Raw genomic sequence first — 144,179 nt, forward strand, 5'->3', positions numbered from 1 at the left:
GTAACCATGCATTTTTTGTACCTAAACAACATATAGTTTCATTCATTTAATAAATATTTATCAAGAACATGCCATGTGTTAGAGGTTATACTAGGCTCTGGAGTTACAGGCATAAAAAACACCAACTCCCTATCTGTAAGCATTTATGTTCTACTGAACACCTATTTCAATTCTACCACTTTATAAGTTATGAATATTAAGTCTTAGAGAGTAAAGAGTGAGCCTCCCATCTCTACCATGCTTTGAGACTGTTTAAATTTCCCTTCAGTTATTTTTCTTTAAAAAATGTAATACTCAATAATTTTCACCTTGCTTGATTGTCATATTTCAAAGATGTTAATCATCTTTGAGATTCTAATTTAATTTTCTAAACTTTGTCAGAACCTTAGAGCTAGTGATTATAATCACAAAGTCTGAGAATAATAGTTATTCGTGTTAACTATTTTTTATATTCTTTAGACTTTGTCAATGACACAAATTTTGTATCACTTTCCACAAGAACCTTCATTAGAAACCAGGCAAAACAACAACAACAACAACAAAAATTAAAAAAAAAACTGACTAAACACATAAAAACAAAACACAAACAAAAACTTTCATGCCTGTTCATATTAAATATAATTTCTTAATATCTAGAAAAGTATAAAATATTTTTGCTACATGCAACACCCAGATAATGCAGCTATGGTTTCTAAATGAACATCCCCCAATATAGCCGACTATCAGAATTCCCTGCATCTCTAGAACCACCTGAACTCTAATGAATCAGAGTATCTGTTAACCAGAAAACAGTATTTTTTTGAAATATCAGCCAGTGGAGGAACCACTAATCTGGAATTTAACTGTTGATTCACAGATTAAAAAGGATGAAATCACCCATAGACTTTCCAAATTCAAAATTAATTATTCCCATCATTTCCTATTTCTCAACCAAGCTATTAAAATCAAATGTGGGCAGTTTGCTTTGAAGATTTCATTATCTGTGTGTTAATTCTGATTTTCATAATCTACTATGAATAATACTAAATGTTTAAAACTTTTTTTTTTTTTTTTTTGGTCTTCTTAATTTAAATATCTGTTCCTTAATGTGTTCTTTCTAGGCAAGAAACAGAGTTATTGGAAAAAATCAAAATAGATGCTAAGACTTTGCTCTTCTGGGAAAATTTAAGAAAAAAAATTTCTAGTTTTAGGTTTTGGTCAGTTAATAACAAGAACTGAAGGAATAATTCACTTTGGATAAAATGTAAAATGTTGATTTTTAGATTTCAGTTACATTATTTGTTTATATTGTCTATTTTATTGTATCTGAGTAGAGATATAGTTTGAGAATGTATACTGTCATTCCATTTTTCATATGCATTGCAGTGGATATTTCAAATTGGTGATCATTGATATAAACATTAGTACTTACATGTGATTTTTTCAATTTCATTTGAAAGTATGACTTATATATCTGTATCCTTTCTTTGATTGCTGCTGCTCATTTCTTTAAGAAATCATAACTATAATACTTAGTTGTCCTTCAGGTCTCTATTTCTTTTCTTATACTAAATTCCCTGGTTCCTTTCTCATCATGAGCTATTTTGGACTAAAATTCTACATTATGCTATGGAAGACTATATCCAATATTTAGTTAGGAAGTTGCTGTATGTTTTTAAGTACATATTAATATAATTTGTTATAGATAAAATGCTTCTCATAGTAAATGGACTAAATGATTGTTATTTTAAAAACTATAGTCATGTTACTAAAATATATTTAGTAGCAGAATCTGAGAAGAGTATTTAAAACCAAGGCAAACATACTTTCCCAAAGGTTTTACTTTTTATGCTTGAAAAATAAAATGATATATGGGCTACCATTTGTTTTTGAGCAAGCTATTACAGAGGCCATATTGCTTGAGGCTGCCCATCAAGGAAACTACAAGCTTAGTTTTCAGTTTTAGATTTAATTGTTGTCCATTCTCATCCATGAACAGCCCAGCAAGCATGGATGGTCATTAGTCATATTTCATAAGCAAAAAAGTGATGAAAATCCAGAAATTGGTGAGTCTTGTTTTGCCACTTACGATTCACTAGGATTGCTCTTAATCTGTCCTAATAAATGATACCCTATAACAGACATTAGTTTAGATTTCACAGATTGATACGGCACTGGGCAGGGTGACATTGGATATTAGGGAGATCTTGGGCTTTAAATCAACAATGACACAATCATCTTACTGTATGTTTACCACAAAATAGCTTAAGAATTTTGTGTGTTAGATTTATGTTTCATTACTTGAAGTGCATATCACTAAAAAACACACAAACAAAAATAACTAAGCTAAACCTTGAGGCCTGAAGTTCTGATAAATACTGAAATCCATGTGAAGATTTCCAAATGCAGTATGTCATACACTGTCAGTTTTTGCTTGTTTTCCTAATGTTTATTTCTCTTTTTAAAGTACAGAATTACATCTATGTGCATTAATCATAAGTCTCTTAGTAAATGGTTTCAATGGTATGGCAGCTACCCTGTACTGGATGAAAGCATATATTTAGTTTGATCTCTATATGTACATTATACTGACTTTAAGTATGGTTAATGAAATAGGGACTTTCATGTATAAGTACTTCATGTTGTTATTTTCAAACTGTATCGACACAAATGAACAGAGATAGTCAATTTATTTGTCAGTGTTTCAAATGTATTAGGTGGTTTTAAGAAGCTATAGGTGAAGAAACTAAGCTATGGATATATTAAGCAACTTATTTAAAGTAGCACAGGGGTGAGGGACAGAGTTGGGATAAGAAGTCGAAAAGCATATTCTTTCCTGTGATGCAAAATATCATATTTAATACATGCTCTGCACTATCTCAAACTTATATATAGATAATCAATTAATTATTCATATCTTTCTACACTTGTCTTATTTTTAAATTATTATTATATATATATTTTAGAGACAGAATTTTGTTCTTGTCGTCCAGGCTGGAGTGTAATGGCATGATCTCTGCTCACTGCAACTTCTCCTCCCGGGTTCAAGTGATTTTCCTGCCTCAGTCTCCCAAGTAGCTGGGATTACAAGTGCCCACCACCACGTCTAGCTAATTTTTTTTATTTTTAGTAGAGACGGGGTTTCACTATGTTGGACAGACTGGTCTCGAACTCCTGACCTCAAGCGATCCATCTTCATCAGCCTCCTAAAGTGCTGGGATTACAGGCGTGAGCCACCATGCCTGGCCGACTTTTTTTTTAATGTAGCTGTCTCCTGAATAAAGCATAATGTATGAAAGTATACATTTCAAAAACTAAGCTAATAGAATATGTAATTTGACATATGAACCTTGAACAGATGTTCTGTTTGTACTTACATCTGATATGAAGATTTTGTATGCATTGGATTTTCTTTTTAATTTAAGATACAGTGTTTTATAAACGTGACCTTTAGTTCTAATTTTTAAAAATCAATGTTTTGATGTTAAATGACTAACACTGAAAACCCTTAAGGAAAAAAAATACCTTTTGAAGTAACCTTCAAACAGTTGGTTTGATGAGGGGTTCTTTCTGAATGAGCAATTACTCAATTACAAAGATTTCGGCCACATTTTTATATGTGACTTTTGATGGTTCAGATTTATGGTAATTATGTATAGTAAAAACAAACCATTCTTTATTAGAAACAGTCAAAGAAAATTGGGCTTCTTTCAATAATATGAAAAGCAGCACGAAATTAGAAGGATGTTGCAAAGATTCATGTGTTCTAATAAGTATTTTTGCTATTGTTCTTCATATAAATGAGCAACAATTGCTCACATCAAATAAACTACAGCAAAGATAACTTGCCATAACCACTTCCAAACGAATATTTAAAAAGAAACTTCCTGAAAACAGCTGGCAGCTGAGTCACACACAAAATCAGGTACACATTAAAGTGTCAGCCAGAGAGCTGGAAACAGACTCTTCATTGAAATGATGTCCTAAACACTTGAATAAGAAGAGTGCAAAGGCTTCAAAGAGTTTGAGAGCAGATGTAAAACACCATGGAGCTTTAGAGATCACGCTTGGGTATGCGTACGTCTGTCGGCATGTAAACTGTGTGTATGTTTCTGATAAATGTTAGATGATTAGTAGAATTACTGAGTAAGCAGATGACAGGATATAGATTGCTTGACACAATCATGCTTGGGTATGTGTATGTATGTCTGCATGTAAACTGATGTGTATGTTTCTGAAGAATATTGGATGATTAGAATTACTGAGTAAGTAGATGACAGGATATAGATTGCTTGACACAAAGATTATATTTAGCACTTGCCGTTTTGAGCCAAAGACAACATAGCTGAAAAGTTCTCTGAAAGATTTTCTCGCTGTTTTTCACATTCTGCTTCTTGTTGACTTTGGGCAAGTTATCAAAGCATAGCACAAATTGTTGCATGATTCGGTTTTCAACTGGAACTGTTAACTAAAGGTACTTCGAACTTTATTTCCCTTGGTAAGCCATCCAGAAATACCAACTTTAGCATACTGTCTATTCTGAATGAAAGCCAGAACCTGATATATATTTTTAAATATTTTAGGAAATTCTAACACCAGTGTTCTTATGTAAGTTTTTTTTTCTTTCCATTATATTTAGATCACACATGAAGACAGATATCTACATCACCTTAGTTCAACGCACTTCTGCAATAATTAAGAATTGAACTGTACTAGGCTGGGCTCAGTGGCTCACGCCTGTAATCCCAGCACTTTGGGAGGCTGAGGAGGGTGGATCACGAGATCAGGAGATCGAGACCATCCTGGCCAACACTGTGAAACCGCGGCTCTACTGAAAATACAAAAATTAGTTGGATATGGTGGCATATGCTTGTAATCCTAGCTATTCGGGAGGCTGAGACAGGAGAATCACTTGAACCGAGGAGTCAGTGTTACAGTGAGCCAAGATCATGCCACTGCACTCCAGCCTAGCAACAGAGAAAGACTCCATCTCAAAAAAAAAAAAAAATTGAACTGCACCAAAACATTATTTATGAATAACACAAACCAAAATAACCTAACACGACTAGCAAAATCATCACCATGGATAAGTGAATATAATTTACTTTATATTACTTCTATATTATTTGAGCAAATCTCCGCTATAAGAATGAAGTACAAATCAAAACCACAATGAGATACCATCTCACGCCAGTTAGAATGGCAATGACTAAAAAGTCAGGAAACAACAGATGCTGGAGAGGATGTGGAGAAATAGGAACGCTTTTACCCTGTTGGAGGGAGTGTAAATTAGTTCAACCATTGTGGAAGACAGTGTGGTAATTCCTCAAGGATCTAGAACTAGAAATACCATTTGACCCAGCTATCCCATCACTGAGTATATACCCATAGTATTATAAACCATGCTACTATTAAGACATATACACACGTATGCTTATTGCGGCACTATTCACAATAGCAACCAACCCATATGGCCATCAATGATAGATTGGATTAAGAAAATGTGGCACATATACACCATGGAATACTAGGCAGCTGTAAAAAAGGATGAGTTCACGTTCTTAGAATAGACATGGATGCAGCTGGAAACCATCATTTTAAGCAAACTATCACAAGAACAGAAAACCAAACACCACATGTTCTCAATCATAGCTGGGAGTTGAACAATGAGAACACATGGACATAGGGTGGGGAATATCACATACTGGGGCCTGTCAGGAGGTAGGGGGCTGAGGGAGTGATAGCATTAGGAGAAATACCTAATGTAAAAGATGAGTTGATGGATGCAGCAAACCAACATGGCACATGTATACCTATGTAACAAACCTGCACGTTGTTCACATATACCCTAGAACTTAAAGTATAATAAAAATATTTTAAAAAGATATGAGTGCTTTTCTAAAAAGTAGGTTAAAAACTCATATTAAATTAAAATACTATAGCTGAAAATAGACCTATAATATGGTAGAAAAGAAAATGTTTAATATTTTACACCCCAATAATATAGTACAAATCTAGCTAATACACAGGGAAAGGTTAGCACAGGTAAATTAAAAAGTATTAAACAAGAGCAAATACCTCTCCATGCTTTCAGAAATTATTTATTTTGAATCTGGTAATGTATTAATTCATTCTCACACTTCTATAAAGATACTACTTGAGAATGGGTAATTTATAAACAAAAAAGGTTTAATTGACTCACAGTTCTGCATGGCTTGAGAGGCCTTAGGAAACTTCCAATCATGGTGGAATGCAAAGGGGAAGCAAGGCACATCTTACATGGCATCAGGGGGGAAATAAAGAGAAGGGGAAAGCACCAGACACTTATCAAACAAACAGATCTCGTGAGAACTCACTCACTAACGACATGGGGGAGTACCGCCTCCATGATCCAATTACCTGCACCAGGCCCCTGCCTGGACATGTGGGGATTACAATTAAGATTCCAATTTCAGATGAAATGTGCGTGAGGAACAGTCAAACCACATCAAGTAAGTACCAATTATTACTGTTCATATGCTGGGAAATAAAATTAAATTAACTATTACAAAATGATACTCTGTGTCAAGAGCCAAGGTGAGCTGGAGAGAGTTGAGCTGCCAAGCGTTAGAGTAGCTTATTAAAGCACCAAGCCAGCACGGAAGGGACAGTGAAGCCTTTAATCACTGCCGTACTATAAGCAAGAGTCTACACAGAAAAAGATCCTCCATCACCATTCCACTTCTCTACATGGACTGGAGGTGAGGATCAGAAGGATCTGCACAGACCTAGAGAATGTCTCACTAATAAAGGAGCCCAGAAAAACATCCTCCTTCTGCCATTTGACAGGCCTTGAGGGGGTAGAGGAAGGGGAGGTGAGCTACAAGAGAAACATACTGAGATTGAGTGGAGAAAAATGTCTCCACCTCCCACTCCTCCTGTAAGGGGACCTCAGGGAAGGAACCTGAGCAAGACCTTGGTCTAAGCCTTCTGTAAAGAAGCCTCTGAATGGAGTCAGCTGGAGAGGCAGCTGGACTAGGAAGACAGATATACATAAAAGTATGGCATAGGAGTACAGTAGTGCCTGTGTCCTTGACTACAACTTTCTTAAGAGACTACACTACATGGCTGTGTACCAAGTCTGGTAGGCAGGTAGCAGCTTTCCCCAGGGAAGGCCTACCAGGTAAAGCTTTTGCAACTGCCTATAGAGGGGCTTGAAAACACATGCACACACACATACACACATGCACACACGCATACACACACACACAGTTTTTGGTCTGGAGCTAGACTACTTCCTATCCACAAACAACTAAATAATAATTTTTAAAAGAAAAAATTAATTATTTATACATATTGCGCTTAACTTTTAAACAATATTTGATAAATAATACTGTATCAAAATAAATTGGCACAGATAAATATATGGTTGAAATGAAATTAAAGCAAAATAAATGTAGGATTCTATAACCTATAAATATTTGGTAAATATAATTTCAGCTTAATAGAATGAATGGACAAAATTACATACGAATATCAATGTAATGATGAAGTCAAAACACTGACTGCCTTTTAAAATTATTCAACCAAAAAAAAAAAAAATCTCTCTGAATGAAGTTTCAGAGTCACAAATAAAATAGCGTGGAAATATACACTAAATTCTACTTGACATTCAATAGTTTCAGATCAGTGCTACTTGATTTGTTTAATAAAAAAAATAAGAGTGCCTGCTGCTTTGATGATTAAGAGATCATCATAAAAAACTAGTATGGCTCAATTGGTAAGATGTTGGGAAATAGCATGTGATACTTGTAGAAAAATGAAGAGATCATAATGTACAGTAGAAAAATTTACATTTGGGGATTGAATTGGTTTTAAGGGGAAGGGCATTAAATGACAGAATGAAAAATCTGAATTTTATCTAAAAGACAAGTAGACCTGATTTTTGTTTAAAGAAATAAAGTAATAAAGTGTATATGTGTATATATATAAATAAGATTCAATATATAATGTGTATATATATTACTTAATAACATATTTTTCAATATGTTATTGAAATAAAATTCACATACCATAAAATTCACTTTTAAAATGTACAATTTTGTGATTTTGAATGTAATCAGAGTTATGTGACTATCACAACTGCCTAATTTCAGAAAATTGTTATCACTGTGAAGGAGATATTTTAGAAAAGTTAATCTGGTAGAAGAATACCTGAGTGGAAGAAATTATAGCAGGTGTATTAAAAATAATAGAAATGCAATTGAATGGCCCTTGACATAATTGCTCATAAACTGCAAGGAAAGGTTGCACATTCATTGAAAGGGCAGGAATATACTTAGTTTCAGCAACAACTGGTCTTTATGACTCATACTGTACCAAGACTTTCAGTTCCACACCTACTTCTCTGTTTGCTTAGCCAAGTCCCTCCCTTCTCACTGCTTTTCTGTCTCTTCCTTCATTTATCAAGAATAGGGCAGTCCAATAGAAAGAGAGACCTGTCATTTTCTTTACTCAGTGGGAAGATGCAGTTTGGGTGACGTCCTATTGATGAATGAACCTGTCCACTATAGGCGAGTGTAGAGGATGGATAGAGAGGAGTATGAAAGTGGTAGAATTCACAAAACTCACAGACTGTAGTGAGAAAAGGCACACTCTCTGAAGGATGTTGCTAATTAAAGAAAGGTGCATGTTTCTGGGGGTGGGAGGGTGAGGAAGAGCTTTGACATAAAACAATACGTAGACAATAGCTCAAATGAATTAATAAACCATATTCATGTCATGAAATCATGACATTGTAAAATGTGTATGCAAATACACAAAATATTAATACAAGGTTTATTATTAACTGCTACAAGTTTTTGTTTGATTGGTAGTTTTTGTATTTTCATATGAAGAAAACTGGTTGGCAAGTGAATTTCTAGAGTATTAAAAAAAGATTTGGCCACTGAGTTTGATACTTTGACTAATTCCTAGGATTTTGGAGCACATGAAGTCACAAAGTTCACAAAGAATGGTACTGAGTTAGGACCAAGCGAGCACTAAATTTAATAATAGTACAGAAAACAGAAACAAAATTACAATCATAAAGTTGCATGCTAATAAGTATATTCCATTCAGCAGTGTTACGTAGTTGTACCAAATAATATCAAAATGAACAATTAAAATAATGAGTTGTTGAACTGGGGCACTTGGTTAGATATCTAGAAATGATTATGATCAATTAGTAACGTATTAATTTGTTAATTATCTAAAAGGTAAGAAACTGATATTATCCCATTGGTACTTTGGAAAAAATAATATCTTGGTATGTTCAACGCAATTTTTAAAACCTAGCTTTACTTTTAATAGATAAAATGTGATCATGGCAAAATTTTATATTTGTTTTGAAAAAATCTAGGTCATTTTATAATCTAAGAAAGCTGCAGGGAGAATGAGATTTGTGGCAATTTGCACGCAAAAGTGGACTGCCAAGTATGCTTAACATTAATTGTAACTGCTACCTAATTTTGTAACAGAAACAAGAAAATGAGAAGACCTACTTTAGTAGTTAATTTTGTGAACATTATGATTTGCACAAAGTAGAAACTCAGAAAATATTTATAAATGGAGATTAATACAATAAATTGATGTGAAACTACATATCACTGTCACTACACTGATGGAGTCAAAAACTGTGACTGCCTTTTCAAAATACAATAATATATCTTCTCTCTGAATGAAATTACTTAGCCAGGAATAATATGTGACAATTAACATACACTAAATTCCAGTTAGTGTTCAATAGTTTCATATCATTGCTGTTTGATTAATTTAACAAATAAAAATGAAAATAGAAATAGGTTCTGCTTTGATCATTCTCTGCATAATATTTAACTTATTTTCTTGAGTCCTCTACTTTGAGCATTAAAAAACAATTTGGGTGTTCCCTTGCTTTGGAAAATATGCTATTACAATTTAGTCTTGTTAAATATGTGTTTACAAGTGTTGCTATTCATGTCAAATGTACTTGTTTCCTTAGCACTTCCCCATTTAAGTGAAAAACAAACAGCTTCTTTTATCCATTTATTTAAATTTTTATCTATGTATTGCCAAAACATGAAAACTTAACACTTTTGAATTGATGCAGGCTGCTTCTAAGTGAAAAATATGCACATGAAGGGCAATGCAATTTATTCTTACTTTAGAGAGTCTGAGTGGAGGAGAGGTAGAATATACTGCTGTTTTGCTCAGATCTGAATAAGCAATCTGACCATATAACAGCAAGCATCTATCACTGTTATACACAGTGATCTGGGAGAGCTCTTGTTTAGGATGTACACTTTAGTCATCTTTAAAATAGGCATTTCTTGTTAAAGAGGTGTTAAAAATGTTTCCATTTAAAAATCTATCCTTACTTTAGGGAGAATCATGGATTGGGAAAAACACAAATTTCAGAATATTTCTGGGAAAGGCTTAATTTGTTAGTTCTTCACTGGTTTATAATTGCTATATGTGAGGATAATTAGAGAATAAAAGCTAACTCCATGCTAACAAAAAATCTATTCTTACTTTAGGAACACATCAGAATTATGCACATTGGACTTTTTCCTATTGCTGATTTGATTTCAAGCTAAAGCACTGCTAAAAGGAGTGGGACAGATACACCAGGAAGCAAACTTCTTGTCCAACAACATTAGGAGATATATATATATATCTCCTAATATATATATATATTTATAACATGTAAAAAAAATATATATTTTTTATATATAAAATATATAAAAACTTGACCTGTAAGTTTCTGTGAGGTGAAGAATTTGGGATATGGAGTAGAAAAATATCTTCCCTAATAGGTAAAATATGGTATAAAGCATACTTAAATTATGCATATAAAATGATATTATTGTATCTAATGTAAAACAAAAAGATAATTAAATGTCATGAGTTAGGAATGGGGATAACAGTCATGATAACATAATTTGATTAGACTAGATCATCTCTAGGTTTTTACTGACTTATTTTTAAAATTTGTTACCTCTTTGATGTGATTGTTTTCAACCATTACTAAGCAATTCTATAGTCAATACAGGATTATTCAGTTACTGTATATATACTCTTAAAGTTAATTTAGAGTTAATAATAAACCAAAATTATATGCTTTATGTGCACTAAAATCTCTCCAGAATTGCCAACTTAACAAATACTTGAATCAGCTTAGTTGGCTTCAATGTTTTTTTAAAAGGCAAAAGGCCAAGAGGGTTTTATGAAACTATTATGGATCCATCTACGAATATTTCAGAAGTGCACTGCTCTTACATAAAAAAAAAAGTCATTTTGATTGCACTTTGGAATCCAGGTGTTAAAATGTACAGCTTGTATGACTTCAGTTTAATGGGCTGTCAACTGTCCAGGCGACTGCAGTACAAAGCTAGGCATGTCTTTAATCTTCAAAGAAAAAAAAGTAAAGAGAATAAATTCAGCTATTAGCTTGAAGGTAAAAATAAATGAAAGGATAACGTGAAAGCAAGCAGTATTAGAGTTCATAGATTTCTTATTGGAAATTTGAAATTATATTATCAGTGTATGGTAATTATATACATATACATATGCATATATATATACACACACATACACGTGCACTCACATACAAGTACATTTGTGGGTAACTTAATGACAGAGATAAGTTCTGAGGAATGAATCCTTGGGTGACGTCCTTGCTTGTATGAATATCATGGAGTGTACTTACACAAACCTGGATGATACAGTGTACCACGCAACTAGGCTATGTGGTATGGCCTGTTGCTCCCAGCTACAAACCTGGATGGCATGGTATTTGTGAATGTAAACATATCTAAGCATAGAAGTAGTACAGTAAAAATACAATATAAAAAAGATAAAAAATGGTACTTGTGTATAGTACACTTATCATGGATGGGAATTGTAGTACTAGAAGTTGTCTGGGTGAGTGAGTGAGTGAGTGAGTGAGTGGTGAGTGCATGTGAAGACCTATGACATTACTTTACACTACTGCAGAATTTATAAACACTGTCCAGAGGCTACACTAAATTTATTCAAAAAACATTTTCTTTGTTTAATAATAAACCTAGCCTCTGTAACTTCTTTGTAAAGTATTTTTTTTCTTTTGCCTTTTTTACAGCGACGCTTAGCTTAAAACACAAATATATTGTACAGCTATACAAAATTTTTTTCTGTATTTTCTTATTTTATAAACATTTTTCTATTGATTTTTTTTTTTTTTTTTACTTCTTAAACTTTCCTGTTAAAAATTAACACACACACATATTAGTCTAGGCCCACATAGGGCCAGGGTTATCAATGTTACTGTCTTCCCTCTCGTCATTTTGTCTCAGTGGAAGTTCTTCAGGGGCAACGACACACGTGGATCTCTCATTTTTTTTATGATAACAATGCCATCTTTTGAAAGACCTCCGGAAAAACTTATCTGAAGCTATTTTATAGTTAATTTTTTTTTTAATTAAATAGGAGTATACTCTAAAGTAACAATAAAAATCATAGTATAGTAAGTCCATAAGCCAGTAATATAGTCATTTATTTTCATTATCAAGTGTTATGTACTGTGCTTTATTGTATGTGTTATACTTCTACATGACTGGCAGGGCAGTAGGTTTGTTCACACCAGCATCATCACAAGCACATGAGTTTCTGTGACAGCAGTATGACAATTACATTGTCACTAGGCAAGAGGAATTTTTCAGCTCCATTTTAATCTTATAGGACCACTGTCACATATGTATTCAATCACTGACCAAAACATCATATGGACAGCATGAGACTCACCATTTTCCAATGATAAATTACATAATAAATTATTAGCAACAGAACTAATTGTATAGTTCTGAACATCTAATTAAAATATTTGTTTTGAGAAGATCTGGGTTAGTCCAGGTTTGATTGTTTTATTTGTACCTGTGAAAATATTTGTTTTACTTGTATAACTGGAATGGCTTTTGCATAGTTTTGATATAGCCATAACATTAATAATTATGCCAAACTTATGTCCTTGCAATATTCATAATGTCTCATTGTTTAGAATCATTTGGTCTTTACAATAAAGACAATCTTACTTTTTAAAAATTTATTTATGTTTCTCTAATTTATTCTTTAGATTCTAAATGCATGTTTGGGATTACCTTAGTAGTTTATCCATTAAAAAAATTATTCTTTTGGTGGGTATATGTGTGAAGACAAGCTTGTTTTTTACTAAATATTTCCTCTTTTAATCTTTTTAATATACTTCATCGCCATACCTAATATTTTTGTATTTTTATTACAAACTACAAATATGCATTGCTTGTATTTTAATTTATAATTTAAATTTATTAAACAAATGTATATGCATAAATTTTAGTCCAATAATTTGACATGGCTACTCCATTCACCATGCAAATTTGTATGTCCAGACAATTTCTTCCAACATATTTAAATAATATATTTAATAACTTTTTGAATTCACTGCAGAGTTTGACAGATAGAAAATCAACTATTTGGGGGCTAAGGTAAAATTTAGTTATCTTACTCTTGCACCCAATAGACTCACATACACACACAGGCATACACACACATGCGCACACGTGCACACACACACACATAATATTTTTCCCTATTCATCTAATATAGAGGTAATTTTTTAAATCTTAATCTCCATCATGGTTATATAGGTGCTTAGATTTTTAAAACTTTTATTGTACTCTATTCTTTAAAAATGTACAATATGCTACAGGTTTGTTATACTTCAATAACAGGGAAATGAATTAATTAAATTAATTGAGTGAATAAATTAAATGACTTACTTTTAGTGAATCTATTTCTTTTCTTCGCAATTGGCTGCAAAAGTCCAGTCGTTTAATCACAATTGCTACCCACACCCTCAACCCATCACAGCCTGAGAATCATGGGACACACTTTGTGGGAGGGAGCCGTGGAAAGCCAAGATGAATGGGTACAGCATGTGAGGGCCTGGTCAGGCCCCTGCACCTCGTGTCCCTGGCTTCTGGGAGCACAGAATCAGGCTGGGCACAGAGGCCTCTTTTCTGCCCACGAACCAGCAGGGGAGCTCCATCCAAAGGAAGTCAGGTCTCCCCACCAGGCTAGTCAGTGAGCATGAGGGGTCAGGACTGGCTGGAGGAAGGAAGAAGTGAAGAGAAGCGACTCTGATCTGTCACCACATTTAGGTGCTCTGACCTGCCTCTGCCACATTCAGCTGCTGGGGAGTTGGCCTCGGCCCTCTGAGGGGCCACTGGCACTCAAACCAGCCTTGACTTCTCTGCTTTCTTCTCACATCTCACTGCCTCATCATGGGCTTTCTGCTACTCTGGTAGCTTTTTGGCCTCTTGGCTTTTCTGCCTTTTGTCAAACATGATCTTCTGGTGCAGGTACTTCTCCGGCTTCTTCATCATAACAATCAGGAGCTTGGCCTCGATCTCCTCCTCCTGAGTCAGCAGCTGCTCCAAACTACCCTCCTCTTTGTTTACTCCCCCTTCATCATCATCACCTTGGTTGTCTTCCTCCTCCTCCTCCTCTTCTGACTCATTCAAGTTTCCTGGGTCCTCTCCCAGCTGCAGAGCCAGAAGCTTCAGCTTCTCAGGTGGGATGTAATCTCCTTCCTCCTCAGTCACAAAGGGTGAAGGGTGTGGGGATAGCTGCATTGCAGGAAAGTACTCTGCTCCAGGGAAGTGCAGTCTAGCATTCATGGAGTCAAACACCTACTGGGGCTCCACATAGTGCCTGCTAATAACTGACGTCTGCTGCCCAGGCCAGTCGACAATCTGGTGGGTGCTGCATACCTGAGACTGATGCACAAAGGCTTTTGCCAGGATATGTCTTCCCAAAAACTCCTGATGACGAAGGCTAGGGCTTCAGGGGACACCTGTCAGTTAAGTAAAAACTTTAAGCCCTCAGAAAGCTTCTTGTGGTGCTCCTGCACCTCCAGCTCCTTCCTAAGGTTCTCCTTCTGCACCGCCAACTCCCCATCGGTGGGAAACTCATCCACTTCGGCCTCTTCCTCTGTGGCAAGCACCGCAGCGTGGGCCAGGCTCACACTGAGGGCCTCCAGTTTCTCCACTGGCCTCTCCGAGTCCAGCGCGTAGGTACCATCACTGGCCTTCGCCTCTGCTTGGGCCTGACCCTCAGCTTGAGGGAATAGTGAACGTTGAGTGACTGATAGAGGCTGAAGTTCATCGATGAAGCCCAGTAGGGTGGTGTAGAACTAGGTGAAGGTGGCCGTGACTCTGGAGTCCATGTCTGTCTGGTGGTGGTGGGAGAAAGTATAGGGGGTGATCCATATAATGGGCTGTAGCAGCACCTCAGCCTGGTAGTAAATGCCTTTGATGGGCACGAAGACCTTGCTTAGGGCACAGGGAGCGATCACGTAATGCATGAACTCCACTGCCAGCCCGCAGCACAGCTGAATGGTCTCTACATGGGACTTCAGTCCAGGGGAAAGTGGAAAAGAGGAAGCACATGGAGAAGGCAGCGCCACCCAGGTCCCCCCAGGCGTCAATGAATGTGGGGTACCATTCCTTGATGATATGGTCATGTTTGTGGTCAACCTTATTGTCCTTTACATGTTCCTTGGTGTTCCGCTCGCTCTTCCCATAGGCCTTCCAGGGCTTCCAGACAGATTCCTTGTATTCCCGGACCTTGTTGAAGATGAATTTTTGGAGGAGAAACCTGATGTCTTCCATAAGGTAACAAGTTTGGGCCGCAGTAGCACCTCTATTAACCTTCTTCTTGTGTTTGGGTTCATGAGGATAAATGCCCATCAAGATGCACCGTCGCCTCGAGTCAGCCATGTTCAGTGGGAGCTTCTTTCCTGGCTTTGCTTCCCATGATGTGGTTGGCGGGTGAGCCTCCTTCCTGCTGCTGCTGCTCAAGGCCTCCTGTAGCTCCACGTTAAGCATCCCATGAGTGCCGCAGACTGACAGTGCCACTTCCTCCCGGAGTCTGTATTTGTCCTCTCGTAAAAATCTTTTACTCTCTAAACATAAACCAAACTTTATATTAATTAATTTCATAACATTTAGTCTTCAGTTTTAGCACTTAATTATATATTTCAACTTCGGGGATAAAAATGTATTACAAAAAAAGTTTACATTGCCTTTTAATGACCTATAGCCTACTTTATTATGGTTCAAGTAACTATTTCTTTATTGAAAAAAAATTATTTAATGGTCTTGTGTCCGGTATTGGTGGGTTCTTGGTCTCACTGACTTCAAGAATGAAGCCATGGAAACTCATGGTGAGTGTTATAGTTTTTAAAGATGGTGTGTCCGCGGTTTGTTCCTTCTGATATTCAGATGTGTTTGGAGTTTCCTCCTTCTGGTGGGTTCGTGGTCTCACTGACTTCAGGAGTGAAGCTGCAGACCTTCATGGTGAATGTCACAGCTTTTAAGGAGGCACATCTGGAGTTGTTTGTTCCTCCCATCTGGAGTTATTCATTCCTCCTGGTGGGTTCGTGGTCTGGAGTTACTCATTCCTCCCTGGTGGGTTCGTGGTCTTGCTGCAGACCTTCCCGGTGAGTGTTACAGCTCATAAAAGCAGTACAGACCCAGACTGAGCAGCAGAAAGATTTATTGCAAAGAGCAAAAGAACAAAGCTTCCACAGCATGCAAGTGGACCCAAGCAAGTTGTGGCTGCGGGCTCCGGCAGCCTGCTTTTATTCCCTTATCCGGCCCCACCCACATCCTGCTGATTGATCCATTTTACAGAGTGCCAATTAGTTCATTTTACACAGAGCTGATTGGTCTGTTTTACAGAGAGCTGTTTGGTACCTTCTCACAGGGTGCTGATTGGTGCGTTTACAATCCCTGAGCTAGACATAGAGTGGTGATTGGTGCATTTACAATCCTTTAGCTAGACACATAAGTTCTCCAAGTCCCCACTAGATTAGCTAGACACAGAGCACTGATTGGTGCATTTACAAACCTTGAGCTAGACACAGGGTGCTGATTGGTGCATTTACAATCCTTGAGCTAGACACAAAGTGCTGATTGGTACATTTACAATCCTCCAGCTAGACATAGAAGTTCTCCAAGTCCCCACCAGATTAGCTAGATACAGAGTGCTGATTGGTGCATCCACAAACCCTGAGCAAGACACGGAGTGCTGATTGGTGCATATACAATCCTCCAGCTAGACATAAAATTTCTACAAGTCCCTACCCTATTCAGGAGCCCAGCTGGCTTCACCTAATGGATGCCGTGCCCGTCCTGGCCTGGCCATGGGTGTAGCTGCCTGTCAGTCCCATTAGTTGCCCTGGCACTCCTCAGCCCTTGGGCGGTGGATAGCACCAGGTGCCGGGGATCAGGGGATGGTGCCTGTCGGGGAGGCTCGGGCAGCCTGGGAACACACCACTGGGGGTTCAGGCATGGTGGGCTGCAGGTCCCAAGCCCTGCACCTCAGGGAGGCAGCTCAGGCCTGGTGAGAATTCAAGCATGGCATGGGTGGACTGGCAGTGCTGTGGGACCCAGCGTCCCCTCCACAGTTGCTGGCCCAGGTGCTAAGCCTCTCACTGCCCAGGGCCAATGCTGCCCGCCGGCTGCTCCTAGTGTGAGGCCCACCGAGCCAGCACCCACCCAGAACTCACGCTGGCCCGTGAGCTCTGCACACTGCCCTGGATCCCCCCACCGCCAGCCTCTCCCTCCACACTTCCCTATAAGCAGAGGGAGCCCGCTGCCAACTCGGCCAGCCCAGAGAGGGGCTCCCACAGTGCAGAGGCGGGCTGAAGGGCTCAAGTCGGCCAGAGTGGATGCCAAGGCCGAGAAGGTGCTGAGAGCCAGGGCTGCTAGCATGTTGTCACCTCTCAGTCTCATTCTTATGTTCAAACAACGTAGTATTCAATGTCATGGTGTTTCTGAAACTGCAAGTAGTTTTTGTTTTTGTTTTCTATCCCACTGGGCACATAAAGAGATAACTAGATAGCCATAGGACAGTACAGAACAAATGTGGGCAAAAGTCAAATCTACAAATGATAAACTCGTCCCTTTATATCTAACCCAATAGGTGAGCACCTTTAACTTATTTTTAGAACAATTTTTTAACAAATACAAAAGCAAAAACAATGCATATACTGAAACACAAATAAGAACATAATATATAGCATGCAATAATTAGAAAGTTTCCTTTAGATTATCTCATTTGCCATGTAAATCTTCTCCTCAGAGTTAACCATTGTTAGCATTTTGGTACATGTAATGTTTAGCTTTTAGACCATTTAAATTGCATTCACACGATTTCTGCACACATATGCTCGTATATTTTATTTTGCAACTTTCTCTTTTATGTTGAGCAAAATGCCATTGATATATTTCCAGGTCAGTACTACCCATCTATCTTGCTGTGTATAATGGTTCCAGAGTATTTCTTACTATGACCAGAGCATACTTTACTGAATCATTTCTCTACTTATAAATATTTATAGTTTTCTATACCAAACGTTCAGGATTTTTTATACAGTATTAACTAGAAAATTTCTATGGTCAATTTCTTTTCTTTTTTTTTTTTTCTTTTATTTATTTATTTATTATTATTATTATTATTATACTTTAAGTTCTAGGGTACATGTGCATAACGTGCAGGTTTGTTACATATGTATACTTGTGCCATGTTGCTGTGTTGCACCCATCAACTCGTCAGCACCCATCAACTCGTCATTTACATCAGGTATAACTCCCAATGCAGTCCCTCCCCCCCCCCCCCTCCCCCCCCCCCCCTCCCTCCTCCCTATGATAGGCCCTGGTGTGTGATGTTCCCCTTCCCGAGTCCAAGTGATCTCATTGTTCAGTTCCCACCTATGAGTGAGAACATGCGGTGTTTGGTTTTCTGTTCTTGTGATAGTTTGCTAAGAATGATGGTTTCCAGCTGCATCCATGTCCCTACAAAGGACACAAACTCATCCTTTTTGATGGCTGCATAGTATTCCATGGTGTATATGTGCCACATTTTCTTAATCCAGTTTGTCACTGATGGACATTTGGGTTGATTCCAAGTCTTCGCTATTGTGAATAGTGCCACAATAAACATACGTGTGCATGTGTCTTTATAGCAGCATGATTTATAATCCTTTGGGTATATACCCAGTAATGGGTTGGCTGGGTCATATGGTACATCTAGTTCTAGATCCTTGAGGAATCGCCATACTGTTTTCCATAATGGTTGAACTAGTTTACAATCCCACCAACAGTGTAAAAGTGTTCCTATTTCTCCACATCCTCTCCAGCACCTGTTGTTTCCTGACTTTTTAATGATCGCCATTCTAACTGGTGTGACATGGTATCTCATTGTGGTTTTGATTTGCATTTCTCTGATGGCCAGTGATGATGAGCATTTTTTCATGTGTCTGTTGGCTGTATGAATGTCTTCTTTTGAGAAATGTCTGTTCATATCCTTTGCCCACATTTTGATGGGGTTGTTTGTTTTTTTCTTGTAAATTTGTTTGAGTTCTTTGTAGGTTCTGGATATTAGCCCTTTGTCAGATGAGTAGATTGCAAAAATTTTCTCCCATTCTGTAGGTTACCTGTTCACTCTGATGGTAGTTTCTTTTGCTGTGCAGAAGCTCTTTAGTTTAATGAGATCCCATTTGCCAATTTTGGCTTTTGCTGCCGTTGCTTTTGGTATTTTAGACATGAAGTCTTTGCCCATGCCTATGTCCTGAATGGTACTACCTAGGTTTTCCTCTAGGGTTTTTATGGTATTAGGTCTAACATTTAAGTCTCTAATCCATCTTGAATTAATTTTCGTATAAGGAGTAAGGAAAGGATCCAGTTTCAGCTTTCTACTTATGGCTAGCCAATTTTCCCAGCACCATTTATTCAATAGGGAATCCTTTCCCCATTTCTTGTTTCTCGCAGGTTTGTCAAAGATCAGATGGCTGTAGATGTGTGGTATTATTTCTGAGGACTCTGTTCTGTTCCATTGGTCTATATCTCTGTTTTGGTACCAGTACCATGCTGTTTTGGTTACTGTAGCCTTGTAGTATAGTTTGAAGTCAGGTAGTGTGATGCCTCCAGCTTTGTTCTTTTGACTTAGGATTGTCTTGGAGATGCGGGGTCTTTTTTGGTTCCATATGAACTTTAAAGCAGGTTTTTCCAATTCTGTGAAGAAACTCATTGGTAGCTTGATGGGGATGGCATTGAATCTATAAATTACCTTGGGCAGTATGGCCATTTTCATGATATTGATTCTTCCTATCCATGAGCATGGTATGTTCTTCCATTTGTTTGTGTCCTCTTTTATTTCACTGAGCAGTGGTTTGTAGTTCTCCTTGAAGATGTCCTTTACATCCCTTGTAAGTTGGATTCCTAGGTATTTTATTCTCTTTGAAGCAATTGTGAATGGAAGTTCATTCATGATTTGGTTGTCTGTTTCTCTGTTACTGATGTATACGAATCCCATTGTCTCAGCCCAAAATCTCCTTAAGCTGATAAGCAACTTCAGCAAAGTCTCAGGATACAAAATTAATGTGCAAAAGGTCGGCCGGGCGCGGTGGCTCAAGCCTGTAATCCCAGCACTTTGGGAGGCCGAGGCGGGTGGATCACGAGGTAAGGAGTTCGAGACTATCCTGGCTAAGATGGTGAAACCCCGTCTCTACTAAAAATACAAAAAAAAAAACTAGCCGGGCGTGGTGGCGGGCGCCTGTAGTCTCAGCTACTTGGGAAGCTGAGGCGGGAGAATGGCGTGAACCCGGGAGGCGGAGCTTGCAGTGAGCCGAGATCACGCCACTGCACTCCAGCCTGGGAGACACAGCGAGACTCCGTCTCAAAAAAAAAAAAAAAGGAAAAAAAAAAATGTGCAAAAGGTCAAATTCTTAAACATTTATAAAATCCTATGTAGGATTCCCTTATTCTCATTTATGCTTTCGATGTCTCTTCTGAATTTCTCCATTAAAACATCTCTCACTTCAATTCAATGATGTATTTATAAGTTATGTGCTACACTAGTGAATGAGTTCTTTTTTGGCAACTGAGTTTCTGAAACACTATTTACTCTCAGGAAATGTATTTTGAGTTCAAGGGTAAATGAATAAATGAATTTCTCATCACCAAGTTACTTTTGTTCAGTTGTCATTCATTTCCTCTTAGTTAAGGCTATGAAAATTAACCATTGCTATCTTATTTTTGCTTTTTCCTTTATGCATAGCCTGGTAATTTTCCTCTCTGTGTTTTTGTGATTCATTTATTAATTCAGAACCAATTGGGCTAGAGGCTGGAAAAAGCAGGCTAGGGTCAGAACTGCAAGCTCTCTGTCCTCATAATCTTAAGTGAAAGAGATGAGAGGCAAGCACATAGGTATGTATGTGTACATGTCCATATATTTTATTAAGAAAAACTGGAGCATTATAGTAACCTATAACGAGGAGACATAATTTGTCAGTTACCATATTGTGCAAAATCTTGTATGTAACAATTTGGGGGGTTATGCTAATAACAGTGAGATCAGCTTAACGTTTTTATACACCGAAGGGACATGTTCGGGTTGTCATTTTGAAAATATTGCTCCAGCTATAATATATGAAAGAAGGTGAAAAGGGTAAAAATAAATGTAGGAATGTAGGAGGATGTTGGATCAATACAGAAAAAAAAAATGGATGATAGTTTGGATACAAGTAGTAAGAATGGAGATGGAGAGAAGTTCTTAAATACATTGATGATATTGGCAGGACTTGATATGAGACTAAATATGGGGCTATCAAGGAAAGATAATTTGGCAAGGATTGGCTGCACCTTTTTAGATTTTGGCTTTAATATCTGGACAGATGAGAGAACAAAGATTGGTTTGATTGAAAAGATAATGGGCCCAGATATGTAGTTGGATTTCGGGTTCCTTTAAGGAATCCAAGTTGTAGATGCTTAATAAGTAGCTGTATACATTGATCTCAAATTCAGTAGGTTTTCATATGCATGAGAGGGGTTTGAAAACTCTAGCTTCAAGAAATGGCAAAAATTGAAATATACAACAATAATTTACGGAGAATTAGAAGTATGAACAAAATTTTTCATAGAATTGTGAAACTATGGTTCCTTCTAGAACTTCCCGTAGATAAGTAATTATCTAAAAGTCTATATAAAAACAATTAGAGACTGCTAAAATACTATTTTAGCATGTTTGAATTTTTGACAAAGAAAATTAAAATATAAAATTTTGTTGTTTATTTTTATTTGCTGTGTTTTAAAAATAACCTTTAGCCCAACTTATGGAGTTCCTTCTTTGATATTTTGCATTTCATAAATATGACTTTATGACCACAAAAATAACCTTCAATTCATGGTACATTGGTGAAAAAGAAGAAAGGTGAGAGGATAATATGACATAGCTTGATTTAGAAATGCATGGATGATTTCATTTTTATTTTAACTTTTATTTGAAAACGGAACCCAGATAAGGCCATATTTACTCTACTCCATATAGAGTAGTTCAAAGATAGGATTTCTCAAAGCAGAGCTTTGATGCTTACTCTGAATCAGTGGAAAGACATGTTATTCAAAAGTCGAAAGTGTGCTTTCACTTCTGTTATTTATGACTGCTGTCTCACAGTGTTGTCACCCTGCATGAAGCATTATATCCCTCTGATTTGTTGCAGTAGGTAATAATGCAAAAATATATGTCATAAAAACTGCCACATAGTTCCCCAAAAAGTACAAATAAATGATACCTTTTTACGTTATATAATTTTCCACACATACAGTTTCCATTCAAATTGCTGGTCAAGTTTCAATAATTTGTTCAAATTTAAGCTTAGTGCTCCCTGGGACGTCTACTAATCTTTAATAAAAGAAGAAGGTAATTAGTTCATTTACTGTTTTTATTCCAATAATGCATTGTTCCTTTTATTTTATTGTCCATTATCCTTAACATATTCAGCATTAGAATTTCAGTTACGAATCTCCAGTGTGTATTTCAAAAATTCAAATAACTGATACTTTGATTTATTCAAGTATATTTAGATTTATTCAAGTATATTTTTGTAAGAATTGTATTTTATTTGAAGGAAAAGTATTGTTCTTCTTAATAGGTGATTTCACTTTAAATTTCAAATAGGAAATACAATTAACCCTTCTTCAAAGGAATGGGATTTGTATTTAAAAATCTGAGTCTTCTTTTGAGAAGAAAGCATTATGTTTTTTCCTAAAGTGTTAAGCACACACACACACACACACACACTTTATATATTTTTATATGCACACATATGTTTTATATATTTATGTATACACACATTTTATATATTTATGTATATACACACATTTATTTCATATATTTATATATGATTTTTTTACATTTATATATATTTACATGTGTGTGTGCATATGTGTGTTTGTATTATATGGGGTTAGAGAGAGAACAGACTTCAGCTAACATCCTTAATGCTCTGATATACAAGTTGAAAATTTGGAGAGGGGGCGGAGCAAGATGGCCGAATAGGAGCAGCTCCAGTCTCCAACTCCCAGCGCGAGCGACACAGAAGACCGGTGATTTCTGCATTTTCAACTGAGGTACTGGGTTCATCTCACTGGGGAGTGCCGGACGATCGGAGCTGGTCAGCTGCTGCAGCCCGACCAGCGAGAGCTGAAGCAGGGCGAGGCATTGCCTCACCTGGGAAGCGCAAGGGGGAAGGGAGTCCCTTTTCCTAGCCAGGGGAACTGAGACACACAACACCTGGAAAATCGGGTAACTCCCACCCCAATACTGCGCTTTAGGAAACAGGCACACCAGGAGATCATATCCCACACCTGGCCGGGAGGGTCCCACACCCACGGAGCCTCCCTCGTTGCTAGCGCAGCAGTCTGTGATCTACCGGCAAGGCAGCAGCGAGGCTGGGGGAGGGGCGCCCGCCATTGCTGAGGCTTAAGTAGGTAAACAAAGCTGCTGGGAAGCTCGAACTGGGTGGAGCTCACAGCAGCTCAAGGAAACCTGCCTGTCTCTGTAGACTCCACCTCTGGGGACAGGGCACAGTAAACTAAGACACACAGACACCTCTGCACAGACGCAAACGACTCTGTCTGACAGCTTTGAAGAGAGCAGTGGATCTCCCAACACGGAGGTTGAGATCTGAGAAGGGACAGACTCCCAGCTCAAGCGGGTCCCTGACCCCTGAGTAGCCTAACTGGGAGACATCCCCCACTAGGGGCAGTCTGACACCCCACACCTCACAGGGAGGAGTACACCCCTGAGAGGAAGCTTCCAAAGCAAGAATCAGACAGGTACACTCGCTGTTCAGAAATATTCTATCTTCTGCAGCCTCTGCTGCTGATACCCAGGCAAACAGGGTCTGGAGTGGACCTCAAGCAATCTCCAACAGACCTACAGCTGAGGGTCCTGACTGTTAGAAGGAAAACTATCAAACAGGAAGGACACCTACACCAAAACCCCATCAGTACATCACAATCATCAAAGACCAGAGGCAGATAAAACCACAAAGATGGGGAAAAAGCAGGGCAGAAAAGCTGGAAATTCAAAAAATAAGAGCGCATCTCCCCCGGCAAAGGAGCGCAGCTCATCACCAGCAACGGATCAAAGCTGGACGGAGAATGACTTTGACGAGATGAGAGAAGAAGGCTTCAGTCCATCAAATTTCTCAGAGCTAAAGGAGGAATTACGTACCCAGCGCAAAGAAACTAAAAATCTTGAAAAAAAAGTGGAAGAATTGATGGCTAGAGTAATTAATGCAAAGAAGGTCCTAAACGAAATGAAAGAGATGAAAACCATGACACGAGAAATACGTGACAAATGCACAAGCTTCAGTAACCGACTCGATCAACTGGAAGAAAGAGTATCAGCGATTGAGGATCAAATGAATGAAATGAAGCGAGAAGAGAAACCAAAAGAAAAAAGAAGAAAAAGAAACGAACAAAGCCTGCAAGAAGTATGGGATTATGTAAAAAGACCAAATCTACGTCTGATTGGGGTGCCTGAAAGTGAGGGGGAAAATGGAACCAAGTTGGAAAACACTCTTCAGGATATCATCTAGGAGAACTTCCCCAACCTAGTAGGGCAGGCCAACATTCAAATCCAGGAAATACAGAGAACGCCACAAAGATACTCCTCGAGAAGAGCAACTCCAAGACACATAATTGCCAGATTCACCAAAGTTGAAATGAAGGAAAAAATCTTAAGGGCAGCCAGAGAGAAAGGTCGGGTTACCCACAAAGGGAAGCCCATCAGACTAACAGCAGATCTCTCAGCAGAAACTCTACAAGCCAGAAGAGAGTGGGGGCCAATATTCAACATTCTTAAAGAAAAGAATTTTAAACCCAGAATTTCATATCCAGCCAAACTAAGTTTCATAAGTGAAGGAGAAATAAAATCCTTTACAGAGAAGCAAATGCTTAGAGATTTTGTCACCACTAGGCCTGCCTTACAAGAGATCCTGAAGGAAGCACTAAACATGGAAAGGAACAACCGGTACCAGCCATTGCAAAAACATGCCAAAATGTAAAGACCATTGAGGCTAGGAAGAAACTGCATCAACTAATGAGCAAAATAACCAGTTAATATCATAATGGCAGGATCAAGTTCACACATAACAATATTAACCTTAAATGTAAATGGACTAAATGCTCCAATTAAAAGACACAGAACTGGCAAACTGGATAAAGAGTCAAGACCCATCAGTCTGCTGTATTCAGGAGACCCATCTCACACGCAGAGACATACATAGGCTCAAAATAAAGGGATGGAGGAAGATTTACCAAGCAAATGGAGAACAAAAAAAAGCAGGGGTTGCAATACTAGTCTCTGATAAAACAGACTTTAAACCATCAAAGATCAAAAGAGACAAAGAAGGCCATTACATAATGGTAAAGGGATCAATTCAACAGGAAGAGCTAACTATCCTAAATATATATGCACCCAATACAGGAGCACCCAGATTCATAAAGCAAGTCCTTAGAGACTTACAAAGAGACTTAGACTCCCATACAATAATAATGGGAGACTTCAACACTCCACTGTCAACATTAGACAGATCAACGAGACAGAAAGTTAACAAGGATATCCAGGAATTGAACTCATCTCTGCAGCAAGCAGACCTAATAGACATCTATAGAACTCTCCACCCCAAATCAACAGAATATACATTCTTCTCAGCACCACATCATACTTACTCCAAAATTGACCACGTAATTGGAAGTAAAGCACTCCTCAGCAAATGTACAAGAACAGAAATTATAACAAACTGTCTCTCAGACCACAGTGCAATCAAACTAGAACTCAGGACTAAGAAACTCACTCAAAACCGCTCAACTACATGGAAACTGAACAACCTGCTCCTGAATGACTACTGGGTACATAACGAAATGAAGGCAGAAATAAAGATGTTCTTTGAAACCAATGAGAACAAAGATACAACATACCAGAATCTCTGGGACACATTTAAAGCAGTGTGTAGAGGGAAATTTATAGCACTAAATGCACACAAGAGAAAGCAGGAAAGATGTAAAATTGACACTCTAACATCGCAATTAAAAGAACTAGAGAAGCAAGAGCAAACACATTCGAAAGCTAGCAGAAGGCAAGAAATAACTAAGATCAGAGCAGAACTGAAGGAGATAGAGACACAAAAAACCCTCCAAAAAATCAATGAATCCAGGAGTTGGTTTTTTGAAAAGATCAACAAAATTGACAGACCACTAGCCAGACTAATAAAGAAGAAAAGAGAGAAGAATCAAATCGACGCAATTAAAAATGATCAAGGGGATATCACCACCGACCCCACAGAAATACAAACTACCATCAGAGAATACTATAAACACCTCTACGCAAATAAACTGGAAAATCTAGAAGAAATGGATAATTTCCTGGACACTCACACTCTTCCAAGACTAAACCAGGAAGAAGTTGAATCCCTGAATAGATCAATAGCAGGCTCTGAAATTGAGGCAACAATTAATAGCCTACCAACCAAAAAAAGTCCAGGACCAGATGGATTCACAGCTGAATTCTACCAGAGGTACAAAGAGGAGTTGGTACCATTCCTTCTGAAACTATTCCAATCAATAGAAAAAGAGGGAATCCTCCCTAACTCATTTTATGAGGCCAACATCATCCTGATACCAAAGCCTGGCAGAGACACAACAAAAAAAGAGAATTTTAGACCAATATCCCTGATGAACATCGATGCAAAAATCCTCAATAAAATACTGGCAAACCGGATTCAGCAGCACATCAAAAAGCTTATCCACCATGATCAAGTGGGCTTCATCCCTGGGATGCAAGGCTGGTTCAACATTCGCAAATCAATAAACATAATCCAGCATATAAACAGAACCAAAGACAAGAACCACATGATTATCTCAATAGATGCAGAAAAGGCTTTTGACAAAATTCAACAGCCCTTCATGCTAAAAACGCTCAATAAATTCGGTATTGATGGAACGTACCTCAAAATAATAAGAGCTATTTATGACAAACCCACAGCCAATATCATACTGAATGGGCAAAAACTGGAAAAATTCCCTTTGAAAACTGGCACAAGACAGGGATGCCCTCTCTCACCGCTCCTATTCAACATAGTGTTGGAAGTTCTGGCTAGGGCAATCAGGCAAGAGAAAGAAATCAAGAGTATTCAGTTAGGAAAAGAAGAAGTCAAATTGTCCCTGTTTGCAGATGACATGATTGTATATTTAGAAAACCCCATTGTCTCAGCCCAAAATCTCCTTAAGCTGATAAGCAACTTCAGCAAAGTCTCAGGATACAAAATTAATGTGCAAAAATCACAAGCATTCTTATACACCAGTAACAGACAAACAGAGAGCCAAATCAGGAATGAACTTCCATTCACAATTGCTTCAAAGAGAATAAAATACCTAGGAATCCAACTTACAAGGGATGTAAAGGACCTCTTCAAGGAGAACTACAAACCACTGCTCAATGAAATCAAAGAGGACACAAACAAATGGAAGAACATACCATGCTCATGGATAGGAAGAATCAATATTGTGAAAATGGCCATACTGCCCAAGGTTATTTATAGATTCAATGCCATCCCCATCAAGCTACCAATGAGTTTCTTCACAGAATTGGAAAAAACTGCTTTAAAGTTCATATGGAACCAAAAAAGAGCCCGCATCTCCAAGACAATCCTAAGTCAAAAGAACAAAGCTGGAGGCATCACGCTACCTGACTTCAAACTATACTACAAGGCTACAGTAACCAAAACAGCATGGTACTGGTACCAAAACAGAGATATAGACCAATGGAACAGAACAGAGTCCTCAGAAATAATACCACACATCTACAGCCATTTGATCTTTGACAAACCTGAGAGAAACAAGAAATGGGGAAAGGATTCCCTATTTAATAAATGGTGCTGGGAAAATTGGCTAGCCATAAGTAGAAAGCTGAAACTGGATCCTTTCCTTACTCCTTATACGAAAATTAATTCAAGATGGATTAGAGACTTAAATGTTAGACCTAATACCATAAAAATCCTAGAGGAAAACCTAGGTAGTACCATTCAGGACATAGGCATGGGCAAAGATTTCATGTCTAAAGCACCAAAAGCAACGGCAGCAAAAGCCAAAATTGACAAATGGGATCTCATTAAACTAAAGAGCTTCTGCACAGCAAAAGACACTACCATCAGAGTGAACAGGTAACCTACAGAATGGGAGAAAATTTTTGCAATCTACTCATCTGACAAAGGGCTAATATCCAGAACCTACAAAGAACTCAAACAAATTTACAAGAAAAAAAACAAACAACCCCATCAAAAAGTGGGCAAAGGACATGAACAGACATTTCTCAAAAGAAGACATTCATACAGCCAACAGACACATGAAAAAATGCTCATCATCACTGGCCATCAGAGAAATGCAAATCAAAACCACAATGAGATACCATCTCACACCAGTTAGAATGGCAATCATTAAAAAGTCAGGAAACAACAGGTGCTGGAGAGGATGTGGAGAAATAGGAACACTTTTACACTGTTGGTGGGATTGTAAACTAGTTCAACCATTATGGAAAACAGTATGGCGATTCCTCAAGGATCTAGAACTAGATGTACCATATGACCCAGCCATCCCATTACTGGGTATATACCCAAAGGATTATAAATTATGCTGCTATAAAGACACATGCACACGTATGTTTATTGCAGCACTATTCACAATAGCAAAGACTTGGAATCAACCCAAATGTCCATCAGTGACAGATTGGATTAAGAAAATGTGGCACATATACACCATGGAATACTATGCAGCCATAAAAAAGGATGAGTTTGAGTCCTTTGTAGGGACTTGGATGCAGCTGGAATCCATCATTCTTAGCAAACTATCACAAGAACAGAAAACCAAACACCGCATGTTCTCACTCATAGGTGGGAACTGAACAATGAGATCACTCGGACTCAGGAAGGGGAACATCACACACCGGGGCCTATCATGGGGAGGGGGGAGGGGGGAGGGATTGCATTGGGAGTTATACCTGATGTAAATGACGAGTTGATGGGTGCAGCACACCAACATGGCACAAGTATACATATGTAACAAACCTGCACGTTATGCACATGTACCCTACAACTTAAAGTATAATAATAATAAATAAATTAAAAAAAAAATAAATAAATAAAGGTGCAGAGAACAGCAGTTTCATTGCTGTGAAAATACAATTAGTCAAGAAAGAAATTGTGAGGGCCTGACCTGAGGAAGTTTTAGTGGAGACCGACAGGAAGCAAGAACTGTGAGCAACACAGCAAGAGGAGGGGCTACAGGGCTTGGCAGTGGATTGAGTGGCCATGGTGAGAATGAGGGTAGTCACAGGGCAAGGCTAAGATGACAAGCCCAGGCAACTGCAAGAGGATGGGTGTCATCAATCATCTCATTTGCAGAACACACAAACCGGTTCAAACCAATGGATTCTGAAATGCCTGTGTGGGGTGAACACGTGGAGAAGTGCAAGTGCACTGCGTGAAGCTGGAGTGAAGGCATGAGAAACATGCTCAGGGTCATCCGCAGGGAGCTAAGTCTCCACTTCTTCATGTGTCAAATGAAGATGTGCTAAACGCTCTTGGATTTTATCCAGCATTAAAAGCAGATAAAACTCAAAAAAAAAAAAAAAAAAAAAAAAAAAAAAGAAAATTTGATCAAAGTATCAGTTATTTGAATTTTTGAAATACACACTGGAGATTCGTAACTGAAATTCTAATGCTGAATATGTTAAGGATAATGGACAATAAAATAAAAGGAACAATGCATTATTGGAATAAAAAAAAGGATAAAGAATCAATCATTTTTTGTTTTAAGCCTCTCTGGTTGTCTAAAATTGACACAGAGAGTTCACTCTTCTTGAAGAGGACTGTGAATGTGAATGACTAGCATTACAGGAAAACCTAAAAGCAAGAACAGGCCTTGACCACAGCATTACTGTTTGCTTTCTACCTAAAACAGCTCTGATAGCTGTTCAGACTCCTGTCCTGTGCTGCAAAGTTTCCCCAAGAATTTGTCCTGCTCCTCTTAATGCCTGTAAAATACATCTCAATAGATATTTTAAACTGACCTCTGTTATGTTTATGACAAAATATACAGAAGAGCAAATAATTGGAAACGCTCAAGGAGAAAAAAACCCCTAACACTTCAGCAGTACAGAAAATAACCAGAATCCTGGTGTGCTGACGAGTTGATGGCTGCAGCACACCAACATGGCACAAGTATACATATGTAACAAACCTGCACATTATGCACATGTACCCTAGAACTCAAAGTATTATAATAATAATAATAATAATAATAATAATAATAACCAGAATCTATCTCATCATATATTCATCCAGTCACTAATTTAACACCTGTTACATGTCAGACTATATCCTAGATGCTTGGGATACATTGGTGAGCTAAACAAAAGTTTGTACATATGTGGAACTTAAATTCTAGCATGGCATAGAAAATATTTCATGTTCTGATATTTTCTGGTTGTACTAAAATATATAGGCAATAGCAAATATTATAATAACCACCATAGTGACCAAGATACCTTGTCTTCAACTGGTCACATTTAAGAGCATCTTTCTGTATTTGAGCATCATTCAGAGTTCATCAATATCAGATGACTGCTATCACAACTAAAGGAAAAGTATGCACATTTGAAGACATGTGTAGTGAATATCTCTATATTGCTTTAAAATCCATGCACTAGAATCCCATATTATCCAATAATGGCAATTTGGGACTCTTTTTGCAATGACTTTATAAATCCTTACTTTAGATATATTTGGTTTTTGGGGGTTTGGGGGTTGTTTGTTTCATTTTAGGCTGTCATCTCTGTTCACAGTCTAACACAGTGTTTTGTAGGATATCACTGAAGACATATTGTATGGTCCAGGGTGTGGAAGGAAAAAAATATTTGACTACATATATTCTTACATTATTCCTGAAACTTGTGGAAAGCAACAGGAGAGAGGAAGTCATGAAGCCAGAAATCTTTAAAAATCACTATTTACAATGTCAGTAAAATATAGCATGATGCCCTGTTATGTTGTAGGAAAAGATGTTTAAGAAGACATGAATTTATGTGAACTGCTGAGATTTTCTGGCAATTTTTATCTCTTTTACCTTCCAGGTGTAAACAAGATAAAATAAATATTATGCTTACATTACTGTAGCATTGGCAGGGATAGGTTTTATGAGTGTTATTGCAGCTAAAGGTTTTGGTCATCAGAAGCAAATGGATGAAGCTCAACATTTTGAATTTTGCAAACCAAAGAAGCAAGAGTTACTTTCTCATCCTGCCATCTTTCCACTTAATTACAGAGACAATAAAGTAACTTCATTTATCTGATGATGATAAGCTAATTTATGTAGTAAACACCCAATGCCTATTATGTGGCAATAAAGATGATTACCTGCAAATCTTTCTTATAAACAGTTTCATAGAGCTTAGAAGGATTCTATTCTTAAATTATTATTTTTTTCTCATATGAACCGTATTCCTTGTAACAACAACAACAACAACAACAAAAAACTCAACTCTTTTGGAAGAGCCCTGACATTTGGTGTGATTCTTTTGCGAGAACCAGGTGGAAATAATGAGACTGATGGAATTTCAGTCCCCAGATTTGATTGAGTGAAGGATAATTGAATTTAGGAATGTACAACAATGGGAACAGTGTTGAAATAGGTTATCTGAAAACAGATGCACACATTTTGGAGTCAGTCCTCTTGCTTTATCTCTTTTATTATTATACTTTAAGTTCTGGGGTACATGTGCAGAATGTGCAGTTTTGTTACATAGGTATACATGTGCCATGGTGGTTTGCTGTATGCATGAACCTGTCCCTACATTAGGTATTTCTAATGTTATCCCTCCCCTAGTCCCCCATCCCCGAACAGCCCCCTGTGTGTGATATTCCCCTCGCTATGTCCATGTGTTCTCATTGTTCAACTTTTATGAGTGAGAAAATGCAGTGTTTGATTTTCTATTCTCATGATAGTTTGCTGAGAATTATGATTTCCAGCTTCATCCATGTCCCTGCAAAGGACATGAACTCATCCTTTTTTATGGCTGCATAGCATTCCACAGTGCATATGTGCCACATTTTCTTAATCCATTCTATTATTGATGAACATTTGGGTTATTTCCAAGTCTTTGCTATTGTGAATATTGCTGCAATAAAAACACATGTGTGTGCGTCTTTATAGCAGAATGGTTTAGAATCTTTGGGTATAAATCTTCTCAGAGGAATAATGTAACTCACTGATTTAGTCTCTAAGAATTTTTTTCCTATGTTTTTCACTTTAACTTGTTTTTCTTTCCAGTTTAAGGGTTTCTCAATATTTTAGTTATATTTGATAGAGCCTGATAAAGGAGTGGAAAATCTTCTATAGGACAACTCTCTCTATAGGAGTAACTGCCAAAATAGTTAGTGGCTAAAAAATTGACTTTATGATTCTGTAGGTACATAATTTGGGCTGGGTTTACTAGGCAGTTCTGATTTGAACCAGGCATGGATTATCTCATTCTCATGCATCTGCAGTTAAATGGTGGACCAACTGTGACTGGTTGGTTATGATGGATGGGACATCTGGGACCAACTTGCTTTTCTCTCTATGTATTCTTTTATCCTACAATCCTACATTAGCCTTGCCTAGACTCATTCCCATGGTAACCCTAGAGTTCCAAAGCCTCATTGTGCCAGCACTTTAAATATCCATTTGCATCAGGTTTTCTACTGTTTCACAGGCCTAAGCAAGTCATAAACCTTGCCAAGTTTCAAGAGATTTTAACATAGATAAACTTGACTTCTTGACAAGTAGAGCTTCAGAGCATTCATCTTTTTTTTTCCCCCAATCTACCATATTCCCTTTGAATAAAGCCACTAGGAATTTAATATTTAAGTCTCAGCAGTTCCTGTATTGAAGTGGTCACTTGAGAGTAGGAGGGGCACTGAATTCTTCAATGTATATGCCAACATATGACGTAAGACACAGGTTTCAGCATGGGCAAAGTGCTAAGGGATAAGGCAACTTAACATTTTTAGGGAAATTCAAATATTTTTATACTCTACTAGTAAAGGAAGTAAGATTAGGGTTTGTTCATCGAAAATGATGTTTGGGGCCATGAATAAGTAATGAGTATCTAGAGAGGCCAGCCCATGGGTGATTCAACAGATGTCCTAAGAGGACTCTTAAAGGTTTCTAATCAAGTAGTTGCTGAGGTTTGCACTTTGGAAAGATCATTCTGGATGCATCATTTGGTAGTGATCAAGACTGAAATCCAGTAGACATTTAGTTGACTGTTATTTGAGTAAGATTCTGTAGTAGGTGCTGTTTGTTCTCCATTAGATCTCCTGTTAGCAGGCTGATGTGTCTATCCCCCAGCTATTGTAAGTGCTGCCTGCTAATTGTTAACAGGTACCCCAGTTCCTAGATAATTGCTTCAGCTAAAAACTTTGTTGCAATGTTATGTATCCACCTACTCATACTTGGGCAGTGTCCATTCATGAACGACTGATATAGGGGCACCTTTCCCTCAAAGGGGCAAAACACTACAGTAAGATTTCTGTTTCAGAAGCCTCATCCTCCAGTGTGGATTCAGTCCAGGGTATACTTTACCGGAATTAATAGTCTTGCTTGACCCTTCCCTTTTCCTTTCACTCACTTCAGACTATATATATATATTTTTTTATTAAAAGCTATCCTTCAATATAGTACCCAAATATAGTACCTTCAACTAGTACCCAAATCTCTGTCTCAGCCTCTGCTTTTAGATACATGTTATTACTTCCTGAGGTAAGCAATATGCATATTTTTTATCATCAAACAGAATATACAGCATATGAGCACAGAGCCCTTTCTCAGACCTTCTGTTGTGTTCTCTCTTGGTTTGGTGCTGTGAAGAGTCCTCATAAAGCATTACTTATCTGACTCACTGAGCACATGTTCTGTGATGGGGTCATCATTTTTTTTCTGTAAAGGTCAAATAATATATGTTTTTGGCTTTATAGACCGTAAAATCTTAGTCACAGCTACGCAACTCTGCTAATTTTGTGTGAAGAGAGCCTTAGATAATACATATAGAAAATGACAAATGAATGATATAAGTAAATAGTGTCTATAGCAGTATTCCTTACACTGTTGTTTCTTTTTCTTACTTGAATTCCTATGACACCACCCTCATAAACAGGTTGCATCTATCCCATTCGTATTGCTGATGCTACATTAAAATTTATGAATAGTTCGATTTATATATGATATTACAACTGCACAGAGAATGCTCGTTTTTCTCTGCTCCACTTGATTGTAGGGAATGCAGACATACCCCATTTTATTGCCCTACGAAGATACTGTATTTTTCACAAATTGAAGATTTGTGACAAACTTGTGTCAAGCAAGTCTATTGGCATCATTTTTTCAACTGTATGTGTTCACTGTGTATCTCTGTATTGTAAAGGTAAACTGAGCCTGGAGCCAAACCGGGAACGAAGACACAAGGCAAATGGCAGTGAGAATAGCTTTTATTAGGGCTTGCGGGTGAGGTTCCCCAGTCCACAGGCGTGGGCCGAGGAAGTCGCGCTGAGGGAGGAGGGTAGGGGCTCTTTGTAACCCGAGAGGTAGGGAAGCTGGTTGTGCAAACAGGGCCTGGGGGGTCTTGAAACTACTAGGGCAGGAGTTGAGTAAGGGTCATGAGGAAGGAGTCTTTGGAAACTGTCAACCGAAACTGCTGTTTACGAACTTGGGGAATGCAGGTGAGCTGCAGGTCATAGGGGAGTGTGGTTGCCCAGCCGGAACTCTGACGCATGTAAGTCTGCGGGTGTGTACAAGGGTGAAGGGAGTCTTTAACAAAAGGCCTGCTACGCCGGGTGACGCCACCATGTTGGGTCTAGATCCCTGCCTAACATGTATCACATTTTAGTAATTCTTGGAATGTTTCAAAAGTTTTTATTATATCTGCTATGATGATCTTTGATAAGTGATCTTTGATGTTACTATTGTAATTGTTTTGGAAAGCCACAAACTATGCCCATATAAGACAGGAAAAATAATAAATAAATGTTATGTGTGGTCTGACTGCTCCACTGATCAGATGTTCTCCCCATCTTTCTCACTCTTCTCAGACCTCCCTATTCCCTGAGTCACAACAGTATTGAAATTAAACCAGTTAATAACCCTGCAATGACCTCTAAGCATTAAAGTGAAAGGCAGAGTCTCATGTCTCTCACTTTAATTCAAAAGCTAGAAATTATTAAGCTTAGTGAGGAAGGCATGTTGAAAGCCAAGACAGACCAAGACAGTAGTCCTCCTGAACCAGTTATCCATGTTGTAAATGAAAAGGGAAAGCTCATGAGGGAAAGTAAAAGTGCTACTCCAGTGAACACACTAATAACAAAGTGAAACAACCTTATTGCTGATATGAAGAAATATTTAGTGTTAAATTCTTAAGCCAAGTTGTAAACCAGAGCATGACCCTAACTCTCTTCAAATCTATGAAAATTAAGAGAGGTGTGGAAGTGCAGAAGAAAAGTTGGAAGCTAGGAGAAGTTGTTGGTTCATGAGTTTAAGGAAATAATCTCTATAACCAAAAAGTGCAAGGTGAAGCAGTAAATGCTGACGTAGAAGCTGTATCAAGTTATTCAGAAAACCTACCTAAGATAATTAATGAAGGTGGATACACTTATCCACAAATTTGCAATGTGAATGTAACAGCCTAATACTGGAAGAAGATGTCATTGAGGACTTTCATAGCTAGAGAGGAAAAGTCAGTGTATGGCTTCAAAGTTTCAAGGGACAGGTTGACTCTTTTCTTACTGGTTAATACAGATGTTGACTTTAAGTTGAAATCAATACTCATTTACCATTCTGAAAATCTTAGGGCCCTTAAGAATCATGTTAAATCTACCCTGTGCTCTAGAAATGTAATAACAAAACCTGAAAGACAGCATATCTATTAAATCCAACGTCAAAACCTACTGCTCAGAAAAAAAGATTCCCTCCAGAATATTACTGGTAACCAACACTGCATCTGGTTATCCAAGAGCTCTGTTTGGGATGTATAAGAAGATAAATATATGATCTCAATATTATACCAATCCTTCAGTTCATGTATTAAGCTGTAATTTTGACTTTCAACTCCTATTATTCAAGAAATGTCCTTGGTTCAGGTTATCCCTGCCATAGAGAGTGATTCTTCTGCTGGATCTGGGCAGAGCAAATTGAAAACCTACAGAAAAGGATTCACCATTTTAGAAGTCATTAGGAACATTCATGATTCATGCGAGAAGGACAAAATATTAACATTAACAGGAATTTGGAAGAAGTTGATTCCAACCCTCAGAGTTTACTTTGGTGTTCAAAACTTCAGTAGAGGATATGATAATAACTATAGGTGTGGTTGGAATAGCAATAGAACTAGAAGATGTAACTGAATTCCTAAAATCTTGTGGTAAAACTTTAATGGATAAAGAGTTGTTTTTTATGGATGATCAAAGAAAATGATCTCATGAGTGGAATTTACTACTGGTGAAGACACTATGAACCTTGTTAAAATGACAGCAAATGATTTAGAATAGTGCATAAACAATGTTAATAAAACAGTGGCAGAGATTGAGAGAATTTACTCCAACTTTCAGGTAAGTTCTGTGGGTAAATGCTATCAAACAGCATGATATGCTACAGAAAAATCTTTCATGAAAGAAAAAGTCAGTTGATGTGACAGCCTCACTGTCTTATTTTAAGAAATTGTCACAGTCACCCTAACCTTCAGCAACCAACATGGTGATTAGTCAGCAGCCATCAACACTGAGGCAAGATCCTCCACCAGCAGAAATATTAGGCTTGGCCGAAGGGTCAGAGGATTATTAGTGTTATCAGTAATAAAATACACTTTAATTAAGGTATGTACATTTTTTTTGACATACTGCTATTGCACTCTTATTATAAAGTACAATGTAAACATAACTTTTTTTTTTTTTTTTTTTTTTTTTTGAGACAGAGTCTCGCTCTTTCGCCCAGGCTGGAGTGCAGTGGCACGATCTCCGCTCACTGCAAGCTCCGCCTCCCGGGTTCACGCCATTCTCCTGCTTCAGCCTCCGGAGTAGCTGGGACTACAGGTACCCGCCGCCACGCCTAGCTATGTTTTTGTATTTTTTAGTAGGAGACGGGGTTTCACTGTGTTGGCCAGGATGGTCTCGATTTCCTGACCTCGTGATCTGCCCACCTCGGAATCCCAAAGTGCTGGCATTACAGACATGAGCCACCATGCCCGGCCAATATAACCAATATAACTTTTATATGCAATGGGAAATAAAAAAAAATATGTGACTCAATTGTGACATTTGTTTTATTGTGGTGGTCTGAATCTGAAATCACAATATCTCAGTTCGTCTTTTTCATAATATCAGACTTCATAAAAAAGTTAGTCTTTCCTCTCTTCCTCCTTGTCTTCCTTCTCCTTCCTTTTGTGAGATTAAAGTTTTGAGTCATTTCCAAGATGATAAATAAAACCGAGGGAAATATTCAGTGACAAATTCAAAATATTCTAATATAACTTAAAATATGTGTTTGCAGGCCTCACTTAAAAACATTGAGCACTGTTGTACCATTTAATATCTTTTTCTGGCAAATCTTATTAAGCTTCTTGATTGATTTTCACTTGAACTATTAAATACAAATTTTACATTTTATGTTTTCCTAATAGCTTAATAATCCCCTCCTACATTAAGGCCAAGCTAAATACATTATAGTAGTAATATTTTTCTCTCAGCTCACTTTTTTAATGAATATGGAATGTTGCTAAGCTGACATTAGGACAAGAGAAGTCTAAAATAATATGTTATGGAACCTTGTAAGATGCAGTTTGATTAACTGTGTGGTTTTATGATATGGTATTTCATATTGTGAGCTATTTTCATTTTGTTCATTCATTAATTTATTTCTACAACCAAGTATGTATTGACAACTATTTAGATGTTACTTGTTATAGATGCTAAAATGTGAAAAAAAAAAGAAAAGATAAACAAAAAAATAGATAAAACATAACTTATTTCCTGGAGGAACTTAAAATCAAAGGCAGGGAAAACAATAAAAAAGAACAAACTAAGGCAAAGGTAAGTGAGTAGACATATTTGAAATAAAAGGCTCATGGATTAAGATACTAAGGAGAGCACACCAAATTGAGAAATCAAGAACCTTCCTTAAAGAAAACAATGCTTAAACTTCATCTAGAAAATAAATAATATTTTATCAAGTAATGATATTAAAGAGCACAAGGTAAAAGGGTGACCCTAAATTAGAGCATAGAATAAATTCAACTTGAAACATGTTAAGAAATAACACTTATTACATTTTGGTATACAATATTGATAGAGAAAGACAGTATTTTTGGAATGGTGGTAGCAGGGGCTCTGCAGACTCTCCTTAGAGTAACAACCATAATTGGTAGAAATTACGAAAACAAAGCAAAAAGGAACTTTTAGTTTTTTTTTTTTAAATTATTCTATTTACATTATTAAATAGATACTTGATTATTTATATCTAAATGAGAATTATAAATGTCACAGGACAATGTCCCTATGGGCTTTGAAAACACGGCTATTTCCAGATATTTTCCCATAATATAAAATGTTATGTGTGGTCACATCTTACAAATTTATAAAAATCATATTAAAAAATCCTGGATTCTTGCTGCCAAGAATGAAATTTAAATGTGCTATCTAGCCAGACGCAGGTGTTCCCTGGCCCATGTTCCATATATGATGGTTTGTCTGATTTGAATCAATAACTTCTGCTGAAGATAAAATCAGATTAGATGGTCATACAAGGCTGAGGACCCTACAGGGAAACTGCTTGGCAAAACAAGTTGTTTCACCTGCATAGCCTGGGAGGCCTTAAAGCCTCTTCAAGCAGCTGTGAAGTCTCATTTGAGCAATCGATCTACTTTTTAGTGCGTGTCTCCATGACACCTATTAGCATAGTTTTTATGTGTTTCTGTGATACCTAATAACACAGTGTGGAGAGCAGACGCAAGAAGCTTTCAGAATGATAGAGAAGTCAGTCTCCCATTTTCTATCTATTGGCAGTATTGTAGTTAAAAAAAATATGTTGATCAAAGTTTGATATATGCTGTGGATTTGATTGCTTTTGAGAAAAGTAAAAACATACTTTAGTAGGCCTAATAATTTACTGGTAAAATTAAATTGGATTTTCTAAGAGTTTTATATGCTTGACTAAACACTTCCATAGTGACACATAGCATGTCTTATAATAACTTTAAGGTCAGAGGATTGTAATGTTCTATATTTAGAGCACATAGCCATCTTGAGTGAGAATAAAGTTGACAAGTCTTTCAAATAACTTGCAGCAATCACTTTCTGTTTATCCAGTGCATCTTGCTTATTTATTGTATATTATGAGTATTTTAAAAGTTCTATACTCTTGCAGATAGTATTGTTTCAAGTGTAATCTTAATATTCATCACTATTACTTAGAACATCAGACACAGAAAAAAGTATTATTCTGACTCTGATGCTAAGCATTTTGTTTACATTTAACAAGTCTGTATTTTCTGGATCATAGTTTGTTCTGTATAATAGAAGAGAGTTTGGATTGAATAATTCCTACCATTTTTTCCCATTCTAAAAATTTATTTTTCTATAAGCTTTTCTAAACATTAAGTAAAAGTTAAAATATCTTAGGTAAATTTTGGTTTAAGATGAAGGGACAAGTACTTTTCTTGGCTAGACAATTCTCTCCCCTAAGCTTGTGGGTTATTTTTAAAACCATGAGTGGACAGCGAGTAATGTCTTAAGAGGAAGGCATCAATTAGAATGACTCTGTAACAAAACACCATTATAATTGTGACCTGCTATACAAGATATAGTTCCTATTGTATTTTCTTTGCTCTGTTCATAAATTCATTCTTCTTTAATGGAATCAAAGATATTTGACACCTTTCCCAACTTCGATAAACAAAAAGAGGATCTGATCCCAGACAAGCTCTCTGGACCAAAATTTCTTTCCTCAATTTTCTCTTTCCTAGGATATCATGTTCCTTCAAACATGAAATGCTCAACAGTGATGCCACCCAATTTTAACTTTTTAATTGCTTTTCTTATTTGGCCCACTGAGTGTCAGGGTTTCTTTTCTTTTATTTCTTGAAAAAAGTATTACAGAGTAAACAAAAAAAGGTAAACATTCTATTAACATTTTTATGTCATTGTATAAATAAAATATCACATAATTGATCTCTTTCTTTGTTACAAATAACCTCTTGTAAATCAATACCCTAAACCATGGTAGTTTTACCAATCCAGATGTTCACCATGAGGGAAACATTGTCATATGGCAAATGGACAAGGAAGCACTTTCAGCCTAACTGGGCAGGATTGTACAAAGGCGTTCTGGCATGGGCATGTATCAGGAAAAAAAAAAAGAAAAAAGAAAAGCATAGCTATTGCTTTCAAGGAATTCACCCCACAATCTGGGGAAATACACTAACATACACTAAAAAATATTCAACAGAATAATGTAAGATGAGGTGGTGAATTCTATGGTACAAACTTTAAGTATTTCTCATCTTAGAAAACAACTCCAAAGTCAGGCATGGTGACTTATGCCTGGAGTCCTACCACTTTGGGAGGCTGAAGAAGGAGGATTGCTTGAGCCCAGGAGTTCAAGACCAGCAAAGGCAACATAGTGAGAGCTCAATTCTACAAAACAAGTAATAACAATAACAAAAAGTCAGGTCCTGTAATGTGCACTTGTCGTCCCAGCTACTTGGGAGGCAGGGGAAAGAGGATGACTTTAGCCTGGGAGATCAAGACTACAGCGAGCTATCATCATGCCACTGCACTCCAGCCTAGCCAACAGAGATACTGTTAAATTTAATTTTTATTTATATATTTAGTATTGTATCTATACAGATTATGTTCATGTTGTCCAATATGTGTCAGTCACATGAAGCTATTTTGTTTCAAATTAAATAAAATTAGATTTAAAAACAAATTTTTGGTTGTACTAGTCATATTTTATGTCCCACATATAACTAGTAGCTACCATATCAGAAAAGACAAAAAAATTCTATTATTGAAGAAAGTTCTATTGAACTTGCTTAAACATTCTTTAAAATTTGAGAAACTAATAAAGATAATAATTAAATTATTGAGTAATAAACTAGGTGATGCATTTAAAGTACTTAGTACAGTGTTGTTTAGAAAGCAAAAGCTGTATATGTGTACATATATATGTATATATAATACATATGGTTATTGCCAATTATGTGTCAAATTATATTTTGGATGAGTGATATATATTGCCCCATTGACCATCATTGCATTTTTAGATAACAGAAAATTTGAAATACATTTTGCAGATATGGAAATTAGACTTAAAAAGATCATTGTATTAGTCAAGGTTCTCTAGAGGGACAGAACTAAAGGAATATATATGTATACATATATATTCATATGTACATATATGTATACATATATGTGTGTCCCACAATAGGCCATCTGGATGATGAGGAGTAAGGAGAGCCAGTCCGAGTTCCAAAACGGAAGAACATGGAGTCCGATATTCAAGGGCAGGAAGCATCCAGCACGATAGAAAGATGTAGGCTGGGAGGCTATACCGGTCTCCCTTTCACATTTTTCTGCCTGCTTATATTCTAGCTTAGCTGGCAGTTGATAAGATTCTGCCCACCCAGATTAACCTAGGTAAAGGGTGGATCTTCCTTTCCCAGCCCACTCACTCAAATGTTAATCTCCCTTGACAATGCCCTCACAGACACACCCAGGATCAATACTGTGTATCCTGCAATCCAATCAAATTGATACTCAGTTTAACCATATAAATAATTCACATTAAATCCTAAGCACAGACTGAGATTTCAATTTATATTTCCCAAACATAGAAACTCTTGTTCCTGTCCTCTGGATTGTATTCTCTTCCTAGATTAAAAATAATGAGCAAAGCCTTGTATCAATTTTGAAAAATTGCTGAGGAAAGAAGCCACTACTTATTGAGCATCTCCTATCTGCCAGAATTTTCTTATGAATTTAATCACAGAAGCATGTGAGATAATTTTATATTCTCAAATCTAAAGATTATTTAGACTCAAGAGTTTAAATCACTTTTTAAGCTAACACAATTGACAAATTTAACAACTGTCTTGAACACCACAGTTGGTTCTTTCTCAATTTTATTATTTTTTTAAGGTTAATTTTAAAATTTTTGTATAAGATCAAATATTTTCTCATTTCATCCTAAATCTTCCAAATATTTCACATTACTATTACAGTATTGCTATATCAAATCATAATATACCAAATAGTATACGCTAAATGCAAATTGTGAAAACATAACACAAATACATTAAAATGTATATAAGTGTGTGTATATATGTGTATATATACACAATATATATGTATATATAGTCATGTGCTACATAATAACTTTTCAGTAACAGTGGAACACATATGTGCTCATGGTCCCATAGCATTATAATACTGCATTCTTACTCTTTTTTTATGTTTAGATGCACGAATACTTAATAGTGTGTTACAATTGTCTACAGTATTCAGTACAGTAACATGCTGTACAAGTTTGTAGCCTAGGAGCAATAGGCTAGACCATGTGGCCTAGGTGTATAGTAATATAATATTAGGGTTTGTATAAACACACCTTGTCATGCTCGAACAAAAACATCACCTAACAATGTATTTCTTGGAACATATCTCTGTTGCGAAATGACACATAACTCAATATGCATATACACACATATAAATTGTACATGTTCAAATAGGATATCAACCGCAGACATATGCACAGCAATCTTTTATTAATTGGAATGCAGCACCCAATAGTTTACTCTAACATTGTTTAGAATTCCACAAATAAAAACAGGCTACTTTAATTGATGAATATGAAATATGCTAAGAGGAATAAACAGAAAACATAGTGATTAAACGGAAATGACCGGAAATGGATTTTTTAAAACCCTCCAGAATTTATTTGGACATAAGTTAAAGAGAAAACAGACATATTCAGTTAAACAAAATGCAGATGAATATCTGTTATATTTTTAATTTTAGTAAGTTTATGTGAACATATTTTAACACTACATGTCAATATTTTAAACTCACAGACCAATGTTTGCTAAAAGATATTTTCATGATATTTTTATAGCACTCACATTCACTGCTAGGCAATGTAATAAAACATATAATGTTAGTAAAAGACAGTTATAATCATGTAACTTGTTTTGTTTTTTATTAAATAATTACATGCTTAGATGCTTCCAAAGATGGGCATTTGACCACTGAGACTGATTGTAATGACCAACGCTAGAAAAGCTGTGTTTGAGAGGGAGTAATATTACTCATATTGTTGTGTAGCCATGTATTTGTCTCCTATATCAACCACAGAGGTGAGTCTCAGAAAATACTCTCCTTATAGGCAAGTCTCTCTCATTTCCCATTTCGATTTTAGTGACTAGTTTTGAGAAAAAAATGTCTGTGCTTTTAGCTGCTTCATTCATCTCAACCTTTGTACTAACTGTGTGGGAAGGGCCTACCGAGCCTTAGCCTGCTTAACAATTCCTGCCTTACTAATAAAATCTGTGGACACACACTTTTCTGCTCTCCATTTTTGTCCTACGTCTGCTATAGTTTCTAACCATGTGATTTAGACATAGGAATATTTGGAAGAAAATTGTAAGTTTATTTACTGTGTTCATGGTTCTGTGTCTAGCAGATAAATGTCACATTAATTTCCTAGTTAAAAAAAGATATATCTGGAAACACATTTCAAATACACCTTTCTCAAAGCCTTCAACATAATGAACAGAAATACAAAGCTAATGAAATTAATTGACAAACTAACAACTTAAATCCTGGTGAATATAAATAAAGCTACCATTGAAGGAGAGTAATGACTTATCTATTTTTCATTGTGATTCCTAGTTGCAAACAAAATTTCTATTTTATCTGAGCAATTTTGACATATAAAAGATTCTTTAAATGTACCCATATAATATCCATTATTATCATGGTTTTCCAGAGTAAAAACATTGTATGAGCCACCCCTGGGTTCTAGCAAATCCTCTACTGCCTTTTAAAAAGGGGAAATAAAAGCATTGGTGTTTATTAAGCATTTTCAAGAAATGGCTTTATGCAGAGTCAGCTCACTGCTTTGAAATAGTCCATTTGGATTGTTTCAACAAGTTCACAGCTATAACCAATAGTGAGGAAAGGAAATAAGAGACAGATGGAAATGTTAGAGGGAGAGGAAGCCTCCACATATTTCATATACACTAATTCAGGCTGTGGATTTTGATAAATAATTTTCCCTTAAACATTTAATCTTGGAATTTTGCCCTCAGGAAAATTTCACTCTATGCAATATTTGCCTTTCTTAGATTTCCCAAAATTTTTAGATTTGTGAAAATTTATCAGTATAAGAATAAATACTTATAAACAAATGTAAAATGCAGATACACATATTTAATGAACCAATATGAATTATTTCAGTCAAAGAAGATACAAATAGGCCACACATGGTGGCTTATGCCTGGAATCCCAGCACTTTGGGAGGCCTAGGCAGGCAGATCACAAGGTCAGGAGTTGGAGATCAGCCTGACTAACATGGTGAAATCCCATCTTTACTAAAAATACAAAAATTAGCTGGGTGTGGTGGTGGTACATCACTGAGTAGCTGTAATCCCAGCTACTCAGGAGGCTGAGGCAGGAGAATCGCTTGAATTCAGGAAGCAGAGGTTGCAGTGAGCCGGGATCACGCCCCTGCACTCCAGCCTGGGTGATGGAGCAAGACTCTGTCTCAAAAAAAAAAAAAAAAAAAAAAGGTAAAAAATAAAGAAGATACAAATAAAATAAACAGAATCGAATGTCTTGTTTATCACCACATAGGGCAATGAACTATTATGAAACAAACTTCTGTGCACGTTTTGTCTCATTGTTCCTTTTTATTATGAATTTTTTTCATAAAATGTTCTAGTTACATTGTTACATCTTTTTAAGTATCCCTATTCTCAAATTCAACTTTCCTCAGCCTTGTGAATATATTGGAGAATCATGCTCCTTCCCTTTTCAGTACTTTTAAAACTTTGAGTTATGTTTGGCCATCTTTTATTGGGCTCTTGCTTTGCCAGACATACTTTAAATACCAATGACACAGGATGATTAAGAACTGATCATGTTCTGGTTTCTTATCATTTTGCAAGGAAACAGTCACAAATCATTATATTATATTAGTTATATTATTTAAATCATATAAAAATGTGATAAGTATAATGATAAGGGATTAAAAGGTACAAAATGGGGAACTCTTGGCTTAGCTTCAGTTGACGATGGGTATGCTAGGGATGCTTCTGGAAAAGGACTCGGCTTAGTCTAACTGATGTCAACTGATCAGAAGGAGGCCATAATCAAATGCTCCCATTCCAAAAAGTATATTCCACTCATTCCAGCCAGACAGGGTGTTGATTTTCCATTCCCTTGAACCCAGTCTAGTTCTCAATCTTGCTTTGACAAATAGAAAGTTGCAGAGTTCATACTGTATGACTGTTAGGCCTAGAAGTTAAGAGGCCTAACAGCTATTCCTTTCTCTTGGAAGGTAGTCATCATAAAGAAATCTGAATATCTTGATTGAGAGCTAGCCTTTGGAAACAGAGAGGCCCTGTATAATAACAGACTAAGAAGTAAGGAAGACAAACCCGGCCAGTCCCACAACCATTTCATTAATACCAGGTAAAGCAATAGACCTGCCAATGAATCATCTTGCATCCTTTAGCTTTAGGTGAGTTGTCTCAGATTTCACCATGTGAAGCAGACCTGCATGAGCTATGCTTATCTGCCTAAGCTGAAAAATCATGAGCAAATATATTTTTGCCATTTGAAGGAATTGATTGTGATGATTTGTTATGTAACAATAGACCAGTGAAAATGTGAATATTCCATGTAGGAATAGGGGGAGTAGACAGTTAAGATACAATGATAAAGGACATTCCAGAGGGAAGAGTGGAAATAAAGGCATAGAAACATGAAACTACTGGCCGGGCGCGGTGGCTCACGCCTGTAATCCCAGCACTTTGGGAGGCCGAGGCGGGCGGATCACAAGGTCAGGAGATCGAGACCATGGTGAAACCCCGTCTCTACTAAAAATACAAAAAATGAGCCGGGCGCAGTGGCGGGCGCCTGTAGTCCCAGCTACTCGGGAGGCTGGGGCAGGAGAATGGCGTGAACCCAGGAGGCGGAGCTTGCAGTGAGCCAGGATCGCGCCACTGCACTCCAGCTTGGGCGACAGAGCAAGACTCCGTCTCAAAAAAAAAAAAAAAAAAAAAAAAAAAAAAAAAAAAAACTACTCTATATGCCTGAATACATTCCAGCAGCCTATTAGTCAAAGAGGCTAGTGATAAGATGATTAACTTGAAAAGGCAGTTTTTTTTAAAAAAAGTAAATTTTCTAGGAGTAAAGAGATGATATCTCATCTCTGAAAATTTAATTGCTAAGATTGTTGCTGATATCACAACAGTTGACAGAAATACTGTATCTTGCCAGTAACATGTTTTTGCATGTGTGTGCAAATAATGTAAAACATCCAATTCAGCAGGGATCATAAAGTATAAAGTGTGGCCTAAAGACTAAACTTTTGGTCCAGTTTGTTGTGTGACTACAAGCAATTTACTTAAATTTACTGGGCTGCAGTATGTTTTAATCCATAAAATAAGGGAATTAAAATAAATTATTCTTAAAACCTTAAAGGATCTTTGAGCTCTAAGATTTGAAATCCATATGGGTAACACATGACTCTGTATCTAATATAACCGGTTATTTTTTTCTTCTCTAAACTACGATCTTTGACTTAACTGGTAACTTGAACTGGTTTGTCCAGCATTGGAAGAGAGGCAAAACTATTGGGCTGTTTTTCTCCATACATTCTTGTTTGCTTCACATTATAAATGAATTCACTCTAAGACACATCTGTCCTGAGAACTTCCAGGTGTTCAGGTTAGGTAGGCTGGAGAAAAATGAAGTAACATGGATTTGCATTCCAAAATGTTATCTTGAAGACTAATAAATCTAACCTTTCTAGGCGGATATATGGAGTTAAAAGTACTAATTGATCATGTTGGCATGAAGGTGTTGTTCATTCTGCAAAGGCCACACTAATTCAAACTGATGTGATTCAAATTAACCTTAATCAGCTTCTACACAGACAGCGATTCCATTACAGGATAGATTGCAATTAGACTTCTCCTGTCTTTATCTGCCCCATGGCCTTACGAAAGGGTTTGAAATTTTTATTTTGCCTCTTTTGATGTAAAAAAAAAAAAAAAGTTATAACCACCATTCATTTACACGTATCTTGTTATCATTGCTGGCTTAAGGATTGACTTTTTGCCTGTTTACTTTTTGGTTCTGTTTACTCCAAAAATATCAAAATACTTGGGTTAGTGTGACCTACGTAAATCTTAGACATGTTTTCTTTACCTGAATGATAGGTTGCTATATTAGAAGACAAGTAAGCAATAAAGTGTACCATCTCTCATTTTATATTAATAAACTAAATGCACTATGTTTAGGGAGTCCACGTAATTAAGAAATGTATAAACTTGAACATAAATAGTAATATGGGATAAATACACCTTTGAAAACATGAGTCTGAGTGGGTTAAGATGTATATGGCCTTAAAGAAGCATATTTATTTCAACTTAATTATATAAAACAGATAATATTTTATATCATTCTATTTTGTTCTTACAGTAATGTTCTTGTAGTAATTTTGGAAGTGGATACTTTTCTTGAGAATACTAAAGTTTTCTTTCTGAAAAAGAGAAAAATGGAGGAGAAGAAACAAACTGCTCTTAAATCTTCTTCCATGATCGTTGCATGAAGGTTAAGTTATGGGCCCCAAAAGTGGGCTAGCCTCATTTGGATAATACTCCACCCTAGACAGTATGATTTTGAATAAGTTGCTGAGACTTTCTGTGCCTCCATTTGTAAATGGTATAGTAATACCTAGTTCATGGAATTGTTGTTAGAATGACATAAGTGCAAGTATGTGTATTTTCACTTTCTCTATAAACCGGTTTTCTACAAATTACAAAGCAACAACTAACCAAGTTAGTTGAAATTGAGTACTTTATTCAAATAATAGGTATTTGGTATTTACAAATCAAAATTGAAAATCATAGCACATAAAAATTCATATATGTAGGTCAACAAATATAGTAATTTAAGAAACCTTTTCCTTTCGTCTATGTGTCTGTTTCTGTACCAGTGCCATGATGTTTTTGTTACCGTAGCCCTGTAGAATAGTTTGAAGTTGGGTAATGTGATACCTCCAACTTTGTTCTTTTTGCATAGAATTGCCTTGGATATTTGGGCTCTTTTTTGGTTCCATGTGCGTCGTAAAATAGTTTCTTTTCCTAGTTCTGTGAAGAATGTAATTGATAGTTTGATAGGAATAGCATTAAATGTATAAATTGCTTTGGGTAGTAGAGCCATTTTAATGATATTGATTTTACTTATCCATAAGCACGGGATGTTTTTCCATTTGTGTTATCTCTGATTTCTTTCAGCAGTGTTTTGTAATTCATATTGCAGAGACCTTTTGCGTTATTTCTGGGTATTTAATTCTTTTGGGGGCTACTATGAATGGCAGTGCATTCCTGATTTGTCTCTTGACTGTTGTTGGTGTACAGGAATACTAGTGCTTTTTGCACATTGATTTTGTATCCTGAAACTTGCCGGAGTTGTTTATCAGCTTAACAAGCTTTTAGGCCAAGACTGGGACTTCCCAGATATAGAAAGTTGTTGTCTAGTTGTTGTCTACAAAGAGGGATAGATTGACTTCTTCTCTTTCTATTTGGATGCACTTTATTTCTTTCTCTTGCCTGGCAGCTCTGACAAGAACTTTCACAGCTATGTTGAACAGCAGTGGTGACAATAGAGTGCCCAGAAATAAAGCTGCATACCTACAACCTCCTGGTCTTCAACTAAGTTGAGCAAAAAAAAAAAAAAAAAAAAAAAAAAAAAAAAAAACCAATAGGGAAATGATTCCCTATTCAATAAATGGTGCTGAGATAACTGGCTAACCATATGCAGAAGACTGAAACTGAACCCCTTCCTTATACTATATGCAACAATAAATTCAAGATGGATTAAAGAGTTAAATATAAAACCCAAAAGTGTAAAAACTCTTAAAGACAACATAGGAAATACTATCTGGGACATAGAAACAGGCAAATATTTCATGACAAAGATGCCAAAAGCAATCATAACAAAAACAAAAATTGGCAAATGGGATCTAATTAAACTTAGGAGTTTCTGCATAGCAAAATAAACTATTAACAAAACAGATCTACAGAATGGGAGCAAATTTTTTGCAAACTATGCATCTGTCAAAGGTGTAGTATCTAGAATCTGTGAAGAACTTAAACAGATGTACAAGAAAAAAAATGAACAACCCTATTAAAAAGTGGGCAAAAGACATGAACAGAGACTTTTCTAAAAAAGACATACATGTGGCTAACAAGCATATGAGAAAAAGCTCAGTATCACTGATCATTAGGGAAATGCAAATCAAAACCACAGTGAGATACCATCTCACACCAGTCAGAATGGCTATTATTAATAAGTAAAAAAATAACAGATGCTGGCAAGGTTGTGGAGAAAAGGGAACACTTATACACTGTCAGTGGAAGTGTAAATTAGTTCAATCATTGTGGAAAGCACTATGGTGATTTCCCAAAGAGGTAAAAACAGAACCACCATTCAGCTCAGCAATCCCATTACTAGGCATATACCCAGAGGAATAGAAAGTATTCTATTATAAAGACATATGAAAGCAAAAGTTCACTGCAGCACTATCTATTCACAATAGCAAAGACATGGAACCAGTCTAAATCTTCATCAATGACAGATTCAATAAAGAAAATGTGGTACATATACATCATGTAATACTATGCAGCCATGTAAAAGAACAAGATCATGTCTTTAGCAGGAACATGGATGGAGCTAGAGGCCATAATCCTTAGCAAACTAACAAGAGAACAAAAACTCAAATACTGCATGTTTTCACTTGTAAGTGGGAGCTAAATGATGAGAACTCATGAACAAAAAGAAGGGAACAACAGACACTGGGGACTTTTGGCCGGTGGAGTTTGGGAGGAGGGAGAGGAGCAGAAAGAAACAACTACTGCGTACTAAAACTACTACTGCTTAGTACCTGGTTAACAAAATAATCTGTACATCAATCCTGTGTGGCATGAGTTTACCTATGTAACAAAGTTTCACATGTATCCCCAAACCTAAAACAAAAGTTAAAAAAGAGACACATTTAGGTGCTGTGCAACACATCCCTTTCATTGTATAGAATATATTTTCATAAACGAAGACCACTGAAAGTTATTGAACTTCTGTAAGTAGCGTGGGGAAACAATCAAATATATGAGATTTAGCGAGACCAACTTCCTGCTATGTAGAGAAAAAATGGGAGTCAGCTGGGGAACAAGGGAGCAGGGAAGCATTTGCGGCTCTTACAGTCATCCATCTGCCAAGGGTGGTAGCAAAAAACATGCACAGCAGAAAGGGATACATTTTGCAAATGGACTCCCATGTAAATAAGTAATCTAATTCTGTACTGCCTTGCAAGAACAAGGCTCACCAACTATTGCAAGATTCTATTTTAAAGAGTGGTGTAAAGGACATTGGAGACTCAGAAGCATGAAGGATTGGAGCGGGGTGAGGGGTGAAAAACTACCTATTGGGTTCAATGTACACTCTTCAGGTGATGGGTACACTAAAATCCCATATTTTATCCATGTAACCAAAAAATCACTTGCACCCTTCAAGCCATGGAGATAAAAAAAAGTCTGGCTTGGTGTGGTGGCTCATGCTTGTAATCCCAGCACTTTGGGAGGCTGAGGCAGGAGGATTGCTTGAGACCAGGAGTTTGAGACCAGTTTGGCCAATATGGCAAAACTCCGTCTCTACTAAAAATACAAAAATTAGCTGAGTGTCATGGCATGTGCCTGTAATGCCAGCTACCTGGGAGGCTGAAAGCAGGAGAATCACTTGAACATGGGATCGTGACACTGCACTTGAGCCTGGGAAACAGAGTGAGTGAAACTCCATCTCAAAATAAATAAATATGTTAAAAAATATATAAATAAATAGATAAATAAAAAAGTTCAAAAAATTAATAGCCTCATGTAAATTTTATAATATCTAGAGTTTTAGTTTTGCTCATTCTTAATATGCTTATCTCCCCATGATGTGAAACACTAGAAAGGTGAATAGTCAATGTTTCATAAATTTCTTGTTTGTAAAGTACTACATTTTACTTAGCATAGTATAGTTTAGTATTTTATATGCAGTTTATTTTGTAAGATATAAATATGTCCTTTAATGTTTTTAAGACCCCAGAATAAAGCCTAACCTTGATATTTCACTCTTAATCTGTTAAGTGAATAACTACTGAGAAAGATACAGGGGGACTATGAACAGAATTTGTAACTTTAAGGACATAGTAATTTCGGTGATGAAAGTCCATGGGAGTTTGTAACGAAAGTAGATGATGTCTTTGGAGTTGCAGAGTTCAATGAATAAGAAATAAATCATTGGCTATCTTGCCCACATGGACAGCACAGTTAGCAAGAATGAGATGAGACTTATATTGAAAGGGAACACTGCCAGTTACATGCCACTTCACTAGTGAAATGAAGAGTGCCTAAGGTGGGAGAGAGGCTTTAGTCAGATGGCCCAAACATCCTCCACTTTGAGGGATACAGAAAAAGCACTGTGTTCCAGGGAGAATCAGATTTAAGTTAAAGTCTTAAGGTAAAAGTACCACAAAGTAAGAGTAATGAGGATGCAGGGCTGAGGTAACCATGGAACAGGGACTTGGTGGTAAGACTAGGAAGAATCTAATAAGATAATATAAATATATATAAATATAAATATATATATAATATAAATATAAATAAATATGTATACACACATATAAAATATATATAGTCTGTCAGTGTGCTATGGGCTAAATTGTGTGCCCTGAAATGTATATGTTAAAATCTTAACACTCATTACTTCAGGATGTGACTGTATTTGAAGATAATGTATTTAGAGAGGACATTAAGGTTAAATTAGGTCATTGGTGTGGGCCCTAATCCAATGGGACTAGTGTCCTTATAAGAAGAGGAGATTAGGATACACACACATGGAGGAAAGATCGTGTGAAGATACATGGAAAATATAACTATTTACAAGGAGACAGGTCTTCAGAAGAAACTAACTCTACTGACATCTTGATCTTGGACTTCTAGCCTCTAGAACTGTGAGAAAATAGCTCCTCAGTGGGACAGTACTTTTTATGGCAGCCCTAGAAAATGAATACACAACATAACAAATGCTTTTTGTTCATTAGATGTTTATACACATCCTGTTTTAAAACAGTGACCTCTCTGCACCTCTCAATCAGCTGCATTCAAGTCTGTACATGCAAACGAGACTCACTGTGTAGCAGAAATCAACAATTGGAGAATAATCACTAAGCATATATTTAAAAATTTGCCTCCTTTAGTTTTCCTTTGGTTAAGCAAAACATGTCTACTTGAAAATGGTCTGGAAAGAGTGCTCTTCTAATAACTTTGTGCTTCTCTGGATTTCTTCTGGCACCACGATTTTCTAGTTTTGCATTCAACCTAATTTAACCTAACATGGTACCTCATGCATAGTGGTACTAAATAAGTGATTAGTGAATGGGTACTTGAATGAATATATGCCATGGCAATTTTCATAAACTAGAGCACAAGATAAAAGATATTAACATTTTCTCACTTATTTCCAAACTGCATATGTTTCATTGAAGCTTGTTACTTCTCACTCTTTTCTAGATTATTTGCCTCTCCCATTGTGCCAGTCTTCATCATAGCAATGAGTTGTAGTTTTAATTAAATGAAAAAGAGCATACCAAGTCAAATCTTCTACAATTAATTGCATGTGGCACACCGTTCAAAAGTGTACATAATACATTCAGCAAATAAACATCAAAATTAATTATAAAAACAACTGCCATCAAATTCAATTACATCATAGCCTACTTAAGTGATGGAATGAAAACTGTAATACATATTTACAAATTAACAAAAATAAATTTATATAATAATGGCATAGAAATATTTTAGACAACAAAAAGACAAGGAAAATGAAAATGACTACATTTGACATAAATTAGGAGAGATAATCATCCACTAAATATTTTTCAGATTCTTTTTCTAAAAGTAAATAATTTGCAGTTTACAGTAAAAATTTTCAATGGTAGTTTGGGTTAAAAAGAAGTGTTCAAACACAAACAAGGAAACAAACATACAAAAGCAACATACTAGCAAATAAGATAAATTCTTTAATAATTTTTTAAATAAAATTTGACTTCAAGAGAGGTATAGTTTTTTTTGGTAGAGCTTCTAGTAATTTCTTGTGACCTACTCAATTTGGTCAATAAATAAAAGAATCTTCTATAAAACTTATGTTTATGTAGTGTGCATGTGTATGTATGGATTATATTTAAATTTAAACAGCATATATATAAGCGTGTATGTGTGTGTGTATATATATCTCATGTGCGTGTGTGTGTGTATGTGTGTGTACATATATATAAAGTGCGGTTCAATAGGACTTTCTATGATGAGGACTATTGAGCACTTAAAATGTGCCTAGTGTAGCTGAGTAACTGAAATTTTAATTTAATTTAAATCAACCAAAATTTGAATTTAAATAACAGATGGAGTTAGTGAATATCATATTGGAGAGCAAAGCTTGTCTATAAATTGGTATATGTAATTATGTATAAAATGTACATAAATAATCCAAATTTATGTTGGTATTTTATATATAATGTACAGGTATATGCTTATATGTATATGTGCATGTATATATATATATATTTAATGATACTAAACAGTATAATCACAGGTTCATATTACAACAGAATAAGGCAAGTCCAGGTTCAACTGCTCACCACTTAAAAGCCAAACACAAGAGGAGATAATGAGTGAGAAAATAAAGCAGTTTTATTCAGAAAGCCAGCAAACCAAGAAGATGGCGGACTAGTATACTAAAATACCATCTTAAGTCAGAACAAATTTTAGGCTTTTTTAATGTTAAGGTTAGCAGGGGGAAGAAGAACGCGTTGGGATCAAGAGGTGATTGACAACCACAGACATCTGGGCACCAGGGAGGGTCTGAGGAGGCCGGGAACATTTTTGCCCTTGGTCGGGTCATAATGCTCCTGTAAGTCTTTCCCAAAACATAGTTATTTATATACTTCTCCTTTAATCTTAGAGTTAGTTTTAAAAATTACATGATGACTGTTTTTACATATTAGTGCTCTAAAATTATACCAGCCTACCTGCAGAAATGAATAAAGGCCCCTTAAACAAAAATAGAGTGAGTTACTTTGCTGTTTCACTTTTACAAAATCTTACAAAACTTACAATTGAAAAATTGAAAGGTTTAAATCTTCTATTATCAAATTTGTTGAGTTTAATCTCCCTAGGATTAAGTTAGTTTGTTAAACAAGTAAATAATTAGACAAAAAGTAGGTGAGGCCAAGCAAATTCTAGGTCTGCTGCTTTCTGTAGATTCTAATAAAATGAAACATCTAACAAGCCTCAATTTTGAAATCGTATGTTTCTGTTTAAGATAAACATGGACACATATAAATAAGAATTTCCACAACAAAATTAATCTTCAGTTTTTAATCTCATTACTAAATATTTGGATTAAAAATATTTAACAAAATTGGTAGAATTACCAAATTTGTGTACTTCTACTTCTAGAAATAACACGTAAAAGAAATTTTTGAAGTATTTGCCTAGATGGAACCCTAAATGTGAAAGAATCTCTACCATCTGGATAACATTAAATAATTAATTTAGAACTCTTGCCTCAATTTACAAGATAAGAGGCAAATAGACAAATTTAACTTTAAAGACAATAATCAAGGTAATCAAACAGATGAATATGTCTGCTCTGTAAAAGAAATGTGTAATACCTATGCAGTGCCTTTGCTAGTATGATGATATAGCTTGATGAAAATTAGCCAACAACAATATTTCAAATGTAAAATAAACAATGCCTCTCATAAACCATTAAATTAGTGTTTGCTTTGCATTTTTGTACAGTTTCCAAGGCCATATATCCAAACCCAAATTTAAAACTAAAACACATAAATATAAAGCATTTTTTTCTGCAAAAAGATGATATTTAAGAAACAACACAACAGGATGTGAATGATGATGTAATAATTCACATCCTTTGCATGGTTAGGCATAAGATCATACTGAGCTCCATTTAATGCACAAGGTGTGAATTATTACCCCATAATTCACATACAGAATAGTTTATTGTGCTTATAAACAAGTCCCTCTATAATTTTTTATTAAAAAGAGCTAAATGTTCAATTGTAGTATGTTTTTAAAAGGATATGTGAAGAAACAATGAGAATGTGAATTAGAATAACATTAGATATCTTGAATTTTAAACACAGTACTTTAACCAAAAAAATCAAAATGCATTTTCTTTTTTTTGCCTTTCTTGACTGATGTTCAGACACAGCAGGTAATTCAGCAGCCAAGTCAGTTTATGCGATAGTTACCAGAGATCCCCTTAGAATCATCCCTTTTTTTCACCATTCACCTCCCCTGCTAGGTCTTTTACCATTGCTTCAGAGCTATATAACCCTCGGAAGTTTCACTTATACATTTTAAAGCCTGTCAGTTTATTTCTTGTGCACAGGAAAATCATAAAAGTCTCCTAGCTCTCTTCTATCAAGTTCTAGATAGCATGAAGCTGAAGTAGGTGTTTACCTTTGAACTTGGGATTCTTGGAAATTCTCTTGATTGTGAGCAGTTAACTCCACTGAAAAACAAGCTATCTGCAACTGATTCTCACAGCTAGCTGTTAAGAAATTTGGTTTATAGTGGGATTTAATGGGCTTCTTTAGATATGGGTCTGTATTAAAAAGTGGAGCTGCATTTGGATAGTAAGCAGAGGTTAAACAGAAATCTTATTGAGCAATGGCTTGGAGTAATTGCTCAGACAATTCTGGAAAAGTTCCCCGAAATTTTCTTTCTTTAACTTTTATTTAAGTTCAGGGCTACATGTGCAGGATTGTTAAATAGGTAAAGTTGTGCCATGGGGGTTTGTTATACAGATTTCTTCGTCATCCAAGTATTAAGCCTAGGACCCCATATTTTTACGGATCCTCTCCCTCCCCCCACCCTCCACCCTCTGAAAGGCCCCAGTGGGTGTTGTTCCCCCTATGTTGTATTATCATGTCATAATGTAGCTTCCACTAATAAGTGACAGCATGTGGTATTTGGTTTTCTGTTCCTTCATTAGTTTGTAAAGGATATTGGCCCCCAGCACCATCAATGTCCCTGCAAAAGACAGGACCTTGTTATATTTTTATGGCTGCATAGTATTTCATGGTATATATGTACCACATTTCCTTCATTCAGTCTACTATTGATGGGCATTTAGGTTGATTCTGTCTTTGCTATTGTGAATAGTGCTGCAACGAATATGCAGGTGCATGTGTCTTTGTAATTCAATGATTTATATTCTTTCGGGTGTATACACAATAATGGGATTGCTGGGTCGATGGTATTTCTATCTTTAAGTCTCTGAGGAATCACCTCACTGTCTTTTACTATGGTTGAACTAATTTACACTATTACCAAAAGTGCGTAAGCATTCATGTTTCTTCACAACCTTGCCAGCAGCTGTTATTTTTTGACTTTTTATTAATAGCCATTCTGACTGGTATGAGATGATATCTAATTGTGGTTTTCATTTGCATTTCTCTAATTATCAGTGATTTTGAGCTTTTTTCCCTGTTTGTTGGCTGTATGTATGTCTTCTTTGGAGAAGTTTCTGTTCACGTTCTTTGCCCACTCTTTAATGGGGTTGTTTTCTTCTTGTATATTTGTTAAGTTCCTTATAGGTGTTGGATATTAGACCTTTGTTGGAAGCATTGTTTGCAAAAATTTGCTCCCATTATGTAGGTTTGTCTATTCACTCTGTTGATAGTTTCTTTTTCTGTGCAGAAGTTCTTTAGTTTAATTAGACCCCATTTGTCAATTTTTGCTTTTGATGCAATTGCTTTCAGTGTCTTCATCATGCAATCTTTGCCTCTGCCTATGTCCTGAATGATATTACCTAGGTTGTCTTCCAGGGTTTTCATAGTTTAGGGTTTCACATTTAATCCTTTCATCCATCTTGAGTTTATTTTTGTATATGGTGTAAGGAAGGAGTTCAGTTTGAATCTTTTGCATAAAGCTAGCCAATTATCTCAGCACCATTTATTGAATAAAGAATCCTTTCCCCATTGCTTATTTTTGTCAGGTCTGTTGAGGATCAGATAGGCAGTAGGTTGTAGGTGTGTGAACTTATTTCTGGGCTCTCTATTCTGTTCCATTGGTTGATGTGCCTGTTTTTGTATCAGTACTATACAGTTTTTGTTACTGTAGCCCTGAATTACAGTTTGAAGTCAGGTAGCATGATGCTTCTAGCTTTGTTCTTTTTATTTAAGATTGTCTTGGCTATTCAGGCTCTTTTTTGGTTTCATATGAATTTTAATATAGTTTTGTATGGTTCCAGGAAGAATGTCAATGATAGTTTAATAGGAATAGCATTGAATCTATAAATTGCTTTGGGAAGCATGGCCATTTTTTCGATATTTATTCTTCTTATACATGAACGTGGCATGTTTTTCCATTTGTTTATGTTATCTCTGATTTCTTTCAACAATGTTTTGTAGTACTGCTTGTAGAGATCTTTCACCCTCCCTAGTTAGCTATATTCCCACATGCTTTACTCTTTTTCTGGCAATTGTGAATGGGATTGTGCTCCTGACTTATCTCTCAGCTTCACTGTGGTTGCTGTATAGTAATGCTAGACATTTTTACACAATGATTTTATATCCTGATACTTTGCTGAAGTTGTTTATTAACTTATGAAGCTTTTAGTCTGAGGCGATGGGATTTTCTAGATACAGGATCATGTCATCTGCAAACAGAGATAGTTTAACTTCCTCCTTTCCTATTTGTATACTCTTTATTATTATTATTATTATTTTTCTCACCTGATTGCGCTGGAGCAGAGTTCCAATACTATGGTTGAAAAGGAGTGGTGAGAGAGGGCATCCTTGTCTTTTGCCAAGAATGTTTCCAGTTTTTGCCCATGCAGGTGGATTTTGGCTGGGGATTTGTCATAGGTGGCTCTTATTATTTTGAGGTATGCTCATTCAATAGCTAGTGTATTGAGAGTTTTTAACATGAAGAGGTACTGAATTTTATCAAAAGCCTTTGTTGCATCTATGGAGAAAATCTTTTTGATGTGCTTTTTGATGTGCTACTGGATTTGGTTTACCTGTATTTTATTGAGGATTTTTGCATTGATGTTCATCAAGAATATTGGCCTGAAGTTCTCTTTTTTGTTGTTGGATCTTTGTTAGATTTTGATATCGGGATGATGCTTGCCTTGTAGAATGAGTTAAGGAGGAGTTCCTTCTACTGAATTTTTTGGAATATTTTCAGCAGGAGTGATATCAGCTCTACTTTGTACATCAGGTAGAATCCCTCTGGTCCTGAGATTTTCTTTGGTTGGTAGGCTATTTATTACTTATTCAACTTCAGAGCTTGTTTTGGTCTGTTCAGTAATTTAATTTCTTCCTGGCTCAGTCTTGGGAGAGTGTATGTGTCCAGAAATTTATGTGTTTGTTTTCGATTTTCTAGTTTATGTGCGGAGAGGTCTTAATAGTATTCTCTGATGGCTGTTCATATTTTATGGGGTCAATGATAATATCCTTTGTCATTTTTGGTTGTGTTTATTTGAATCTTCTCTCTTTTCTTCTTTATTAGTCTAGCCAGTTGTCTGTTTTATTAATTTTTTTCTAAAAACCACCTTCTGAATTTGTTGATCTTTTGAAGGGTTTTTGTGTCTCTGTCTTCTTCAGTTCAGCTCTGATTTTGGTTATTTGTTGTCTTCCGCAAGCTTAGGGATTTGTTTGCTCTTGGTTCTCAAGTTCCTTTAGTTGTGATTTTAGGTTGTTAAGTTGAGATCTTTCTAACTTTTTAATGTGGCCATTTAGTGCTATAAACTTCCCTCCTAAAACTGTATTGGCTGTGTTCCAGAGATTCTGGTATGTTGTATCTTTTTTTTTTCTGATTAATTTCAAAGAACTTCTTGATTTCTGTCTTAATTTCATTATTTACCCAAAAGTCATTCAAGAGGAGGTTATTCAATTTGCATGCTTTATTAGCATGTGGAATATTTTGGAACAACTCCAAAAATGCTCCTTTTGTGTGTGGTGTTTTATGTTTTGCATTTTCATTATGACAAAATATACATGACATAAAATATAGCATTTAAAAATTACTAAATATATATTTAAATGGCATTAAGTACATTCACAATGTTGTGCAACCATCACCATTATATATTTCCAGAACTTTTATATCATTCCAAACAGAAACTCTGTATCCTTTAAACAATAACTGCCCATTCCTCCTTCCCCAAGTCCTTGGTAACCACTATTTCACTTTCTGTCCCTATTAATCCCTTTCTTTTTTTTTTTTTTTAATGGTTTGTGGGACTATACAATTCAGGGTGGGCATTGGAGAAAAAAATATTCGTTAGTCTTCCTGACTATTGATAGCTAAGGCCTAAACTGCTCTTTAAAGAATATTGATTGAAATTGTTAATATTGATATGTACTTGTAAAACATAAACTTAATGAGATATTAATAGCTCCAAGTAATTTCTACTTGTTAGTTTCACTAGGAATATTTTTCTACTATTGGTGAGCAATATTATAACAAAAATTGGATGAATTATACTCTATAGGTTTCAATTATTTGAGGGATTGCTATGCAAATTTTTCATACTAGGGAACTAGACTAATATTAAGGGGAGTATGATTTGAACAGGAATGCATAATACAAAGTTTAACTCTCCTTTGTTACCTGAAATCAATGTGATTCTTTTGAGAGTTATTTTGCTACTGTCTTACAGATTTTTTAAAAGGACAGACCCATTTGGATATATTCTTTTTTTTTTAAGAGAGAGAGGGACTTGCTCTATTACCCAGGCTAGAATGGAGTGACATGATCATAGCTCACTGTAACCAGCTCCTGAATTTATTGATCTTTTGAAGGGTTTTCGTGTCTCTATCTTCTTCAGTTCAGCTCTGATTTTGGTTATTTGTTGTCTTCTGCTATCTTAGGGGTTTGTTGGCTCTTGGTTCTCAAGTTCTTTTAGTTGTGATTTAGGCTCAAGCAACTCTCCCACATTTGCTTCCCAAAGCACTGAGATTACAAGTATGAGCCAATGTGCTCAGCTTCCACTTGGACATATTTTCTAATAGCCATATCATTTATATAAGTTTATATATCAGATGGACTCTTCCTATCTTCATACTTTTACCACTCAACTAATATTTTAAAATGATGTTTTTAGTCATTAAATATTATCCAGAATGATCTCAAAATATGAGAAAATGAGTTTCCAATTTTTATTAGGTTTTTATATGTTACTATTATTTCAGTCAATGAAAGTCTGCTTTGTACTGTTTCCGAGTTTTCTAGTATTCTATGGTATTGAAAAAAATCATGGTATTAACAATTTAAATAATTTCTTTTGCATGAATACATCTGCCAGTAAAGCTATCTATAAAATTATCACTTCTGTTATTGCATTCTTTAGTTTCAAGATTTCTATTCGGTTCTTTTTACGGTTTCCATTTTTTTTATTAAACTTATTTTACCCATGCATTGTTTTCCTAATTTTATTTAGTTGTCTATCTGTTTTGAGCATCTTATTCAGCTTCTTTAAGATGATTATTTTGTTTTTTGACAATTCATAGATCTGTAGTTCTATAGAGATCTAGTAGAAGTGGGCTGCTAGGATTTTATTGCTTTCCTTTGGTTGTGTGACAGTGGCCTGAATTTTTATGATCTGCGTAGGCTTGCATTTGTGTCTGTGCGTTTGAAGGAGCAAACACCTCTTCCAATCTTTACAGACTGGTATTGGTGGGTAAAGATCTTTTGGGTCCATAGGCTGATGGGATTACCTCCAGAAGAGGGATCTTATAGGATTGAAGCCAGTTCACATGGCTACTGCTGAGTCTGCAGTGAGGTCCACAGGCCTGTTACCAGGGGTTTGAAGTGGGGTGGATCCTGCCTGGTAGCTGGGTGTACTAGATTAGGCTTCTTGGTACATCACTTCAAATGTAGATTAGGTTTCATAAATACTAGCCAAAAACACAAAATTATTGTGTTATGTGATCAGATAAGGAAACTCATATTTTTTTAAAGTCCTTTTAAGATAACATTTCTATATCTTGATAAAATATATTAATAGAGTTGAAATTCCAACTCCAATGAAAACACTTTTCAGCCTCGATGTCTGCTTAGTAAAGCAAGAATTCATGAGCATACTCTGACGATGTATGAACTAATTTATGTAAAGTCCTTGGAACATTATATAGATGTTCCTAGCACATAGGAGGTACATATATTTTCTAACAGCCATATAACTTTTCTAACTTGATTTTTAAGGTGTATAACTTTGATTATTTTTATCTTTATATTAATATCATCCTACTAAAACATTTTAAAATTAAATATCAAAAATGATCTCAAATATGAACAAATAGTTTCAAGTTTTTATTAGGATTTCATAGATACTTTTATTTTAGTCAATTAAAATATTTATATTTGTTTTGTTCTTTATATAAATATTATCTATCACCATCATCATCACTGTAGACTCTTCTAATTTGGTTATCTATTATATATTATTATGATTAACTTCTTGAATTTTCCCTTTAGTTTTATTTTCAAGTTTAAGACAATAGCCTTTTAAACCAAAATATATTTGAATATTTGCCTTGGGAAAACTGTACCTTATCTTGATATTTGGCTGTTTTTAAGTTTGGATGAGGCTGGTGTTAGGTTACACACAATTAGATTTAATACAAAATAGTCATTTACTGAGTAATACTTATTGATATAAAAAAAGTCACTAACTTCCATGTTGCCTTTTTAAAAATGTGCTGGCATTAATCCATGTAGCTGTTCTCTTCTGTACCTAGATCTTTCTGAACATTAAATCTTAGATGTTCCACAAGCAACTTAACTTCAAAATCTATAAAAATTACATACTGTGTATCATCCCTTCTCCTCCAGACCTAAAAACCTGCCATTCTGTTTTATTCTTAACTAAACCAGAGGTAGATCTAAGGCTGTTACATATCCCACATTCTATGGAAATCATCACTATCTCCTTTCCATTTAGTCATGATGTTCCACTGTTTCCACCTCTGAAATACTCCTAGCCATTCTCCATAATGCCATTCTGGATATGTTTTGGTTATACTTTCAATAATTCCTTATTAGACAATATTTTCTTAATTATTTTCCCATTTCACAGAGTATATATTCCTACTTTTTCAGAAAACTGAGTTTATTATGCCTTATTCACCTTTACCCATATTTTATAAAACAAAGCCTGCTAGGAACTATGCTAAGTGCCAACTAAATGATTATTAACATTGAATATGATATTCTCATGATATTTACTTTTTGAAATAGGAAAGAATAATTTCCAATGAATATATATTTTAATTAAAATGATAGTCAAATTTAGACTGGAATCTTTTGAAAGCAAAGCAAGTCTAATTCAACATTCAGTCTATTTTCCCCCAGTAATATCCACCCTTAAAATAAGTAAGTCATGGCTATTGCTTCTATCTGTTAAGTATATATTTAGTAAAACATTATAGTATCTAGTACAGTTTTATAGCATTCTTTTATGTGCAAGACTTTTACTCACAAATCTCTAGGCCTTAAAAATTAAGACAAAGTCTCTGAAATGACAAATAATTAGTTCTCAAGCAACTGGACAGAAGTAAATAATTCATGAAGTTAGAAACCCAAAAAGATGTTCATTTGAGCCTAGTTATTTTAGAAGTGTTTGTGTAAATTCCATTACTTATTTTTAACTATATGTTTCAGTAGAAATCGATGTTTTTTCTTTTAATTATTTGAAAGCTGTGGTCAAACTGAAATTTTTGCAAGGTCTTTATCTTTGATCTATTTTTAAAAAATGTTGAGGATAGGGATATGTACGTCTTTGAAAGCTCCCAGAGAACCTATTTTATGATGAAAATTATTAAAAACAAAACATTATTGGTCAAAATCACTATATTATGCTTCATATAGAAACATTGAAATAGACCCTAGTGAGTTCCCAGCTATAAATTAAATACAAAACACATGGTAGGTTATTTTGCAAGAATTTGTAACGTGTCATAGACTTCTATTATTTTACACTAATTATAAGTACTTTGAAAATTGATACCAAAGTCCATTTAAAACCAGAATATCTCTGTCTCTCAAATTGTTTAATAAAGCATTGAAAATGAGTTATTCTATCTTTTTTGAAAAAAGATTAATTAAAATATAATAAGGAAGTTAAATAAAACTTATTTTCCCAATTGAAACAATGCAATTAAAAACAATGTTTTTCTCATTTATAGTCTTATGCAATATAGGCAAGAACAATGTTTTGTAGTAGAAGTTATTAGAAAATTTGTCCTGGTTAAATGGAGATGTCTTTCTATAACGTATTAAAACCATTTTAAAACACTATATTGCCAGACTGATTCTAAATTACATGTAGCAAAATCAATATATTGAATAATTCATGAAAGACTTAACCAATATTTTATTTTACACAATTATGGTATATTAACATTGGAATATTAGCACTAACCAAGCTAAAATTTTACAACTAATCAATGCCTTGTTTTATATTTCATTTTTCTAAATTAACGTATATTTCTCATTCAGTGTTTTGTCTGTTGCATAAGAAGTTCATAAGAGTCATTCAGCTTAAAAAAATCATAGTGTGAATGTGCTAGCTTGAAGTTTCCTTTTCCTTGTTTTCTCTGAAAATGTATACTATATTTTAGATAGGGAAATTCTTAGGTTTTATTATTGGATACGTCTCTTTTAACACATTTAAAGTAATCTGTCAGTAAGTTACTATAAAAATAAATGTAAAGAAGAATAAACAGTCTCTAGCAAAGTGTTTATGCTCTTATCTATTTTTAATTCACATCCATTATTACTACATTTTGAAGTCTGAAATAAATCATTTTCCCTGTAGCACAACCCTTTGGTTGAGAGCAGGAAAAGGAATTACTGAGAAAGTCTGACGAGGATTATTGAGGAAACACAAATACTAATTGCTTATGTTTTCATTACTTTGTTCATGTTCAGTTAACAATAGCTCAAAAGAAACTTCACTTTTGTTAAAGAAGGACTTTGAAATTCTACTGAAACTGCTATTTCTAACTGAAATATTTTGAAATTTTTAATGTAAGGTAGTCTGGAGCAATGTGTTTGTATAATGTTGTCTCATTCCCTTCTTTCAAATGTAATATGTATGTGCTCTAACACAGACTGAACCTGTAGTCTTAAGTGATCTAAGATTTAGAATAACATTTATTTGCTATGATTTTAGTTGTTTCCTGAAATCCTAATAATAGTCACTCATAGCATTTTATATTAGCAACATATAGAAATTTTTCTGAAAGTAGTGCAAAGAATAGTCAATGGATTTGTCATTTAATTAATTTTCCCTCATTTTTCTCCAACTAGAGCACTTGGTTATTCTTTATGTGAAGTGGGACGATTTCTACCTTCAGGTCTTTGCTCTTGTAATCTCTCCAAAGATGAAGTGCCTTCCTTTCTTTTATCAGCTAATATTTCCTTTGACATCTAGCTGTGTGGAATCTTTGTGGATTTAGCCCTTATTACTCCAACTGACAATTGTCTCTGAAATCAACCATTAAAGTTACAATCTCTAGAGCACAGCAATTAGCAGCACACATTTTTAATTCACATACCCCTAATTTTATTTTGTTTTGTTTTGTTTTTATGTCAGAATTTGAGGGAGGGGGTACATATTAATTTTTAAATTTTTAAATTGACAAATAGTAATGGTACCTATTTATGGAATACAATTTGGGATTTTGATACATATATGTATAATGATGAAATCAGAGTGGTTAACATGTCCATCACCTCAAGCATTTATTATTTCTTTATAGTGAGAACATTCAAAGGCCTTTCTTCTAGCTATTTTGTAATATACAATACCTTGCTGTTAACCATAGTAATAGAATGCGATAAATTATTCATCTTATCTAAGTGTAATGTCATACCCATTGATCAACATCTCCCCATTCTTCCTAGCCCCCTTACCCTAGTCTCTGGTAACTAATCTACCTCTATGATATGAACTTTTTTTTTTTAAGGTTTCAAATATAAAGAAGATTGTGTGGTATTTGTCTATGTATCTGACTTATTTCACTTAGAATGATATCCTCCAGGTAATTGTGTATGACAAGCTTTCATTATTTTTTATGACTGAATAGTATTCCTTTGTGTATATATACCACATTTTCTTTATTCATCCATCTGTTGTTGAACACTTAGGTTGATTCATGACTTGGCTGTTGTAAATAGTACCACAACAAACATGAGAGTGTAGATATATCATTGGCATACTGATTTCATTTCCTTTTGATATATACCCAGTAGTGGGACTTTTGGATCGTATGGAATTTCTATTTTTAGTGTTTTAAGGAACCTCCATAGTGTTTTCCATATGGTTGTACTGATTTACAGTTCCTCCAAAACTGTGTACATGTTTATTTTTCTCCACATCCTTGCCAATTATTTTCTTTGGTCTTCTTTATAATGGCCATTCCAATAAAGTGAGATGGTATCTCTTATTGTCGCTTTAATTTGCATTTCCCTGATGGTTAGTAATGCTGAGCATTTTTTCATATACCTGTGGGTTATGTGTAGGTTCTCTTTCGAGAAATTTCTATTAAAGTATTTTTGTGCATTTTTTAATTACGTAATTTGAAGGTTTTGTGTTTTGCTTTGTTTTGTTTGTTGCTTTTGAGTTGTTTATGTCCCTTATAAGTTTTGGATATTAACCCCTTGTCTAATGTGTAGTTTGCAAATATTTTCTCTGTAGATCACCTTCTCACTCGGTTAGTTTTTCTTTCTGTGTCCCTAACATTGAGATATAGCAATGTTGCTTTTAGGAGGATATTGTAATATTTTCATCAAGACAAAGGATGGTTTTAAGCAAAGTAGTGGCAAAGAAGATGGAGAGAAGTAGGAGCTGATTTGCCAATGAATTATGGTGAGTGAAGGAGAGAGTGGGAGGTAATAATGATGACACTTAAGGCTCTTAAGCAGAAGGTTAGATGGTATGATGTATACAGAGAGAGGAGAGACTGAAAGTACCTAACTTAGGTGGTAAATAAAAACTTTAATAATAAATATGTTAAGATTAAGATGACTGTAATATTTTAAGTGGCATAGATAGGTTATTATGTATATGTTTTAGAACTCAAAGAAGAAGTCAAAACTGGAGAGATAAATTTGAAAGAAATAAATTTGAGATTCATCAATGTACAGCTAAAGGTCTGTAAAATATTAATATTTCCCTCATTTTAGAGATAAGGAAAGTGAGACACACAGTTAAATCATTCAGGTAGTCATTCCAGGTTTTAATTTCTTAACCACTATAGAATATTATAATAAAAATCTTCTGATAATCATAAGAATATCATATTTGATATAGTCAAAGAGTTAAGCCTACTGATATTTGCCTCACAAATGTTACAGGGGATATTACCTCCAGAACCTGTAATGTGTTTATTTTAACTTTTAGTAAATTATCTCACCTTAACCACTGATTTTTTTTTTCTTTCCCTCAATTTGGGATGAGTAATATAGATCTGCACCATAGTTTACATAATACACCTGTATATAACAAAAGCAAAAATAACCTTGAGTCCGGGAGCGGTGGCTCATGCCTGTAATCCCAGCACTTTGGGAGGCCGAGACGGGTGGATCACGAGGTCAGGAGATCGAGACCATCCTGGCTAACACGGTGAAGCCCTGTCTCTACTAAATACAAAAAAAAAAAAAAAAAAAAAAAAAAAAAAAAAAATTATCCAGGCTTGGTGGCGGGCGCCTGTAGTCCCAGCTACTCGGGAGGCTGAGGCAGGAGAATGGCGTGAACCCGGGAGGCGGAGCTTGCAGTGAGCCGCGATTGCACCACTGTCCTCCAGCCTAGGCAACAGAGCGAGACTCCATCTCAAAATAAATAAATAAATAAATAAATAAATAAATAAATAAATAATCTTGAACCACACAGCCTCAAACTCCATTCTTCTTCTTCTTTTTTTTTTTTTTTTTTTGGAGGGGGTCTCGCTCTGTCGTCCAGGCTGCAGTACAGTGGTGCGATCTTGGCTCACTGCAAGCTCAGCAGCCTCCTGGGTTCACACCATTCTCCTGCCTCAGCCTCCCGAGAAGCTGGGACTACAGGTGCCCGCCACCACGACCGGCTAATTTTTTTTTTTTTTTTTTTTTTTTTTTTTTTTTTTTGTATTTTTAATAGAGACAGGGTTTCACCGTGTTGGCCGGTATGGTCTCGATCTCCTGACCTCGTGATCTGCCTGCCTGCGCCTCCCAAAATGCTGGGATTACAGGCGTGAGCCACCGCGCCTGGCCTCAAACTCCATTCTTGAACAACCTGTTTTACAATCTTTCAAAAAAGAGTAACAACGTCAATTAGAGAAGTACTTCACCCTCTGTGATCAGAAACTTCTAAACTTATTCTTGGACATGGTAGAAAACTTATGTTATTTATCTGACTTTTCCAAACCAGAAAATCATAAGATCATTTTTTACCTTGATTATATATCTCCTTTTTGCATTTTGTTTTCATTGTTGACTTATCACATTAGTAGTTCACTCAGGAACATCTCAGTTGAATGTATGTGCCATCAATATTTGTTCTCCCTGTGACCTGTATCCTGTCATCTTCTGTTTGTACTATATATATTGTTTTACTACATCTTTGGCACTTACACTTTTTAGAATTTCATTAGTTATTTCAGGCTCATCATGTAATACTTTGAAAACGCATGAAAAATGCAGTGTGATATAGTGAATGAGAGTAGAGTCTCAGAGTCATGGTGATTGAATACAAATTCTGACCCCAAAACTCACTATCCTAATGTTTTAGGCAAATTATTTAACCTCCCTTAGGAGTCACTTTTCTCATTCATAAAATGGGGATAATGAATAGCGTATAGATTAGGATCACATAAGGTAATTTGTTTGGAACATTTAACAGAATACCTGGCACAGAGTGAGCACTCGAAATGTGCTCAAATGTTGTATACTTAACTCAAGTTACTATTAAGATAATTCTTTGTACTGTATATTGGTTATCGATTAATGATTTTCTAAATTTAATGCATTACGGCTGTTGATTTCAGTTGAAGTTGAAAGTTAGATGTTTTTCCTCACACAACTGAATACTTAAGCAATCAATGACATCTTTTAAGTTAAAGTATTATGACAAAAGTGTGATTCTTGTTTATTTCCTGACTTAATTAGGGTTTACAGTTTTAAATATGCATTTTTAAAAATATGGGACACTTGCAAACACTATATACTGCATACTTAGTTTTAGGACAAAGTTTTATCGTTTGTCAATATTGTTTTTACAGGTTACTATGGTTTGGATATTTGACCCTTCCAAATCTCAAGGTGAAATTTGATCATTTAGGAGGTGGAACCTAATTGGAGATGTTTTGTTCATGGGGGCAGATCCCTCATGAATAGCTTGGTGCTGTCCTTCAGTAATGAGTGAGTTCGCACTCTATTAGTTCTCAAAAAGTTAGCTGTTAAAAAAAAACTGGGAACCTCCCTCCCCTCTTTCTCTCACTTTCTTTCTTGTCACGTGATCTCTGCACACTCTTGCTCCCATTTGCTTTCTGCCATGAGTGGAAGTAGTCTGAGCCTCCCACGAGAAGCAATTGGTGCCATGTTTCTCATAAAACCTGCAGATCCATGAGACAAATAACGTTTTTTTCTTTACATATTACACACTCTCAGGTATCGTATTCCTTTTTTAGCAACAAGAAAATGGTGAAGACACCAGTTCTTGTGTATTCATGACAATTTTTGATAACGTTTTGAATTTGTAATGCAGTCATTGCCAAAGAGATGATTCACCACTTCTTTCAAACCTAGCACCAATTTCTGCTTTCTATGGAGTTTGTGAATATATATTCAAGATGACATCAAACAGCCATGGTTACCATTTATTAGTCTGCTTTGTTCCTCTGTTGAGAATTATTTCCATAAGATGAAGTATCATAAAATCCAGAATAAAATTATAGTATATGACTAAAAACATCCTATAATGTTAAATTAATTCTGATTTCCCTAAGAATATTTACTATAGCAGAATTTTCAAATGCATCAGACTCTGTCTTGCCTTCAAAGAATGTGAAATTGATTGAATATAATGTTATCAGAACTTAACTGTTATCCAATTTTTTTTTTTTTAAAGCAATGTGCCATGGAGATGAGTAATCTAAGTAAAATCTGATTTGTAGGGAAAAAGAAAGATAAAATATTTTTTTTCCAGTGCTTGCTACGTACCAAATTCTGTGTAGATGGCTTTTATTTATAACCTATTACGAGCAGAATATGGTGACCTCACATATTAACAAGTGCTATTGTTCCTAGTTCATAGAGGATACTATAATATAGAAAAGATAATTAACTTGCCTAATGTAAATCAGCTAGAAGACAATGGAATTTAAATTCAAATATAGGTGTGTTGGTTGCAATCTTCATTCTTTCCGCTGGTGTATACTGCTAAAGTTTTAAATATTTGGAAAAATATGTGATGAATATATAATATATTCCTGAAATGATTAGTTCTCTAGATCCACTTTCTGTCCTTCTCCACTGATTTAGGTCTAAAAAAATTGTCTTGTATAGACTGTATCACTTCAGTCTTGCAAAAGGATTTGGCCAACAGAGTCTTTAGAAGAATATAAAAGAATAGATGAACAGTGAGGACAAGATACGCATTTCCTCTGTTCAATTTCTGTCAGGTCATTATTAGTTGACTGGATCTAGGTTCACAGTGCATCTTGAACATCCCTCTTCATATAGCTCCCATTTTTGGTTTTTAGTAATCACTTTCCCACTTCCCCTTCAAACTTAGGGTTAGTTACAGCTCTCCTCACTCTCCTTATTAGCCCATGATGACTAAAACACTACCATTGGTGGTTTTCCTAAAAGCTACCCATATATTAGATTCATCACTTTATGAATTGCCCTCAATTCTGTGTTGTTTAATTATTACCTTGTGGGACATTTAATAACATAATTAATTATATTATACTATCTTTGATATTTTAACACATTAGATGCATTTATAATTGTTGTTTACATTGTCATAGGATGTCATTTGTACATGGATGGTATTGTGTTACATATTTCACATAGAACATTTTCTTTTCTTCCAGGTAAATTGTAAAAGAGGGTTGAACTTCTTCATGACCAAATAAAGATAATACAGTGTGTATAGTTAAATCATCATAGAAATCTCAACAGGTGTATACATACTATGGTTTTGGAATAACTTATACAACAAATGACATTTCTGTTTGATTAAAAAAAAAAAAAAAATGAATCCCAAGAAGTTCAGCAAGCCTAAGATCACAGAGTTAAAGTGGATGTAAATCTACATACCACTCTCTTCTCATTTATGCTTTTTATATTTTCTTTGAATTCCTTTATAGATTTTTGGTATTTCAGAATCTCCTAAAATATTGTGCAATAATTCTCCTAATTTAGTTTAAAAAAATGTTCTTGCAAGTCTATTTCTATGATTTCTGAAATCATCTTCTATCAGAAGCATGAATAGAGTGAATGCTTAATTTTGCATTGCTGACTTGACATAGCAAAGTGTTCAACACTTTATCTCTTTGTTTCTTTCTTAATAATATACTTCAGACTTATTGTGATCAAGTCTATATACACAATTCTTCCTTGAATTGACAGTTTCATTTTTTCTGAGTTCCCTTTCTTGTATATCTTGTGGTAAAATAATGCTTATCATGAATTTCAATATTCAATAATCTGATCTCATGAAGATGGCGACTTGTTACATCTGGTGATCTGTGACTTGTTACTAAGACATAACTGATACTGATTTTTAAGAAATCTTTATAGTATAACATCAGTCAACTCAGGAAGTATTGCTTGAGCTTACAAACTGTTTTTCAAGATTAAAATTTTAAAGTATGGTGCAAAAATTAAAATGTTATCTTAAATAATTAAATTTAGTATATCAGAAATTATAATTATTCCATCTCACATAATAGAGAAAGAAATTCACATGTAAATTTCCTTCCAAATAAATCTATGGCCTGTGTATCTGATTTATGAAAGAAAGCGATAGATAGATAGATAGATAGATAGATAGATAGATAGATAATGAGAAATATATATATAAATGAGATGAATGGGTAAAATTTTTTAAATGGAAATTTCTTTTTAATATTATAGACATTCATAATAAAAAGTACTGACATATTCTTATTAATAATAGTACAGAAATTTCAAATTTGGGATTAAAGTCACAATAATAATAGCTAAATGCCATTGATTTATTTTCAGTTTTTCAAATTTTGCTTTTTGGCTACAATTTTATTTAACAAGACTTAATAATCAGTCTAAAGATCTGTGATCTTCCTCAAAGAGCATTTTATCTATGTTCAATTCTTAACATTTTATGGCTTGTACTTTTGATACCTTCCTGATGATTTTGATTTGCTGAATTGATTCAGAATAGGTATTATGAATTAAGCTAAAGAAATAAATTTCAGATGCATTTTGTTTCTTCTTTCAACAAGGAACACTTTTGAGACAAAATTGTCCTATTCTTAATATAAACCATACTTTTATGTGAATATTTTATATATTTTGATATAGCATTAATTGATTATGATTTCTTTCTTCTGTTTCTAAAGTGAGATTAAAATAAAATTTAAAAGCCTAAAAAATGTTTTGTCATATGACTGCTTTAGTGTTTACTCATATTCAATGATAATTCAACTTCCATTACACAGTAAGGCTACTCATTATAGTGTGTTTAGATATTCTTATTTTTAAATACTAGTATCAATGTAAGTCTGTATTGAGAATGTGTGATGTCACCATAAGGTACAAATACACAATTTATTAACTTACCAGGTGATAAGAAATCCATAATATACCCAAATTTTAATGGGTGAATTCTTAATGTTTATAATAACCAAAAAAACTCCACTGTTCTTTGATCTCTCATTTGACTCTGTTTTATCTGCACTTAAACCTTAACTGTGAAGTTGAAGCAAAACAGTATATAGTGAAAAACTCAAATTATCTTTTCTTTTTACATAGGAAAAATATTTCTTGTCATTAAATATTTTTTTGCTAAGGTTTTATTGCAGGCTGGGCTACAGTAGAAATTACAGTCAAGACTAAATATAAAATTCATTGGATATTTACAATGTTATTATTTCTTTCTTGTCTTTCCTGTTTCAAGTCTACTCTCCAAAGCCTTTTTTTTCCCTTAGAGAAGGGTTTATGTGAGCATCATTTTTATTTCAGGTATTATGCTAGATGCTATGGAAATAAAGAAAAAAAAAAACAAAAACAAAAACACATACTCCCTGCTTTCATGTTGCTTTGGTCTAGTAGAAAATAAATAAATAAATAAATAAATAAATAAATAAATAAGAACGAACATGTATATGCTACCAATTAGATTGTGACATGCTTAGTAATAAAAATATGTCAAGAAGAAGTAGTTCATAGAATTAATTTTTAATTACACTGAAGTCATAGAGATACAAGTCAAAGAGATTTTTGAGTTAATTTTTAATTACACTGAGGTCATAGAAATACAAGTCAAAGAGATTATGAGTGGTATGAAGGAGGTGCAGCATTTTGCAGGATGAGGACAGACAAGAAAAAATAAAAGCTTTCTAAAGACAGATGAATGGTGATAAGAAATTGGGTGTTGCTTTTCAGGAAACTCAAAGTAGTTCACCGTTGTTGGAAAGCAAACTTTAAGAAGAGCAGGAGCAGGAAAGAAACATAGAGGCCAGGAAAGCCAAGAAATCCCATGGTTTTTGTGTAAAGCTAAAGGGTGTTTTTTTGTTGTTGTTGTTGTTGTTTGTTCTTTTTTTATCACTCTTTGAAGGATTTGAAACACAGAAATGATATTATCAGATTACTGCTTTGAAAAAAGTATTCATATGACAGCATAATGAGTAAAATTGCTAGAAAGTAATAGTAGATATAAACAACCTAGAAGGTGTAGCAAACATAGAAGCTGGTGATGAATAAAAAAAAAAAATACTTAAGATGATGGCCTGATTTGTTTTCTGAGCAACTGGATACTAATCAAAGAGAATGAATAAGAGAAGAATCTTATCTGGGATCCTGGAAAATGAATCTCTTTTTGGGCACATTGAGGTTTCAGTAGACAACTGAATGTCAAGTGAATATCGTGAGCAAGCTTCCTCAAGAATAATTGACTTTGCAGAGTAGGAAAAGAATTTGACCACTAATCTTAAATTGATAATGTCTGACATAAGGAGCTATATGAAATAGATATTAAAAATCGGTAAATGTGTCTAGTCTGTTTCCAGAGACCATGGCGGAGAATAAAATTCAGTGAGAACCTCTTGTCACTTGACTGTAACGTCAACATTGTTGTAAGATACACTTTTGTTATGCAAACTCAGATTATGTTGTACCTTGGCTGTTTTATTTTTTTAATGCCATATGAAATACAAGCTCTTTGGCACTCCAGGCTACATCATGGCTTTCAAACCTTATCTGCCCCTAGTTTTTTGCATATACTATATGCTACAGTGCAAATGAAAAATCAGATATTCCCTGAATAGCCAGTTAATCGTTTCTCCTTGATTTAGAATGCAGTATCTATAAATCCATCAGTGAAATTCCCTTCAAATATAAACCTTCTTTAACCTTAATTTTTCTCAGTTGTAAGCATTAAAACTATGTGAATTTTGTTTAAATTGTGTTTATTGTTTCCTCCTCATTATTTATGTGTAATATAATACATGTTATGGTTATGTTGTACGTTTACTTTATTTCTTTGCTACTAGATCAAAGTTTCTTTTAGGACAGTAGGTACATTTTACTCCTTTAGGCTTTCTTTCCAATACATTACTCATAGTATATCCTTAATAAGTATTTAAAGTAGTGAATAAATATAAACAGGTTACATGGAAAATATACTCCAGTTAAGTATGTATGTAATTAATATTGTATAATTTAAATAAACATTGTGATATCTTGAAATGCAAATGCTCATTTTGTAAGCAAAGATGTAAGAACTATTTTGCCAGCCACTACATTATATCTGTTTAACTAAGGTTTTTTGTTATAAAGATTATTATCATCTGGAAATTTAGAATAAAATTGCTCTTATGGTTCTAAATGCACAGGTATAAAAAATGAGGTGTCTTCATAAAATTTAAGTGTTAAAACAACACATCAATTTAAGGCACATAATGTATACATAGAATACCTTTTAGTAAGTAGTATAGTTAAAATAAACTGTAATCTATTTATTGTGGAGAATAGATTACAAATTTCATGCAGTTGAAAATGCACCGATATCATAATGAAACAGTAGAATCAGAGGCCGTGAGATAAGAAAAACAGTGTAAGTTGTTTGACTTTTTTGAGCAAGAGCATCCTCATGGGTAAATACATTTGTATTTTGCAGGGCTACTATGAGGGCTAAAAAAAACCCTGTAATGTGACTAGAACATAGGTGCACTCAATACATGATAGTTATTGTTACTAATGTTTGTTATTATCAATATTATTGGTTCCAGTACCATTGCACTAGCTATGCATATGCACACATCTCTTAATATGTTCATGTATAAATAGGAAAATGCTTATCCATGGAAAGATTATAAATACAAAGTGACTAGCATATCAATATTTTATATCAAATGTGTGTTGACAGTATAATCAGTAGCTTATTTTTAAATATTTCAATGAATTTTCATATTTATATTAATATGCAACATCAAAAATGAGTAAAATGATTACATATATATACTTGTTTTATTTTAAATCATGTTACTCTATGTTAGGAAAGTGGACAGTTGCTAAAATGAAATACACAATGTTTTATCACCACAAATCTAAAGGAAATTAAATGCCTATTGGAAAGCACAAGTCTATGTAATGAAATCATCCTTATAAAATTTAAACATTATTCATATAAGACAGTTTCTATTAGCTAGTTTGGTCTTTCATTTAAAATTTACAAGTAGATAGCTTGAGTAAAATGACATCCTTATTAGGAAGTCCAAAAGTGCTATCTGTGTCTCTGTGTCTCTATATATTATTAATTGTCTATTCGACTCCATGGAACAACTGCCGTTGTACCTCAAAAGGCTAAACACAAAACAACTTCTAATTTATGAAGCCCTAAATCAAAGTTTTCAACTTAGAGATGCTATCAGTTTAAATCCAAACATTTTAATATGATTTTTAAAGAATGACTCATTTAGAGTGTTTTACTCTTATTCTGACCTTTAAGAATTATAGTAATGACCAAATCATTTTACTTAAAACACATTACAAAGTTTTATTTTATCTTGACTTTTTACTTTTTTTCCTTTCTAATTCAGACAGCAAAACTTGTTCATTGTTAACAATTAGAAAATTTACAAAAATATACACATAAAAAAAAAAAAACCCTCTACCGTTAGTTATTTTATCTACCTTTGACAAAGTCATGAGTGAGTGTTATTATTCTATTTGAAGAAATAAGATCGGTAACCTTTCTAAAATACTTGACTAAAATAGTTGACTCGAACTACGCAGGTTTGAACTGTGTGGGTCCACTTTCACAAATTTTTTTTTTTCAATGAATATATCAACTTTTTGAAGATTTTCAACAACTTGAAAAAATTCATAGATGAATCCACATAGCCTAGAAATGTTTTAAAAAATTAAGAAAAGGTAAGATATGTCATTAATGCATAAAATATTCATGCATATATTTTATCATTTATTACCATAAAGTATACACAAATCGATTACAAAAAGTTAAAATCTAAACTTGTGCAGACACTTACAGATAGTAGTGGTGCCATTGGCTATTGAGAGAAATGTAAAAAAATGTAAAAATACTGTATTAAATAATAACTGTATAAAATTAACTATAATAATATTATACTAGTGTAACAATTTTGTAGCCACCTCCTGTTACTGCAGTGAGCTCTTGTTGTATCCACTTAAAACACCATGTGATGCTAATCATCTCCCTGTGAGCAGCTTGTCTCTCCAATAAATTGCATACTGCAGTAAAATGTGATCTCTCATAGTTCTCATGTATTTTCTGTGGTGTTTAATACAATACAGTAAACCTTAACACCATGAGATCCATATGCAGTGCCACCAGTGATACTAGAAGTGCTTCCAGGAAGCAGAGAAAAGTTATGACTTTATAAGACAAAAGTTGAATTCTTCATATGTACCATAGAATATCTGTAGTTACAGCAGTTGCAGCAGTTGCCCACCGTTTCAAGATAAACAAATTCAGCAGCAGGACTATTGTAAAAAAGAACAGAAAATTTGTAAAGCCATTGCTGCAATTACTCCAGCAGGCACAAAACTTTGTACTTCTTGTGAAACATGTGCCTTTTTATCTTGTATTAAGAATGCAGCTTTTATGTGGATGCACATTGCTATAAGAAAGGCATACCTGTAGACTCACAAAATTTAAGAAAAAGTAAAGTCATTATATGACAAAGCAAAAGAAAAGTGAAGGATCTAAAGCTGGAAAATTTAATGCCAGCGAAGGATGAGTTGATAATTTTAGTAAGGGATTTGACTCTAATTATTGTCAAGAAAACAAGAGAAACAGCTTCTTCTGACCAAGAGGCAGCAAGAAAGTTCCCAGACACTACTAAAGGAATCCTTGAGGGCAAAAGATACTTGCCTCAATAAATTTTTAATGCAGATTAAAGTAGCCTATCCTGGAAAAAAATATGGCACACAGGACGTTTATTAGTAAGGAAGAGAAGCGATCACCAGGATTTAAGGCAGAAAGGGATAGGCTAACTCTACTGTTTAATGCAAATGTTGTCGAGCTCAGCCCTTATCTATAAAGCTACTAATTTCCACGAATTAAGGGGAAAAGATAAACACCACTTGCCAATCTTTTGTCTATCTGACAAGAGGTCTTGAACAATGAGAATGCTTTTACTGGATTGGTTCAATTAATTATTTCTCCCTGAAGTCAGAAAGTACCTTACCAGCAAGGGACTACATTTTAAAGTTCTTTTAATAGTGGATATTGCCCCTGGCCACCCAGAACCCCATGAGTTCAACACTAAGGGCATCACAGTGGTCTACCTACCCCCAAACACAAAGTCTATGATTCAACCTCTGGTCCAAGAAGTCATAAGAATATTTAAAGCTCATTACATATATTACTCTATGAAGAGGCTTATCAAGGATGTGGAAGAGAACCCCAATAGGTTTCCCTTCACCGTGAAAGTCTGGAAGGATTACGCCATTGAGATTCCATCATTGTTATAGAAAAAGCCATAAAAGTCATCAAGCCTGAACCAAGACATTTCTGCTGGAGAAAATTGTGTCCAGATGTTTTGCATGACTTCACAGGATTTACTACAGAACCAATTAAGGAAATTATGAAAGAGATTATGGCTATGGCAAAAAAGTAGAAGTTGAAGTGTTTCCAGATAGACTTCTTAGAAAAATGCAAGAGCTAATAGACACCACACCAGAGGAATTAGAGGAAAACAACTTGAAAGTGAGTGCTTCCAAACCAGTGTCAGATGATGAGGAAGAAGATGTAGAAGAAGCAGTGTCATAAAACATACTGGCATTAGACAATCTGACAGACGGTTTGATTTTTCAGGATTTCTTTTTACTTCTTTTATGACATGGATCCTTCTATTAGATGGATACTAAAATTAAAGCAAATGGTGGAAGAAGGATTGGTACTATATAGAAACGTTTATAAATAAATGAAAAACAAACAAACAAAAAAATCAGACTGAAATTACAATGCATTTTCATAAAGTGACAGTGACTGTGCCTGCCTCTCCTGACTCCTCTTTTTCACCTCTCCTGAATCCTCTTTTTCACCTCTCCCACCCCGAGACAACAAAGCCAAAACATCCTCTTTCCCCCTCTGCCTTCCCAGCCCATTCAATGTGAAGACAATGAGGATGAAGATCTTTATGATGTCCTACTTTTACTTAATGAATAGCAAATATTTTCTCTTCTTTATCATTTTCTTAATAACATTTTATTTTCTCTAACTTATTTTGTTATAAGAGTAGAGTATGTAATACATATAACATTAAAAGTATACGCTAATTGGCTGTTTATGTTATTGGTAAAGCTTCTGGTTTACAGTAGGCAGTTAGTTGCATTTTTGAAAAGTCTAACATTTTATGCTGAATTTTGACTGTAGGAGAGTGAGCTAGAAGGACTCCACCCCTAACTCCTGTGTTGCTCAAAGGTCAATTGTACTTAAACATTGTTGAGGTGTTAAATATAGACAAAGGGTCAAGCAGTGTTTATGGATTAAACTACTTGGAAAACTACGTGTGAAGCCCAAAATCCAAGTGAGCATATTCTTAATGTTTATCCTTCAAAGTTAAATCAAGGTTAAATGTATATTATAAGCAATTATTACCATATATGATTATACGAATTCTAGCAAAAAATTAAATTTTTAAAGGGAAAATTACATTTTAAAAATTAATAGTGTCTTCTACATCTTTAGATTTTCTTTGGAATTCATTTTAGTAGAATAATGAGGTTTTGTTTATTTTTTAGAACCTAAATTTAATAAAGTTTTGGATTTAGTTATAATAAAAATTACACAATTGGTATATATGCAACTACTATAATACCTATTTAATACCTTAGAGCTTACAAATATATATTACTATTGTTTTACAGGTGTTTATAATTACTTTCAGATTTGTGACTTTGTGATCTGTCGCTTTGTGTGACAGTACAAAAGTTTTGTCAAATAAGCAAGGGAAATTTTGTTACTGTGTTCTAAATGAAGAAACTGTGATATATCAAGGTAAATAAAGAGAAGGCATATTTGAGAGAAGAACTAATGTATATGCCAAAGTAAGAAGTTGAAACCGAGCCATTAGAAAATTTTAGGATGCCCCCAATTTTTCAGAACTAATTTCTCCTAGTGACTCAACATACTATTTGTACTTTATCTTTCCTGTGTACTTGTTTTTTTTTTCTGTCATAGTGTATTATATATAGTTCTGAAAATTGCCAAAAAGAATAGATATATATTAGAAACCAGATATCTCAATAAATTCAAAACTTGGACTGTATTAATACACTTATAAAAATGTCTCGATTTAAATGTATTTCTTTGTAAAGACATTTTAAAACATTGAAATTATATGTGAGAAATGACAGGCAGTCTTTAGATCTGAATGTTGTTGACATAAACAGTGTATTAATGTTAAATAAATAATTTAACAGACAATATTGTCAGAGCTGTTACTGTATAATTTTATATAACCAAGTATCGCATTAATCTTCTCACTCTTCCATTCTTCGGCACTTCTGAAAAGACAGTCACGCAGATGCTATCTGAAACTTCTTTCCACAGGTATGAATTTGGCATATTTTAACAGTGTTGTAAGGCACAGATGTATACATTCCTTCTTAGGACTCATTTTAATTTCTTACCCATGCTATTTTCTTGTTAGTAAAAAACTGATAAAAGCCATAAGTATGTCACTTAGCATGTGTAATCTTTCTATTCCCAGTGTTTGTTCAAGTCATATGGTGGAGCTGGGCCTCTCAACTTTATCACATCATGCATACATGGAAAATGATGTCAGCACCATGTGCAGGGGAAAATGGAGAAGGTCTTTGGAGGCTGGAGCAAACAGGCTTGGAGCACAGGTGACAGCTCCAGGGACTGACTGAAGAGAAAAATATTTCGGCATACTTCTAACATATCAAAGGTACCAATTCTGAGTTGCATATTGTATTTAAGGGTGTGAGGTTTAATTTGTTTAAAATAGATGCTCACATCCAGGTACAGACACTTACTAACTCTATTATATTGGGTAAGTAATTTCATTTCTTTGACACTCAGTTTTTACATCTGTAAAAATGGAGCTGATAAGGATAACTGCTTCAGACAGTGTCTATGATTAAATCGGAGTGTTGATTCCTCAGGAAATTCCTTGGCAATACTCTACATTCAATAAGTTTCATTTTTTTACCCATTCCTCATTCCCATTCTACCAAGTTCAGATCTACTTGGAACAGAATTGGAAAGGGCCATTATAGGCATATAGAGCACTCTTAGTCAGAAATGAATTAAGTCATGGAAATAGCATAAAAACACATGTGAGAAGGAAGCATGTGACATCAAGGTCCAAATGAAATCTGTTCGTTGAACGGAAAGAAGTTATTCATCTGCTTTTTGTCCAGTCTCCTCTGTCAGCTCTCACAGTACTTTGGCAACTGAAAATCAAATCTCTTTCCTCTGGCAATAAAACTTCCCCATTGATCTATCTTTGATAGTTTCACAATGTTGTCCTTGTGCTTCTCATACATCTCAATAAAGGAAAGTGTCATTTTCTACCATGTATTTAGCTTTGTCATCTCTGTACTCAGTTTATAACCAACATTAGCCTTTTAATGTTTAAGAAGGTTTGCTACGTGAACTCTATATTTGCAAAGAGAAAGGCAATGCACGGGAAACAGAGAAGATGATATTGGAGATAAATGGAAAGATGTAAATTAATCCATTCACTTCAAAGCAAGATATTATGTTCCAGAAAGAATAATTTGGCAGGGAATGTGTAATTATTGAGTGGCAGAACAAGGTCTGAAGCCAGAAATTTCGTTTCATCGGTTAGTGTCTTTTCTAAACCATACTTGCTTTCCTATTAGTGAGTATGCTTTCTCCCAAGAGCAGTCGAGGGAAAAGTGTTTTCCTTACAAAGTCTGTCATGAATGGGCCATGTCCCTGGATATAAAGAGCAGTCACTGGATTACAGGGAGTATCTTCTGCAGCATATAGGCATACCTCGAAGATATCGCAAGTTCAGTTCCCGACCACCACAATAAAGTGAATGTCACAATAAAGCAAGTCACACAAATTTCTTGGTTTCTAAGTGCATTTAAGAGTTACGTTTACACTATAATGTACTCTATTAAGTGTACAATAGCATTATGTATAAAAAAGCACATAACAATTTAGAAATAATTTATTACCAAAACATGCTAACAATAAACTGAGCCTTCAGCAAGTTATAATCTTCTTGCTACAGGAGGGTTTTGTCTCAATGTTGATCACTGCTGACCAGTCTGTGTGATGATTGTAGCAGGCTGGGGTCAGCTGTGGCAATTTTTTTTTTTTAAAGACAACAGTAAGGTTTTCCATATCAATTAACTCTTTCTTGAAGAAAGAGTTATTGGAAGCATGCAAGGCTTTTTGATAGCATTCCACCCACAATGGAACTTATTTCAAAATTGGAGTTAATCCTTCAAACCCTGCCACTTTTATCACATCTAAGTTTATGCAAGATTCTAAATCTTTCATTGGCATTTCAGCAATGTGGACAGCATCTTCACCAGAAGTAGATTCCATCTCAAAAAACCTCTTTCTTTGCTCTTCTCTAAGAAGCAACTCCTCATCCATTTAAGTTTCATCATGAGATTGTAGCAATTCAGTTATATCTCAGGCTTCACTTCAAGTTCTAGTTCTCTCGATATTTCCACTACATCTGTAGTTACTTCTTTAACTGAAATATGGAATCCCTCAAAATCATCCACAAACGTTGGAATCAGCTTCTTTCAAACTCTATTTATATTTGATTTCCTTCCATGAATAACAAATGTTCTTAATGGTATCTAGAATAGCTAATACTTCCCAGAAGGTTTTCAATTTATTTTGTCCAAATCCATCAAAGGGATCACTCTCTGTGGTAACTATTGCCTTGCAAAAGTTATTTCTCAAATAACAAAACTTGAAAGTTGAAATTAATCCTTGATCTATGGGCTGCAGAATGGATGTGCTAGCAGGTGTGAAAACAACATTCATCATTTGTACATCTTCTTTAGTAATCTTGGCTACCAGGGGTATTGTCAATGAGCAGTAATTCTTTAAAAGGAATCTATTTTTTGAGCAGCAGGTCTCACTTGTGAACTTAAAATATTTAGCAAACCATGCTGTAACCAGATGTGCTATCATTTGGGCTTTGTTTTTCCATTTCCAGAACAAACAAATATTGACTTTAACCTGAAGTCACCTGCTGCATTAGCTCCAAACAAGAGATTAAGCCTGTTCTTTGAAGGTAAGCATTGACTTTTCCTCTCTAGCTATAAAAGCCCTTGATCACACTATCCTCCAATAAAAGGCTGTTTTATCTTCATTTAAAATCTGTTGTTTAGTATAGTCATCCTCAGTATTTATCTTAGCTAGATCTTCACATTACTTGCTCAAGGTTTTTCATCAGCACCTGCTGCTTTACTTTGCACTTTACATTATGGAAACAGCTTATTTCCCTAAACCTCATGAACCAACTTCTCCTAGCTTTTAACTTTTCTTCAGCTTCATTACCTCTCCAAGCTTCCCTAGAATTGAAGAGTTAGGGCCTTGTTCTAGATCAGGATTTGGCTTAAAGGAATTTTGTGACTGGTTTGATCTTCTATCCAGGCTATTCAAATTTAGTTCATATCAGAAATAAGGCTGTTTTCACTTTCTTATCATTTGTGTCTTCTCTTGAGCAGCACTTTTAATTTCCTATGAGAATTTTTCCTTTGCATTCACAACTAGGCTGTTTAAGTAATGAACTCTAGCTTTTAGCCCATTTCAATCTTGACATGCCTTCCTCACTAAGCTTAATTATTTCTAGCTTTTCATTTAAAGTGGCTCTTCCTTTCCCTTGATCACCTAAATGCCATTAGAGGGTTATTAATTGGACTAATTTAAATATTTCAGTGTATTTCAGTATTGTTGTGTCTCAGAGAATAGGGAAGCCCAAGGGGAGGGAGAAAGACTGAGGAACGGCTGGTTAGTGGAGTAGTGAGAACATATGTCAATTAAGAACATTTATCAATTAAGTTTGCCACTTTATATGGTCACAGTTCATGGAGCCCCAAAACAATTACAATAGAAATATCAAAGATCACTGATTTCAGATGACCATAACAGATACAGTAATAATAAAAACACTTTAATATTGTAAGAATTACTAAAATGTGACACAGAGACAGGAGGTGAGCACCTGCTATTGAAAAAAATGGTGCCCAGCCAGGCGTGGTGGCTCACGCCTGTAATCCCAACACTTTGGGAGGCTGAGGCAGGCAGATCACAAGGTTGGAAGTTCAAGACCAGCCTGGCCAATATGGTGAAACCTCATCTCTACTAAAAATACAAAAATTAGCCGGGCGTAGTGGCGCATGCCTGTAATCCCAGGTACTCAGGAGGCTGAGGCAGAAGAATCGCTTGAACCCAGGAGGTGGAGGTTGCAGTGAGCCAAGATCATGCCATTGCACTCCAGTCTGGGCAACAAGAGCAAAACTCTGTCTCAAAAAAAAAAGGTACCGATAGATTTGCTCCACACAGGGTTGCCACAAAGTTTCCATTAGTTAAAAATGCAACATTTGGCCAGGCGTGGCAGCTCACGCCTATAATCCTAGCACTTTGGGAGGCAGAGGCAGGCAGATCACCTGAGGTCAGGAGTTTGAGACCAGTCTGACCAATATGGTGAAACCCCGTCTCTACTAAAAATACGAAAAAATTAGCCAAGCCTGGTGGCGGGCACCTGTAGCCCGAGCTACTTAGGAGTCTGAGGCAGGTGGATCACCTGAGGTCAGGAATTCCAGACCAGCCTGACCAATGTGGTGAAACCCCGTCTCTACTAAAACTGCAAAAATTAGCCCTGGATGGTGGCATGCGCCTGTAGTCCCAGCTACTCAGGAGGCTGAGGCAGGAGAATCGCTTGAACCCGGGAGGCAAAACTTGCAGTGAGCTGAGATCGCACCACTGCACTCCAGCCTGGGCTACAAAGCAAGAGCCCCTCTCAAAAAAAAAAAAAAAAAAAAAAAAAAAAAAAGTAGCGTTTGTGAAGTTCAATAAAACATGACATGCCTGTATTCTTTAAAAATCACAACATAGAGCAGATGAAAATGCATATTCTTTACACATTTGTAGCATCATGTATAATTTAAATAAGTTATACATTTTACTGTAACATTAGCAATATGAATACAATATATGGTATCTGTTTATTTGGATAATATAGCAATTCAAGTAGGAGAAAAAATCAATGATGAAAGAAACATCTCTATAGCTACCATTTACTTGTACCATTAATTAATCATTTACTATATGTTACTCACTGTATTAAGCTGTTTATACAAATTTCATCCAATAATCACAAGAATCCAATGAAGAAATCTTATAATTAATATCATCTTAATAATGAGTAAACTGAGCCAAGTTAGAGAAGTTAAATGACATGCTCCAATTCATACAAATATAAGAAGTAAATTCAAAATTTGAACACAAGCCTGTCTGACTACAAGTACATTCCTATCACAATGCATATCATATCATTAATATTAGAATATTTTAAAGAAACTTCTGCTAAAGGTCAACTTGTCTACCTTCGACTCTTTTCAAGAAATATATTTTGTATCTTTCTACAATCTTGCGTATGTGTTTAGATATCTTTCTTTTGTTCTTTAAATGGCTGCTAGCACTCTTAATTCTCAATGAATTAACTTTTACAGATTTGTCAGAGGACTGTTATTGTCCAGCCAACTCAGTCTAGGCAGGGTCATCATGGCCATCTCTTGCCCCTTTATTGCTATCTCAAATGGGTCATCTTTGTCCTCTCAATGTCTAAAATAATCTGTATAAGCATGCCACTTTTAAAGGTAAATGAAGAGAGTCAAAAATTTTATGTCAATAATCAAGACTGACAAGTTTTACAATGCAAATTTACCAGAAATGTATGAAAATAACAACGCTTTTCAACAGTAGGTGAAACAGTATTTGGAAGTAGTTTATATTATTTTTTTAAATTATGATTGGCTTTCAATGAAAAAAGACGAGTAAAAAAATCAGCTGAATCTCATGCATCAAATACTGGAGAATATACAAGAATATGTTAACAATGTTTACTTCTTGTGAGAAGAATTACCATTGGCATTACCTTCTTCTATTTTTTTCTATTTTCCAATTTTTGGAAATAATAATATATTATTATGAATTATATATTATATTTATAACCAGTGAAAACAGTTTCATATGACTGTCAAATTTAATTCAATTTATCCTCTTCTTCCTCTTCCTCCTCTTTCATTTCTTCTCCTTCTTCTTCTACATTTTTTCCTTAAATAGCTTTATTTTTCTCCTGGCTAGTGCATAGTTGGAGGGACACATAACAAAACACATGATAGACTCATATAACCATAAAAATGTGAAAAAAAAAATCATAGCCCTAAAATCAAAGTGATAATTTCTCCTTGCTATCATATTAGTACAATGTCAATTATGCTTTTTCTAATGTTTCTAGTAATGATAACATGGCACATAAATTACCAAATGTAAATTATCTTATATTTTTTCCTACAAGAATCCTAGGAGAACTATGGCATATTTTAGCCTTATTTAATATCTTTCTGAGCTCTTATGCTGATTTTTTTTTTTTGGAAATGTATTCTAGAAGAAATATATGAAGTAGTATCACCAGATTATATAATTGTATCATAAAATATCAAAGACAAAGAGCTACTTGTGAGGTGGCATAAAATCAATATATTCAAAGCACACTAAGATTGTAAGTGACCAATTGGCAACAGTTTTACAGTCCTAAGAATGGTTGACAAATTGATTTCCTTTGCCACGACACTTCTATTCATGAGGAAAAAGAAAAAAAAAAAAGACTTCACAAAGTACAACCAAACAGTAATAATGACTAAAAGGTAATATACAGAGAAGACTCTACTAAGGCAGAGGATAGTAAAATTGAGAAGAAATCTATAAAACAAAGTCAACTGTGAGATTCCAGGTATATACAGTGAATTAGTTTCATATAGTCAGGTTACTTTGTATTAATATATTGAAATTTTAATGTCTCTATGAAATAAAATCATTTTTGAAGGAAGGTTTTAGGTACATTTTGTTTCTCTCTTTCCTTTTAACAATGGAGTCATCTTTGACTTCTAAAGTAAAATGAACAAAAAAAGAAAACAGAAAAAAAAATAATAAAGAAAAACGCTTACTCTATAGGATCACTATGTCTCTGCAGGTTAAGTCAAATCTGAAAAAAGTAATAATTTCTAAAGTTTTTCCTCTTCAGGTAACTCTAAAGTCAACGAGAAACTTTTTAAATTATAGCATTTTCATATCTCTAATAGGCACTTCTAATTTGAAATTTCCCAAACCAACATGTTCCTCCACAATCTCTTCCTCATTGGTAAGTGATGCAAACATCCATTGAGCTGTTACACAAAAAAAGCTGTAAGTTATTCCTGCCACCTCTATCTCTCTTACGTCCTATACTTCCTATACTGGATTCATCACCAAGTTTCCTAAGTCCATATCACAAACCCCACCTTCCTCATGCAAGACAATAATACAGTCATACCTGGAGAACTTTGGCAATAGCCTCTTAAGGTGTCTCACTTCATATGTTCTTGCCTTACTCCTATTTTTCACATGATAAAATTTAAGCCCTAGGATAGTCCTACTTTAAAAAATCATCATAGTGTTTTCTTTGTACATAGAATAAAATGAAAACACACTGCAGTGGCCTACATGGTCTTGTCTTATCTGCCACCTAACCAGGTCTGCACTTCATGTTTAACCCAATTCCTTTCTTGTCTTCATGACCAACCACATGCTGTCCTTCTTTAAGCCTCCAGCATCTTCAGAACTAGCCAATGTGGCCTCAGGGCCTCTGCATCATGATGTCACCTCTGTTTCAAAGTTTCTCTTCCCTCCAATGCCGTTCACTCCCTCATCACTATCTAACATACTCAATTAACCTTCTCATTGTACACTTTTGGTTTTGCTTAAAAAGAGCAGTGGTGGATTACAACGTGTCAATTTCTCAATAAATAAATAAATAAATATAGAATACGATCAAGTAATCCACTTCTGAGTACCCAAAAAAATTGGAAACAGAGATATGAACAGATATTTGTACACTGATGTTGATAGCAGCTTTATTATAAGCAGAAGGTAGAAGCAACCCAAATGCCCATCAGCATATGAATGGATAAACAAAGAATAGCATATACATAAAATAGAATATTATTCAGCCTTAAAAAGGTATGATTTCTGATATGTGCTACAACATGGATGAATCTTGAAAACATTGATAATTAAATATGCCAGACATGAAAGAACAAATCCAACACATTTCCACTTATGTAAGGTAAATAGAAAAAGTAGAATAGCGGTGACCAGGAGCTGTGTGGAGGAAGAAATAGGGAGTTATTGTTTAAGGAGTAGAGAATTTCAGTTTGCAATGTTAAAAAAGTTTTGGAGAATGATAAGGATGATGGTTCCACAACAATGTGAATATACTTATGCTACTGAATTGTACACTTAAAAATTGTTAAATTTATGTTGTGTGTATTTTACCACAATTCAAAAAATCTCTTAAAAATTACAGTGGCACTTCTTTTTTAATTTTCTCTCTCAACAACAAGCATTTCCCATTTTAAAATTATCATTAAAATTTAACACTGAAATAATTAGAATTTATCATTGCATATCTGTGTTTCTTCATATGATTAGCAAATCTTTCCTGTATGAGGCTGTAAGTTTCATGAGGGCAGTAACCTTGGTTTCTATATTTTCTTTTCCTTCTTAATTCCTTTTTTGTTTTTTACCCAGCCCAAACACCTGGCCTCAAGAAATCCTCCTGCCTCGACCTCCCTAGTAGCTGGGGCTACAGGTGTGAACCACTGTGACAAGTTAATTAAAAAAAATAGAGACGAGGTCTCACTGTGTTCCCCAGGCTGATCTCAAACTCCTGGTCTCAGGCAATCCCCCTGCCTGAATCTCTCAAAGCACTGGAAATGCAAACATGAGCCACTGCACCCAGATTGGTTTCTGTATTTTCCGAGTTATGTAGTTTGGTTTTAGTTATCTCACTGCCTACTTTGTGCCAAATTGAGGGACCAGCACCAGTAGCCATTGAATCAATCTCTGCTAAATGAATGGCTAAAGGCTACATCTCAAATACAACAAAATATGATATATGTTTAAATAAACATTTGATTTTGGCATATTTTTAGATTTACAACAGTTTTCCATATAGTCTTCACTATTTTCCCTGATGTTGACATCTTATATTACCATGATACATTTTCAAACTAAGAAGAGCAATATTGATATATCACAATTCAGTAAGCTTGAGATATCATTTCAATTCCACTACCTTTTCTACTTATCCCCAAGGTCTATTCCAGAACAATGATACTTTTGATGTAGCAACGCAGAGTGATAGTGTTCTGAATTACCCTAATAGTTTCCAGAATAAGACTGTAACACCTATAGGGAAAATAAATATATATACTCCTTGTCTACATATTTTATATACATATATAAACTTAAAATGTAAATATATCATTTTGCAGCACTCTATTATGACTTTTTTGGGTTAATTATCCAGTATTATATTTTTTTCTTTATTTCCTAATTTGGTGTTTCTTCATTTGTTTATAGAAAGAAAAGAAATTTATGTAAGTAGTTTCCAAAAGAAAAAAAAAAGTGTCTCCTCTGGAAATATAGTTTTGTATTCAATTCTTGCTTTTTCTTCTCTTTTTTCTTCATTTTCTTTAAATATAATTTTTTTTGTGCTCATACATTTTAAATATCCCTTAAACTCTAATCACAGAATATAGAAAGCAACTATTATTGTATACTTTATTTCAAACTATTTTTAAATTATTTATCATTTAAGTATTTGTTTATATTAATATATAGCCATGCATTACATATACTGATGCTCTCAGTTTGGCAGACACTTAAAACAACAAACAGTTGTGGACAGAATCATGCAGAAGCATCTGTGAGCAAATGTCACACAAAACAAAGAACATTTTCCAACAGCTGAACGTCAGTTTGGAGACATCAAAGGAATCATATGAACTTCATATATTTTAGAGACAAATGTTAATCCCAAGTTTCTTTTAGGAAACACAAGCAATTCTATCATAATCATCTTCTTTAAACAAACAAACCAAAAAACCAAAACCAATTGGGTATTTTATATGTAGTTAATAAAGTGTTTTACTATAAAAATAGATAAAAAAGATTTCAGTGTTCTTGCCTAAGAACACTGGATAAAAATCAAGAAAAACACTACATAACTTATGTTAGAATTCATGTTTACTTATATATTTACTGACACATAACAATTTAATTACGTGAAGGAATATTTTATGTGTATAGTGTTCAAAGCTGACTAATGTTAATTCTACACATACTTATGTTTTTATTTCATTAAGACATACTAACTTAGGTGTTTAAATATTTCTTAAATGTTATACTTGCAACAAAATCAACATCCTTCTAGCTGTGTAAAGTATTATTTTCAAAATGATTTTTAAAGATGTTTCCTCTTAAATGTGTCATTACGATGCATTTATATTATGGCTTTGAGAGTACTTACTAATCCTTTGGCAATGGTTCCAAAAATTTAACTTGTCATCATTTTGCAACTAAGTAAAAATAATCTGTGTTTTACTGCTACCAGCAAACTAATTTATCATTGGAAATCTAATTTTTCATTAACTAGAGCTCACAATACGCATTGAGTTATTTAACAACACATACATTATTTATTCTAAGAATGTGGGAATAAAACAAGTTAATATGAAAAATATATTAAAGAGAGAAATGGGACTACTTTATCCTGGAATCATTACAGATACTATTCAATATCCTTCAGTGTTTATAGGTAAGCAATATAAAGAAATGATACTTACCTCAACAATGCAAGTCAGTGACTCCTGAAATTATCCAATAAAAATAAAGTTTGAATCAGCATATTTTATTTCCAAGAGTGAAAATGTATTTTGCACATTTGCTCTTAAAAATATAGTTTAAATTTTAAAAAAGGTATTTGCTAATTCCAATTTAAAGAAAATATCTCTGCATTCAAGTATACTCATTAACTTCATTACTTATTAACTATTAGCCTGTTGCTTTGCTCTCAGAAGTAATGGAATATTTGATCATTTTATTCATTGATTACATCTTTTTATGTGAATGATTCTAATTTTAGTTCAATGCATGCCTTCAAAATTTCATGTGTGTATTTATGAACAGAGTTTCATGTAATACCAGAAATAATAATAGATGTGAGACTCTTACTTTTTTGTGGGAAGTGTTATATTGGAGTAGAATATTCTCCAGTGTACTCTACTGAAGTAATAACTTCCAGTAATGATTGCATTTTATTCTATTTAGAGCAAGTGAGCAGAAAATGTATATTACTCGGTATTTAGAAAATAAAATATAAATATTACAGAATGGAGACTTCTATTTAATTTTGTATTTTAAAGATTTTATTGTCAACTAATTTAGCTCTTAGATTCTGGAAATGTCTTTCCATTTTTCTTTGAGCTTTTCTAGCTTTCCCATGATATAACAAATGCAATGTTAAAATATTAGAAATTAAATTCGTGTCATTTTCCACATGTTATCACTCTCTCTACAAACTAAAAGATTATTAATCCCAATCCCATTACTCTGTTCTTTTGTTATTAAATGGTTAGTTATAGCTATACTTTAAAAATATCTAGGTACTGGGTCTTGAAATTCTGGATTGAGACATTGCTTTGCTTAATATTTTGATCATGCCTAACTATACAAGGGCAATAGTAAAGTTACCTTAATAATAGCCAGAAGAAATGCCTCTAATCCAATTGGTCACAGGGCAGCTATCACCAAAACCAATTTCTTTATAATTAAATGGTGCTCTCAGGCACTATAAAAACTTGGAAGTTGCCCATGAATTTGGAGGAAGTAGGAAAATTTTTTTTTTCATAGACAGGAACCCACATTGAAGCAATTTCTGAAACACACTGATAAGCTTTGCTTTAGAATTTACATTAAAGAGCTCAATAGTTGCTACCTGTGAGAACAGCTCACGCTTCTAAACTGACTTATGTCCTGTAGAGATTAAGGACAGAGGCCTCTAGAAGATTAGCATGTCACTTGGTTTAAGTGACACCCAATCCATTTTATTGACATGGATTCCATCCTGCAAAACAAGCACTTTTTTACTAAAACATAATGAAAATTTGGTGTATGTCTATAGACCAGAATACAATACATTTTTACACATTAGTGCTAGCTAATGTAGCCAGTGTCTGTAAATGAAACCAACAGTCCTCATTATGGATGGTGTGTGGACACATGCCTCAGAACACTAATTTAGTAGAGCATACCAAAGAGCTTTACATTACTTTTTAATTTTATCCAAGTCTTGCTATGGTCCAAAGGTATTAAGCTGTATTCATTGAATTCGGCAGGCTATTACTTTGCATTGTTACGATTCCTCTTGCATCTCAGCATTCAATTGTGAAGCCAAATGGGCTCTGATTTGATTTCTAATTGTTTGTTTTCAGCAACTTGAACCTGAGTTTGTTGCTTCTGTGTACAGCAGAAAGAACATCAGTGGGTAGGTGAAGAGTTCTCTCATTTTACTTTCAAGGCCATTGTAACACAGATTGTGGTCTGGATTCTACCCCTGTTAGGATAGCACTGCATAACAGAGATGTGAAATATGACTGAATTTAATCTGTGCAGCTACATTTGAAAGTTGACATTTTATAATGTTTCTGCCAGCTACTTGGACTCCATTATTATGGGAAAATAAGCCTGTGAACACCTTGGAAAACAATGCTACCATGCTTTCTCCTTTGCTTTTTGTCTGCAACATAAAATCACTGCATGATCATGGCATTATGTGAAGATTTCACTAAATAAAGCACATTACACAGCACACAAACAATTATTTCCCAAATTTTCCATAATTTAAAGAGATTTGTAAATCTATTTATAAACATGGGAAGGAAAAATAAAACATTGCAATACCAGACTTTGTTAATCACTTCAAATCACTTTAACATATGTTAAAACTTAATTACAATAAAATATTAAAAATATGTTTTAATAATTGGAGTTTGATAGAAAAGCCCTTTCATAAAATACATACCATTTTTGCAATATAATAATTGTTTACTTTGGTTATTTTTCATAATGAAACATATGTTTTGTTTCCTGTTTCACTTTGTTTTTTGTATCAACTATAGAAATTTATTCTTAAAGCTCCTGATGGCCTGAATACTAGCAAGCGTCTACTTCTTACTACTATTGTTTTAGTTTTACCTCTGTGAGCTAAAGTTGATTAGCAGAAAAACTAAATCCGGACAAGTGAGAACAAACTGGTTGAAACAAGTGCTTCATATTTAATTGTCCTTTCAGGTTAATCCTTCAAATATAAACAGTGAAGACGAGATGGCTTTATCTCTCAGTCTTGCGATCTTTCCAGATTTAGATTTACCTTAGACTATTGTTTGATGAAGTTCACTGTTTCTATAGGATTGATTCCATGAGATACATGGTTATTTGTAGATATTTTAGTTCATCAGCATGGTTTTGCTCAGAGAAAATATTATAAGACCACAGAGGAATCACAGTTTCACCATATAATATGTCTGTTATTAAATAGATGCGCCACAACATCTCTGATACTCAGTTTCCTGTCTATAAAAATAGAAGATTTCATTATATGACATTTTCAGATAACAAAACTTCGTTATCAATCCTTAAGTCTTGTCATAAACCAAATGAGAGTATTGTTGAGTACATCAATGAGGGTCAATGTCTTGGCCACCTCATGATAAGCACCGTTTAAAGTTATATATGCAGTTTACTCCAACATTCTCATCAACCATGATGTAAGTATTGAATTAGTATAAGGGATGATATGGTTTGTCTCTGTCCCTACCCAAATGTCATCTTGAATCATAGCTCTCATAATCTCCACATGTCATGGGAAGGAGCCGGTGGGAGGTAATTGAATCAGGGAACAGGTTTTTCCCATGCTGCTCTCATGATAGTGAATAAAACTCACGAGATCTCATGGTTTTATAAAGGGCAACACCCTTGCACAGGTTATCTTGCCTGCCATCATGTAAGAAGTGCCTTTGTTGTTCTACCTTCCGCCATGATTGTGAGGCCTCCCCAGCCATGTGGAATAATGAGTCTATTAAACCTCTTTGTTTTTAATGAATTATCCAGTCTTGGGTAATTCTTCATAGAAGTATAGAAATGGACTAATACAGTAAATTGGTATTGGTAGACTGAGGTACTGCTATGAAGATACCCAAAAATATGGAAGTGACTTTGAAACTGGGTAACAAGTAGGTGATGGACCAGTTTGGAGGGCTCAGAAGAAGACAGGACGGTGTGGGAAAGTCTGGAGCTTCCTGGAGACTGTTTGAATTGTTTTGACCAGAAAGTCCAGGCTGAGGTGGTCTCAAATGCAGATAAGGAACTTACTAGGAACTGGAACAAAGGTGATTATTGCTATGTTTTAGCATAAAGACTGGTGGCAATATGCCCATGCCCTAGAGATCTGTGGAACTTTGAACTTGAGAGAGATGATTTAGAGTACTGGCGGAAGAAAGTTCTAAGCAGGAAAGCATTCAAGACATAACTTGAAAGCGCTGGGTTTTATTCATTCACAAAGATATGCTTTGGAATTGGAACTTATGTTTAAGAGGGAAACGGAGCTTAAAAGTTCAGAAAATTTGTAGCCTGACAATGTGGTAGAAAAGAAAAAACATCTTCTGAGGAGAAATTCAAGCTGGCTGCAAAAATTTGCATAAGCAACCAGGAATCAAATGTTAATCACCAAGACAATGGGGGAAATGTCTCCAGGGCATGTCAGAGGTCTTCAGGCAGCACCTCCCACCACAAGCTGGGAGGCCTAGGAGGAAAAAGTGCTTTCATGGGCCAGACCCCAAAGACTTGCTGCTTTGTCCAGTCTCAGGACTTGGTGCCCTGTGTCCCAGCACTGGCTAAAAGGAGCCGATGTACAGATCAGGCCATTGCCTTAGAGGTGCAAGCACAAAACCTGGGTAGCTTACATGTGGTTTTGGGCTGGCAGGTGCACAGAAGTCAAGAATTGAGGTTTAGGAACCTCTGCCTAGATTTTGTAGGTTGTATGGAAACACCTAGATGTCCAGACAGAGTTGTGCTTCAGATTCTCGCTCATGGAGAACCTCTGCTAGGGCAGTGCAGAAGGAAAATGAGGATTGGAGCCCCGACCAAGTCCCCCCACTGGGGCACTACCTAGTGAAGCTGTAAGAAGAGGGCCACCATTCTCCAGACTCCAGAATGGAAGACCCACCAACAGCTTTCACCGTACACCTAGGAAAGCTATACACACTCAACACCAGCCCATGAAAGCAATTGTGATGAGGGATGTACCTTTCAAAGCCACAGGGGAGGAGGTGCCAAATGCCATGGGAGGCCACCTCTTGCATCAGCCTAACCTGGATGTGAGACGTGGAGTCAAAGGAGATCATTTTGGAGCTTTAAGATTTGACTGCCTTGCTGGATTTTGGACTTGCATGGGAACTGTAGCCTCTTTGTTTTGACTAATTTCCCCCATTTGGAATGGGTGTATTTACCAATGGCTGTACCCTTTTTGTATCTAGGAAGTAACTAAATTGCTTTTGATTTTACAGGCTCATAGGTGGAAGGAACTTGTCTCAAATGAGGTTTTGTACCATGGACTTTTGTGTTAGTGGAGAAATGAGTTAAGACTTTGGGCAACTTTTGAACAGCATGGTTGGTTTTGAAATGTGAGGATATGAGATTTGGAAGGGGTCAGGGGTGGGATGATATGGTTTGGCTGTGTCCCTAACCAAATCTCATCTTGAATTGTAGCTCCCATAATCTCCATATGTCAAGGGAGGGACCCAGTAGGAGGTAATTGAATCATAAGGGCAGGTCTTTCCTGTGCTATTCGCATGATAGTGATTAAGTCTTATGAGATCTGATGGTTTCGTAAAGAGCAGTTCCCCTATGCAGATTCTCTTGTGTGCCACCATGTAAGACATGCCTTTGCTCCTCCTTTGCCTTCAGTCATGATCGTGAGACCTCCCCAGTCATGTGGAACTATGAGTTCATTAAACCTCCTTTTCTTTATAAATTACCCAGTCTTGGACTTTTCTTTGTAGTCATATGAAAATGGACTAATACAAGGGAAGATCACATAGTGCAACAACTTCAGGCATTTTTAGGTATAACTTTTAGGAGATGTTTTTCTTTCTTTGAAAAGAAAATGATATAATGTAACAGAAACAGTACATGCACAGACATGGAGAAAATTGCTTAAACTCTCTAAGGCTAGTTTCTCACCTGCACTAGATTTGGTTTAAAAATAGCTGTATCACAGAGTGTTGTAAGTACTGAATGATATCGGGCATTCAAGATTTTGTGCAGAGTCGAACTTGACTCGTTTATTCCCTCAGCTATTTCCTTACTCTTTCCATCCAAATATTTTATTTTGAATTAGTGAGGATTTGGCAGAAATTGTCTAGGAGCCAAAAGCTGGAATTCTGTCCTTGAGAAGTTGGGAATTGGATGTACTAAGGGAACTTGAAACTTTCAGAGAAGTGATTCGGAATTGCAATATTTATCTTCCTGTGATAAGCAATTAAATTAATGAATAATGTCTGTTGTGTTTGGAAAAAAGCATTTTGTTCTGGGGATATCCTCCTATGCCACAAGCTCTTTATAGACCTTTTTCTCCCTGAGACACACACACATGTGCACATACCCATGCACAGACACACAAGGACATTCTTCAAGTATTCACATGATTTTGCCAAATAATGAGACAGTAAAATAGAGAGAGCAGGACAGGGAGCTAGGATAATGGTAAACATTTGTCATTGTTTCATTAAATGATTTAACACTCTGCCACTGTTAAACACTAAAATTTTAGATGCAGATACAAATTTATATCCAAGATACATATTTGGAGGAAAAAAAAAAAAAAACTTGCAAAATGTTTTTATATGCACTGAAAATTTATGCAACAATACAATAAATTGTTAAGTGCTGGATAGTCATAATATGGTAGAAAGAAAGTGGCTGAGGGAGAAAATATTCACTTTTCATTCTACATCCCTTTAGATATATGTTAAAATTCAAATAATGCAAGTATCACTTTTACAATTACAACAAAGGAAAGGATATTCTATCTACAAGAACCAGAATTTATCTTACCTTTTTTATATTTGTTTATCAAAAGGGTTGCTTTGTGATGGTAAAGATAGAATGTGAACTTGAGCTCTAATAACTCCTCCACTAAGACCTGTTTGTCAGCAGTTGGGGAGTTGCTGTATGGGGCAAGAGGAGTAAATTTTGCTTTTAACATGGAGCATAAACAGAAGGAAAGAGAAAGAGTAGCAGGACCCAGCGACATGGAAAACAGACCTTGGGAATTCAGAGCAATGATGAAACCTGACAAACTAAAATATATATACACACACACACACACACATATATTTACACACACACACACACACACACACACACACACATATATATATATAGAGAGAGAGAGAGAGAAGTATATTCGAGTTTCGGTAATACAAACCATTCATTGTATCTGTAAGCTTTATTTAAATCTGAGCTACTCTGGTCTGAAAAGTGTCTATCATGTATCTATTTATCTAGCTAGCTACCTATGTATTGATTGATACTAGTGAATAAAATGAGTTTTTTTTCTCTGCAATGATTATGTCACAAAATAAAAATGACATATGTGATTGTGGAGACTTGAGGCCAGAGTATATTCCAAGAACATGATTTTATGTTAATCCAAAGAAATCCAGGGAAGTCATTAACTTCTTCAAAAGAGGCAATTTTAGGCAAATCTATCCATGTTTCACAGGATACAGAGTATGTATCTCTATATTAGTTACATTTTTAAAAATCGTTAAAATTAAAATTCTGTTTAAAATAGAAGAAACTATGCATGTGATTACTATGAAAATTTGAAAAACAAATTGAACAATAATAAAATACATATATATTATAAGCAAGATATTATCTACTCTGGGATCAGAAAGTGGACAAAGAAGTTATTTCTGCAGCCATTTCTCTTGAGTAAAAAAGTAAGAGGAGTAAAAAAAAAAAAGTTAAAAAAAGGGGAAAAAATAAGAGGGAACATGGTAAAAAGAATGAAATAAGAATGAATGTAGTATTTATGATTTCTGGGAGCTTTTTAGTGCCAAGGTTTTGATGAATAACTTCATTTCCTTTTGAGGATCAAACTGTTTTGCTTGAGAGGCAGAATTTGTTTCGGGATGTGAGAAGAAGAAGAAGTTGTGAGTTATATAAGATTGAATATAAAATAATGAAAAAAATAGGAAAAGAATACTGTATGTGTTCATTAATATATCCCTTTAGATATATGTTAGATATGTTACCTCACAAAGTACTTTCTTTAGGAATTAAAAGAGTAAACTAGTTTAATGAAATCTAAGATTTCTTCAGTGCTCATGGACCTATGAGAGGTTGTTTCTACCCAATTTAAATATACAAATCAATGATTATAACCTAATTATCAGGGAGTTTATCTTGGTAGAGAAGAAAGGGATGCTTAAAAAACCAAAGGGTTGTCCTAGAACATTGATCTTTAAAAATAAAAAATGAGTAATTTTGAGTACTTATTTTGAGTGATTTTGGATAAATGAAATAATATTCAGTGTTTTATAGGCACAGGATTTTAATAAAATGTTTTTCTTCCTTATTCTAAACTTCCATACATATTATATTTTAAAATTCCTTGAGAGCTCTGCTTTGAAGACATGCCTTCTTCATTCTACCCAATAAAAATATTATATGCTTGCATCCAAAATTTTACTATACAATATTGTCCAGGGTCTAAAACTGTGCCAAAAAAGGATTACTGTTATATACTTATAAGTATTGAAAGCATGAGAGATATGAAGAGTTACACATGAATGAATTTCTTCAAGATGTATATCTGAAATGGAAATTATGATCCATAGAGTCTGTATGTCTTCTACTCCACAAAACCAATTCTAATATTTTTTCAAAGTGCCTTTAGCATGCTACCCTTTAAGTAATAGTGTATAAATGTTTCTGATGCAGTTTCATTAGTGATGTAGCAAGATAGTAAAACAGAAAATCTCCTGGCATCACTTCCCCAACAAAAATACAATTAGAAACTATTTAAAGACAAAATAAACTCTGAATAAACCGGAACTCAGCAGAGAAGCCAAGAACGCTTTTAAGTTCATAGAACTGACAGAAGCCGTGAATAGTAAGATAAACAGTCTTTTCAAAGTGTGCTACCCTCTCCCCAAAACTGGCATAAAACCTCCAACAGAGAATTTCTCTAGACCAGTCAGGAGCGATGGCTCACGCCTGCAATCCTGTCACTTTGGGAAGCCAAGGTGGGTGGATCACTTGAGGTCAGGTGTTCGAAACCAGCCTGGCCAACATGGTAAAACCCCATCTCTACTAAAAATACAAAAAAAAAAAAAAAAGAAGATTAGCTGAGTATGGTGGCAGGTGCTTGTAATCCAAGCTATTCAAGAGACTGAAGATTGCTTGAACCCAGGAAGCAGAGGTCGCAATGAGCCAAGATTGTGTGACTGCACTCCAGCCTGTGTGACACAGTGAGACTCCATCTAAAAAACAAAAATTTAAAAAATGTAATAATAATTTCTCTAGACCTGTGGTCTCTGAGGTGAGAGGAGGGAATTAAAAGTGGAAGTACAATCTCCCAATTGCTCTGTGAATCTTCACAGGTAATCTACTTCAGTCCTGTCCTGTGGAAACTAATGGGAGTGCCAGGAGGCCTAACCATCTGAGGTGAATTGAAAAGAAAAAGCAGCGTGCTGATTGCAGTGACTGGTGCATGGATCTTGATGGCTACTCTGTACTGTAGGCAGTGATGATACCCTGTTGAGGTGATTGGTAGGAGCCATAGCAACACAGGAGGCACAATTTTAGGGAAGGTTCACATTGCTAGCTGGAGTTTCTACAAAGCCCAGGTGCTTGCATAGAGCCTTACCCTTGCCTAGAAACAACTAAATGGTTCAGTGTTCCCATAAAATTTCCCTAGACTGGGAAATAATGTCAGGGCAGCAATGTAGTTTGGGGCAGTATGTAAGATCTAGTGCTCAGCTTAACATAAATCATCCTCAGACTGAGAAAAAAAATGACAGGCAATAATTCAATAATTTAGTTTCAGTACAGTATTTTAGTTTTGATGTTCACTATAAGTCCTTCCGAGGAATCAAAACAACTTTCAAGTGTTTAAATTTAATACTAAGACATAACCCCTAACATCACCAAAGAACATCTGCAAAAACTGGAAGAGGTGGGTGTCTCCTCAAATGTGCAGGCATCAACATAAGCACATCAGAATGGTGAAAACTCAGGTAGATATGAAATCACCAAAAGGCAACAAGGAGGCTCCAGCAATGGATCCAGAATAATTAAAGATCTGTGAGATGTCTGACAGAGCATTCAGAAAAAACTCTTCCACTCTTTATATAAGTAAATAATGGCTGGAAATTCAGCCATTCCAAATCGGGAGAACCCCTAAAAAAGTTTAGAAAATCACAAAGAAATGTGGATAGAAACTAAATAAAAATTAATAAAAACAATCAATTAACAAAATGAGAAACTTGAAAAAAAAATAGGAACAATATTAAAAGTCCGAGGAATAAAAATTAAAATAACAGAACCGAAAATCTCATTAGAAAGTTTTCACAACAGACTTGATCAAAAAGAGAAAATAATTAGTAAACTTATAAATGGAATATATAAAATTATCCAATCAGAGAAGCAAAAAGAAATAAATATTTAAAAATAGTGAAGAATGTCTACAAGAATTATGGGAAACCATCAAGTAAACTAATCTCCACATAATTGGAATTTTTGGGGAAGATGAGAGACAAATAAGCCTATAAGTACGTTTAAGAAAATAATTGCTGAAGTTTCTAAATCAAGAGCAATCAGGAAGCTAAGGAGTTTAGCTAAGGAGCTAAGGAGTCACTAACCATATTCAACTAACAGTGGGGTTTCACAAAGCACATTATAATCAAATTAGTAAAACTCAAATACATAGAAAAAGTACTCAAACTAGCAAGAGAAAATAAACATTTTACTTTCAACAGATACTCAACATGGTGTTGAGCAAATTTCTCCACAGAAATGCTGTAGGATAGGAGAGACTGAAATGCTATATTCAAAGTGCTGAAGGGAGAAAATAAAACTACAAAACAAATAAACAAACACCTCTGCCAACCAACAAAACTGTATCTAGCAAAGCCATGAAAGGGAGATAAACACTTTCTTAGCTAAGCAAAAACTGAGGTAATTCATCACTACCAGATCTCCCTCAGAAAATATGGAAACCATCATTCTCAGCAAACTATTGCAAGAACAGAAAACCAAACACCGCATGTTCTCACTCATAGGTGGGAATTGAACAATGAGAACACTTGGACACAGGAAAGCGAACATCATACACCAGGGCCTGTCGTGGGGTGGGGGAAGCAGGGAGGGATGGCATTAGGAGATATACTTAATGTAAATGATGAGTTAATGGGTGCAGCACACCAACATGGCACATGTATACATATGTAACAAATCTGCACGTTGTGCACATGTACCCTAGAACCTACAGTATAATAAAAAAAAAAAAGAAAGAAAATGTGGTACACATTTACATTTAGAATGTGACATAGCCATAAAAAAGAATAAAATTGTGTCCTTTGCAGCAACATGGATGCAGTTGGAGGCGATAATCTTACGCAAATTAATGCAGAAACAGCAAACCAAATACTACATGTTCTCATTTATAAGTGGAAGCTAAAGATTTAGTACACATGGGCATAAATATGAGAACACTAGATGCTGTAGACTACTAGATGGGGGAAGGAGAGAGGAAGGCATGGGTTGAAAAACTACTTATTGGGTACTATGCTCACCACCTGGGTGATGAGATCTGTATCGCAAACTTTAGCATCATGCAATATTCTCATACAACAAATCTGTACAAGTACCCTTTGGTATATAAAATAAAAGGTGACATTTTAAAAATGAATAAATAATAATAAAATATCTGAAGGTATAAAACTCACTGGTAAAAGTAGAGAAATAAAGTTAGAATACTCTGGATACTGTAATCATGGTAAGTAAACCAGAGTTTCTACTTATATATTAATTAGAAAGACTAAAAGGCAAAACTTTTAAATACAACAATAACTAAAACAATTGGTTAAGAGATAGGCAATATAACAACTTGTAAATTGAACACTGCTAAATCCCAATAGAGAGGGGAATTGTGTTATAGAGTTTGTTTTTAAGACTTTTATTTTCTTTGAGATCAAAGTTGTGTCATTATAAGTTTAAAAAAACTTGTAACAACCATAGGACCCTTTTCTAAGCCTTATGGTAACCACAAAGCAAAAATCTATAAAAATCATATTAAAAATAAGCAGCACTGTATCCAAACATATTATTAGAGAAAATCACTTAACCATGCAAGAAGACAGAAAGAGAAGAGAAAAGGAAGAAAAGATCTTCAAAACAATTACAAATAAGGAGCAGAAGGGTAGCAGTAAACCCTTCCTATAGATAATAACCTTGAATGGAAATGGATTAAATTATCCAATTAAAAAACAGAAGGACTGAATAGATCTGTAAGAACTAAACTCAACTATATGCTACCTACAAGAAATACACTTCACCTGCAAGGAAACACACAGCCTGAAAATGAAAGGATACAAAAAAAATAGCTCCATACAAAGAAACCAGAAAAGAACAAGAGTAGCTATACCCATATCAGATAAAAGAGACTTTAAGAAAAGAATGGCAAAAATAAAATAAAATAAAAAAGACAAGGAAAGCCATTACATAATGATAAAGGGGTCAGTATAGCAAGAACTTATAACAATTATGAATATATTGCACTCAACCCAAATCACCCCAAAAATGTAAAACAAATAATACTGATAGACATAAAGAGAAAATTTGACCGCAATACAATAATACTAAGGGAGGGACTTCATTAGCCCGCTTTTATTAATGGGCAAATCATTTAGAAAGCAAATCAAGAAAGAAAAATCAAACTGTATCATGGACCAAATGACCTAACAGACATTTGCAGAACATTTCACCCAACAGCTGCAGAATACACATTTTATTGTCAGCACATAGAACTTTCAGACCATCTATGAGGTAACAAAACAAGTCTTTAAAAATATTTAAAAATCAAAATCTTATCAATTATTTTTTCTGACAATAATTGAATAAACTATAAATCAATAGCTGAAGGAATATTGGAAACTGTACACATTTATGGAAATTAAACAACATGCTTCTGGGCAACAAATGGGCCATTAAAGAAATTTAGAAAAGACATTTAAAAAATTATTTGAGACAAATGAACATGGAAGCACAGTATATCAAAACAAGCAAAAACAGTTCTTGGAAGGTTTTAGCAATAAACATCTACATCAAAAGAGTAGAAAGGCTTCAGATAACCTAACAATGCGCCTTTTAGAAGTAGAAAAACAAGAATAAATCAAACGCAAAATTAATAGGAGGGAAGTAATAATAAAGATCACAGAAGAAATAAATAAAATTGAGACTAAAAGAACAACATCGAAGATGAACCAAAAACTTGATTATTTGAAAGATAAACAAAATTGACATACCTATAGATAGTTACCAGTAGTTAGAAAACAAAAGAGAATGACCGAATAAAATCAGAGACAAAAAAAGGGAAACATTACAACTGGTATCACAAAAATACAAATAATTATTAGCTAATATTATGAACAACTATGTGCCAAAAAATTGGAGAACCTGAAGAAGTTGATAAATTCCTGGACAAGTACACCCAGGATTCAACCACAAAGAAACAGAAAACCTGAAGGAACCAATACAAACTAATGAGATTGAAGTAGTAGTAAAAAAGTCCTCCATCAGAGAAAAGCCCAGGACCTTATGGCTTCACTGCTAAATTCTACCAAACTATTGAATAAAAATGAAAAATAATTCTACTCAACTATTCCAGATAATTAAGGAGGAAGGAATACTTTCAAACTTAGTTTTTAAGGCCAGAATTACCCTGACACTAAACCCAGAAAAGAAGATAACTAAGAGAAAACTGCAGGCCAATGTCCCTATTGAACACAGATGCAGAACTTCTCACCAAAATGCTAGCAAACTGAATTCAACAACACAATAAAAATATCACTGACCATTAGTTTGCATATCAATATATTATGTTATATATTGTGATGCATTATGTTAATGGAATGGAAAAAAAATCATGTAATCATTTCAACTGATGTTGAAAAATCATTCAGTAAAATTTAACATCTTTTCATGATTAAAAACTCTCAACTGGGTATAGAAGGAACAGACCTCAAAACAATAAAACCCATATGTAACAAACTCACAGTTAATATCATACTGAACAAGGAAAAACTGAAAGACTTTGCTTAAGATCTTGAAAAAGACAAGGATGCTTACTTTCACTATTATTCAACATCATACTGGAAGTCAACCTAGAGCAGTTAGACAAGAGAAAGAAACAAAAGGCCTCTGAATTGGAAAGAAAGAAGTCAAATTGTCCCTGTTTGCATATGACATGATCTCATACACAGAAAAAAACTAAAGAGTCAAACATATAACTGTTAACAACACATAAACCAATCCCATAACGTTTCATAGTATAAAATCCACATACAAAATAGTTAACAGTGAACTTTCTATAAAGATATCAAAGGCACCAAGAAAATAAACATTGTGGAAAGAAGAGTCTAGTGAGGATGCAGAGAAAGGGAGATGCTAGTGCACTGTTGGTAGAAATGTAAGTTAGTGAACCTACCATGGAAAATAGTATGGAGGGTCCACAAAAAACTAAAAATAGATCTTTCCAGCAATCCCTACTGCTAGATATATGTTAAAAAAATTGCTATAGTGAAGAGATATCTGCATTCCTATGCTTACTGCAGCTATATTCACAATAGCCAAGATATGAAATTGACCAAAGTATCCATCAGCAGAAGAATAAATAAAGAAAATGTGGTATAAATACATAATGGCATAGTATTCAGCCATAAAAAGAATATAATCATGTCATTTGCAACAACGTAATTAGAAATTCGGGTCATTATGTTACATTTAGTGAATCAGGCAGAGAAAGACAAATGGTATATATTGTCATTCATATGTGGAAGCTACAAAAGTTGATCTCCTGGAAGTGGAAAGTAGAACGATCTACCTTCTATTATAGTAACTAGAGGCTGGAGAGTGTAGGGAAGAGAGGGATGAGGCCAGTTAATGGGCACAACGATACAGTTAAATAGAAGGAGTAAGCTCTAGAGTTTGATAGCACAGTATCAACTAGGGTAACCATAGTTAACAATAATTTATTACATATTTCAAAGATTTAGATGGTTCTCAACACAAAGAGATGATAAATGTTTGAGGCGATGGATATTCTAATTACTCTGATTTGATCATAACAGATTGTATGCATGTATCAACATATCATATGTATTTTATAAATACAATTATTATGTATCAATTTAAAAATTGAAAAAAAGAACTTCCGTTGTTCGACATCCTTTTCAACCAGTGTGAAGAGCATGAAAAGCTATTTGATTGTATTTCATTTTTATGATAAAATTGGCCATTTTCCCACTGTTTATGGGCCACTCGTACTTCTATTTTTGATGAAATGCTTTCTCAGTTTTCCTTGTCCACTTTTCCACTGTAATATTTACCTTTTTGTTATTTTTCTTAGGTGTCCTTCATATTTTCTAAATTTGAATTCATGACTGCTAAATGTGTTTCAAATATCTTTTCAGATTCATGGGAGTTGTTGTTCATTTTGTTTTTATGAGTCTTTTAATGAATATAAGTACTTAAATTTAATGCATTTCAATGTATCATTTTTTATCCATTAAGCCATGTGAAATTAATTTTGCTTAAGGCATGAATGTTATTTTAAATTGAAAAATCTATATAAAGTAGTAATCCACAATTATTTAAATAGTCTATCCAGTCCCACTAATTTGCACAAACACTTCTGTTATAGCCATCTTCCATAAATATATAGGTCCGTAACTTTCTATTTGGTTCTCCTTTTTTTTATTTGCCTTTTTTGTGCTATTTCCACACTGTCCTACATATTTACAGCTTTTGAGTAAGTCATTATATTTAAAACTAGAATTACTTTTTCCTTGTCTGTTTTCAGGAATTCTTCTGTTTTTCTTGACCTTTTACTTTTCCAAATAATTCAGAATAAAGTTGTCAAGTAGAAAAAATACGTTGTTATGAATATAATCACATTAAATCTATATCTCAATTTAGAGACATTCATCATCTTTGCAGTATTTTTTCCTATGAATATGATACTATTTTTTATATCCTGTTTCATGTCTTTCAATATAAAATATGGTATAATTTCATTTAAGAGGCTTTTGTAGAACCTTAGATTTATTCATAATTTATTTGTGATGCTATTCTTAAAGTTCAAACTTCATTTGATTTTTGTATATTGACCTTGTGTATGTCAAACTTGCCTAACTTTATTAATTTTAATTACTTGCTTGTGTAAACTTTTTGTAAACTTGAGTTTTATTTCTGTCTAGAATCATAACATCTGGGAACATTGATATTTTTGTTTTCATTTCTAATCAATTTTATTTCCTTATATTTTCCTATGTTTATGGCTAAACAACCAATTTTATATTGATGTAAAGGCTGAGAAGAAATATCCTTTTATCGTTTATGATATTAAAATTCATTATTTTAAAATAACACATTTATATATATTTTTGTATATTTTGGCTTTGCTTTTTAAAATTAATTATGTTTATTTTGAAATAACTGTAGACTTGTACAGTTTTACAAACTAATACAGAGACATTCAATGTATCCTATTCAGTTTTTTCCTATGGTAACACCTTTTAACACCAGTACAGTACCATAACCAGGATATTGATATTAGCAAAATTAATTGACCTTATTCAGCTTTCTCCAGTTTTACAAGTACTGATTTATTTGCACAACTTTCTATTAAGTTATATGAAATTTTAAAACATGTACAGGCTTGTGTAGCCGCCACCTCAGTCAAGGTGCAGAACAGTTCCAGCACCACAACGATTCTTCTGTCACTTTTTCATAACAAATTCTCATATCATTTCTTTCCTCATCTCTCAGCCCTGTAACTAATATGCTCTTCATTTCTATAATTTGTCATTCAAATAATGTTTTATAAATTGGATTCTACTGTATGTAAAATTCTGATACTGATCTTTTCACTCACAACATAATTCTCTAGAGATTCTTCTAAGTTTCTGCATCATTTGTCAATTTTTTTTTTTTTTTTTTTATTGTTGAAGGGCATTTCATGGTAAAAATGTACTACAGCATATGTGGTGTATACAGTGTTTGACTATTATGAATAAAGCTTCAATGAACGTTTTTGTGTGAACATAAATTTTTATTTTCATTGGTTTTTGTGTGAACATAAATTTTCTTTTTTTTTCTGGGTTAAACACTGAAGAGTGAATGTGCTGGATTGCATGAAAATTGACTATTAGTTTCGTAATAGAAACTGCAAACCTGCTTTTTAGAGTGTCTATACCATTTTTTATTCTCACCAACAATATATGAGTGATTCAATTTCTATCCAGGTAACTTGTAATAGTTGTTATTGAAATGTTAGCTCTAAAGAAATTAAGCCAATATAAATAACTGACATGAAGTTGCCGTGCTGTGAAAAGCCCAAGTCCACGAAGAAGTCTTGGAAGAGAAACATCATGTGGGAAAATATAGAGGCCAAGGGGCGTGGGAGTGTGAGACTGTGAGTGAAGAAGCCAACTTTGAAGTAGGTCCTCCAGTCCCAGGTACCATGCTAATTTCATGTGTAGCAGAGTTGAATATATAGCTAAGTCCTCCTTGAATTCTTGAGTCATGCAGTTATGAACAAATTTAAATGATGATTTTAAGTCACTAAGTTGTAGTGTTCCTTTGATATAGAAGTTAGAATAGCAAAACACGTAACAAATTTGGTAAATATTAGTTATGATCATTTTTAAGAGTTAATCTTTGATATAATACCCATTATATTACTAAATTACAATGGATAAGAAAATGTTTAAAAATCAAATATAAAAGTGAACACATGGTAGATACACATAATTAAGAAACAGAGGACCGATAAGCTCATGCTTATTGATTTTGTCCTAAAATATTGACAACGTTTTCTTTGTGAGGATATGAAAAAATATGATATATCTATATAGGTATGTATAGTATATATGTACATTCATAGATACAAAGAGTGAAATATGCAATATACTTTAAAATTTTATAGTGAATGACAGATCTTTCTCTTGTTTATATTTTTAATTTTTAAAAAATATCTTAAAATAAGCAAAGCTTATCTTCAGAAAAATATTTAACATTTTGGGGGTTCTTGATAGAGTCCACATTTATATTTATTTAATATTTATGTAGTAAGTTTTCACATTTAAACTCAATTTTACTTATTAAAATTTCTAAGTGCTAATTTTAAGCCAATAGCAATAATCATTTTCAGATGAGAGACTGGTAAATGTTGGGGATTTCTTGGTAATGTGAAGGAGCTGAATAATATGTAAAGGGAAAAATATTTAGGCTGTGAGAATTTGTTAAGAGTTTTTAAAACTTGTAAAATTTTCTCTCATTATGAGGGGATAAAAAATGTGTCTTTTCTGGAGGAACAAATTATAAACTTTTTTCCAGGTCATTATGTTAGCAATTAATTACCTGGAAATTACAGTTTTCCATCTATTTACTCTGATAAATCTGAAAAAATTCATGTATCTCCCACCCTTGCTGATAGAGAATTGTGTATATTATTTTCCTTAGATTATTTAATATAATACTTCATACTCACTTTTTTTTGTAGACAGGAACAAATGAAATACAATATAGTGAACAGTTACAACAATATTGGTACATTTACATATTTTATCTAAAGTTAATATGTTTTTCAATTTAAAAAGGTTTTTGGATATGTGTCATTTATCATTACCTCAGTTTATGCCTCTGTGACCAATACAGCTAGTAATAGCTTAAAAGAATTAGAAGAAAGAAAATTTGTCACCTCTTTAAATTTTAAGTCTTCCTTCCTTTATTATAAATATTAGTTACTATTTTCTTTTCATTTCCACTTTCTTCCCTTCTTTTATTCTTGTGGTATTGTGTATACATCTTAAATGCAAAACTGTTTACAATACACAAAAAGGGTAAAAAATGTACTTCTCTCCATTTGCCTTTATTGTATTTATTAATTATTGGATATTTTATTCTAATTTAAAACAAATCACAAACAAAACGACCCCTTCACCAGAAAAGAAAGAAAACAAATTTAATTCTATCTGGTGCCATTGTTTGAACAATACTGTTTTTTTCCTTTACTCAGCCATTCATTTTTTCTTCATGTTGGAAATATTCATAGAGTTCCTATCATGGATGAGGCACTAAACATTGTTGTGTGGTGCTGAAGAGTAGAAAAATAAATTCATGCTCCAATGGGAGCTTACATTTCCACAGAGTACTAACTTAAAATAAATGTTTTCATAATTATGTCATTAGAATTTTGATAAGCAATAGATATGTTTGCTATATGTGTTTTATGTTTACCATTTATTTATTCAACAAATGTTTATTGGTCACTGCTCTGTTCAACTGTGCCCACCATTGAAGAGAATGGAGTTTTTAGAGGGATTATTTTGAATAGGCAAATGCTTCCTCTCCTTCCTATCACGTGAGGTTAATTTCCAAAAATTAAATTGCTGATGCTGCCTGTGTGAAATTTGTCCCTGATCTTCAAAGGTCATATGATAACCAAAATGAGGACTGCAACACGGTTGTGGAATAATCCTATTTACCCACTGAAAACACCCTAAACATGTTCTCCATAGCACTCACTATTCTCAAACTCACTCCATTCTTCCAACTTTAAATATCTTTTTCTTTCTTAACTTCAGCATGATTATACAAATTACACTTACTCTAAAAGTTTCAGAAGAACCTCAAAAAATATTTCTTGGCTACAGAAGTCTATAGTATTTTTCTTATGAACATGGGTAGAATTCTAGTCTATGTGGTTGTTTGGTTGTTATTTATTTCCTTCATTCTATTAGTCGTTTTAATTTTCAGTTAGTATGTCTTGCCTACCCTAGACATCATAATCAGAGTACAAGATTCATCATAAAATCAACTCGCCATTGTTCCTCACCTTCAACTCCAAATGAGTCTCTTAAACATAATGTGTTAATGAATGCAGTGAACCAACTTTGAGTGAAGCACACTGTTTTATTATGGTAAAATATCTCTGAGGTAGACATTTAATTCAAGTAAAATGAACTGTGCTTTTACTATATACAAACATGATGCAAAGCACCCTTGGCCGCAGACTTCACCTGGAACTGTCAGCTCAGTCCCGAGGCTTCAGCCCATCCATACCTGGCTTGAAGGTGAGGCTTCGCCCAGGGCGGCCCCTTACCACCCAAGAACCTGTCTGCCTCCTGCTGCCATCAATCATGTTGTCCATTGGGTCAATGGAGGGCCGTTCACGCTGACGGCCGTCCATTGGGTCAATGGAGGGCCGTTCATGCTGACGGCCGCCTGCAGGCTAGTACCACGCTGCCGCCGCTAGTCCTCCTCAGCCTCCCTCCTGCTTGTTGGTGCCCAAAGTCCAGAGGGGGCTGAGGCATGGGGGCGGAGGCTGGCGTGTCAGCACCACCCCCAAGCACACGCACACTCAGCCAGGTTGCAACAACACCCAAGCTTGGCTTCAACTTTGCTCCAAAATTGGACTGGGCCCCAAAAGCAGGGAGAGGCCAAGCACTGGAAACAGGCACTTCCGAGCCTGCAGGGGCAGGTGGGCTTCCCGGGCCCCTAAGAGCACGAGGATGCTGAGTGGCTGCAGCTGCAGCTGAGTGGCTGCAGCTGCGCCTGGGAACTCTGGGCTCCTGACTGCTAACTCAGAAGGGGGCGGGACTGTTGCCTGTTCCTAGCTCCCACTTGCTTCACAGAGCATGCAGCCCCAGCTAGGCCTCCCATGCCGGAGCCGGCATCCTCAGTGGATGCTCCAGATGGGCCGCCGCTGCCTTCACTACGTTCTGCATGCTGTGGCATGAAAAGGTCTTTAAGGTGAGTGTCAACAATTGGCAAACTACGCCCAAATCTGGTCTGTTTTTGTAAATAAAGTTTTATAGGAACTTAGTCATGGACATTTATTTATGTATTGTCTATGTCTTCTTTTGTACTAAAATGGCAGAGCTGAGTAGCTGTGATTGAGACCATATGACTCAATAAGGCTAACATATTTAACATCTGAACTTATACAGAAAAATTTGCTAATGCCTAACTTTGGTTACTGACTTAAGGCTTTTCTTCTTTTCTAATAAAGGTTTAATGCTATTATTTTACTCCAATTACTGCTAAACTGCATCCCTCAAATTTTGGTGTGGGCATTTATATTGTTATTCAGTTCAATTTTTTTTTTAATATTTCTCTTTAAGTCATATTTTATTTGAAGTTTTTTTTTTTTTTAATTTTAAAATACGTGTGCTTTTTTCAAGGTCTATCTATTACCAGTTTCGAGTTTAATTTCATTGTTGTCAGAAAACGTAATTTGTCTGACAAATCTTTTAAAATTTATTGAGGTTTGTCTTGTGTCTCAAAATATGGTTTATCTTGGCAAATATTCTATCTTTTGCACTTGAAAAGAATTCATGTCTGCTGTTGTTTTGTACAGTGTTCTACAAATATTTAAAAATATCAATAACCTGAAGTTTGTTGATAGTGTTATCCAAGTCTACTATATTTTTGTTGATTTTCTGACAACATAGTCTGTCAATTTTTGAGAAAGAAGTATTTGTTAACTGTGAATTTGTCTAAATCTTCTGCAATTCTATCAAATTTTTATGTATTTTTAAGTAATGTTATTAAAGGTATAGGTGTTTAGAATTTTTATGTCCTTTTGATTAGTCGAAACCCTTATTGTTAGGAAATGACCTTCATACCTGGTCATATTAGTTTTACTCTGAAATATACTTTGATATTAAAATGTAATTTATTTTATACTTGTACTTTAACATCTCTATATCATTATATTTAAGGTATGTGCATTGCTTTTATTTTTAAATCTAATCTAATAATATATTTTATTTGAAGTTTTAGACCATTTGTATTTAACATAACATTGAAATATTGGATTTAGGTTTGTCTCTTGTTTGTATCCTCGGTATTTTGCTCTCTTTTCTGCCTTCTTTTTGATTACTTTGATATTTTTAGTAAACAATTTTAACGTATCTACTGACTTTTAACAATATCTCTTTGTATTATTTTTTAATGGATGTACTAGGTGTTAAAATACACATAAGTAATCTTACACAGAGTTAACATTTTACTACTTTACATAAAATATAGAAGAGTTACAATGATATTATTCTATGTTTTACTACCTCCTCATTATGTTATAGTTGTCATAAGTATTATATCTACATACATTTTAAACCTCCCCCATTTGATGATATAATTTATGCTTTAAACTGTTCTACCTATGTTAATAAACACTTCTGGAAAGAAATTATCTACCACATCTGCTCACTATTTATCATTTCCTTCATTCTTGGTGTTCCATGTTTTCTTTCTGGTAGCATTTCCATTTTGGTTGAAGAACCTTCATTAGCACTTCATTAAAGCATGTCTCCTAAAAATGTTTCATCCTTAAAAAATATCTTTGTTCTACTTTTCTAAGTAAAAGATCTTTCCTCTGTATATAGAAATCTGGGTTGGCATTCTTATACGTCAGCCATTTGAACTTATTATTTCACTGTCTTCTGGCCTTTGTGGTTTCTGATGAGAAATTGCAGATTTTCATGTAATTGTTGTCTTATATTTAATATCTTGTTTTTCTCAGGGTATTTTCAAAGTTTATTAGGTTTTTCAGTAACTTAATTACGCTAGGTATGACCATAGTCTTTCTGAATTTTTCTTCTTTGGCATTCACCGAGAAGTACATCTGTAAATTGTTTCTTTCACCAAATTTTGGAAATATTAGGCCAGGTTTTGCTCAGATTTTGTTGTTTGTTTTTCTGCCTTATTCTCTTTCTCCTCTTCATCTAGATTTTCAAAGTCACAAATACTATACATTTTATGCTGTCCCATTGACTTCTGAAGCTTCATTTATGCTTCTTTTCCATGCATTTTCTTTCTAATCTTCAGATATGATAATTTCTATTAATCTTTCTTTGAATTCACTGACATTTCACTGTGATCATCATTCTGATATGGTCCTCATTCAAAAATTCTTTACAAATATTAGATTTCTTTTTAGTTCTAAATTTACCATTCGTATTTTATAGTTTCTAACTCTGCTGAGAACTTCTATCCTTCCATTTATTTTAAGATTATTACTTTTATCTCAAAGAATATGGTTATTATAGCTGTTTTAAGCCTTCATTGATAATTTCAACATCTGATTTATCTTTGGGTTAGGGTTTTGAACTAATTATGGTCTTTCCTCTTGCAAATAACTTTGGAATAAATAACATTTTTATTGTTCTTTAGAGCTTGAGTAAATTTTAATACTATGTGGTGAGATTATTGGCCCCGCCAAATTCTCTGAAGAACTGCTGTGGGGTTTCCTGGTTTTGTTTAGCAGGAAATCAACATTGTTCAACTCAGACTGCATACTCTGTTTTGATGTTTTGCTATTTGTGTTTCCAATAACTTTTCAGTTTTTAAAGTTTTTCCTGTGCTGCGTTTTGTGTGTCCCATACTTATTCCACTCAGGGATTAATCTGAGATATTGCCAGTAGTCTATGTCATAGTTTAGTTCAGTTCTCCAAGTCTTTGCTATGCTGCTTTGGACTTGTGTGTCATTTTACTTAATCTTCAAATCTGTTCCATGGAGTAGGTATTAATATTCTCACTTTAGAGGTGATAAAAATGAGGCTTAGAAATGTTAAATTACTTGCCCAAAATTTCTCATCAAGTAAGTGGTTGATACAAGATGGAACTCAAACCTGACTCTGTGAATACTCATCACTTCTACACTAATACCCCCAAATTTCTCTCTCTCTTTGTGCTTCGATAAAAAAAATTGATTAAGTTTTGCATACTAGTACATACTTCCCTTATTTTCAGGATTTTCTGGTTTATAATTCTATTCTCTACTTCAGTATAGTAAGCCTTTTGAGAGACTATGTCAAGTCCTAGAAAGTATATATAATGTTTATGTGTAGTCAACTCTGAAATTAAATTGCATGGGTTCAAATCTGTTTTATATCACTTCTCGCTATGTGATCCTGGACAAATGACTTACCTAAATTTCAGTCTTCATGTGTGTGAAGAAACAGGCTTCTAATAGAATGTCTGATGTAGAAAAGAAAGGAATAGGTAAAAGCTAATCACCACTAGTACAGAGTTTGGTATGTGTAGGTATGTAATTTATGATTTGTGAATGACTAAATGAATAAACTATAAAATGCCAGAGTGATATGTTCAAAAATGTACTGGCTTATACGGTATATTCTATTTAACACTTTAATTCCATGCAGTGATTTGCAATAAAATGTATTTATTCACCCACAAAATTACAATAAAATCAATTAGGACTTTTTTTCTTTTAGTCTCAATTCATAAATTAAACAAGAAATTCCATCCTAATACTATATGTTTACATAATGTTTTATTATCTCAAATTATGATATATACTTTTATTCTTTATTTTATTCATTCAGATTGTAGTCACTAAATTCAGCCTTTAGTACATTCAAATTATTTACAAATACCAAATAATCAAATATTACAAAAGGTAAAATGCTGTAGCTTTGAAAACACTCCTAAAATAGTTTCTAAAATACTTCACAAGGAAAAGCAAAAAGCTTATCAGGTCATGTATATTGAGATATGAAATATTCATGTGGCATATAAGTCTTCGGATGTTTCTGAAAAAGCCAATAAAACTTTATTTACTTACATTATGCCTATGTATGTGTGATTCCAAGGAATACTAACTTTTTTGTTGTTGGTTGGTTGATTGTTTTTGAGATGGAGTCTCACTCTGGCACCCAGGCTGGAGTGCAGTAGGGCGATCTTGGCTCACTGCAACCTCTGCCTCCCGGGTTCAAGCAATTCTCCTGTCTCAGCCTCTTTAGTAGCTGGAACTACATGTAATACTAACTTTAATCTAGAAATGGATCTTTATAAAAGCTTATGTGAGAATTTATTTGTTACATATTTTCTGGGCTTTTTAAGACATAATTTCCTGTCCTTTTATTGGTTTCCTTTTTGCATTCAGCAAAACAAATGATAGCTACTTTCCAATAAATACCAAGTTTCACTTGTGTCTTAATTCTATCATACCAGTATTACCTGACTCAACCCAGTCAGACTTATTTAAACAGATATGGGCTCTAAAAATGACAAACCTCCTATTAATCTCCTCTACATATTTACCTTTACTAAATATACACTTTCAATAACCCTTGATTAAAATTAAAAAGTGATCATTTTACATTTTAAAATACTGTTTTCACAATATTGATTCTACCCAACCATGAGCATGGGGTGTGTTTCCATTTCTTTGTGTCATCTATGATTACTTTCAGAAGTGTTTTGTAGTTTTCTTGTAGGATTCTATCACCTAATTGGTTAAGTGTATTTCTAAGTATTTTATTTATTTTGCAGCTGTTGTAAAAGAAGTTGAGTTCTTGATTTGATTCTCAGCTTGGTGGCTGTTGTTGTATAGCAGGGCTGCTGATTTGTGTACACTAATTTTGTATCCTGAAACTTTGCTGAAGCTATTTACCAGTTCAGGGAGCTTTTTGGATGAGGATTTAGGGTTTTCTCGGTATTACAATCATGTCATAATCAAAGAGGGGCAGTTTTTCTTCCTCATTATCAATTTGGATGTCCTTTATTTCTTTCTCTTGTCTAATTGCTCTGGGCAAGAATAGAGTTGTGAAAGTGGGTATCTTTGTCTTGTTCCAGTGCTCAGGTGGCGAATGCTTTCAAAATTTTCCCCTTTGGTATAATATTGACTGTGGGTTTGTTATAGATGGCTTTTATTATCTTGAGGTATGTCTCTTCTATACCGATTTTACTGAGGGCTTCAATCATAATTAGATGTTGGTTGACCATACTGCCAAAAGCAGTCTACAAATTCGGTGCAATTATCATCAGAATACCACCATAATTCTTCACAGAACTAGAAAAAACAATCCTAAAATTTATATGGAATTAAAAAAAAAAAGAGCCCACATAGCCAAAGCAAAACTAAGCAAAAAGAACAAATCTGGATCCATTACATCACTGGACTTCTAACTATACTATAAAGCCATAGGCACCAAAACAGCATGGTACTGATATGTAAATAGACATGCAGACCAATTGAACAGAATAGAGAATTCTAAAACAAAGTCAAATACTAACAGTCAACTGATCTTCAACAAAGCAAACAAAAATGTAAAGTGGGTAAGCACATCCTATTCAGCAAATGGTGCTGGGATGATTCACAAGCCACATATAGAAGAAGGAAACTGGATCTTCATCTCTCACACTATAAAAAAAAATCAACTCAAAATACTCAAAAACTTAAATTTAAGACTAGAAGCCATCAAAATTCTAGAGGATAACATTGGAAAAACCCTTCTAGACATTGACTTAGGGAAAGACTTCATGATCATGAACCCAAAAGCAAATGCAACAAAATCATAGATAAATAGATGGGACTTAATTAAACTGAAAAGCTTCTGCACAGCAAAAGAAATAATCAGCAGAGTAAACAGGCAACCCACAGAGTGGGAGAAAATGTTTGTAATCTATACATCTGACAAAAGACTGATATCCAGCATCTACAAACAACTCAAACAAATCAGCAAGAAAAAACAAACAATCCCATCAAAAAGTGGGCTAAGGACATGAAGGGACAATTCTCAAAAGAAGATATACAAATGACCAACAAACATTTACAAAATGCTTAACATCACTAATGATCAGGGAAATGCAAATCAAAACCACAATGCGATACCACCTCACTCCTGCAAGAATGACCATAAATCAAAAAATCAAAAAATAATAGATGCTGGTGTGGATGTGGTAAAAAGGGAACACTTTTACACTGTTGGTGGGAATGTAAACTAGTGTAACCACTATGGAAAACCGTGTGGAGATTTCTTAAATAATTAAAAGTGGATCTACAAATTGATCCAGCAATCCCACTCCTGACCCAGTGGAAAAGAAGTTATTATATGAAAAAGATAACCACATACTCATGTTTATACCAGCAGAATTCACAATTGCAAAAATATGGTACCAGCCTAAATGCCCATCAAGCAATGAGTGGATAAAGAAAATTATATGTATATAATTACATATAATATATTATATTTTTAATAATTATATCATATAATATAAAATATAATATACATATTTATATTATATAATATACATATACATATTATAATTTATATATTATATTTTATATTATGTATACTATAAAATATATAAATTGTGTATATATATAATTTTCTTTATCCACTCATTGCTTGATGGGCATTTATATATATGTAATTATATATGTGTGTGTGTATATATATATACACACACACCACGGAATACTATTCAGCCATAAAAAGAAACAAAATAATGGCATTTACAGCAACCTGGATGGAATTGGAGACCATTATTCTAAGTGAAGTAATTCAGAAATGGAAAATCAAACATCGCATGTTTTCACTCATAGTGGGAACTAAGCTATGAGGATGCAAAGGCATAAGAATGATACAATGGACTTTTGGGACTCACGGGAAAGGGTTGGCTACACACTGGGTACAGTGTAAACTGCTCGGGTGATGGGTGCACCAGAATCTTAGAAATCACCACAAAAGAATTAATTTATGTAACCAAACTACCTGTTTCCAAAACAACTATTGAAATTTAAAAAAAAAAAAAATACTATGTTTTACAAATTTTCTTTGTTAAGCACATATCTCAAAGAAGAAATGAGTGTGAAAGGTCATGGGCATATTATCTTCAGTTACTTCTTATAAGTCACCTTAATTTGAAGGAAACCTAGAGAAATTCATTTTTGGAATACCATCATTTGATTTGAACCTGTCCTGGCAGCCCTTTTGAGATTTCCCACAGTTAATTTTAACATGCCAATAATGTGTTTAGGTTACTGCCGTGTGACCTGTGAAATGATACCAGCCAAAAGGTTTGTGTTAGTTCAGAGAGCCTGAGAGTAAAGTTTTGTACAAAGCAACCATTAATATACAACCTTAGAGTTCTTCATTTAGAAAATGTGAAGAACAAATATTTCTTTTTGTATTCCTTCAAGGAATAGCACACTACTCATACACCACTTGTTAAGTCCTCACTATGTGCTAAGCATTGTGCTAAATGCTTAAAGTTTCATGTTATTAAATTGTTTTGCTTAATTAAAAGAATTATACGGCTGGGCGTGGTGGCTCATACCTGTCATCCCAGCACTTTGGGAGACCAAGGAGGGCAGATCACAGAGTCAGGAGATCAAGAGAATCCCGGCTAACACAGGGAAACCCATCTCTACTAAAACTATAAAAAGTTAGCCGGGCATGGGGGCGTGTGCCTGTAGTCCCAGCTACTTGGGAGACTGAGGCAGGACAATCGCTTGAACCTGGGTGACAGAGGTTGCAGTGAGCCGAGATCGCGCCACTGCACTTCAGACTGGGTGACAGAGTGAGACTCAGTCTCAAAAAAACAAAACAAAACAAAAAAGAAAAAGAAAAAGAAAAAAAAAAGAATTATACAATGCGTGTAATAGAAAAAAAATGAGATAATTTCCCTGTTACCATCTTCAACACAATGTCTCAAATCTGAGAGGACACCATTATTTTATTATCTTATTTTTGTAGTTTTTTATATTGTTTTCAAACTTACAAAGAAGATCCAAAAACAGTACAAGGAAATTCCAGGTATCCTTCACTCAGATTCATCAATTCTAACTCTTTGTAACATCGATATTTTATTATTCTCTCTCTGTATATTAATACATATAAAACATTGTTTTTTAACTGTTTGATATTAATTTCAGGATATTGTATCCTTTTACATCTTAATATACTACTTTACATGTATTTCTTATCAGCAACATATTCTCATATATGGGTACAATACAATTATCAAAATCTAGAAATTTAACATCGATGCAGTATTATCAAATTCACAGTGCACATTCTCAAAGTATCTACCCACAAATTACTTATTTCTTACAATGGGGAGTGATTTCATAGTTGAAAACCTTAATTTGTACCACCCTAAATAAGTGATTAAAGTTACCATCAATAATACTGCAACAAATTGTGCACAAATTTGACATTACTTCCTAAAATGATGACATAGTATTTCTGGGGAAGTTCTGCTCAAAATGGTACCCGAATCTAAATATGAGAACACATCAAATAAACCATAATTAGGAGTCATTTTGCTTAATAGCTTGCTGTATTCCTCAAACATAAAGGGGTTAAGAAGACAAAAGATAGTGACAAATTGTTCCATATAAAATACTTCCTTTTAATATTTTAAGTGGTAATTCTTTTAAGTACAAATATGATATTCAGTTTTCTCTTCATTTATCAGTATATTATCGATGTTTTCATCCCTTATTTTGTTTTGACAAACTTTGCTTCTTTCATTTACTATCTTTGTTAGTGTACAAATAATACCTTACATGCTTGTCTTGATTTATGTAAATGTTAAAGATTACACTGATTGTCAAATATAAAAGAGGGAGATATTCAAAATATTACTTCTTTCTCTTTGTACTATATTTTTATTATTATTTTACTTTTTAATTACAGGTTACAATATTTACATTCTGTGCTTTAGCTATAATTAAGTTCATTGGAATTTTTCTATATGTTACATTTGAAAATTAAAAATTGATAAGTAGCATTTACTTTATTAGAATTATAAAAATATTATTAACTGTAAAGGCTAATTAGATTAATTGGATCAACTACCATCTGCCTTTTTTTCTGGGAATACCTCCAAACTTTTGTATTTTCTTATTTTTTTGTACTTCACGATTTTTTACATTTATTTGCTTAGTTCTTTTTACGTATTTTCTACGACTTCAACGTGACCTTTTACAAATGGAAGTTATAAATCTGCCAGCTGAAACCAGAATCCCTCTCTATATATTATGCTATTTAATTTTTAGATTTTTTTTTTTTTAGAATCTCAGTAATTCATCTGCAAAGGAACAAAAACTTAGGCTGTGATATTATTTAAAACATGGTTTCTATTTTGCCTTTATAACTCTAATACCTTTATTAAATGTACCCTGCCTCATAATGTAATACAAAAAGGAAAATGAGAAGGTAATTTAAAATTTATTCATTTGATATATTTTTTACAAAAAATAATGATTCAAGTAAAATCCCTATAAGGTATCTAAAATGCTAAGGAGTATGTTGCTGACATTGGGTCTAATGTTCTTCATACAGTCTACAAATTTGGTCAACTTCTTATTTTTCAGCTGTTGCAGACACTAACTCTATCTCTGTTTCCCCCTCAACTTGTTCTCATCAATTCCTAAAGTGTTTAAGATTTTCTACTAGAAGAAGAACCAGCAAGTGAGAAAGTTAGAAAAAAATAAAAATGAGAGAGCAATGTAGGGAGGGAGCGAGGGAAGGCAGGGTAAACAGATAGATAATTAGGTAAATGGTTAATAGGCACAGATCTGTATGTCCAGTGGTTCAACACCACTCCATTAAGCTGTTAAACTTTAATATGGACTTAATGTGATAGATGATGGCACCCATCCAAAACTCTAAAAGACTTACTGATGATTTGAAATTTTTTTTTATTATAGACATTCTTTAAAAAATTAATGATTGCAATAATACTTCCTTGGCAATATTGTTCTAATTTTTTTTCAAACTGTAATAGAGATTCACTGGGATAATGATTAAACTAGAACAAGAATTAATATCATGCAGAGATAGATATTTTATACCTTTTGATGGTACAATTCATGTGTCAGAGAATCATCACATCTTGTTAGATAGAAGCATAAAGTAAATATTGGATGGACGTTTCATTATGCTTGTAAGAATATCCATGGGTACTGAATAGCAGGGAGATGTCCTAGACCAGTTATTTACCATTGCCTCTATCTGCTCGGTAATGCTGGAGCACTGACTTTCTGTTAGATTTTGCCAGTAAATGTCTCTCAAAAAATGAAAGCTGAGAAGGAGAGAAGGGACTTTCTCTTTTCCACTTAATGTTCCTCTTAGTGTTGCCCTGACATTAGCAATTAGAGTCAAACCTAGAAGCACCCTATCCTGTCTTTTCAGAGATACCAACAGTTGGATAGCATCCTATCCTCAGAAGTCTGAGCCTCAGACCCATAGGGATTGTTCAAATAGCTTTTTCTCCATTTCTATAAAATTATTCAAAGAACAGTAGTTAATTATTTTTAATGTTTCATATTATATATATTTTTCAAACAGTAATAACTCAGTACATACATTCCCTTAGCAATAGCATGTCTATATTCTTTGAGTAATTTGACTCCAAATTAGTTATTTAACTCAGTATAAAGTTTTAAAGCCAGTTCAAGAGTTCCAGACCAGCCTGGTCAATATCGTAAAACCCCCCTCTACTAAAAATACAAAAAAAAAAAAATTATCCAGGGATGGTGGCACGTATCTGTAATCCCAGCTACAGGGGAGGCTGAGGTAGGAGAATTGTTTGAACCTGGGAGGTGGAGGCTGCAGTGAGCCAAGATCGTGCCATTGTAGTCCAGCCTGAGCAACAAGAGTGAAACTCCATCTCAAAAAAAAAAAAAAAAAAGAGAGAAAAAGATTTAAAGCCAATTCTTCAAAGGTAGAACGTTGTATGGAGACAAACACTTCAGTTATGAAAACCAAGGTCAAATCTCCAAATTGAATTGCATCTTAAATCTCTCTCATTCTGGGTCATCTTGAAAATTCACATATTTTGGAAGTACTTCTGTGGAAGATAAATGAACAAATAAGTTAAGAGAATTATGTTTCTGAAATTCTCATTTGGAAACTTCCTGGAACAAAGGAAAACTTATTATAAAACAACATTTCTGGGCTATTTTATCTAATATAATTCTCTGCCAACTATACTACAACTAGAACATGTATTTATATATAATTTTGGGTAGATTGCTCTGTAAGGTAGTCATTTTAGAAAGATGTAAGTGTTGTTTGGCAATATTTAAGTTAATCTGTTTGTGATATATTGTATGCTGTTTTTCTTTCTGTGAAGACATTGTTAAATAAAATCTTAAGTGAAAAAAATCACTAGAATCTCTTTAAAAATTGAAAATATGTACTATTACTTGAATCAATAAGCCGGCTCTATTTACCTAATAAAATAAATATTTTCTATGCTTCTTAAAAATTCTACTCATACTGCTGAGTAAATCATATATAAAGACCTGTAACATAATCGATTCTAGAAAAAAATGTGTAAACAACAAGTATTTAAAGCAGTTTTACAAAGTAAAGTTGATTGAATTTTGAAGCACTAGTTTGGTTGTGTAAAGCATAAAAAGCTCCTCTAAAAGCAAGCTAAACTCCTTAAAATTGGAAACATATTTAATCAACTATACTTTATACCATTCCACAAAAAAATACGATGTGGTTTACGAAAATGCACACAATAGAAAAATATGAAGTTTCTGATGAAGCAAAATAAATAAATCCAGTAAACCAAGAGGTAAAGTTAGCACCTAAGGATTCATGGCTTAAGGTCCTGTATGGTTTGCTAGAGATAAGACACTTATTTTATTGAATTTTCTGATTTTTGAACCTTATTTTCCTTTTAGTGTTATCTGAGCATATCACCTCCATATTCCAATTAATCTGAAAATTATGTTTTATGTTGTCTGAAATATTTACCCTACTTTTACAGAAATTGCTTGCTAGTTGTAAAACACCACTGGCTCCTATGTACTACACAGTTTATTGGAATATAAAAAACTAAACCAGTAATTGTTTTGGTGTTTTAGAAGAGTTTCTACATTTTAAGCTAGCATAGAGTGATGTTAGACTATGTAAATATTTGATATTAAAATTGTAAGGATATTTTATTTTCTGGCTTGCCTTTTTTCCCTTTGATCACAAATCAACCTAAGAAAAATGTGGGTAAAATTTTGAAAATAAATAGGTTTAAATATTATCCAAATTATATTGAATAGTACCTTCTTCCCATCCCCTCCCTCAATCCAACAAATCAAAATGTCAGCTTCATAACACATTTTTCAAGTTTTAAGAATAAATAATAAAAAGATCACTCTCCCAATGTTATATTGCTCCCTCACTTAATAAAATACTAAATTCTGAAATTTGATTTTTATTTTATATTCAGGATGGAAGAAAAGAAAAGGAGGGTGAATATTTAGATACATTATATAGAGGCAGAATTATGTGACTATTCAAGAATCAATTCCTCTTTCCTTTAAAATTTCTACAAACTAAAAATGAATACTAGGGCAGAATATTGAATAGTATACTCTGTTAATGACATTAATACACAATTTAAGAGCTCAATAACACTAAAAGTACAAGGGCTTCCTGTTATAGCTAAAGTGGAGAATGCAGTTTGGATTCTACTCAAAAGAAGATCTTCCTTCAATGTATATGTTCTCCTACCAAATCATCAAACCTAAGTGAATGAAATTATGGAATTATCTCCTTGGAAAATGTTGGGCCTGAATAGCAGACACTTACCTAGACAACTTACAAAGGATTTCAGCAGCTAACAAAAGTAACAGCAGAAAGCACAGAAAAGGAAAGGATTAGCCTGGTGAGTGCCTCTCAGAGTCCTAGCAGGCTCCAAAGACTTGATGCGTACAACTTCTGGTGGTACTCTAGGACAAGAAACAGAGTCGTGGCTGTTTCTGCTGTTCAGACAAATTATAAATTAGTGTCCATAGGTATGCACACTACTCATGTAGTGATATGCACACTACATACCGTGGGTATGACTCAGTGGATATCAGTGTCTTGACAATTCCACAATCAGATAAATAATTTCTCTTTTCACAAGAGGAAATAAGGGAGAGTGTGGAAAAGGAATAGAGAACTCCAAACCCGTCATGGCACCCCCCTGAAGAATGGCATCTACTCCCCCTACTCCAAACAATAAAGGTGATAATTGTTCCCCACCCCTACCCACACTTATAACAGCATGATGCTCTAATCAATTAAGTGTTGTTATGGAGAAAATGTTACTTTAAACTCTTTTCAATATTAATATATTAACCAACAAAAGAGAGAAAATCCAAATAAGCTCAACTAAAAACGAAAGAGGAGATATTACAACTGAACCACAGAAATACAAAAGATTATTCAAGGTTACTATGAAAACCCTTACACACATAAACTAGAAAACCTAGAGGAGATGGATAAATTCCTGGAAAGATGCCACCTTCCTAGCTTACATCAGGAAGAATTAGATACCCTGAACAGATGAATAACAAGCAGCAAGGCTGAAATGATACAAATTACCAAAAACAAAAAAAAAAGGTCAGGAACCAATAAATTCACAGCTGAATTCTGCCAGACATTCAAAGAAGAACTGGTACCAATCCTATTGACAGTAAAACACAAGATAGAGAAACAGGGAATCTTCCCTTAATCGTTCTATGAAGCCAGTATCACCCTAATATCAAAACTAGGAAAGGACATAACCAAAAAAAAAAAGACTACAGACCAGTATCCCTGATGAAAATAGATGTAAAAATCCTCAACAAAATACTAGCTAATTAAATCCAACAACATATCAAGAAGATAATCTACCATGATCAACTGGGTTTCAGATCAGGGATGCAGGGATGGTTTAACATAAGCAAGTCAGTAAATGTGATATACCACATAAACAGAATTAAAAACCAAAATCACATGATCATCTCAACAGATGCAAAAAAGGATTTGACAGAATTCCATTGTAATTAAAACTCAGCAAAATCAGCATACAAGGGACATTCCTCAATGTAACAAAAGCCATCTATAACAAACCTACAGCCAACACTATACTGAATGAGGAAAAGTTGAAAGCATTCCCTCTCAGAACCAGAACAAGACAAGGGTGCCTACTTGCACCACTTCTATTCAACATAGTACTAGAAATCCTAGCCAGAGCAATCAGACAAAAGAAAGGAACAAGGGCCATCCAAATTGGTAAAGAGGAAGTCCAACAGTTGCTGTTGGCAGATGATATGATTGTGTACCTAGAAAACCCTAAAGAGTCCTCCAAAAAGCTCCTAGAACTGATTAAAGAAATCAGCAAAATTTCTGGATTCAAAATTAATGTACACAAATTATTAGCTCCTCTATACATCAACAGTGACCAAGCTGAGAATCAAATCAAGAACTCAACTCTTTTTACAATAGCTGAAAAAAACAAAACAAAACAAAAAAAAAACCCTTAGGAATATACCTAACCAAGGAGGTGAAAGACCACTACAAGGAAAACTACAAAACACTGCTGAAAGAAACTGTAGATGACACGAACAAGTGGAAACACATCCAATGCTCAAGGATGGGTAGAATAAATGTTGTGAAAATGACCATACTGCCAAAAGCAATCTACAAATTCAATGCAATTCCCATCAAAATGTCACCATCATTCTTCACAGAAGTAGAAAAAACAGTTCTAAAACTTATATGGAACCAAAAAAGAGCCCACATAACCAAAGCAAGACTAAGCAAAAAGAACAGGCCGGGCGCAGTGGCTCACGCCTGTAATCCCAGCACTTTGGGAGGCCAAGGCAGGCAGATCATGAAATCAGGAGATCTAGACCATCCTGGCTAACACGGTGAAACCCTGTCTCCACTAAACAACAACAACAAAAAATTAGCCAGGCGTGGTGGTGGACATCTGTAGTCCCAGCTACTCGGGAGCCTGAGGCAGTAGAATGGTGTGAACCAGGGAGGTGGAACAAATCTGGAGGCATCACATTACTTGATTTCAAACTATACCGTAAGACCACGGTCACCAAAACAGCATGGTCCTGGTATAAAAAAGGCACATAGACCAATGGAACAGAATAGAGAACCCAGAAATAAACGCAAATTCTTACAGCCAACTGATCTTCAACAAAGCTAACAAAAACATAAAGTGGGGAAAGGACACCCTGTTCAACAAATGTTGCTGGGGTAATTGGCTAGCCACATGTAGAAGAATGAAACTGGATCCTCATCTCTCACCTTATACAGAAATCAACTCAAGATGGCTCAAGGACTTAAATCTAAGACCTGTAACTGTAAAAATTCTAGAAGATAACATCAGAAAAACATTTTAGACATTGACTTACGCATGAATTTCATGACCAAGAACCCAAAAGCAAATGCAATAAAAACAAAGATAAATAGCTAGGCAATTTGAAAGAAAACACTTTAAAAAAAAAAAAAAAAAAAAAACTTAATCTTTACTTATTTAAAATAAAACTTTACATTTTTAAAAATGTCAATTTTAAAATTGTATTCAAATACTAAATAGAAACTCTAAAGTATTATATTTTAATAAACATGCTTATTTTAGCAAGCATATTCGAAATCAGAATGTAAACTTTTTAAACTGATGTTGACAAAAGCATCTTATATTGAACTTCATTTTGTAATTAGCTGTGCAGTTTGAAATGTTATGTGCAGACTGCTATCATGTCACAATAAAAGCATAAGCATCATAGGACCTGGCTTCTTTTCTTTGTGCTGTAAAACTCTAGCGAGGCTATGTAAAGTAAGGCATAAAAAATTTGGGCTTAAGTTTTATTATTATTTTCACATAGTTTTGTTTTAATTAAAAAAAAAAAAAGATGCAGATATTCTTTAACATCGTTCCAGTTCTGACCCTTAGATTGGCATGTGATCATTATTATACAGTGTTTCATGGCTTAATTTTTTCAAATATATAAAGAAGTATAATATAAAAATAAAACTGTCCTCTCTCTAGACTTCCATTCCCAAAATATATAGACTTATTTATACCAACACTTTTATCCCTAGTATTACAATAGAGGTATTAATCTTAAACATGTGTGGGTTTTTTTTGTTTTACTTACTAATAAAATGTGTATTTTTCCTTATCTATCATATGAATGGATCATGTTGCATTCAAACATCCTTTTATTTGTGGATATCTTAGTTATTTCTAATTGTTTGGTGGTATAAATTAAGCAGAAATGAATATTCTTATCAAATCGTTTTCACAAGATTTTCAAAAATTGTTTTTCGTGAAAATGTATAATCCAGCTATTGATATACAGAATTGCTCAGTTGGCCATATTCTTCCTATAACTAGACAAGGTGAGATTTTTCAAAGCTGTTCAAGTCTTATTAGAAGAAGTGACATCTCACTGTAGTTTGTTCTCTATTTTTTTACTGTTGAAATGTTTAATCATACCTAAAAGTAATCAAATAATAAAATGAAATTTTATAGATCTAGCACCTAAATTCAAGTTATTTTTCCATATTATTTTTATTTTTAAAATTTATTTTAAAACTAATTTGAAAATTAGTGCAAATTTATAGAACTTCATCTACAAATATTTCAATATAACATTGTAATAATCAGGATTTGATCTCAGTTCAATTCCAAGAGAAAATGAACAATAACACCATTTTTAAATCATTTCAACTTATTTTAAATTTGTAAGGTACATGTGTTGGTTTGTTAAATGGGTACATTGTGTAATGCTGAGCTTTGCAGTACAATTGACACCATTACTCTGGTAGTGAGTGTAGTACCCAATAGTTAATTTTTCATCACTTGCCTCCCTCCTTTCCTCCTTTCCTCCTTTTCTAGCACTCTCCAGTGTCTAGTGTTGTCATCTTCATGTCCACTTTTACCAATATTTAGCCCTAACTTATAAATGAGAACATGCAGTATTTGGTTTTCTTTTCCTGCATTAATTTGCTTACTATAATATCTTCCAGATGCATCCATGTTACTGCAAAGGATATGCTTTGGTTCTTTTCTATTGCTGCATAGTAATCCATTGTGTATATGGACCACATTTTCTTCATTCAATCCACTCTTGATGGGCACCTAGGTTGATTCCATGTCTTTGCTATTGAAAACAGTGCAGCAATGAACATACACACACATGTGTCTTTGTGGTCGAATGATCTATATTCTTCTGGGTATATACCCAGTAGTGGGAGTGCTGAGTCAAGTGGTAGTTCTGCTTTTAGCTCTTTGAGGAATCACCATACTGCTTTCCAGAGTGGCTGAACTAATTTACATTCCAATCAACAGTGTGTAAGTGTTCCCCTTTCTCTGCAGCCTCACCAGCATCTGTTGTTTTCTGACTTTTTAATAGTAGCCATTCTAACTGGTATAAGATAGTATCTCATTGTAGTATTGATTTGCATTTCTCTGATGATTAGTGATGTGAAGCATTTTTTTCTATGTTTGTTGGTCACTTCTATGTCTTCTTTTGAGAAGTGTTTGCTCATTTCTTTTACCTGCTTTTTAATGGGGTTGTTTTTTGCTTGTTGAATTGTTTAAGTTACTTATACATTCTGGATATTAGACCTTTGTTGTATGCATAATTTGTGAATATTTCCTCCCATTTTGTAGGTTGTCTGTTTACCCTGTTGATAATTTCTTTTGCTATGCAGAAGCTCTTATTTGAATTAGGCTCCACTTGTCAAATTTGGTTTTGTTGCAATTGCTTTTGAGAGCTTGGTCATAAATTCTTTTCCATGGCTGATGTCCAGAATGGTATTTCCTAGGTTTTCTTCTAGGATTCTTGTAGTTTGTGGTCTTACATTTAACTCTTTAGTTCATCTTACGTTAATTTTTGTATATGATGAAAGAGGGGTTCAGTTTCATTCTTCTACGTATGGCTAGCCAGCTATCCCAGCACCATTTATTGAATAGGGAATCTTCCCCCATTGCCTATTTTTTGTAGACTTTGTCAAAGGTCAGAGGTGTGTAAGTGTGTTATTTTGAGGTCCCTCTTCTATTCCATTGGTCTATGTGTTTATTTTTTACTGGTACCATGCTCTTTTGGTTACTGTAACCTTATAGTATAGTTTGAAGTCAAGTAATGTGATGCCTTTGGTTTTGTTCTTATTGCTTAGGACTGCTTTTACTGTTTGGGCTCTTTTTTGGTTCCATATGAATTTTAGAATAGCTTTTACTAATTCTGTGAGAAATGACAGAGTTTGGTAGGAATACTGTTGAATTTCTATATTGTTTTGAGCACTATGGCAATTTTAATGATACAGATTTTTCCAATCCATGAGCATGAAACATTTTTCAATTTGTTTGTGTCAACTCTGATTTCTTTCAGAAGTGATTGTATTTCTTCTTGTAGAGATCTTTACCTCTTCGGTTATATGTATTCCTAGATTTTTTTTATGCCTGTTGTAAATGCCATTGTGTTCTTTAATTGGCACTCATTTTGAACATTGCTGGTCTATAGAAATGCTATTGATTTTTGTACCTTGATTTTTGTATCCTGAAACTTTACTGAAGTTATTTTTAATATCAAATCTGTATTGAAAATATCTATTTTTTTCTAAAATAGTATTTTATAACTGTATAATTCTAATAAGGGTCCAATGAAAAATCATGTAACATATTCACATGTGTGTTTTCTTTGTCTTTTTTGATGGAGGAAAATCTTCTTAGCTTTTACATTTTTAAAATAACATTAACTCTTTGAAAAGTCCTAGCCAGTTTTTCTATAAAATGCCTCAAACAGTGAATTTATCTAAGTGTTCCTTTGTGGTGTCATTCCATGTTCCTTTAAAACTTTATTCTTGTAAACTAAAAGTTAAGCCTCAAAGCTTTATTGGATTCAGGTTAAACATTTTTTTTTTGCATAAATATTTCATGTGCTATGATCCCTCTTCATTTTGCAACACAATAGGAGAGAAAGGTAATATTGAGTGTCCTTTTATTAGTGCTGTTAGGATTATTCATACTAACATCCAAACCTCTCTAATTTCCAGATACAGTGTTTCACTTTGAATTTATTAAGAGATGTGTGAGGCCTTACTTTGGAACTGAACATATATTGTTTCCTAACAACATGGCCTACTCTGTTTAGTATTTATTTGTAATCCTTGCCTGAATCTGTCATTGAAATGCAAATATTCCTTCTGCATTTATTAACAGGCATTTTTCTGTAATGGAGTTTTTCTCCAACAATGAAGATAATTTACAGTTGTTCCTAAAAGGAAGAGAAATTATTGATTTTTTTTTTGAATTACCAAGTTTCAGGGGAAAAATATTGTAATAATTATCTCTACTGGACATTTTGTTTCCTTCGTTTGTTCATATATGTTAGTTGATTGTATTATTGCTCACCAAAATGGATATCTCTCCCTGCTGGAGGATTATATATGTTCTCCATGTGGAACCCAAAGAGAGCTATATTATTAGTTTTGGTCAATGAAATATGAGCTAGTGGCATATTTTTTATTAGCTGAAGGAATTATTATAGAATGCTCTGGATCGAGGCCACTCTATCAGATACACCCAAGAATTAAGACAATGTAAGACAACTGATTTAAAGTGGATATCTTGGGTAATCTGGCCTATCATGAGTAATACAACATGGACTCACAAATTTCAATTGTTTTAGCTTCACTTTTAATTTCATTCAGTATATATTTACTTATTGATCATATTTAATAAATTGTGAACAAATGTGTTTAAAAATACATTTTACTAGAGTTAGGACAAAGGAAAAGAAACCAGAAACAGAAACTTGGGCAGGAGGAATGGAAAATAGTGTATGAAATGCTACTGAGAGACTGAGGAAAAGTAAAACTGAAAACTAACCATAGAATTTGTGTGATGGAAGTATGAAAGCCTTTAAAAGGCCAACTACTACTACCAACTGCTACTTTGTTGTAGTGAAGTATTCAGTGCATAGATTTAGGAGAGTGGAAGTGAAGACGGTTTTTACAGACCATCCTGGTGTGACCGTTTGGTTTCGTGAAGTTGAAAATATTTACGATGGCTAGAGTAAGCCCTGTGAAAGGAGAGTTGTTTTGTTGTTGTTGTTGTTTGTTTGTTTTTTAATTTTGAAACTTAGACGATGTTGCTGGCATATTAGTGAGTACATCTGCCAAGTATATACAATTTTCTGTAAGTTTTGATTTGATTTTCTTACCCCGATAGATGAAAAAAGAGCATGTTTCAAATTTATATATAAAGTACAATTACTGTGATTTTTCCATCCCCCTGGTCTCCTGACTATGTCCCAATTGTTGTACAGCTTCAGTTAAATCCTCATAAATCATATGGTCCATCAAGGTCATTTCCACTTCGCTCTATCATTGTTTTCCTCACTTCTCCTCCTCTTTCTTTTTAAATTTACTTTCTTACCATTTCTCTCCCTTATAAAGACAGATATGCACCTTTCATTTTATGTTATTTGTTCTATAAGAAAAGAAAAATGGTGGAATTCTGAATAGATTCTTATTCTGTTTGTTAGAAATCCAAGTCCTAACTCACTAGTTTGAAGTATAGCCAGATAATTAGGCTGACATTGATAAAATTACCTCACTGTTTGCTTTCAGTAAAGACTCCTAGTTCCTCTACTCTACGTACGAAGCACTCAACATGTTGTTAGTCACTGTACTTAACTGTTGTGTGGCTAGATTTTCAGTGAGAGTATGGGGTATGAGGCACATTTCAAGTAAAAAGGATTAAATGTAACATATTGATGTGTGTGTGTATGTGTGTGTGCTTGTGTAATGCTATATATATAGTATATACACCTGTGAGCTATGTAACCATTGGCAAGTCACTTTACTTTTTTCCGCCTCACCTTCCTGATTTGTAAAATTATGATAGTTTCAGCCCTTCCTATCTCACGCACTATGTTTGGCATATACATATGGATATGTGTGTGTGTGTGTGTGTGTGTGTGTGTGTGTGTGTTCCTATATAGCATTACACAAGAACACACATCTATCTATATCTATATCTATATCTATATCTATGTATATATCTATATTGATATCCATGACAAACATAGTGCATGAGATAAGAAGGGCTGACACTAACCTAATTTTACAAATTAGGAATGTGAGGCTTACAAAAGTAAAGTGACTTCCCAATGGTTACATAGCTCACAAGTGTTGAGTTGAGTTCCAGACTAAGAACTTTTAAAAACTTTTAGGGTTTCAAGGCCTTTATCTTCTGAAATGAACCCCCAAAACACCATGTCTTCTTTTTTTTCCTGCCATAAAAAGCTACTTATTGTCAACAAAGCATATTCAAAATCTTGAATATACTTATTTGTTTCTGATAAGAGCCGAAGGGTTAAATTAGTTAATGTACGAGAGTCAGCAATTGAGAAAAATTAAATTAATACACCAATCCCTGCTATTTTGTGGACATTTTGAAGACTGCATTTTTGAACTAACAGTTTATCATTCAGGGAAAACAAAACACATTTTTAATTAAATTGCTTGGAAAGTCACAGATTTTTGTTGCCACAATTTCATCACCCCTCATATAAGTTATTTTTAACCTTTTATGTTTCTGTCAGTCTTTGGAATCTTCAGTCTTTTTATAAAATAAGTATCAGAGGGCTATGAAGAGACAATTTCAACAGAGTGGATTGGGGAAAGGTGCTGGAGGATAATAGATTTCCATGGCAGTAGAAAGAATAATATTTGGAATTTGTTGTTTGTTTCTCAGCCAGAGTTAGCTACCGTAAGTTAAATCCATTCATGTTTCTTTGCTACAGATAAACTTTCATTTTCCTATTCCATGTAAGATAAACTGCTCACAATTCTTTTCAACTAATAGTGTACTACATTGTAGCTTATGAGACTAATTTAGTATTGCAGGACAAAAATTTTTAAATGGGAAATCTAAGTGTCCTCCTTAAGAAACCTGTTTTTACCAATAATTTCCAACACATTAACTGATCAAGCTATATTATTTATTTATTTTTATTCACCAATACTCTTTATCAGCTTTACTGAATATAAAAAAAAGTACAATTTGAATAACTTAGCTGTTAACTTAATCAATAATTTTACTTAAACATCTACTTTGCCTAGGTTACTCAATTAAGCACTGATGATTACAATAGACAAATACAAATGCAAGCATATTAAACTATCTGTGAATGGGTGATAAGTACTACTAATTCAGAAATATTAATTAATATTTTATTATAACTTACTTATTTAGGTATTTATGTTTGTTTCCCTCCTTTCACTAGGCTATATGTACCTGTGGGTAAGAACTGTGTCTAGTTAGCATCATTATTTTCCGGTATTTAATACAATTCTTGACAAGTACCAAACATTGTTGGAAGTTTGCCTGAGTTGATTAAAACTACTTTACATATGTATTAAAAATCACTTTAAATAACATATCCTCAAATAACAGGGGATTTGACATTCAAGTACAGTTGTACATTTCCTATTTTTTGCTCTGTTCAATGTAAAAATATACATACAAACATATAGCTATATATAACATATAAATATCCATTAATAAAAAAATGCATATACATTTTTGAAGACTTTTGCTCTTCTAAACCCAAAATCTATACTTGAGAGAAGAAATATATTAATTGTCCTTGCAAAAATCAATATTTACTCAAGTAATCTGTAGATATTTAAATGCAGGTTCTGAGAATTATAGATGTTGATATTCCTTCCTGGTATATCTGAAAATGAAGAGAAAATAGAAATAAAATTTTGCTACCATATTTTAATTTTAATGATAGTTATCAATGCTATTGTTTTTATAGATATTTTAAGAAAAATTATGAATATACATCTATTGCTCATCTTTACTAAAAAGACATAAACAGATAAATAGGTATAATTAACAACAAAAATAATATGTACTGATTACATACTGAACATTCTTAAAAATATCTGTCTACTGTAACTATTCAAAACATCACCTAGAAATGAATCACCCCTGTACACAGTTTAAACCTCCACAAATTTTGATTGATTCTAATTATTTCATATCATGCCTCTATAACATTGTAAAATATGTCATGAACAATAAAGGATGAATCAATCTCAAAGGTTATCTATTTAGCATCCCACAAAGGAATTCCCTTTGTCATACTTCTGCTATATGTTTATATGTCTCAAATATTTAAACTTGTTACTACAAAAAAATCAGCTAATTTTCATGTTTAAACTCTTCTAATTTTTAGTGGTTTCTCAAATTATGCTTTAATGTTCCTCATATAACAGTTACTAGTTCTGTCCTTTAACACAAAGATACTAAGTCAAAACTTATTTCTCCAATTTTAAGATTACCCATTAATCTCCTGGTTTTCAAGCTAAAATCTCTTGTTCCTCCAATTTTTCTTCTTATGATAAGTCTCATTTTTATCTTGTTCTACTCTCACTTATTAATAAGTCATAATGATTAATTAATATTTCTAAGAAGAAAAAACTCATCACTGTTTAATGCTTAAAATGAGCAAATATTAACTGCAGTAATTAGACTATGATTTCCAAAATTGTGCTTTTTTGTAGAATTTTTGAGCTTTATAACAGCTAAATGAATTGTTATTGCAAGAAGCCCTTAGATAAGACATAAACCATAGTTCAGAAACAGAGAAAGGACAGGTAATTTTATGATTGTTAGCAAAATAAAAATGTGATAGGAACCATTCGAGAATTTCTCTTTGAGCTGAGTTACTAGAAGGGATTTACATCTTCACAAATGAGACTGTGGCATGCAGGATGAGTGAGGTAAGTCAATGATCAGGTAATGCATATTTTTGTTTGTTTCTTTGTTTAAGTGAGTAGAAATAAAGAGCAATTTAAATAAATACTCTAATGGTCATATAAGGATTACATTATCGATAAAACAAAAAGTACCTACTAATAATCAATAAAAGAAGATAAAATAAAGTGTAGTTTACAAGAGAAAAAGTAAGAGGTTGAAATGCTTTTAAAGACAAAATACATCAGTGAAAGATGAGATGGAGGGTTGTTGATGACATTTTAAAATGCACATGACATAAAAAAATCAATAAATACTCTAATTTTTTAAAAAAAGTTGTCACTACTTAGAATGTCTGCCAACTGAAACTGTCTGTAAATCTTCTAACTACCCTTTTTTCCTGTGCTGTAAGAGGACCTGAGTGTCTGGTCTGGCCTAGTTTGCATTGCTTATTGAGGTGGGCAAGGGGAATTAGGATAATGTAGATAAAATTGAAACTCAGGAAATAGAGAGCAATGAATGTTGAGCTGAAGAGTGTTAGATGGGCAAAGAGCAGAGAGGATGGCCCTTAGAGAAGGAAAACTGGTGTCCTTAAGACCAGGGCAAAAATTCAGTGACTCTCCAGTGTAAGAAAGAAGACCCCAGTCAAATAATGGGTGTCAGAATACTACAGAGGGTTTAAAAACCAGAGAGAGGGTAGAAGGCAAATAGGTAAGTAAACTAGGTAGATTCTGTGTCAGAGCCTGTTAGCCAATACTGGCTAAAGTGTAAAAGAACCAGGGGCATAGAGGGCATTGTCACTGCCCTACCTCTCCAGAGATAGCCATTAAGAATGGCCAATCAGGCCAAGTGCAATCGTTTACACCTCTGATCCCAACACTTTGGGAGGCCAAGATGGGAGGGTCGGTTAAAGCCAGGAATTCCAGACCAACCTGCTCAACATAGACAGACATCATCTCTACAAAAATAAAAAGAAACAAATAGGTGTGGTGACATGTGCTTGTAATCCCAGCTACTCAGGAGCTGAGGTGGGAGAATCATTTGAGCCTATTTGGCACTGCAATGAGCCATGATTGTGCCACTGCACTGGCTCTAACCTGGATGATAGAGTGGGACCCTGGAGTCCACTCTTTATCCTTCCATAAAGGAATTCCCTTGAGAGAAATTCCTCTGTGAGAAAAAATAAAATAAAAATGAATGGCTGATCAGCAGTGTCTGAAGTGAAAGGTTAACTGCTATGACATTTCTCACCAATGATGCTGAGAAGAGATCTGACCCTGGGGTAAGACTGTCGAGGTTATCTATATAAGCTGAGACAGGTTATTCAAACTCTCTGAATCTCACTACCTGCATCTGGAAGTGGAGCTAGTAATAGTATTTACCATATACTATTTTATTAAAAATTAAATGCAATAATTTATGTAATGTGCTTATAAGATAGTATGGTTCCTAGTAAGTATTCAGCAATTGTTGGCTTTCATACTAATATCAGGTAATTTTACATTAATATAGGTGTCATAATTTCCTTTTCACAAATGCAAAAAATAAAAATAAAAATCCCAGAGAAGTTCATAAACATGGTTAGCCTTACGTTACTGGAGAAACAACCTTTTTCCTCAAATTCTTCTAAAATATTTCATGTCCATTTATTGTATTTCTGAAACATGCCCATTTGTTCTAAATTTTTCTTCCCACACACTCCTTCTCCTTCTGGATCATCTCCTCTGAAATTTTCCTGAGTAGAGGGCTTTTTGTGGGTCATTTAAAGTTAGCCCATATCTCTTCTGGGAACAGAACAGCTGGAGAGGATTTCAGCTGTATCCATATGTGCATTCCAAAGGGTCAGAGAGATCTCTAAGGACTTTATTAGCTCAAAATGCCTGTCTATCAAAGTGGCAGGTCTTCCCAGAATTTTCCTACACCTCATCCATGGCCTCCAATGTCTCCTTGACACACTGTCTACTGGGAACTCATATTATTTAGTCTTGCAAATTTTTAATTAGCTATCTGAGGAGAGGGAGAGATGCGTTGTCAAGATATAAGAGGAAGATAAATTAGAGAAATACTGAGAATAAAAGTATAAGGAATAAATACAGGACATTGTAAATGTCAACTGGATTGAGTCAACAAGTGGGAATACAAATCAGAATGGTGGCAGAAACTATGAAAATTACTTGAAACTGTTTTTATTGGCTTTGTTGTGAAAATGTCTGCTTAGGCAGCTTAGATATTGTTAAAAATAGACATATTCACTGAGTCATCACAGGTATTCTTAAAGTGAATGCAGTATAAACAAAAGCATGAGTATAAAAGCATGATTTTGGAAATTAGAGAGACAGCGACTAAAATACTTGCCTTTTTTAAATATTCTAATTACTTGGACAAGTTAAAGCTTCTGAGTCTGATGTCCAAATCAAAAACAGTTAAGACTAAAATCTCCTCTTTAAGATTGTTGCCAGAAATGAGTAGATATCACTATGTAAAACTGATATAACAATATAATACTGTTTTAATAGTGCTGTATGAGTACTTACTCTGTGTTTAATACTTTATATTACAGTTTGGGGATATAGATTATGTTCATTAGGTAGTTGCTCTTTTTAGTTAAATACTACAACTTTAGCAGGGTAATTTTAGGAACAAATACAGATTATATACCAGTTTCAACTCTTGCATATGCAACCCAATTATTTGAATTTCCATTGCTACTGCCTTAATTCAGGCCTTTATCAATCATTATCCAAATGACTGGTTGGCCTAGGTTCTATATCTCTTTAGGATTTTGTTCTTCCCATCCTCACCCCTGGTATGGTGAAGTCTTTAACAATGAAGAAACATTTTGTTAGTCTAAAAGATATTATAATATTAAGAGTAAATCAACATTCGCATGAAAAAAAAATTGTTTTGTTTTACATGTGTTCCTCCTGGAGGAATATCAGGATCTAGGCACAACAGGTTTTTCTGGCCCTGATAAACAGTTGTACAGGATAAACTGGGATTCTGAAGAAATAGAGATAGATACGGAATAAGAGAGAGAGAGATCAGTGAGAAAGTCGACTTCTGGCTTGCCTTCTGAGACTGACTCTGTGTTTCCTGAAAGGCGATTATCATTGGTTATAGACATGACTGCATTTTTTCTGGTAATATACTGGATTTGCACATAGTTGCAGACTTGTATGACATAAAGGCAGGCTGGTATTTGTCAGGTCTCCCTTTTGGGGTTGTTAAACTCTGATGCAGTAAGTGATTTTCCTGAATCTAATTACAATTGTTAGAAACTATTATAATAATGATGCATAGGATGAGGTGTAGATTCAGCCTTAGAAAGTATGATCTCTGACTCTTTAGGAAAGAGGAATCTAAAAAAGCAGATATCTTAGCACTAGGACAGATGTAGTTATGTAGATTTTAAAAAAGGACTTTCTAACTAGATTTTAACTAGAAAGCCAGCCAACACTGTACCTTTTAGTTTATTTATTAGGATGAGCCATAAAGTACATTTTCTGCATGACATATTTGGAGAGGTAGTCCATGATGAGTAATGCTAAGACTACAGACATTAAAGACATTCCAACGTCTCATTCCTGGGAAAAGAAACAAGTGACATGTAGGCAATGATAGAGCTAACGGAAGAATTCCAGTTAACTCTGGATTGTACCCCATTCACCAAGGGATCATTTGCTATCAGTGTTGGGAAGGAGATAGGATAAGCTAGCCAGACATTCTTTGATGTCATCCGATTGCAAAAGTCCAGAATTTTTACAGGGTGTATTTGCAGATACTTGGCTTTAGAGACTGAAATGAAGTGCTCCAGATACTATAAAACAAGAATGTTATGGAGACATTCAAGTCTTTCTCTTAGACTGTTGTAGACAGCTAAACATCATATTTGACTGCTCTAATGTAAGTTTTTGATGAAGTAGAAAACACCAAGAATGCTCTCTAAATTGTTTTTAATTTTGTCGTCAGACTAAAGATAATTTTACCAAGAGCAATAGCAACAAAGGAAGCTAAAAAAAAAACTAGTTAAACTTGTGACATGGGGAACTTACAAAAGAAAGAGGGATAATAGGCTGCACACCAGGCAGTTTCCTGTGTTACTGATAAAATCTTAAGTCCATTACTACTTCCATTATTGGGGATATACGAGTACTGCTAAGTGTAGTATGAGGATGTGGAGATATAACGGTAATACACAAGAAAGAGAAAATAATACCAGTAAAATAAATGTGATCTTCTTTCAAAGTCATGAGATTTCTGCTCTAAACATGAGAGATTATCCTTAATTCATTCATTTATTTGTTCAATGTCAAGAACTGTGAAGACTTTGATATTTTTACCCTACTTACCAACTACCAAGTTAGCCTGGATACTGCCAGGAGACATGAGACTTCTGAGTCAGAGACAAAGAACTTCATCACTCACAGCAACAATGGAAGCCAGAATATAAGCATTTTCTTGTGCCAGTTCCTCAAGCACAATTTTCAAAAGGCCATGTGAAGAGAGCCAGATGACACCTATCTATTTAGTAGGCTGCATTAAGAGAGGGAAACCTAAGTTTAGGGAACACAGATCTTTTATAAGGAATAGTAAAAATATTTGTTCTTTCTTTAGATGGAGACACCATCAAACTTGCCAGACTGAAACCATCTTAGAAAAGACAATCTGAAAAAAAAAAAAAAATGAAATCAGTGATTCTGCTCATAAGTCATACAGAAACACAAAAGAACCATGGAGAATTTTTCCCTTTTAATACCCACCTCTTATTTCTACATTATCTTGTATTTTGGCAAATTTTCCTATGAGTACACCACTCTGTTGGCCATTCTAAGCAACAGAAGCAGGGAGAAAATTCAGGCTGCTCAGTTTGTCCCATATGTATTGTTGATAGAAAGGTTACTATCAACAGGACTTCAAGTAACAGGATGAAGTAAACCTGTGGTATCACTTTCAACCTTATATACCAGGGTTCTAGAGCCAACCAACTCAACAACTCCTTTAAAGCACCAGGGTCTACCTGAGATGAAGAATGAATTTATTCTTATTTATTTATTTATTTATTTTTTCTGTATTGACCTTTCCTCCTGGCCTGAGGCACTAATCCAAGTGCAGTAGAATATATGTGAGATTGCACAGAAACTGTCTTGCTTTGCAAGAACAAAGTGTAGGTAATTCTTTCTTCCATAACAACTTTGGACAGTGAAGTGAGGCCTGAATATCTTTCAGGGCCAAAATAGTGTTACTGGTCACTTCAGACAAAATCAGGAGCAAATTTCATATTACCATTTCAAATTATATGACTTACATTATAAGGATAATTGTATACAGATTTCACATAAATAAGTCACTTATCTCTGGAAAAATCCCCAAAGGGTTGCCTTATTTTGGGGAACTCTCCATAGTTATTTGAAAGCTACATGATATACTGATGGAATTTTGTTAAATACTTGAAGATATTTTATGGAAATTCATAAAAGTCAAGTTACCATGTGTTCAGAGGGTAGTCAAGTTAATGCCTGGCTTGTAAGCAGAAGTACAATCTCACAGATCTACATAGTATCCATAGAGAAAAGTATAATTACAAATTTTGTGCCCCACATGGGACTTATATCATGAGGGTCACAAGTTGATAGTGCCTTTGACGTGTCCTTCCAGCTGGCTGGCACATTTTAGAATTCCCAATTCAGTTCAAATAGAATGTTTCTTGAGGGTTTACCTGACACATCTTATAGTATTCTTATAGTATCTCTACTATAAGAATATAGTATTGATTGTATATCTGTAGTATAAGATACTATAGTACAATAGTGTAAGATACTATAGTACAACTATATAGTATCTTATAATACAACTTATAGTATTTTGTCTGTGCCAACAGCAAGGTGGCATTCATCTACTATATGGAATAACTGAATAATATCTGTGGAAAGTGGAGTGCAAGAAACAACCCAAGGTGCTGACAGTTATTTTGCATTGGGAATGAAGGAACTAGGGCATCCTCTGCTGTTTTCTAGTTGACTTCACAGTGAATTTTAGGAAAGCAGCATTCAAATCATGTTCATATTTCCATGTGGTAGAGGATGAAAGACTCTGCCGTCACTTAAATTGAAAGCACTTTCCACAGTTTGGGAGAGGCATGCCAAGGAGTACTTTTTTTTTTTTTTTTTTTTTTTCCATCATGAGCAGCTCTTCAGGGTGAATCTGAAAGACAGTTATCATTGATCTTCCTTTCTTCACCATAATTTCTGAACTATGAGATATTTCCTGGGTACTGAGTTTGTTCTTCTCTTTCCTTTGCTACAGAATTGCTGTGTATCGATTCTGGAGCTAAAAATTCACTTTTCCGCAATCACACTCTACTTGAACCCATAATTTTCAACCATAAGGACCAGGGACATAAGAGACAAAAACTACATCCATATGTCTGCTATTTTGGTCGGCGTGGACAACAATACAGGGACTTAGTGAGTAATATATTGAGCAAACGGTCGTTATTGTTATGACACAGGAATATGCCAATCTAAGAAGAGTATGCAGGTGGTTGAATTACAGTAGAATTTAAATCCTTTGACTCTGTTTTAGCCAGTGTATTCCTCGGAGAGCACACCAGCCAGTCCAGCATGGTGATGACATTAGGGGAAAGAAAAGGTATCATGATCAGGAATAAACAGGGTAGAATGCCAACTATTCATAATAGGTCTATGTAATCCACGCTTTTTGTTCTGATGATTACCCAGGAAGTAGCCAAATGAGATAGCCACTTTCTGGGGGTAACCACTAAACTCTATTGCTAGAAGTTGAGGACTGAGAGATTTTGAGGGATATAGACTCAGAATCATTTTGAATTGATTTTTTTAAGAAGGACATTCTAATTCTCAGCAAAACCTGATTTCTACAGATAGCATGGCATAAGGAGAGTCTATTGAAGTCTATCTTGATTATCAAGGGTTTCATGATAGAAGATATTCCATTGTCAGACTGTAAATATTTCTGGTTCTAAAAACTAAAAATGTAAGACTTTCGTTCCAAAGGCCACAATAATGTAGCCGCAGTGGGCTGATAGAATTTAAACCATAACACTGCAACCTAAAAATAGATCAATTGTGGTGGGATAGCACTGATAGCCTCAAGAAATATTATCCCACTAGAGCTTTCCAGGAGTCATCAGAACTCAATGCAATGTAGCCTTCCTTGCCTCAAAAGCAATCAGAAAATGTGTGATTTATTGACAGACCCAGTTAGCAATGGTAGCAATCTGAGTGGTGCAAGGTCAATCTCCAGCTCGATTACTATCTTATGAGTGAATTTAACATGAGCATCTACATGAAGGATCAAGATGTTTCTATAAGGGACAGCAATTTATTTCCACAGTTCAGTGCCCTAGAATCTGCCAATTTGTAGAAATGCATAAGCATCTAACATATAAATTCCTAATATAAAATTTGTTGTGAAATTGGTTATAAACTCAGTTATAAAATGAGTAAAAATGCTACATTAAATTGGTCCAATGGAGCAGCCCACAAGGTCCATTTAGCTTCTTTCCCTAGTGTGAACAAGGTCTAAACCTCATCAGCTGGATTTGGGCACTCTCACCTGCCAGGGAACCAGGCAGTATTATGACTTGGGCATCAGTATCCAATAAAACCACTGAAATTTGACTCTATTTCCTGAAATATAATACCACAGTATGCTGATATGGGTCTGAATAATGTTATTTCTCTTTCTCTTAAATAGATCTGAATGATGTTATTTCTCTTAGGAGCCTTGGCCCTATCTCTGATTATCTTTCTCATTGAAATGACTGAAGTTGTGGTGGGGGACAGAGGAGGATCAGGGGATGTACATAAACAAAGCAACCTTTTATCATAAAGTAAGTCTTCTCATCAGTTTCTACCAATGTGATGACAGCTTGGGATTCAAGTAAATGAATTTCCAATGTTTTTATTCTGCTCAAAGCTGTGTATCAGGTGATATGTGATGATTGACACCATCTATTTCAGCCTTGGGGGACATTTACCTTTCATCAAGATCTACTAGCAATCAAGGACTACTTATTGAAAAATTTCCATATGTGCCATATAGAGAAAGGTAACTCTGAAATGTAAATCATATTCTTCATTCATTCTAAAGAAATTAACACTATATTTGGGTAAGAAAAACAAAACAAAAAACACAAGTAACAACAACAACAAATAACAACTGGAAAGAGATTATTGTCAAAAAAAATGAAGCAAATAATCTGAAAGATACAATATTATGCTTTGTAGTAAACTGAACATGGTAGTTTCATAATACAACAAAAGCAAGTTTTCTTTATTTAATTACTATATATTAAGACAATAAAGACCATTTTGAACACAAGTAAGAAAAATTTTAATAGTTGACTACAGCAGAACAATGATTCAAGACTTCAGAAACTAACTTTACCTAATTAGTAGGAGAGAGTTTTATTTTAAAATGCATTTCCATACCCAAAATAGCTACTCATTAATATCTTCATGATAAATACCAAAGTAAGCAATGACCTCCACTGCTGTCAATATCAGTGAGTAGAAATACTGATAGTTTTCCTGTCATTTAAGCAAAACAGCAATCTCATCCTCTGTTAATTCTGTGAGTTACACACATAACAAACTTGTACATTGGAGGGCAATTGAACTAAATAACATAAGGTAGACAAAATTACAATGTTTTTCAAAATTAGGCAAAATATTGGCACTTAATTGAAATAATTTCAGAATATTTGAAGAATTAAAGAGACATACAAGTCAGCAAGGCACAGAACTACAACAATTGGCTAAAGAAAGCATAAGACAGCTAACATCATAAAGGACAACAATTTTAAGTCAAGGTCCATCAAAGCCAATGAACTCATGCCAAAATTAGGTACATGTATGCAATAAATATATTAAGTCAATTATTTCTGAAAAGTAAAAAATAATCAGTATTAACTAGAATATTAAGAGAAAAAAATTGGAGAAAGCATGGCTCAAGAATGGTAGAATGTAGATAAAATCATAGGATAAAGGATTATTTTGAAAACATGCTTTTTATTATTTTTAATTTATATACAATAGATGTACACATTTTTGGTGTTCATGTAAATATTTTGATATAGTCATACAATGTGTAATGGTCTAATCAGGGTAATTGAGATATCTAGTAAATTAAACATTTATCTTTTCTTTATGCTGGGAACACTTGGATTACTATCTTTCAGCTATTTTGAGATGTAAAAATAATTGCTATCTACTATAGTTATAATTATCTAAATTATTACAAATTTATCAAACACTAGGTCTTACTTCTCTCAGTCTGTATATTTGTATCCATTAATAAACGTCTTTTCATTTCTCCCTCCCCTATCCTTCCCTGCCTCTAGTAACCACCAATCTACTCTCTATTTTCACAAGACTCAACTTTTTAGCTCTCACATATGAGTTAGAACATGCAATATTTATCTCTCTGTCCCTGACCTATTTCATTTAACATAATGACTTCCAGTTCCAACCATGTTGCTGCAAATGACAAGATTTCAATCTTTTTTATGGTTGAATAATATTCCATTGTGTATATATAGATATATTTTATTTTATTTTATTCATTTTATTTATTCATTCATCCACTGGTGGACACTTTAGTTGATTCCATAAATCTTGGCTATTGTGAATAGTACTGTAATAAGCAAGAGAATGCAGACAATCTCTTCAAATATATTGCATTCCTTTGTATTTTTAAAAGAATTAACTGCATGTACATATAAAACAAGTGAGGGATTAGCTTGACAAGGAAAATA

General features: G+C 34.4%; 1 pseudogene; it reads right to left on the reverse strand.

The window, feature by feature from the left end:
• Positions 1 to 14,225: 14,225 nt before the first annotated feature.
• Positions 14,226 to 110,252, reverse strand: LOC126954395 (pescadillo homolog; annotated as a pseudogene).
• Between the last annotated feature and the right edge of the window lie 33,927 nt (positions 110,253 to 144,179).

This window comes from Macaca thibetana, chromosome 5 (genome assembly GCF_024542745.1).
Source record: "Macaca thibetana thibetana isolate TM-01 chromosome 5, ASM2454274v1, whole genome shotgun sequence".
Classification (NCBI taxonomy): Eukaryota; Metazoa; Chordata; class Mammalia; order Primates; family Cercopithecidae; genus Macaca; species Macaca thibetana.